Source organism: Haliotis cracherodii, unplaced genomic scaffold (assembly GCF_022045235.1).
Source record: "Haliotis cracherodii isolate W230 unplaced genomic scaffold, xgHalCrac1.p SCAF_23, whole genome shotgun sequence".
Lineage (NCBI taxonomy): Eukaryota > Metazoa > Mollusca > Gastropoda > Lepetellida > Haliotidae > Haliotis > Haliotis cracherodii.
The window spans coordinates 6,002,552-6,131,078 of NW_027266279.1; the positions used below are offsets into that span (position 1 = coordinate 6,002,552).

Genomic DNA, 128,527 nt, shown 5'->3' on the forward strand with positions numbered 1-128,527 from the left:
CATCTGGGCCCCGTTCCACAAAGTGATCTTAGCGCTAAGTCGATCGTAACTCCCATTCTTTAACACTGACTTACGACAATCGTAGCGCTCAGATCGTTCTAAAAGTGTTACATCCATGTATCCTGTCTCGTGTTCAGAAGTGGAACACTTAGGTTTAAAGTTTAGGCTTTCATACTTTTGTCTCCTATTATCAGTGTGACCCCTCACTAAATACGCTGAGTATACCATATTCTTTTCTAGATAGCATTACTTCTATATTTGAAGGAGCCATATATGCTGTAGGAGTTAACGTTCACTCGCTGAATTAACAAGGCAACCCCTTCTCTTATCAGAACAGACAGACAGACAGACAGACAGATTGTTTATTTGAGTCTCACCTCGCAGAAATAATTACATAAATACATATAAAAGGACATAAAAGTGAGCCACCCGTTAAGGGTTACGAGAGACTTAAAAAGTATCACAGTATGTACATGTTAAACATATTGGTGTAAAAGGGGTATGAAAATAAACTACCCGTAACTAGCCATATAAAATATCTTTTCTTCGTTGGAGAATTAAAAAGCAGGTTTTGGCTGTAAAATATACATAATATTTAAAAAGTACAATAAGTTTATCCGTATTGCATAACTCTAGAAAGTTGGGATAGCTAAAACTCACCTTTTCGTATAAACTGTCACGCAAATCATCGTACACAGGGCAATCAAGTAATACATGACATTCATCTTCAATACTTTCCTTACACTGAAAACACACTCTTTCATTCACATTCATATTCGTACATCTGCCTGTTTCCAACTTCAGAGGAGCAGTACCTGATCTAAATTTGGAGAAGGCAGAGCGGTAAGAACGAGGCATATACATACTTACATAACTTTCACATCCATACCCATCTTTAAACATTCTTTACGTACGTAATTTGTTACTACCCGTTCTTCCGCCAGGCATGCATAACCGTTCATTCTAATCAGACCCATACTTCCCCATGCAAATATCTTGCACACGTACAACTACACTTTTCACGCTAACATTCTCAGAAATATTCAGACCCCATTCGTTCAGCTTTGCCCTCACACGAAAATTCCAGTTTTTCACACGTCCACTAGCATAACGTTCAGACCACATAAAAAACATACTTATTTAATCTAAGGGACATTTTAGTAAAACGACAATACTGTCTAACAATACACATCCACTGTCTAACTATCGGAGGAATCCATCCCATATCTCCATTAACAGCAACATTTGGAGCGTATTTACCCAACCCTAAGAAAAATCTCAAAGCACGATGGTGAACAGCATTTACAGAAGAAATTTCACGATGACCCCAGATATAGATGCCCCATAACTCAAGACTGGCCAAACCATCGTATCATACAATTTTGAATAAGTAGTGGATTGCATACCTCCAATTGCCTTATATTTACATATAAGAAGACCTAATGCTCTGTTAGCCGATTTAGCTGCTGCTCTTGCCATAGCATTGTAGTCAAGATGTTCCGTGAGCAGTAGGCCTAAATAATTATAACAATCAACTATGTCTAAAACAGAGTTACCAATATTAAAAAAAGCTGTTGTCCTTGGAACACTTACATTTCTAAAGTGTACAATCTTGGACTTGTCATTATTAATAAGGATACTATTATTAACACACCATGTATTCATAACCTGTAATAGACGATTCAAATCATCTGCCGATTCTGCAAGTAAGATAAGATCATCAGCATATGCTAAGGCTGCAATAGTAATATCATCAACACAAATACCAATACCAGTTTCATTTAGCTTGTCAAGCAAATTATTAATAAAAAAGTTAAACAGAACTGGCGAAAGTAAAAGTAAAGCATCATTTAGAGCTCCTGTGCTTTCAGCCCAAGATTACAGACGGTTATTTAAAATATTACAATATAATTTGTACATAGAATTGGTGAGGGTCAAACCTCTATATGATAAAGGATCCGCAGGATCTAAAGTGGAACACTTTGGTATGGGGTTAATAATTCCCTTTAACCATTATGAACAGATGCCGGAGTTCGCTCTAGTGAGACTTGATGTGTTGTTTTTAAAAAATCGAAAGGTTACTTTCATGAGATGCCCCCTTTATCTGCTACCTGTTGCTGTTAATGTTATCTGCTTCTTATCACAACATATGTATATATACCTCTTGTCACTTGGTTTTAGTCACTCGAGCTTGATAACGGTGTAAGAATCTACACCGAAACATTGTTAAATGCAAGTTATTATCCAGTTGTACGTATGTTTCCTCACATGTTCTTTTTGTGATGAAACATAGTAAATAGTAATAATAATAATAGGCCATTTATATGGCGCATATTTCCACACCATTCAGGGGCATACTCAAAGCGCTATGTCCCCGGTCACTGGATCAGCTCCCTGGGGAGTATACAACCCAAGCTGCCTGTTAGGTGCTGGAGAGTTAACAACCGCATTGCCATCTCATACTAACGGGTACCCATTCACTGCTGGGTGAACAGAGGCACATTTCGAACAAAGTCACTTGCCCATGTGCTTCAGTCTGGGGCAGGACTGAAGCCCTGGAAACTCACAGGAACTCGCAGGAACTCACAGAAACTCACAGAAACCCACAGGAACCATTTAGCTGCCGAAACGCTGTCACCAAACTACATGATCCGAGGACTCCACCACCGAAAATGATGAACAAAACGGATTCTTGTGAGGATTTTTTTTTTTTTAAAAACCCCGCAATAATCACCTTGCCCAAATACAATTTTAGAAAAAAATACGCGGGCGATGTCACCTACGTGAAAACATAAATCAAACAAAACGATATGCAGTTCTCTCACTGCTTGCTATCTGTCTGTCATTACTTCCCCAAAATGCAATTCTGAAACCTTTTTGAGCTATATTTCCAAAATGAACCTGAATATATCGCTTAAAAGCAAATCCTATTCATTTTGATGAATGAAAAAAATTGAGTGCTATACCTGAGATACTTAAAAAAATAATTTGTATAACTGAAGCGGTGCGCGTGACCACGTGGCACGTGGTGTTAACGCGATGGCGATAAGTGATAGAGTGAATCGGCGGGGAAGTTCTATTTCCACTGTTTTGATTCCCTATCGTAGCGATATAACAAAATCGGTGACCAGCTACATCTCTATGACAATGATAATGATGTGGGGATAATTACCTAGCATCGACCATTCAAAATGCAATAAATCGTGATTGACAACTACAATAAGTGCGCAAAACATTCTCAGCTATCGTTCTAAATCTTTCTTTTGCACTACTGACGTGTACGTCGAAACATCTGTCGATTCCCGCTGACAAATGCCGTATAGTTAGACCCATAATGATTAATACTAGTGTCGTGTGTTTATTTTTTTGTATTTACATATCACGCGGCCCTGTTTCTCCTGCAGCCAATCAGCTAACGACGGCAACTCACGTGATGGACAGTTAAACCAGCAGAGTGTCTTTTATGCGCGTGCTGCTGTCAAAGAACCCTATAATAATGACAAATAGACGGTTCCCAGTCTATAAAGAGGACATGCACCTGTCTCAAATTCCACTGTAAACTGGTTTCCGCCTTGATCCTGTGTCGGGCGTGCGACACCAAGCGGAGCAGTCGGTAACCAGTTTAATGGGTTGTCACCCTGCACATCAGTCTCTCAAAACGTGTTATATACTGTAAAACCTACAATTGTGAAATAAAAGCGACCCGATGATTCAAATAATATGAATAAGGCTAGAATTACTGATGCAATACAGCATGCACACGACCATGGGTCAATTTTGTGTATGACAACAGAGACCATAAAATGGACTCTGATAACAAAAAAACAACTACACGTCCATACATATATATTTCTTGCTTTATCTTGTCTTTGTACAGAACGGAATAAGATGTCAAATACATGTCTTCAAAGTTTGAGACTGTGCACATACACATAAAAAAATAGGGCGGTCGGGTAGCCTTGTGGTTAAAGCGTTCGCTCGTCACGCCGAAGAGCCGGTTTCGATTCCGATATGGGTACAATGTGTGAAGCCCATTTCTGGTGTCCCCCGCCGTGATATTGCTGGAATAGTGCTATAGCGGCGTAAAACCACACTCACTCACAATAAAAAAATAATATAAAGCCATTAATAGTGGCACCTTGAATTTGAAGATACATAATTTGAACCTTAGGTGTTCACTAACAGGTGAAGGCTGGCTTCTTTCCACCCGCTGGACACCATTGCTTGTAGACATTGATAAATTAACATATGTTACAAAATAGGACTTCAAACAGTAGTTCTAGGGTTCCTCCACATTGCGTTAGGTGAGGTGAAATGGGGTTTAACGTCCACGAATATTGCACTTATACAACGACGTGGATGCACGTGTGTGTGTGTGGCTGCTTGTACTGATCCAGACTCATGCCGATTTATAGTGCTAGCCCACTGAGATACCATGCCGCAGTTTAACATGAATACCCCACTCAGACACAGTATACTGACTCCGAGCCGACCAGTCCTTGTTTAATCCCCTTATGTCGAACATGTCTGGCTACAGGGTACCATCTTTTAACGTCTTTTGGTATGACACGGGCGGGGATCGAACCCCGGGCCTTCCGCTCTCCGGGCGGACGTTCTACCACTAGACCACGGAGGCGGTCCCACATTGCATTCTGTTAGTAGATGTGTCAGGACCGTGCCCGTGCTGGTGGGTTTCACCAAAGAGGTAACTGTTGGAGATCTGCATCCCTTCAGACTTTCCTCCCACAATCAGCTCACATGCTGTGACAGACTTACACAAACCTCACTCACTAACTCACTCACTAACTCACTCACACACTCCATACGTGTAACAGGAGCACTAACTGAAACAACTGTCACTTTGATACAATCGAATAATGAACTAATTTGCCAATATAACCACCCACCTAAACACGGTGCCTAATGTGATAGATGTATACACTAATCTTCCATAGACTTTAGTCTGCATCAAGTCAGAATATAATTTTCCCTAAATAAACATTATGTATATGCCCTTATAATTTCCACGTATTTATGTATTTTTTTCTTAATAAATTATTCCTATGACATACTACTGCATGTATCTTAAAAACTGAAAACATTTCTATGAATGTTGTTATTGACAACGAGAGAGAAGTCACCTGTGATTACGTGACCAAGTTGGTTGCCGCCACAAGTAGTGGAATGTACTGCCAAGTCCACGTTCCGCAACACGTTCCTATAACCGAACACCTTGGGTTAAAGACCCGTGAAGTTTCCGGGGTAGAATAGGTCTTCAGCAACCCATGCTTGCCGTAAAAGGTGACTATGCTTGTTGTAAAAGGCGACTAACGGGATCGGGTGGTCAGGCTCGCTGACTTGGTTGATGAATGTTATCGATCCCAATTGCGTGGATCGATGCTCATGATATCAATCACTGGATTGTCTGGTCCAGACTCGATTATTTACAGACCGCCGTCATATAGCTGGAATATTGCTGAGTGTGGCGTTAAACAACAAACCAACCAACCAACCAGCCTTGGGTTAAACGATGTTATATGGTGGGAGGTGTTACATCATCTATTTCCCAAAATGTAAGGTTTCCGAAAGGGGGTGTTAGGGTATGCGCACACCTGCTACTCGATCTACGTAGAATTCTAAACCTACAAGAGCTACGTTGTATTCTAAACCTACACGATCTACCTTGAATTCTAAACCTACAAGAGCTACGTAGAGTTCTAAACCTACAACAGCCCCGTAGAATTCTTAACCTTCATGATTTTGGTCGAACACCTTGAGCATGCCCCATACAAACTAGGTCCTCGAACTATAGTTCACAAATATAAGTAATTCTAGACTTATATGCCCCATACAAACTAGGTCCTGGAACTATAGTCAACAAATATAAGTAATTCTAGACTTATATGCCCCATACAAACTAGGTCCTGGAACTATAGTCAACAAATATAAGTGGTTCTAGACTTATATGCCCCATACAAACTAGGTCCTGGAACTATAGTCAACAAATATAAGTAATTCTAGACTTATATGCCCCATACAAACTGGGTCCTGGAACTATAGTTCACAAATAAGTGGTTCTAGACTTACAGCCCCATACAAACTGGGTCCTGGAACTATAGTCAACAAATATAAGTGGTTCTAGACTTATATGCCCCATACAAACTAGGTCCTGGAACTATAGTTCACAAATATAAGTGGTTCTAGACTTATATGCCCCATACAAACTAGGTCCTGGAACTATAGTTCACAAATATAAGTGGTTCTAGACTTATATGCCCCATACAAACTAGGTCCTGGAACTATAGTTCACAAATATAAGTAATTCTAGACTTATATGCCCCATACAAACTAGGTCCTGGAACTATAGTCAACAAATATAAGTAATTCTAGACTTATTTGCCCCATACAAACTAGGTCCTGGAACTATAGTTCACAAATATAAGTGGTTCTAGACTTATATGCCCCATACAAACTGGGTCCCGGAACTATAGTCAACAAATATAAATGGTTCTAGACTTGTATGCCCCATACAAACTAGGTCCTGGAACTATAGTTCAGAAATATCAGTGTTTCTAGACTTATATGTCCTATACAAAACTACTTGGACCTGGAACTATAGTTCAGAAATATCAGTGTTTCTAGACTTATATGTCCTATACAAAACTACTTGGACCTGGAATATAGTTCAGAAATATCCGTGTTTCTAGACTTATAAGCCCCATACAAACAGTGGGTTCCATAACGATATAGTCCCAACATACTAGTGGTTCTAGACTAAACGGGATCCATACAAACAGTGGGTTCCATAACGATATAGTCCCAACATACTAGAGGTTCTAGACTAAACGGGATCCATACAAAATAGTGGATTCTATCCACAAATACCAATGCTTATAGCACCAATTTATTCCAAACATAAAAGTGGTTTCTAGATTTATATATCCCCGGTGTATTTGTTTGTGACGGGCAAAAGACATTAGAATTTTAAACTTTCTATAAAATACTGTAAAATATAAAACTGCAGCACCAGGGACAGGCCTAGAAGCGACAGACCAGCCGTGACCAGGCCCAACTAAGGCCGCCTCGGATTTTGCACCCCAGGAACATATTCTTGACGTTGACGTCATCAGCTGCAACCATCCTTGGTCGTCCAATCAGCTGAAGGACAGTGTCTAGGAAATTGAGCCTGCATGGTGTATGGGCGTATAGACATTGATGGTGGGGGTAGCGTCATGGTGTGGGGAGGAATCCTTGATGACGTCGAAACAGATCTGTCCAACGCCATATCGACCAGGCACGTCTTGCCGTTGTCTTGCAGAACCCAAACAACCAGTTCCAAAAACAGGCCACACCCGGCAAGGATTACGACCATCTTTCTGCAAGCCAAACACTTCAAAGCCCATTTCTTGTGTCCCCTGCCGTGATATTGCTGGAATTTCTAAAAGCGGCGTAAAATCAAACTCATTCACACCCAAATACTTCAACGTCCTGCGCTGGCTGCCAAGATCTCCCGACAAATAAAGAACAACAAAAAAGAACCTCTGTGGACTTTTCTGGATCCCCGGATCAGATAATGACCAATTCCTCTACACACAAGACAAGGTCTGGTTAAGAAATGGCGCGGAATTCCAGCAGCCTTCTGGGCCAGTCCAACGTAAGGTTTTCATGTCAACGGAGGACATACGCGTTATGTTATGTGAAAGTTTATTGTGTATTAGCACATTGCCTACCTGTTCGAATACTGAACATTTGACCCCACCTTCATAACTGTGTCGGTCATTATATGTCAACATTCACACATAACCCATGATGATGCGTTTTCAATATGAATTTTTAATTATAATATTCCATACATTTTATGTGGTACTAGAGGAGTTTATTTCCTGGTGTCCCTACGTTCTGAGGAGTTCATCTCATTGAGCTCCACGTTCTAAGGAGTTCATGGCATTGAGCCCCACGTTCTAAGGAGTTCATCTCCTGGTGTCCCACGTTCTAAGGAGTTTATCTCCTTGAGCCCCACGTTCTGAGGAGTTCATCTCCTGGTGCCCCCACGTTCTGGGGAGTTCATCTCCGGGTGCTCCACGTTCTAAGGAGTTCATGGCATTGAGCCCCACGTTCTAAGGAGTTCATCTCCTGGTGTCCCACGTTCTAAGGAGTTTATCTCCTTGAGCCCCACGTTCTGAGGAGTTCATCTCCTGGTGCCCCCACGTTCTGAGGAGTTCATCTCCTGGTGCTCCACGTTCTAAGGAGTTCATCTCCTTGAGCCCCACGTTCTGAGGAGTTCATCTCCTGGTGCCCCCACGTTCTGAGGAGTTCATCTCCTTGGGCCCCACGTTCTGAGGAGTTCATCTCCTGGTGCCCCCACGTTCTGAGGAGTTCATCTCCTTGGGCCCCACGTTCTGAGGAGTTCATCTCTTTGGGCCCCACGTTCTGAGGAGTTCATCTCCTTGGGCCCCACGTTCTGAGGAGTTCATCTCCTTGAGCCCCACGTTCTAAGGAGTTTCTCGAGGTTTCAGCCAGGTTGTTTAACGTGTCTGACCTAAGTTCATGACACCCAGACTGACATAGCATGCATGATCGAACTGAAACAAGTAGTGTGAAACCAAACTTACTCTCTCACTCTGGCTAAAACATACGGAGCAACGACTGACAACAACGTTGAGAGGAATCTGAGAACTTGCTCTCTCACTCTTGCTCAAACGCATCGATTAACGTCTACCAACATCGTTGAGAGAATTCAGAAACCATCTCACTCACTATTGTTTTATCATACTGACTAACGACTAACGGTTGGAAAGGAATCACTGGACTTGCTGGATATTCTGAAACATTATGTGTCTCGGGTCACCAAACATTGTTTGTCTCCCTTCAGAAAATATTCTGTCTCACACAAACAAACCATGAAGGGCGGGGCATGATATGAAGGGCCCTCATTGTCCCACTGGAAGTGAAAAGGTTACGGAAAATGTTGAAATATTGTTATGAAAGCTGTCGAACATTTATGACTACTTTTTCTCTTTCTAAATCTTGCACATTTCAGTTTTATCAAATACAGAAGTAGTGTGGAATCCTGGAAGGGACGTTGTTGTTGTGTCGCGTTGTCGTGCATTCTAACGCCTTTTTTCACACACTTCTGATGGAGCGCCGGACAACGCCTTTTGGTAAAATCAAAAAGATTATACAAAGCGCGACAATGCGACAATGACCCTTATAGGATTCTATACTCAACAACCATCCCCATCGACCAAAAACTGGGGAGACCAAAACAATTATACCCGTGTGGGCACCGAACCGGGTCTTTGGCCCGACGAACAAAAGCCATGACTACTATGGTTCCCAGACGCCACTGGCTGTTGTCTTAATCACATCATCCGTACACAAATAGTAAAAAAGATGTTGGATCTTGGGCTGTCTATCCATGTTTTCTTAAAATCATAGAATCGCAGAAAACAACAGTTGAACCTTGCATACCTAAACTATAGTATTAATGAGAGAAGTTGTTATCCATAAATTCTGTCTTTTTTGTCATCCGTCAACTTGTAAGTAATGTCTATCAAACAATAAATTGGTATTATTTCACTCTTTCGTTTAAACATATTTTATTCTCATGAAAAGGACTGGGCACAAGTTATCACAACTTAGAACGCCCTCTCCCATAGATTTACAGGTATGCTTATTTATAGTTAATAAAATTAATTAAATGACAGTGAGGAAAGAAAAGAAATAGAGAAACGTATGTACATTCCCATTGCCCACTCAAACCTTTTTGTTTTCTTTATATATGTATGTACGTTCCTAAAAATGCTTTCGTTGACATGATAAGATAAAATTGCATTACCAACTAGCATCAGGTTAATATTTACATCACACGCATCACTCTTTTAGCATGGAATACATATGTACTTTGAAAGTAACGTACTTTCAAAGTATATATGAACCCCATGCCAAAAAAGTGAAATAACAAGACACTTTTTTCTATTTGATTTCGAGAATTGATGACAGCATGAGTTTCACGTCATCTATTAGCTAATATAACTCAGTTGTATCACGCTGACCTTTCTGGCTGTCGATTCAGGAACTGTGACTGATCACTGGAATTATTATCGGATGAAGGAGTTTGGTGTATTATCACATGCATGATGATTGACAACAATTGCATCCATCCATCTATTAGAAGAAATGTCATCTTTTCAGAAAACGAAGGCATCGGTGACATAAATGATTCCCGATTTTGACATGTGCCATATGTTCCTGTGTTGTTCAGATGAACAATTGACATGCCTTTGCATGTGTTTGTTACGGTGCCACCCGCAGGATACGCTCGCCTTTTCGCGAACGCAAGGTATCATCACTATTTGATAGTGGTTCCTAAACACTGGCGATGTCAAGGAATACTTTTAGCAGATGATATGACTTTGATCAGCTGCAACCTAATTAGCTGTAACCTCTTCTTAGCGTTGCTAAAGAATTATGCCAACAAATGGCAGCTGAAATACATGAAGTGCGTGAAGACATGAAACTTTTCATGGACAACTCACAATGGAGAGATCAGTTTCCTTGCAAAATACCCAATTGTTTATGACGGAATGTTCATCAGTTCAACTAAAATTGATATATGTAAATCATGATTTTTGTTCGTATATTACGACAAACAACTATGCGAACTATGCTGATTAGTGGTGCATTTGGAACATTGCAGGGTGAGGTAAGCAGACAGAGCGGCACGTGTGAATTGGCGATCGGAAAACAATTACATCAATTCCCCATTTTGTCTCCTGTAGCATGTGTTTAAGCAGGCATGCAGTTGGAACCCTGTAGGAACCCATATTGGTTGCGTTTCTGGCGACAGTTAAAATGACAGAACACATGTGGAAATGTTATAGAATGCAAACGTGTGTATTGTTGATCGTTGACGGGCGATTTCGTGGCTTCAGGGTTGTGTAGCCATGAGAGAGTGCAAGACACCTTCTGAGGTCACTGTCTGTGCTTCGTCGTCCATTGGAACGTGTTCGGGCGACAGGAAGAGTACAGGACCGACCACGGTCAGGCAGACCCACATCAACGTCAAGGACTGATGATCGTAACGGCCAAACGTCGTTGTGACGGCCAAACGTCAGAGATTAACCACCGCCTGTAACTGAGACATGCACTTCGACTGTAACTGACACATGCAGCACATGATAACATCAGTGGACAGACAATTCGAAACCATCTCTGAAACAAGATGGCCGTATCCGTGTGTTCAGTTCAGGCGAGGTGAACGTTTCCATGATACGACGGTCTGTGAACGTGACAAGTTTGGAGGAGGGCCAGTCATGGTGTGTGTGTGTGTGCATCACAGGACCCATCCTCTGTATCATATCCATGGCAATCCGACACAGGGATGAAGTTGTTGGACTCTTGTGAATCCGTCTCACAACGCCATTGGACCTGGTGCCATTTTTCAGGATGATAATGCCAGGCCACATCGTGCGCGTGTTGTCACCGACTTTCTCACTTAGAGGGGCGTTCACAAAATGCAGTAGTCAGCATTTTTCCCTGTTCTCGCCCAAATTGAACATGTTTGGGACATTTCGGGACCACGTGTTCGCGATGTTCATCCTCCGTCTGCAAACCTGCAACAGCTCGTCTGATTCCTTCACGAAGAATGGCAGGCAATGCGCCATTACTGACACTTGTCAGGTCAATGAGAGATCAATGTGTAGAGTAGGTCAGGAACCGGGTGGCCACACTCATTACTGACTGTGTCTAATGGTGTGTGACTTTACAATATGACCCCCTCATACTTTCCATTCAACATACGGGATTTATTAGATTTGTTTACCCGTGTCTGATCAGAAGGATTTGTGCATTAAATGCCAAAGTATCTGAAAATACCCAGTGTGTTCTGCTTGTCTTTGTTGGGTGTTCCTATACTTGTTTGACGTAGTATACTTTGGTCGACTGAATTATCCCACAGCATGTGCGCGTTTGGCAGAGAATGGTATCACCGTGTGGTTTTTACGGACATAGTAGATTGAGACAACAATCCGGAGTAACAATACAATATGGAAATCCGGTTTTAATAAGCGGAAACCTACAGAAATAGAGATACAATTGGTGTATATCCTTGAGACGTTACATTGACCAACAAAATCTTATACTTCTTGGTAAAATATGAAATGTAAATGTATGTTTTAATCGACATAGACAGATAACAAAGCATCACTCATTACGAAGAATTACTGGGCACGAATTCGCCTGTTTTCGGCACATTGCGATTTCTACCTTCAAATATCAGTTACATCATTATACAGAAGTGCATCATTGTTTATTCATATAAAAACAGCTGTGGTTGCAGAGTATAAAGTATAAGTTACATATGCAAGGAAAATGTGAATTGACACTGCTCTGCTGGGCAGATTATCTCTCTCTGCAGAAATCTATAAAAACAATAAGATCTAGACGTGAGAATGGAGGTAATGTAAGGTTGCTGTTAATGGATCAGAATAGCTGGACTTGTTGGGTTTAGTGTTTTGGTTTGTTGTTTGTTGTTTGTTGTTTGTTGTTAACGCCGAGCTCAACAATATTCTAACTATATGACAGCAATCTGTAAATAAAAGAGTCTGGGCCAGACAATCCAGTGATTGACGTGAGTATCGATCTATGCAATTGGAATGCGTTTCTGGCCACCCGACCACGTTAGTCGCCTCTTACGACAAGCATGGTTTTTTGAAGACCAACTCTATCCCGGATCTACACGTGGGGTATTTGGCTTAAGTGTAATGTAAATAGAATCCAAAGAATGCATGTGTTGAACTGCTGCTAACGAAATGTAGTATAACATGTTTTATTGTCGGAATGAAGTATTTTTTTTATAAATCTTTTACTTTTTGATATTATTTTAAAATATCAACAGAAGCCAATGGTGATAGTTTTGGGGGGTATATTTGAACAATTTGAACATGAATTAGAATACAATGTATGGACAGACATCATGATATGTACTGGTGATGTAGTTACAAATTAGGACGAAATCACCCTCAGATGCTTATAATAACACTGAACAAGGTACAGACTTGTTGATACGCGTGTCCGTCTGTAAACAGCGGACCGCCTCCGTGTTCTAGTTGTAGAGCGTCCGCCCTGAGAGAGGAAGGTCCGGGGTTCGATCCTCGGCATATACCAAAAGACGTTAATATATGGTAGTTGTTGTTACCCTGTCTGGCGCTCGGCATTAAGGGGCTAAAACAAGGACTGGTCGGCTCGGAGTCAGTATAATGTGGCTGAGTGGGGTAGTCATGTCAAACTGCAGCATAGTATCTCAGTGGGCTAGCACTATAAACTCGGCATTAGTAAGGACTAGTACAATCATACACTCACACACACACACACACACACACACACACACACACACACACACACACACACACACACACACACACACACACACACGTCTCTATATAAGTGCTATATAAGTGCATTAATCTTGAACGCGACGTTAAACCCCATTTTACCTCACCTGTAAATAGCGAGATGCTAAATGTCTCTCCGTTTACATTGTCCACCATAATTTAAATGAGGGACTTAATAGGCAGGAGACTCTACAGACGTTGGCTGCAATCACGTCAAAGAGGTGTATGGATAACAACTTTATAATCTACATACACAACGTTTCGGGGTTCCTCCTTAGCCTGACATCTTCCCGAGGCAGGAGAGTTAACTGACTATAAAAGTCCAGTTTCCACCCTTGCCGAACTAGGCTGGTATTATGGAGTTGCATTTTGGCTTGACTAACGAGCCTATGCATAGTCCAATCAAAATCGAGCACCGAAATAAAAATCCGGTTCGTAAACTGTCGTGCAGATTTCGGTCGATTGCAGGATTTGCAAAGCATGTTGCACCGCCAACTCGTTGTCAACAGATATTTACCTAATCTTTTGATGTTTCTAATTAAGGTGCTCGCGTGATTTGATGCATTTCGTGATGTAAGACCCGTTTTATCACAATATGGATCTATGTCGTAAACTGTCGTGCAGATTTCGGTCGATTGCAGGATTTGCAAAGCATGTTGCACCGCCAACTCGTTGTCAACAGATATTTACCTAATCTTTTGATGTTTCTAATTAAGGTGCTCGCGTGATTTGATGCATTTCGTGATGTAAGACCCGTTTTATCACAATATGGATCTTTATTATCGATCGGATCGTCCTGACTTGGTTCCACCACTTTGTGTGAAGCAAACGCAAGTGATACGAGAGGTGGAATCTGATTGGTCCACTGGAGAGGCTTAAAAGGGACATAACTGGTAATAGCCACTGGTGGCGCTACGATCGAGCCCAGTTATTCCAGCCTAGTTCGGCAAGGGTGGAAACTGGACTTTTAAAGTCAGTTAACTCTCTTGCCTCGGGAAGATGATCAGAAAGCGTGACGAACTAGACATCCGGTTCGTAAACAACATGAATTTCAACGTGCAGATTTTGCTCGACTGCATTATTTGCAAAGCATGTGTTCCGCCAACTGGGCGTCGACAGATATTTTGCAAATTCTTTCATGCTTTTAACCGAGGTGCTCACGTGATTTGATGCACTTCGTGGGGTAAGACCCGTTTTATTACAATAAAGACCTTGATTATTGTGCAGATCCGTCTTGACTGGGTGCCGTCATTTTGTTTGAAGGTAATGCAAGTGACATGAGAGATGGAATCTGATTGGTCAATAGAAAGTACATAGAAGGGCCATAACTCGTAATGGCCACTGATGGCGCTACGGTCGAGCCTGGAAATTTCAGCCTTATTCGGCAAGGGTGGAAACTGGACTTTTATAGTCAGTTAACTCCCTTGCCTCGGGAAGATGTCGCCTGATGAATAACCAAGAGGTAGTCCTAGAATGTTGTGTATGTATAATTATGTTAAAGTTGTTATCCATAATACTCTTTTTAGTGAATAAGTTACATGTTATATATCTACATATTCTGTCAATGTGTTTTACCATTGCAAACCCCACACTCTCCATGAAATACAAACCATCTCTCTCACTGGTTCGTATTGCAATATGCATGATAATTGACGCGACGCTGGGCATCTCTCTGACAACTGACATCCATTACAAGAAATGACTGTTCAGTACATGAAGCAGTACCCTATTACCGTTTGTCTATTGTTTTACGTGATGCGTTATAAGAAACAGCAAGTTCACTTTCACGCAAGCTACAAATTCGACTCTAAGACAGCTTAAGCGTTTACGCCAAAAGTCGTCCAACATCCAAACAAGTCATACGAACACATTAATTAAATACTATAAGATGTGTAAAATGCGACCCGTGAAGATCCCCGGTAGAATGTATCTTCAGCAACCCATGCTTGTCGTACAAGGCGACAATACTTGTAAAAAACGATTGACAGGATCGGGTGGTCAGGCTCGCTGACTTGGTTGATGCATGTCATCGTATCATAATTGCGTGGATCGATGCTCATGATGTCAATCACTGGATTATCTGTCCAGACTTGATTATTTACAGACCGCCGTCATATAGCTAAAATATTGCTGAGTGCGGCGTTAAACAACAAATAAACAGTGTCAAATGCTTAACTTCAAGGGAAAATATAAGCCAAACAGCCAGGTCCATTGTCCCACAAAACGATGTTTATACAGTGCATGTGTTAATCTGAGCTTTTTTCTATAGGTTACCATGGTAATAATGATTATATTCCAAAGACGTGTTTCCAGCTTACAGGGATTGCCAGTGAATGAACCTTAAGTAGGATTTGTTTTAATGCTTCCTTTTCAAATGTCGGCTTAATCTTCTTGCACTGCCACGTTCGTCTAAAGCGCCGCAATTCACGGTGTATAGTTACGCCCCATGGGCCTGCAAGAAACGATCGTGTGCTCGAATCCCTGTTTCACCAAAGTGGTGAACGTCTTAGATGTACATCACTTCGGGCTCTCCTCTCCCATCAAACTGACACGCCGTGACTGAAGCAATGTTTAAAGCTGCGTCAAACTTAAGTCCATCACTCATTCCTGCACATGGTCACTGGATTGTCTGGTCCGGACTCGATTATTTACGGACCGCCATCATATAGCTGGAATATTGCTAGAATAAGTGCGGCGTTAAACAACAAACCATAACACTAAACCCAACAAGTCCAGCTATCGCAGTAACGCATTCTGATCCATTAACAGCAAACTTAGATTACCTCCATTCTCACATCTACATCTTATTGTTTTTTATAGATTTCTGCAGAGAGAGATAATCTGTAACTGATACAAACAAACAAACATGGTCTTCATAATGCTTTTCTTTCAGGAACAAGATTCTTCCATGCTCATCAAGTTAAATCCTCTCCATCATATATTCACCTACCTACCAAAACGGCAGTTGTTATTTTATTGATAAATACATGATGTTCAAATTACTTTGTGTGTGGCCAAAAAAGGTTGAATATCAGTAATTAATAATGCATAAAATGTGTTTTAGAAAAGCGACAAGAAGAGTAAAACATGACGTTTCGTAGAGCTGGAAGTTGCATATCATACCAAAAGACGTTAAGAGATAGTACTTGTTGTTACTCTGCCTGGAGCTCGACATGAAGGGGGCTAAAAGAGGGAGTGGTCGGCTCGGAGTCAATATAATGTGTTTGAGTAGGGTATCCATGCTAAACTGCGGCATGATATGGGCTTAGTACTCTATATTATTAGGTGTTGTATGGCAGTGCTACTATTTTGGGGCGACTCGTTTAGGCTACTGTGTTGTCATCTATGTATGTTTATGTGTGTAGTGTCCGAATCTTCACATAAAGAGGATGAGACAGGATGGGGGCGGGGGATGGGGGCGAGAGAGGAACACTTCTTTTCTCTCCTCCCCCATCTTTCCTTGTATTCGGTCCATTACTTTTGTCTATTGTACGCGTATAATACACTTTATTCCATATATTTGAAATTAATTGTAATTTAATATCGATCATCTCTGATATTTGATGTCACATCAAAGTGACTATTCCATCGAATATAGATATAAACTAAGATTAAGATGACATAATTGGATTGTAATAATTTGCAAGATATACGTTACGTTTATATGCAGCATTATTCATTATCAATAGATTACATATTCCTAAAACAAATTCACTGATAGAATTTGAGTTAAATGAAAACCTTTTTTATAAATACATATTTAGAGATTATTTCGAAATTATACAAAGAAAACAAATATAACTTTGCATAAAAATTCAAAGTATGATAGACATATGTTAATAAAAATATGCTTAGAACAACAAATATGTCAATTTTGCCCGAAACAAACATGTTACTGTGAACATGGCAACAAATACAGACGAGAGAGTGAAACCCAGTGCAACTTTACAAAGCAAAACATTGGCTTTGATACGAATAATTTCTGTGAAAATCGGGTTTAAAGAGCACAATTTTTGTTGATATGCCTTCCGAATTCATCAGTAGAAAAATTCCCATACATGGTGTCGTTCAGATATTGGTATTTCATTCTAAATTTTCGAATTTGCTGAGTGATGTTGAATATCGTAGTCGGTTTGTGTTTTTACATTCCCGCTTCCGGGTTGCTCTCGATCATGCTGACCAATCAAGAAGCCGGTTGCCTGACACGTGACCACGCCTTCCTGACTTGGTTGCGGCTCTCCTCGTGGAAATCGAGCATATTTCGTCCTGTATTCGGCATCTGTTTTTTGCAAAAAGACATCTCAAAATGACCGACGCAAAGCCCTCGCTTGCTCGTGATGGAACAATGCAAGTGACTGCAAAGGTGGGTTAAAGATTTCGACCGGGATTGTCCCAAAATCGGCGTCCAAAATCAGGTGCTTTTGTTCCTTGAGACGCCATAGATTTCGACATGTTTGAGAAATGCAGGGGTGACCTACATACCCGCATTTGGCCACCAAATACCGAAAACTAAGAGATCAATTGGCAATATTAGGATTCTTGAATAAATAATCTTTATTACTGCGAAGTTTTGTTTCTTAGTTTTCATTCCTAAGGATAATTTTGCATGGACGAATTTGCAAGTTGTCAAAATTCCAATATGGCGTCTTATATGTGCAAGGTCATGTTTGCTGGTCATGTACAATCTTGCCCGGTTGTGTATTATAAAGGAAGAGCGCTGTATTCGAAATGTTGCTTGAAAGTATTGTGCAATCACTGTTTAAACAAATGGACATACTCGTATACACTGTCAACTCCCATGCCAACATTCCTCTATTTGAAACCACAGTGATCACCAATCCAGAAATTTCATACAATTTTCTAAAGTAATTACATATATAGCAAGACGACATTATTATATCGTGTCAAATGGTTTCGTTCGTTTGAATAAGGATCTGTTACCATATCAGGTGTCATTTTGAAAGCATAGATGTTGATTGTGTGTCTAAAGTCTGAAGAATACCACTCAAATCTGGATGTGGTGATTTAGGTGATTTGTAGTTTTGATTAAGATTTGGATATAGTCCCACTTAGGTTTAATAAACTTGATGTTCTCTTTAGCATATGAAAAGGAACTGTTCCTACTGAAGTTCCAGAACAAATATGAGTACAATGGCTTGAAGTGTCTTGAAAACATGAAGCACTGTGAACATTAATCAGTGAGATGTAAAACATGCCAAGTTTTTTTTTCAGTCACTCAGATTGAGAAAAATATTGTTTTCTACTCTAGTTATCTCAGGTCTTATCAAATATGTGTGGAGGATTAAGGTATAAGGCTCATTTGTAAGTCTTTTTTTGCTAAAATTTGGTAACTTGACATTTAGAAGCATTTGACAAGGGAAAGATGCAGTGACACTTTTGTGCTAAACTTGCTTAGCAAATCATGTGTTTGTTGTTGCAGACTTTCAGTGTCAACCATTTGTGGGTTCTTAGAAACTTAAAACAATTATTTACTCGTCTGGAAATCTGAAATTCCTGTTGAGATACTCGCTTGTTTTGTTTCACTAATCTACAAGATTATAAATATTCTGAAGCTATTTTTCTTTCAAGTCTTACATGATGCCTATCGTCAATAAGTCATTAATAACTCCAAGCTTTGGCACAAAATGCATTTTTGGTACGAATATTTTGAACAATACCATATACCGTACTGTGACTTGGCAGAAAGTTACTACATATGAAAGTAGAGTACAACACTCCATTAACCCAATTCCTGTTGTCAGTAATTTATTCACCCAAATCCAATTACCAGTTTGAGGTAGTGTATTCTGTGATGTTTGTACCAAGGGTCCGGTTGGCTTTTTTAAAGGTTTTGTGTACATTAAGATTAGAGCAAATTTTATACCAGATGCGCTAGGGAAGGGCAGAGCTTTCCTGGCCCATGGTTTGTTGTCTTAGGGGTGTGGCTCAGCTTCTACAATAGACCATGGTGCATTATGGGCTATTTTTACATTAGAGAAACTTTTTTGCCCTTGGTGAAGAAGCGTAGCCCATCAGAACTTGAATGAATTGATACATTTCGTCGGCATTTCAACTGGGAAGTACTTTTTGGATAACTGGTTGTTAAAGCAGGTTTGATGCAGTTTTCTGTTTTGTTGTGAAACAAATTAATGTGTTCAAAATGTGTCTGGAATACTGTGTTGCATGTGCAAAGCTGAATCAGCACTTTAGTGCTTTGCTAGCCTTGTGTATGAAAAACACTTGGCATTGTGATTTGAAGTTCGAACAGATTTTTCTTTTGGCTTTGTTGTGCTTTGAGTGAAATATGAATGATACTTATTGTTTATAAAGATGTCACCACAAAATAGTTTCATTTTTTATAAATATGTCATTTCAGAAAAAGAGTCAGGAGACATTTCTTGCATATCAGGGATTTATCTAGGGAATTTTTATTATTATTTTTTTCAATATTGAGATTTCAGTTCAAAGTTCTTATTTTCTTAAATCCAAAATCAAAATCAGTCTAATGAACTAAACATTAAAGCCTCTTTGTATCTCTTTAGCATAGCCCCGATCAAACAGGGCAGGTGAATCAAGTTTAACTGAGGAATTTCGTCCATTATGCCAAGGACATTCTTTTGTGCAATCTACAACTTGAAAACTACTTCATAGGTTATTTTCAAATTCGGTGAGCACTTTTTATACCTATTGGAGAGGTGCAGTGCGAAGTTTGATTTCCATATTAGGATTTTCTGAAACATACAGTTTTTTTTGCTTTTTTTTACTTGGAATATTTTACTGAAACATTTGTGTGACCTATAACTACTTTATGGATCTTTTCAAATTTGGTGTACAGTTTCTACTCCAATAGGAGATGTGAGGTGTAAAGTTTGATTTCAATAAGTGAATTGTCTAGTGAAATACTGCTTTTTTCATGTTTTGAACTTATTTTGGGGTATCAGCAAGCAGTGCTCGTCTTTTTACCCCTGTTACAAAATCATTCATATTCTTTGCTATTTGTGAAATAGGTGTTGAAAGGCGAGGACATGGGATGTCTACCAGTAATTGCAATTTGGTAATTTGTACTGACATCGGCTGCAGGTATCCAATATCAGCCTCTTAGCCATGTTAGCATGTCTAGATGAATCCAAACATATTTGTGCAAGTTTTTTCTATGAATAATATTTGTACTTTTCAGGAGGGTATTGATTACCTTGAGTCAGCTGGACACGACAAACTGCTCAAGCTTCAGGGACTGAAACCAGAAGAAGACGCAGCATCCGGCTCCAACAAATCTGGGCTTCCCCGAGATAGCACTATGGCAGTTACAGCAAAGGTATGTCGGTGGAGGGTGTGGTGGGCTTGGAGCAGGCATTCAGGGTTGAAGTTAAAAATTGGCACAGGTAATGAGTGGCCAAGCCCAGTTGTCTGACGCCAGTTTACAAACTGTAAGTGACAGAAGATGTAGACACAGGAAACAAATTGTCTGTTTCAAGCAGGACAAGTGATATAAGGCTGGGAAGGCACAAGGGATGAGACGAATGTCACATGATATAATGTTTAATGACAATAACAATAAGACTCCATAGTTACATTACTTTCTGACTGTGCATGCGTTATGTTTTACTTTCATATGTTTGAATAAAGATTAATTAAGCTTCAGTGTATGCATCGTCAGATGGTTTCTGCACATATCTCAATTTGTATTCCCATTGAAACCTACAGTGGTTTTCCAGGTAGCATCAGGTAGTAAAATCTATTGCATGTATGACATGTCACCTGGGGCAATATAATTGTATGTTTGGATTCATATTTTTGAAGAAAATAGGGTCATGATCCAACAAAGAGAGAAATAATGGCCTCTAATACTAATAGTTTCATTTATTTGGGTATGACTGGGCAGCTTATGTAATGCAAGTTGTGTATCAGCTGTCATTCTACAATGTTCTCTTACAGGAGGGTGAGCAGTTTCTGGAGGCAGCTGGAGGAACCGTTGATGCAGATGCTCTAACTCGAAGCCAGCAGAAAAAAATTGAAGAGATCCAGAGTGAAACGTCTGAAGAGCCATCACCAAAGAAACCTAAAATGTCAAAGGAAGGAACAATGGCTGTCACAGCTAAGGTGGGCATATTCAGGCTGTAACTGGGTCAATCATCCCAAAAAACCAAGGGAGGTAATTGGCGAATTATCTCCCTTGATGGTAGTTCTTTGAGGTAACGCACAACCAAATGTTTTCCCATAGACTTCTATAGTAACGTTATAATTTTTTTTTAAATAATTAAGCATTAAACAACTATTACCTGTACATGTGTGCACAGTTTGTCCCCAGAGCAGCAAAAAAAAAAAATGACCAGCTTAGTCAGCTTCTTTTCTGAGCACAGGAAGCTAAACACACCACCCCCAGTTCTGCACCAAATGACACCTTCTGGAAAATATTTGTGGTCATTTTAAGCATAAGTCATCATTTTGAAAAAGACAGTACTAAATGAAGAAAATCATGGTCATTTTTAATAACTGGATGGATGTACATTTAAAAGACACAAAAATCTTACACAATATCATCCAATCACTGCCTGCAGATATCATTGATCTCCCTACGAAAACCGCACTGTCCCAACGGGTTCTGATTTAGTGTAGTAGAACTTTGAGTTTCTGCCATTTTGTAATCCTAGACTGGATGTCATTATTGCCTATTTAGTAAGAGAAAAGGAAACATTTCTCCGGCAGTTGTGCCATTAAAAGAAATATTTTAATTAACACATGTGAAGCAGACTGTTGTCTATTGTCAATGAACGTTGTATTAAGAGCAGAGTTCACTGGGTTAGTTCCTCCCTCCTCACTTTTGAGAAATATATCCATCAGAAAAATGTTTTATGCAGCTGAAGATAAGGGAAATGAAATACAAATGAGATAATGCGATGGAAATGTCTTTCCAAAACTGTCTGTGATGCGTGTCATTGATCCCAATTGCGTGGATCGATGCTCATGATATTAATCACTGGATTGTCTGGTCCAGACTCGATTATTTACAGATCACCGTCATATAGTTGGAATATTGCTGAGTGCGTCGTTAAACAACAAACCAACCAATCTTTCCAAAACTAAATCCTTTACATCTTGGATTATAAAAAAATGACTATTAAAACGCTGATGGCATTGTTGATTGTCTGCATAGGAGTCAATAGTTTCAATTGTCGCAATAATCAAACATCAATTATTCATGAGACATCTCATCAAATTTCTAAACTTGCTGTTTGTTAATTACAATGTCAGATTGGAGTTACTTCCCCTCGATTTTAGTAGTGACAGGGACGAAAACGGATGATTTTGACTTTGGCAGCAGTACTTTCATCCTTTCTATTACATTGGTTAATATGATTAACAATCCTTAAAGTTTGTTTAATACAATTACAATTGTGAAAATCGTCTCCCCAACTATATAAGATACCTGACTCAGCGTTAGCATAGTTTTCAAACCTTATCATTCTGCCTTGTGCAATCATTAAGATTCTACGGCTTAGGAACATTATGTTGTAAAATACATTGATCTGGTGAAAATTATTGTGTTTTTGTTAAGTTTATCCCTTATTTAGGTTATTAAATATTTGATTTTTCTTGTCAGGAGGGTAAAGATTTGTTAAACAATGAAAAACTTGGTGATACAAGACAAGAGACCAAAGCACGGAAAGGGCGAGCAACACCCAAGAGAGAAGGGACAATGGCGAAGACGATGCAAGAAGGTTTGTCAAGCAGCCCAGTGTTATAAAAAGATATTTTCACAAAATATTCCCACAACAAACTTTGTCAAACGCTAAATGACAGAAATACAAATGCAATCTCTGACCACATGTAGCAGTTTTTGTTTTGGCTCAGTGATCGACAGAAATTTCTGGCCAAAAAGGATTTTAATTCATTGATTGAAAGGTAAAGCAGAGGTTTAGATATCATGTCTGCTGACATATGAAGATCCAGGGTAGAATAGATCTTCAGAGACCCATGCTTGTCGTAAAAGGCGACGAACGTGGTAAGGTTTGCTGACTTGGTCGATACATGTCATAGTGTCCCAATTACGTGGATCGATGCTCATGATGTCAATCACTGCAGGGTTTGACAAATGTCATATCGACACACAAGCCCACTGGTCCAGCAAGAAATGAAAACTACTGGCCCAGATATTATGTTACAAATCCAACAGAAATTCAGAAATTTAAGAGCGCAAACACTTGTCAATATAGTTAGTCATTTTATTCATGATTTTACTGACTTCTAACCATGGAAATTTGAGCTGTTGGAATGTCCTTCCCCTCTTTCTTGCACTTTGTGTTGGTTCACAGGGCTTTTCAATTTGCCGCAGTGGCTTTAAAAAATTCCACGAAGCAGTGCCGGCCGTGACGTCCATTACAGAATACCGTTATGTGAAGTGTAGAAAGTAGCATTAATTTGATTGGTCACGTTAATCACTTCCAGTTTGCTACGATGGAATTTATTTTTTATTAACAACTGGTCTCTCACTTTCCTATGTAGGGTTGTTATCATAGCATGTGCATGCCACCCGGACATGAATAGCCAGTTTACAGATATTTGATACCTCATGTTACCGTCTCGGTAAGGGAGGTAACTAAGATTGGTAGTTGGCAGAGACAAGTTGACTGAATGAAAGATCGAGTGAGTTTTAAAGTGATTGGTACACCATATTATTTCAATAACCAGCTGATCCAGTATAAATATAAAATTACTGGCCCAGATCAAGTTTCACTAGCATTTGTCTAGTTGGCCGGCGTATTTGTTGAACACTGTCACTGGATTGTCTGGTCCAGACCAGATTATTTAAAGCTTGCCGTCATATAGCTGGAATATTGCTGAGTATGGCGTTAAACAACAAGCAAACAAATATCTGTCTGTCTCTTAATACTTTACCACAAACACATAATCCTCTTTGTCTTGAGGGCTTCCATTTGGTCCCATGGTTCTTGCGATATCAGATTACCTGCCCTTGATTTTCATTCACCATTTTTGATTTGCTATGCTGCTCAGTCTAATGGACCAATCAGAATGCTAATTACAAACCAGCCTCGATGGTGGGTTGGCGATATCAACAAGAAGTTTTGCTAGAGAGTGAGACAGAAAAAGAAAGCGCTCAAAAATCTTTTTCTTGGGAAGGATGTGTCTATGTCCTTTAAGACTGGCGCTGGCAAGTCCTACCCCACGCATTTTCATTTTTCTTTAACTCAGTGTTTGATTGGTCAGCAAAATGTTAATTAGAATCAATGGCAGATAATTTGAGATCACGAGAACCAGGGGAATTGATCCATGGGTTAATGTGTGTTTACTGAAGTATGAGCCGTGGAGATATAGAGGATGAATACACGCACATCCTACGATATTACAACTTGCAGAAGGATTTTCTTATGTTTCCTGTTCTTTGTGGAGAATGATAATAGTGAATTATATGATTGATGTCAAAAATAATTTTCTTCAGTGTCGCAATTTGTTTTGCAGCAAAATCTTTGTTAGGTGATGATGACCTCAGTGGGGGTCGAAGGACAAGGTCACGTGCACGAGGGGCCGCTCCACCAGCAAAACCACCAGTGAAACGAGCAGGTACGATGCAGAAGACCGCAAAGGATGGAAAGGAATTTCTAAACAGGTCAAGAAAGAGCAAGAAGGAGGAGGAAGAAGAAGAAGACAAGGAGAGCAAAGATGAGGAGGAGGAAGAAGAGGAGGAGGAAGAGAAGAATGAGTGAGGAGTAATGTTCATTTCGCAAGACATCAATCCCAGTTTTCATTTTCATCAGACTGAAGAGAGCGAAAGAGAGAGAGAGAGACATGTGAATCATTTTATTAACAGAGCAGCCAATTTAGATGTTAACCTGAATAGATGAAGAATGTTTGTCTTTGTTTAAGCATATTTTAATCATTCAAAAGTGCAAATTCTTATTTATCGCAATGATAAATAATTCGATTTCTTAACAATTGATAGATGTTTTGGACAGGTCTTGGAATGGATCATTTTACATAAACCAACCAACAAATGATTCATTTCTGAAACAAAGTTATTGAACAAATGTACCTATAATCATTTACATTTTAGTTCCATTGGTTCGACAGGTGAAGTGCCATTTTCATACATTATCAGAATGTATATTTAACTCATTGATGTCTGTTCTGTTTGTAAAATGAATAATTCTCGTACATTGGTTTAACGGCAGCAATTGATAATAGATGAATATAATAATGGTATCTGTTAACGGCTTGTAGATAATGTTATTATCACTAATAAATCACTACACAGAATCTGTTTATTTCAATTTTGACATGTCAATCAAATGCTGTGTATATGTCATCAGTCCCTGCTATGTAGATATGCATTATTCATATTGGCAGTGAGTGAACGTGGTGGCTGAAAGGCGATGGCATGTCGATTTCAATAGACACCTGTTTGAAATGAACTCCAGCACCACTGTTACCATGGTTACCATTTGTTATCATTGACTTTTTATTAGAGCATCAATGCATAAGAAATGTTCATGTGTTCCAAAATCTGCATTTGTTTTCGCAAGTAATACTTCTCAACATTATCAACATATCCTTGATGGCATTATAGTACACGCATATATACACAGGTCTTTCCTTTTGAGAAACAAACCATCTTCATGCTTTGGGAACATTTGAATTGACACAAAGGCAGTTCATTCAAATCAATATTTATGGATCGATGAGTTAATCGATACATCATCAAAGTGCATAATCACACTCTGTAACTGGTTTTGCAATCTGTGTTCAATGTTTGGCCTTTCACAGCCTCAGCCATCTTGTATTCATCCAAATTCATGGCCATTTTACAAGCTAACATTACCTGCAATTTTAAAACTCTCAAACCTTGAAACGATTTGTGTTGTCACAATCTTTGTATATGGATTGTTACATAGGAGTGTTAGTCTTTTATGTAGATGAATTTGTTAATGATATAGAATAGGCAAGACTGTATGAGCGCAAATGTGTCATGCGTTGATAGATTTTGTCGAACGTTTGTGATGTTCATTTTTTAGAGACGCTGACTTACCATGGATATCTTTTGCTTACTATTGGCGTTTTTAGTGGTATTTATGTAATTTTACCTATGCTGATCAGACAACCCCTTCAAGTTGAGATATTTTACTCTTAATAAGATACCTCTCTGTGTGAAGATTAACGATCACCTTAGCGCTAAGATCGCTTTGTACAACGGCACCCTGAGGGCAACTCCATGAGGCCTCTTTTGGTAAGAACAACTTCGGGGCTTCTGCGAGTGAAACATTCAGACCACCATATCTGATTTCTGTACTGAGAAAATGAACTAAAAGGACAAGTTCCAGATGTAGATGAGTAAGGCAGCACCTTTTTATTGTTATGGATATCTTATTCTTCCTGTTGCCTTGGCACCATGTCTTCAACACCAACAGGTGTTCTGTGGGTTCTCTTTTGTTCAAATGAAAAAGTTCAAATCAAGGTGGTAGGAAATGAATTATTACGAACAGAAGATGTCGAAATGGTAGTTTGCTCAAGGATTGCCTGACGTGACCTCCAATCATCACACAGAGAGGATGGTATCAGAGTAAAAATCTGATTTTATGTAGTACAAAAGCCCAATAGAATATGGTTCCCTTTTTATGAATACCAGGGGAGACCAAGGGGGGACTCGAGCTTGATATACTACTTTATATACTCTTGCGTGCAGCTGCAGTGAGTTTTACTACCAAAGACTTGTATACGAGTGATAATATTAACTAGAAATCATTGTTACATTGTAATACAAAATTACAATATTGTGACCGCAAGGATACACTTTTCCTTCAGGTGAGATAAATTTTATTTAAATTGTTGATTTTTTTTCTAATTTATTTCAGCTCTATTGAGCACGATATTTCTGTAGCTTGCTGAATTTGGTTTAGTTTGTTGTGAAAATGGACGTGTAACAATCTTTATCACAATTAATTGTTTAGGTATATACAAATGTTCTATCTATTGAGCAAGTTTGTCCTTATCTAAGCTGCAAAATGATATTTGTGTCTTGTCTTACTGTAGTAAATGTTACTTTCATATTTTAGATTTTGCATTTACACATTTTACTAAAGTGTTATCTATATATATGCTAAAACTTTCCTTTACTTCAATGTGATTCTTTTATCATAAGTCCATGACTGCCAATATGATCCAACTAGGACAACACTTCATAAGGGAACTGTGTCATTTGTGTCATAATGTTTCAATGACAACTGTCAGCCATGAGGAGGTGTTCTACTTTTGTATCAAGATGTGTATGTTTTGTGACTGAGAGCTTTGGAAATAAACATTTCTTATGTCAGTACTGTACGTGTTATTTTAAATTTTGTATCTTTTATTGTAGGGGCAATGGGGTGGTGGTTTAAGCGTTCAGTGAACACAAGGAAGGCACAGGTTCGATTCCCCACATGGGTACAACATGTGAAGCCTATTTCTGGTGTCACTGCCGTGATATAGCTGGAATTTTGCTAAAAGCAGTGTTTAAACCAAATCGAACACTTTTTCTTTTGTAACCTTATGAAAGTTGCAATCATGTAATATGTTTTGGGGAATGATCAAATCCCTCAAGGGATAAGTGAATGGTCTTTCGTTATTCAAGGGTGCCAGTGCACAATATACATGTTCCTCCTTGAATGTAGTAAGCCCTCAAAACAGTTGTTGCTATTTTCATGTATATTTCCCCCATCCCTAAAGGGGTTGATAGACTTCTCTGCGCGTTTCCTCATGGACATTGGTGTGTCGGGGAAACGAAAGGCAGACATAAACTGATGCCACTTAAAAAGTACAATATTCAACAGGAGTGGTATGTTGAAAGTACACAACATGAATCAATGATTCTTTGTGCGTTCTCACTCCATGGGACCATGCTTCACATTCACTTTGGACCCCACCACATGCCCATCTGCTGCTGACAGACAAAATAAACTGATGTGCTGAAGAAAGTTAAAACAAACATGAAATGGTTATTCCATGGTGATGTAGTCAGGTATTGGGCGATAATACATGCATATCAATAGGTATCTGGGTACAGGTGATGGTGGTCGCAGTTTCAGGGTACACGGTAATGATCTCGGTGAAGCAGGTACTGTCATACCCAGGTGGTTCACTCATACCAGACATTCTCAATTGCGTATTTGAGCGCCAGTGCACGCGGAGACTTCATGGATAGCCCGCCTGATGTTATTGGGAATCCGGTACCACTCTTCCTTCTTTGCGGCTTTAGCTGTTGACGGTTCTTTGGTAGATGCCGCCTCCTGATCTGTCCATCACCACACCACAAGTTTGTTGTTAAACGCCGCACTCAGCAATATTCCAGCTCTATGAGGGCGGTGAGATTTGACTATGGTGAGCGAGTTGACCGTGGAAGAACATCGTGCACAGCCAAGATATCCTGGACGACCCCTACAGTGAGTGTTTTCTGGTGCTGTTGGTGAAGGAATGGTAACACCACGGTTCGGAGAACGTCATCGCTGTGTACCTTGCCGTCGAGGTTGCCACTGATGACGACTCAATATCGAAATATTGCTATTGGTAAGCACCTGAAGTTAATAAATCGATTGTTAAATCAGTTTCTTATCAATAGTATCGAATTCAGTTAATAATATCGATAGTTTCGATTGTATTAACCATATCAGTAAAATACATGCATTGCTGTTTAAATTTGTTTTTCTTTTTGATCATGAGTGGTAGTAATTTACACATGGCATTGTGGAAGTTTCGTTTTCTTAAATTATTAGGGAAACGAAAAAACAAATCAGTCGTATCTCAAACTTAACTTTATATTTGTTGTTATGGTTTTCACATTCAAAGGAAACTTCAGTTCCAAGATTTAATTGAACTCTAAAATCCATCTAAAATGATACACTGAAAACTATCGATATTTATCGCAATAGATTCTTGCAATATAAATAGTTATCGCAATAGTTGCTTGCAATATCAATAGTTATCGCAATAGTTGCTTGCAATATCAATAGTTATCGCAATAGTGATTTCCAGACCGATAGGGGCGGTCGGTTAGCCTAGTGGTTAAAGCATTCGCTTGTCACGCCGAATACCCGGGTTCGATTCCCGACATGGGTACAATGTGTGAAGCCCATTTCTGATATTGATGGAATATTGCTAAAAGCGGCGTAAAACCAAACTCACTCACTCCAGACCAATAATCACCCATACCTTACCTCACGAATCCTACTCTTAACCACCAGTTTTGTTGACTACCCCTTGGGGTAGAATGGAACCACAGCAAGCCATGCTGTTCGTAAGAGGCGACCAACTGGTCTGTCAGACATGGTGACTTGGTTGATAAGCGTGTCATCGTGGACCGACGCTTTAACTTAACCTGAAATATGAACTTTGACTGACCTTAGATATATTGTGACAATGGCTGTATGATCATAGCTTTGTGACACGAAGGAAAACCTTTCAGTTTTCCTTTGCCCCTGAAACTGAGGGCACCGGTCTACCACTCGAACTTGATTTTTTTCATCAACTTTCCAGGGCCCGTTTGTTCAGAACCCGGCTATTTTAAAGTTAGGATAACTCCAAACCGACCGTTAAATATTTAACCACACGTTAGTTAACCAGCCGTCAAATTACTGATGCGGGATTAAATGGATAACAATTAGGTTAGCTTACCACATGGTGAAGGTTAAACACATTGGTTAAAGCACATATTAGGTTAAATAGTATACTAAATTCTTAGCGGTGGCACTTCCGTCACTGCATGTGTCGTATCGAATGTTGTCCGCAACAGCATCGATGACTTTACCGGGCTTTTAACCAACCGTTGACGATAACCATGCTTTGATAAAACACCATAGCTATTTGGTTAACTGGAACGCACAGTTAACAATGACGTAAATTAACGGCTGGTTAAGAGTTAACCGGGTTCTGAACGACCGGGCCCAGACCTTTTAAGCGCCGATTAAAGACTCGCCTTTTCAAGTTCGCCTGCCCTTTTATTGATTGAAATGAAACCTTACTTGTGCGCTTCGTGTATTCGTGCGCTACAGAAGGGGACTGTAAATGTGCATGCAGGCGGTCGGGATAAAGCTGCACCGGTGCTGTCTAATTCCCATGGAGACCTTCCCTGTGGTCCACTATTGTGAATACAGGAAGGTCGGCGGTTCGATCCCCGGCCGCGTCATACCAATTTGAAGCCTTTAAAAGATGTTACCTGTTGTTTCCCTATTTGGCGCTCGACATTATAAGGGGATAAAACAATGGTTTGGCTCGGAGTCAGTATATTGTGTCAAAGATGAGGTTTAACTGCCGCACAGTTTGTTTTGTTGTTTTCGCCGCACTCAGCACTATTCCAGCTTGTTTGACGGCGGTCAGTAAATAATCGTGTCTGGACCAGATGATCCAGTGATTGCATCATGAGAGTCGGTCGAGTCAGTTGGGATACAATGACATGCATCAACCAAGTCAGCAAGCCTGACCATGCACCCGATCCCGTTGGTCACCTCTTACTGTGAGCATGGGTTGCTGAAGACCTATTCTAACCCGGATCTTCACTGCATGGGATGCGGCGCGGTATCTCGGTGGGTCCAGGCTGGACATGCACTCGGACTCTCATCTAATCTAATGCGCTAGACTCAACAATGTCATTGTACTCATGTTTTGTAATAAACTGGCGGGTTAACAAAACTAAACACCCATGTTTGATGGTGATTAAAAATGAAACTAACAAGAATCAAAGATGGTTATTCGTTGGTGATATATGTCATAGTATTATTATGCTTCACGAATTGAGTATCAGAGTCAAGCAGGTATTGTCATGACCAGCTTAATATTTGAGTGTGTACTTTCTTTTCCCCTGCCTAGCAGGTTAGTTTCTAATTTATAGTTGTCAATTTTAAAGGGTTTTTTTTAGTTTTTTGTTTGTTTGCATGTTTAACGCAGAGCTCAGCAATATTCCAACTATATGACTGTAAATAATCGAGTCTGGACCAGACAATCCAGTGATTGACATCACGAGCATCGATACATCAACCAAGCCAGCGAGCCTGACCACCCGATCCTCTTATACGACATGTCGCCTATTACGACAAGCAAAGTCACCTTTTACGGCAAGCATGGGTTGCTGAAGACCTCTTCTACCCCGGAACTTTTATGGGCCTTAATTTTCTTAGTAACATGACCATACATGCTGTGGTTTATGTTCGTCTTGGCTTTCTTTTCAATATACTTGAAACAAACTTACAAAATACAGTAGCATATTCGATCATGATTCTACATATTTCACAACCTCTGATGAGACGGTGGGGCGGGACACGTGGGTATGTACATCGTTCACTCGTCACGCCGAATTAAGGCCTGTATTCGATTCACAACATTGGCAGGCTTACAATCTGTGAAGCCCATTTAGGATTTCATGTCAAGATATGGATGACAAATTCAATTGCTTAAAAGCAGCGTAAAACAAGAAGACACTTTGTTCGAAATACTATACTATGTTAAAACCTCTATACCACGGTTAAAATTGTTCCCGGTTTCAGCATGAAGAGTACACAAAAACATCTCAGCAACAGTTGATGATTATTTTATCATATCCATACAGTGATATGTAAACTGGACAAAATGTGTCTGAAAAAAGGTGTGCGCGCACCCAATAACCAACGTCGCATGCGCCTGTGTAGTTGATCTATAATCCTGGGATTCTGAAAACGAAGTGATAGTGCCAGTTGATAAGGGTCATGGACTGTACAAAATATGCTGATATACGCATATCGTTATGGAATCTAGCCGCTATATTATAATATTAAATCAGAAAAATGTGTGTGTTAACACTGCATGGTAAATATAGGCCTATATTCACCGACAAAATAGTGAGGACATTTGTTCTTATCCTTGCAACAGTAAACGGAATATCAATTATGTAGTAATATTGCAAATTAAGGTCTGCAATAACCTTTGATGGCTGTTTCTGTGTTGAGACTAAAACCATGCGCTATCTGCAACATATCAGCTGTTCGAGCTAGATTTTGAACTTCTGTGCTTTCCGCGGTCTGCAAATTGTGAAGTGCTCGAAGGCGTAGGATTACAAAGAAAATATTTTTTATCACAAACGACAATTTCAAAGATGCACATGTTTACAAAGAATGTGATACTTCTGCTTCAACCCATCTGCATCAATATTCAGTACATAATATTTGCAGTTAATACACGTTCCAGTACGGGGACTATGTTTTTCGCGCGTAGTGAGATACGACACGACGAGTTATCACGTCCAGGAAGTAAATGGAAATCAGCACAAATCGTCATCAACAAATATGTCAGAAAGTGCGGGTAGAAAGGGGTGGTTCTCACGTTGGTAAGTGTCCACATTTATCCAGCAAATGGCAGATGGTGTGTGGGTGTGCTGCACAACGATCATTACATGTTTATCATTTGTGTCACTTCACATTTTTCGTTATCAACTCAGAATTTCGAAATTAGAAAGTTAAACAGTTATATTGCTCACGAACCATGCTTCGTTTCTACTTCCCCGTTTGAACAAAAGTAATAATTTATTGGAACTGACATCCGGGAATTATATGTTTGTGGCCTATTTAGAATTATGATCAATGAATTATGATTGTCGAGAACCCGAATCATATATATATATGTCCTTGACTGGCTATTGAACTGACCACTTAAGTAGGCCTAATATTTTCTAAAACTTTAATGTATAAAATAGGGTTGATTATAACATGGAAAATTACTGTTGCAAAAGTAGATCAATGATGTTGCTCAATAGTGTATTATACGAAAATTATAAAGTGATTTGAGGTCACAGCAAATATCGTGGGATCATGGGTTTTCAGACATCATACGTTTTTTTAGACGGTCATATTTATCACGACTCATGCTTTAACAGCATACCTGTCAACTCTCACGCATCTTGCGTGAGTCTCACGCATTTATCACCTATGTCACGCTCATACGCGAGGTTGCACCCTGCACCCTGGCTCATTTAGACATCCAGGGGTTGACAGCTATGTAACGGGTGGGTGGGCGGATGAAGGATCACCCACACAACCATTGTAAATACTCTGATGATGGCTTGTTTTTAAGAGAAAGTTGTCATTGATAAGTGGATGGTATGTTTTACATTTGTTCATGTAGAGAAAACTACGATTGGTTGTAAGTGTCTGACTGAAAGTTTCATGTAGATGAAGTCCAAAATGACTAAAAGTCAGGATATATTTACCTCTTTAGCGACCCCTCTGCCATTTTCATAATTTTGGCAAACTAACAAGCTGCATATGCACCCCAGTGTTGAAGACATGGTTACTGACTCACAAAACACCATTCTGCATACCCATCCCAGGCCTGACGTCTCAGGCGCAACATTTTGCTGTGAAGAGTAGCGTACCTTGGGCACACTAGAAACCTATGACCATGGGTTCGAATCTCGGTTTGCCAAGATTATGTTTCTCGGTTTGTCAGAACCTCACTCACTCACTCATTCCTATACACCCACTCACGTGTAAAATGGAAATACCGTATTTAACCTAAAAAGCAACCAGGGCGCTCTCAAAATCAGAAATAGGTTCTTATCAGACTTTTGAAAGATCATAAATTTCGTGGTATATGCTGACAGCCTGAAATGTTTATATACAACAGAAATAATTTTTCCAGAATTTAATTGCCCATAATTAAGCATGTTAAGGGTGCATATAACACACAAGTGCGTATTATACATGAATAAATAAGTCTTGTGTACATTGATCAATCGGAAGGGGTGCTAATTGGGATCGTTCACTATCCAATGTATTAGCAAATATCTCTGTGGGCGCTTTTTAGAGCAGGGCGCTTATTACGTCAAATACGGTAAGGATGTCTGAGTGATTTTTGCAACAGTCAGCAATATTGGCACACTGAGCCTGGTTTCACAATGTGACAATGTGACAAGACAATTCCAGGGATCAATTTAAGGAACCTGATTAAACTTGCTCCAGGTGCATGTTGACGAAAACCTAGTTGCACCAGACAAAACCAGGCTGCACTCTGGTCCCAAAAGTTATCAAAGTTGAAATGTAGGTGCATGAACTAGTCTGAATTAATACAGTTTCAGATATCTTGAGGACTGCGCCACGTTTGTCATGATTTTAACACAGTTAGCGAACCGTAAAGATCCGGGCTAGAATCGGCCTTCAACAACCCGTGCTTGCTAAAGAGGCAACTATGCTTGGTGTAAAAGGCGTCAAACTGGATGAGGGGTCATGCTCACTGATGCATATCATCATATCTCAATTGCGTAGGTCGATGCTCATAATGTTAATCACTGGATTGTCTGGTCCAGGCTTGAATAATTACAGACCGCTGTCATATTGCTGGAATATTGCTGAGTGTGATGTTAAATAACAAACAAATAAACACCTCTCCATGCTCCTAGGGGCGGTCAGGTAGCCTAGTGGTTAAAGCGTTCACTAGTCATGTCGAAGACCCGGGTTCGATTCCCGACATGGGTACAATGTGTGAAGCCCATTTCTGGTGTCCCCCGCCGTTATATTGCTGGAATATTGCTAAAAGCGGCAATAAACCAAACTTACTCACTCACTTCTTGCTCCTGCTATCAACCTCTGGTTTACCTTGGTGAGATGATATATCTTGTAGATTGCTGACCTTCACATAAAATAACATTCCCTAGCCTGCTCTTAAGATTAGTAGCTGGTGTAGGATGAATGTCTTTCAGAAAACAATGCACTGTGAAATGTTTGCTGCTTAACGCTGACTCAGCAATATTTCAGCTAAATGACAGTGGTCTGTAAATAATTGAATGTGGCCTAGGCAATCCAGTGATGCCATCATGAGCATCGATCTACTCATTTGGGATACAGTGACATGGATCAACCAAGTCAGAGAGCCTGACCACCCAAGCCTCCTACGACAAGCATGAAAGTGTATGGGGGTTCCGGAGTAGAACTGGCTCCCAGTAACCTATGCATGTCATCACTCAGTTGTTTGGTGTCATTGTGCCTTGATGGAGTGGGATGTTGCTCATGATATCAACCATTGGTTTGTCGGGTCCAGACGCAACAATTTACAAGCTGCCATGATGAAGATGGGTTGTTGCCAAATGTGGTTTTCGAAAAATATTTACTTGCTCGATATCATATATAGTGAATGTAAAATAATGTTCAGTTTTGATTACCTCCCTTTAGATATCCCATAATGCCACCTATAGTGGTGCTGGCGGACATCAGTTCAAACCTAACGGATGACAGCCTTAGCATCGACTACCTCCTCCCTAATGGTATTCTCATTCCAATCAAAACAAGTTTCTACAAGCCGTTTGAAATCATCAAACAGGTAAGATCAGCCTTAGAATTTTTAATTGTATCTTAAGATTATTCTTGAAAGACCTCCTCCATGGTCTAGTGGATAGAGCATCTGCCAGGAGAGCAGAAGGTCGGTGGTTCAATCGCTGTCTTACTGAAAGATGTTACTTTTTATTACCCTGCCTGGCGCTTGGCATTATGCAGATAAAACAAGGACTGGCAGGCTCGGAGTATGCTATGTCTGGTATGAAGTATGTTATCATGGTATGTTAGTGATTTAGCACCTAAAACATGCAATTGTCTGGACTAGTACAAGCAACCACACACATGTGCATGCATGTCGCTACATAAGTGCAATGATCTTAAATCCCATTTCACCTCGCCACTAATCCAGAAGATAAGTGGAAACCTGATTTAACAGGGTGCCGTTGTTAAAAACAATCTTAGCGCTAAGACTGTCGTAAGGCCAGCGTTAGAAATTGGCACTAGTCCTGTAGTCCTTGCCAATAGTTAAGGTGTCATAAGGACTAGTAGAAATTTGCCCTTTTTAAGCATTTGCTATATGTTATCATGATAAGGACTAGTGGTTCAAACCTGTTAGTTTCTACCGCTGAAGTTTGAGTTACGATCATCTCAGTGCTAAGGTCGCTCTGTACAACGGCATCCTGGTCCTCAGGGTGTGTGGCTCCTCCTCCTCTTTGATCAGTCTCTCCCGCCAAATATCAATGGTTCCTGATTACTGTATGCAGATAATCCATGAAAAATGTCTTGATCATTCCTGCTGATTCGTTTTCTTTCAACATTGTCACAGTGACGATGTGTCATTTTCATTTCATCATCAGACTTTTGGGGGGCTGGGACCCCATCTAAGTCCCTCTACTTGACAGTAGGGCTGGGATGAGTCCAAATTTACTACCCAGGTACCCACATGCCTATTACCCGACCCTACCCGGGTACTCGCTGTTGGTGTCAAGAGACAGGTACAAAATGTCCAATTGGGAAAAGTTTGACAGTAGCCGTGGCAAAATGTATTTAGAGACACGTATAAAACGATGTGGTCAACCATACACTGAAGTTGACTGAAGTTTTAGCTTTGTTCAAACATGTATAAGTCAGAAGGAACATGTTCAAAGTCATTAAGAAATTTGAGACCTAAAATTGTCGTGTAACCATGTAGTTATGTATAGTGAATTTTTGTCATGAAACAATATATTACGTGACTAACCAGGGGTCCAGGTAATCTTGTGGGTACCTGGGTCCCACTCAGTACCCACCTGACCCGGGTACCTGAGTTAACCGGCCAGCCCTGCTTGACGTGGTGAAGATACAGGTGGTGAGATGCTAAATCCGTACTTGTAAACCTCTAGTGACGTCACTCTATTGTCTCGCCAGGGTCTTCTTTTAACGACTAAACCTCTACTGGTAGTTTACCGGGCATTCCCAGGGTAATCCCCGGGCATTCCCAGGGTAAGCCCCATGTTTTCTGCAAGAAATCCCAGGAGATTTTCTAATGAAAGCCTGGTTTTTGTCCCGAAGAATACCCTTTGTATTGAATTACCTTTCTGCATGAAAAAAAACAACAGAACAATTCAACATGGCTCAACTATTTACTGATATTAGTTGAAATTGAAATTGAGCGTCACATTTCGATTTAGTTCGTCTTCAGGTCTTTGGTCATCTGCTCTTTTCGGATCAGCTTCTTCACGTGTTGCCAAGTTCATTTTTTTTCGACATACTAAGTATGTCAGAGACCGTTGCCTTTTGGTTGTCTGAAGTTCTCTTGTAATTTCGAACGGCGTCACTCCAATGTCCTGAAACAAATTGTTTTGATTACTGAAAGTATTACACATACATCATACAAATACACTTAAAAACTATTACAGATTCCAAAAACACCAATATTACCATATATATAAATAAAAAAGACCATCTTACTGGTTTGGAAAAAATATTTCTTTGATATGTTATGACTTTTGCTGAATAACAATTTCTTATTACTGCAGGACTAAAATGTTTATCAACCTACCGGTAATTTCGCAAATCATTTGTTCATCAATGTCACCTTGATACAATCGATTGGCTGCCGTTGCTCTCAAGGAATGGTTTGTCTTTTGACGGTAACTTGTAAGGTGTTGTGGCCGATGGCATTTGCAGTATACCAGTCTTTCGACGTTCTAGTCCTTCTTGGAGTGAAGTAGAAGTATTCAGTATGTTGACCAGGTTTGCTGGGGGAAATAAGATAGAAAGGGACACTTGTAATATTTGTTTTTGTGAAACAATGCATTGAATGGGCTGATACTCCACCTTCTGAAAATTTCATTCACAATTTAGAATGTAGTCAAGATTTATATATGGCGATTATCAAATACATAATTCCCAAACCCCTAAATAAACTTAGGTTATACATGCAATATGCATTGGTGTTTTTAACACTTACCACAAAGACCTGTACTTTTCAAAGAGACGCACAAAACATCTATTAGGGTTGTCCGCGTTCTCATACGCTCGAACTTGTTTCGGAACCAGCTTCCTGTGCTTCAGGCCACCGTGATTAGTCTTTCACGCGTCTTCCGTGTAGAGTAGATACTTTCTGCCATTATCGTCAGTGTGGGGACCTGTTATTTGGGGGTTTGAGAACAGCCTCGGCGCTGTATGCTCTCTTCCTCCTCGCAGTGCGAAATGCAAACCTGTGTAAATGTTTTGAAAATGTGTATTTTAGCAAATATGAACAATAATGAAAATTCAGTTAATTATTTCAACAAACTGTTAAACTTTTGTGTTCAAAAAGGTTCACACATTAATATTTCAATTTTATGTGTGAATGAACAAATTCCAATGATTTAGTTAATACTATTTGTAAAAGTGATTTTCAAAGATATAAAGAAAAACAACTGTGTGATTTACTTTACTTACCGGTAAGATAAAGAACCGTATCCACAAGTTGCTGAGGGTCGTCTTCGCCTAATGAACCATTACTCCACAAGCGCTCTTAGTCGTCCATTGATATAGTTTCAGTTTTCTTCCTGGCTGAGCTGCCCAGTCCTTTTTTAGAAAGTTCCTTCATTAAAGCGTCCAGACATGTTCTGCTCTCTTCAAACTGTTGATCCTCAAACAAATTAATGTCCTTTCACCCTTTAAGCCTCAAGCCACTCTGAAGAGCGGTAAACAGTCCATGTACAGTATCCGCCGTGTACTGGGTGCCGTCCAGTTTCCTCGCCTCAAAATGAAATATTTGAAAGCGGTGTTCATAGTAGCAGCTCATTTCGACTACATCCTCTGTCAAGCACTTTTGCGGTAATTCCAAATTGTCCGCAATTGACCGTGACTTGCGTTCTTCTTGCCACCGTTTAAATGTTGAGAATTCCCAGTCATTTTTATAACATGTTGTTCTAGGGACACAGATCTCAATTTTCTTGGCTATTTCACGCTTTGAGAGTGGATCTCCAAAACGGAATTTAAAGTCATCACTTTCCTTGTCTTCTTCAGCACAGGATGCCGATTCTTTAAAAACTGACTGCGTCAGAAATATATCTTTGTCGTCTGAGTCCATCCTCTTCAGTGGAATTCATTCGACTGGCTTGAACCACGTGCGCTCATTGTTACAACGGGCCTGAAGCGCGTGCGTCACGTGCAGCGCGCGGATGTACTCCCCGCGTATTGCAGTTAAACTCTCAACAGTAAATATCAATGAATTCATGTGAATACCAATTAGTAAAATTATTTCTAAATCATATCTTTGATCAGTTCATAAGTGCGATCAAAACTTGCCCTCGGTTCTGTTTGGGAAGTATGCCCTTGGCCTCGGGAAAGGGGGTCGGGGCTATCGGCCCTCCCCCCTTTCCCTCCTCCACGGGCATACTTCCCAAACAAAACCTTGGACGCGGTTTTGATCCTACACGTCACACGTGTGTCGTACAGGGTTGACCTTGTTTTATTCATTTTGATTGGATAACCGTGACCTCTGTCACACCAGGACTACTATTTTCATTCATAATAAATCGTGAGACTTCATTCATTTTGGAACTACAAGGCAGAACTGAAGCAATCTCATGTGAGCAATGGATATTAACAAACACTTTATTAAACCAAACAAGATAGTCACACGCATCAAATTCGGTTTGCAGCCTATATAAGTTTCCAAAGACATTATATAATCAAGCTATATCCATTTACAATGTTCGACTACCATTCAATAGATCGATGGTCCCAATGACTACTCGACTACTTTCGCAACTTCCAATTTGATTTAACGTAAAAGGATAAGCGTGGTGAAATGAAGTCAGTTCAAACTATCTGGACAGATATCTAGACTTACTTGGGATGATCCAGTTGTGCCATCAGTGTCCTCTTCGAAGCGTATTTTGTGGCACTGTTTCGGGAGTTGTTTATTCACAACCAGATCACCTAAAGTGAACATTGCCGATACAAATAATTTAAACAAATCCGTAGAAGTGTGCCTGACTTCTGATTATGTGGCCCAAAATATCCTAAAGGTGAACAATAACATTCCCTATCCTAGCGTAAAACGCTGAGTAGATCACGGTTGTCTTTTCTTATTCCGGTGGTGACCTTGCCCTTTGTTCAAAGCTCTCACTGACATGCAAGCAGACTTGAGAGAGTTGATTTTCACGACTTAAGTAAAGGGTGGTACAGTAAACATGAATGTCTTTGGCGAACACTCTGAATTCTGTGTTATCAAGCTGTTATTGAACCAATGGCTGCCAGGCACCATTGATGTATGATATTCAGAGGTCGCAGTTGTTTCTTACAGCTTATTTCCATGGCTGTTTATTGCAGGCTTCACCACCTTCTCAACAACTTTCCTTGAATCCCTTCCCCTCCTTTCATCCCTCCTCCCCAACTGTCTTCACAGTTTCATGGATATTGAAGCCCCTGTCCCCTCCGTCAGCCAACCAGGATGTCCTTCCCATCCCATGTGTGTAGACCAGGGCTGCAAGGAACACACTATGAGGCCAATATGATTCATATCACGAATGTAGGGTAACGAATACCAATATTAATTCATAAATACAACAAGTCAGCAGTTGATGTATTTTTTGTTATATTCAGTGAAGCAATAATGACATAAATTATTTGACATGGTTTGTTAATTATTAATATATTGTACATTTTTGCTGCACTTATCCAGGTACCAGTATCTGCTCAAATGCAACAAATACCAGTGACCACATTACTGTCAAATTAAATATTATAAGAGTGTTGTTTTTGATGAAATCTATGCATATAATGTGTTCTTATGGATATTTTTAGGTACAGGGTATGTAAATGCACATGATTGCATATTCATATATATTCGATTCTATTTGCAGTGAATAACGAATTCAGTTCATGAATTGATACAGTTCGATTCACTGAATACACAAGTGAATCATATCAGCCCTAATGTAGACTAACATTGGTCCCTGAATTGAAAATATTTATGGACAAAAACAGTTGTTAATTAAAGATTGAAATATAATTTAAAGGAGTCCAGAGACTCTCTTCATTTTCAGATACTGCAGTAATCTAGACTTGCTAAATATCATAGACTTGCATGGGCTGTATTGGATATATTTGTTTCAGGGTCTGCATGACAGACTACCTTGTACGTTAGGTCTGCTGATGCCATGTCAATGAGGCCAGACCTTTTTTTTAATCTTTTTTCTCTGATGTTGATTGTGAAAACTCTCGTTGGTTGGTTGGTTGGTTAAAAAAAAATTATTTAAATATTTTTAAAAATTAGTTGTACAAACATGTTGTCAGTGATACAAAGCCAGAACATTCGTTATTAATATTAACATGATCTGGGAAATGCTTTATTCTCAATTGGGAACGTCTTCTGACATTTGCTGCAGACATGGGTTATTTGTCATGTTGATATCCTGGTAACTAGTGACAGAAACAGGAAGGATTTTTTTAGTTGACCTTGACCTGTTACACGATCAGGATCTGTAAATATACTCCCCTCACGCGACCACATGTATTGACCGAGAATGAGGAAATGAAACTACTAGTTACTGTTTTTTTAGGGACATATCAGAAACTTAATCGCATCCTGAAAACATGTCCTGAAGAGAACAAATAACAAATATGCCGTGGTATACATTGATGTTGTCAAATGGACTTGATATCCAAAGACATGATAGTATGGAGATGAATGTATGTCTGATAATCCATACCAACTTGCGACTGCAATTTTATTGAAGATGCTGACACTTATATGATATATCACACATGTTAATTAGTTGTCAAGAAACGTTATCATTATTATTTGGTGCTGAGCAGCCTGTCAACCAGACAGATCTTGTCAACTCCTGTCAGCCCTCTTCAACCCCTGTCAACCTTTGTAAACCCCCGTCAACTTTTGTGAACTCCCCCATCAACCCCTGTCGACCTTTGTGAACCCCCGTCAACTTTTGTGAACTCCCCCATCAACCCATGTCAACCTTTGTGAACCCCCGTCAACTTTTGTGAACTCCCCCCTCAACCCCTGCAAACTTTTGTGAACTCCCCCCATCAACCCCTGTCAACCTTTGTGAACCCCCGTCAACTTTTGTGAACTCCCCCCTCAACCCCTGCAAACTTTTGTGAACTCCCCCCATCAACCCCTGTCAACCTTTGTGAACCCCCGTCAACTTTTGTGAACTCCCCCATCAACCCCTGTCGACCTTTGTGAACCCCCGTCAACTTTTGTGAACTCCCCCATCAACCCATGTCAACCTTTGTGAACCCCCGTCAACTTTTGTGAACTCCCCCCTCAACCCCTGCAAACTTTTGTGAACTCCCCCCATCAACCCCTGTCAACCTTTGTGAACCCCTGTCAACTTTTGTGAACAACCCCCGTCAATTTTTTTTAACTCCCCCCTCAACCCCTGTCAACTTTTGTGAAACCCTGTCAACCTTTCTGAACTCCCCCCTCAACCCCCGTCAATTTTTGTGAAACCCTGTCAACCTTTGTGAACTCCCCCCTCAACCCCTGTCAACATTTGTGAACTCCCCCCTCAACCCCTGACAACTTTTGTGAAACCCTGTCAACCTTTGTGAACTCCCCCCTCAACCCCAGTCAGCCTTTGTGAACTCCCCCCTCAACCCTTTACAACTTTTGTGAACTCCCCCTCAACCCCCGTCAACTTTTGTGAAACCCTGTCAACATTTGTGAACTCCCCCCTCAACCCCTGTCAACATTTGTGAACCCCTGTCAACATGGTCAAGCAACCATACCAAACAAATGAACCTTAGCTTGTCCACCAACTAATGAAGGTGGACTCAATTAGTTTACAGGCATAATACAACATTCACTCACTAACAGGTTGTTGTTGTTACGAGACAAGTCAACAAGCAGGAAGGAAGTTATATCCTTGTTGGCAACATCCTTGATAATGTTTCAATGACCTATCAAATGTCACTGTGATTTTACATACAAATACGTGGTTGACATGAAACACAGTGTGAATTTACACAGACACATTGTAGGGGCGATCGGGTAGCATAGTGGTTAAAGCGTTCGCTCATCAGGCTGAAGACCCGGGTTCAATTCCCAACATGTGTACAATGTACACTTACTCACTCACATGAACACATTGTAACTTTTCAGATTATTGATCAAATGCATTGTGACACTCCAGTCACAGAAACTCTTTGAAAGAGAACAATGCATTCTCTCATACAATTATATATTTTTCACAGCTTGTCTTGTAAAAACACAAACATGACCTGCCTGACCTGACATCATGACATATTAAAGGGCCACTGATCTAACGCAATTCCCCGGACTGGTTGTTGCCTTTGTTATTGTTTTTTCCCCCGTGAGTACCCGGATAATACGCCACGCAACTGAGCGTGACCAGAGACTGGGCTACCGTCTGCAAGGACCGCTAAATAAACTTGGAGGCTGGAGGCAATATTTGTTTTACGCATTTTTGCATAAACACTGATTGGTTAACTGTGATCTATAAAGATTTCGACAAAGGGCGCATGTTAATTAATTTCTTCAGCCTAAACAAACAGACAAAAAGAACAGCAGAGCATCGGATGTCGTCATTTGGAAATACCCAAGATGGTTATAGTTTAATTGTAAAAAAAGTATCCATGCAGTGAAAGCTTTTTCGGATTTCGGCTTGCGTCGATAATACGATTACTACTCCCTTGTTGTCATTCACGTTTTCTCGTATAACCCTACACTTGTGTATTTGTCGTCATTCACTTGATGCTCAGTTAATGAATTTATTACAGGTACAATTAGTGGTAGCACCACTTAGATTACCTGACAAAGGTGCCCATTTGGCATTTATTGTGTCTGGGGTAATTATTCAATCTAAATCCAGGTTTGAAGTGAGGTGAAAAGTGTGTTATGTAATATGCACGTGGCAGCCCAGCAAGAGATGAATGATCAGTTGATTTACTTTTTTTTGTTAATCAACGGATCGTTCCTAGTCATCAAAGGATTAACAGAAAATACGTTGATTGATTAATCACTGTTATCTTGCACAGTGGATATGTCAAGAGTGAGTGTTTACATGTCTAGGTTTACTAAAACAAAGGGAATACACTCATATCATGGCGTGAAGTGCCGATGTAAAAACAACATACTTTGTTCAAAGGGTTAACTGATAGTACGTTGATTGATTGATCATTGTTACCTATCACTAGGAACCGTGGACGTTATGAAAATAGTTGTCACGTGGGCTTTCTCAGCCGACCATTGAGACTTGACACCTATGTAAAACACCTGAAACAATCCAAGTATATATCTTTTAAAATATTTGATTGTTACTGAGACACGTGACATCGAATAAGTTTCTTTGTACAGCTGCAGACGAGTGGGATATTGTTCCTTTGTGTGGATATTCACGGATACATTCCTCGAACAAGGAAGCTGCCTAAAATTTATACACATAAATTTGGTAGGTTGTAATTATGATATTTGCATTTTGTTTTCCTTCATTTGAACCGATTCGTCTTGGTTGGGAAATTCTTCAATGCGCGATAGACGTTGTTTTCACAGGTCTTTTCCTTTGTAAGCGTGTATATATTACCGTCAATGTGTAAAATGTGATTCCCTCAGGCAATTTATAAAATGTGTAAATATTTCAATCATTTTGACTAAAAAATCTGTCCAGATTGATTAAGACGATCAAAAGGGCCTACAAACATCACAACAGATTATGCTGTAGGATTTGAAGCCAAACAAGATAGAAATGTACTTTTCAACGTAACATTTTCAGTCTCTTGGTGATGACATTAAACATCAAAATGTTTGGAATTCGTTATCATAATAATACAGATGGAAATGTTTTTCAGTCACTTTGTAAAATAACTGAATATTTAGACGTTTAATAAATTTGTTACACATTTGACAGTAAAAAAATATACACACTATAAAAAAAAGCAATGCTCAGGTGAAATATTTACTTTGTGTTGCAAGTCAAAATAGTGTAAACGAAAATCGCAAAATTACCAAGCAAGTGAATTATCAAAACTTCATCACGATTACCGATGCAACCCACAAAGATACCTACATTTCCTTATTATCTCGAAAACTGTATTTCATTTTGTTGATCAATGTGACCATACGCCCTTATTACTACCCATAAAAGTGACTAATGCGCTTACGAATGGCGCAGCAGAGGTGGCGAACTATTCTAGATTTCGGCTATACATCCGGGTACTCACTGGGAAAAAACAATAACAAAGGCAACAACCAGTCCCGGGGAATTGCGTTAGATCAATGCCCCTTTAACAGGGCTCCAGGTACTTTCAGGAGCCACCGAGTACCGTTATTTACTCTCAACTGATTGTTCACAGTTGGGTATTTGGACATGAAGGAGAAGACATTTTTATGTAATAATTCTGCAACAAATGATGTTTCAGGTTACTTCTAATTTGTATTGGGGGCGGTCGGGTAGCCTAGTGGTTAAAACGTTCGCTTGTCACGCCGAGGACCTGGGTTCGATTCCCGATGTGTGAAGCCCATTCTCTTGTCCCCCTGCCACGATATTGCTGGAATATTTCTAAAAGCAGCTTAATATCGTACTCAATCTAATTGGTATCTGTTTGTGTGCTGACTTGAGTGTGCAATGTGTAGCATGAACTTTCAACAGCGATATTTACAATAGGCAAGATGGAATGCCATTTTTATGTATTATCCCCTGCCATAGAGTCCATGTACGCGTCATGCTTGCATTCAGTCAGTAAATAATTCTCTGTGAAGAATTACAGCTACATTTGGTAATTATACAGTGTTGTTGTATACTATTGTCTTTCCTCATGCGTGTATATTCTAAAAAATCTCCATTTTTTTCCGCAACTCCAGCTTATCTGTCGCTCTGTTTGAATATTTTATGTAGCGTCTCGCCTGACTCTGTTTGCACTTCAAGTTATCTCATTGAAAGTGTGATGGCAGTCACAAGATAGACATATTGTCAAGCACTTTTATTTCCTCACAGATAAGTCTTGAAACTTGATAGCTGATAAATATATTGCATGTGTGACTTGTCAGGTGTACTGGTTTTCTCAGCTGAACGTTTGTGAAGGAGCCTCAGCCTTGTGTGATGTACCGGTACAGCTTGTAAACGCCTGTGCTAGTGTCCCACATGACTTGCTGTACCTGTTTCTGTGAAACAACACATGCTTGCCGTTAAAGGCGACAATGCTTGTCGTAAAAGGCGACTAACGGGATCGGGTGGTCAGGCTGGCTGACTTGGTTGCATGTCATCGTATCCCAATTGCGTGGATCGATGCTCATGATGTCAATCACTGGATTGTCTGGTCCAGACTCGATTATTTACAGACCGCCGTCATATAGCTGGAATATTGCTGAGTGCGGTGTTAACCAACCAACCAACCAACCAACCAACCACTCAATGTTGAATGGACATTGATTTCCCATGCAAAACCTATTTTCCACATGAAATAACAGGTGAGGTGAAATTGGGTCTAGCATTGCATTCAAGATTATTGCACTAGTGTGCAAACGTGTGAACGTGCATGCGTGACGGTGTGTGCTTGTACTAGTCCGGACTAATTTCGATTTTATAGTGCAAGCTTACTGAGATACCATGCTGCAGTTTAACATGAATACCCCACTCAGACACAGTAAAAACTGACTCCGCACTGACCAGTCCTTGTTTTAGCCCCTTAATGCCGAGTGCCAGACAGGGTAACAACAAGTACCATCTTTTAACATCTACCACCAGACCACGGAGGTGGTCCATAAAATAAGAACATATTGGACTACACAAATTTGGTTTATGTTATTCACAGGCTACTAATGTCGCTGGTATGTTGATGGAGGCATAAAACAACATTCACTCACTGATAGGCTGCTGCTTGTGTCGACCATGAGATGAAAATATTGAGCTACTCAAATTTGTTTTTATTTCAATCATAAGCAGAAAAAAACATAGATCAAAACAGCATGTCCTTATCGTGAAGATAAGATTATGGTTGAGGACTTGAAAGTCATGGATTTTGATTGTAGGTTTGAATCCCAGATTTTCCCTAATTAGGATCCAGAATTTATAATCATTATCTGCAGAATGCTTTACTAGGAGCTAACTCTATCACTGTCTCTCTCTCTCAAACAGATCACTCACTCACTCACTCACCCACCCACTCACTCACTCACTCACTCACTCACTCACTCACTCACTCACTCACTCACTCACCCACCCACCCACCCACCCACCCACCCACTCACGAACTCACGACTGTCTTATTTTCAGGAGTTGTGGACTGAGGCAGAGAAGTTCCCCCTGTTCAAGTTGTTGAAGAGATCGGACAACTACTGCTTTGTGTGTGTCAACATCAGTGGAGAGCGGGTGGGTACAGTACATTGTTCATTGGTCACATTCTGTGCTTATTCAGCACTATCATGCCATCAGATCAATCATCAATTTGTAATCGGTCTTATCTGACCTCATTTAGTGTTCCCGATACAAAAACAAATGTTAATGGCTTTATTACCGAAATAACATGGTAGCAGAACATGTAACAAGAATTTTGCTGTTAAGCCCTGAAAAGACCTTTGAATCCTTTGAAAAAAACTTTCTGACTTGAAAAGGATATGAACCATTATTAACTCTGCTGTTAAATAACTATATCTGTTTCTTATTGTGCAAAGATACACACCTGTAACTTGATCAGTAACTAATAATGATAGAATGGTGGGTTGACTTTAATTTATATATTGTTGTCCTTATATGTCCTGCCTAACTATGTTGTCATGTTCGGCAGTGACGAGGGACGGGATGAAAATGTTATAATTTATATATTGTGGCCTTGCATTTCCTGCCTAACTATGTTGTCATGTTCGGCAATGAAGAGGGACAGGATGAAAATGTTATAATTTCTATATTGTGGCCTTATATGTCCTGCCTAACTATGTTGTCATGTTCGGCAATGAAGAGGGACAGGATGAAAATGTTATAATTTCTATATTGTGGCCTTATATGTCCTGCCTAACTATGTTGTCATGTTCGGCAATGAAGAGGGACAGGATGAAAATGTCATAATTTCTATATTGTGGCCTTATATGTCCTGCCTAACTATGTTGTCATGTTCGGCAATGAAGAGGGACAGGATGAAAATGTTATAATTTCTATATTGTGGCCTTATATGTCCTGCCTAACTATGTTGTCATGTTCGGCAATGAAGAGGGACAGGATGAAAATGTTATAATTTCTATATTGTGGCCTTATATGTCCTGCCTAACTATGTTGTCATGTTCGGCAATGAAGAGGGACAGGATGAAAATGTCATAATTTCTATATTGTGGCCTTATATGTCCGGCCTAACTATGTTGTCATGTTCGGCAATGAAGAGGGACGGGATGACTATGTTATAATTTCTATATTGTGGCCTTATATGTCCTGCCTAACTATGTTGTCATGTTCGGCAATGAAGAGGGACAGGATGAAAATGTTATAATTTATATATTGTGGCCTTACATTTCTTGCCTAACTATGTTGTCATGTTCGACAATGAAGAGGGACAGGATGAAAATGTTATAATTTATATATTGTGGCCTTATATGTCCTGCCTAACTATGTTGTCATGTTCGGCAATGAAGAGGGACAGGATGAAAATGTTATAATTTCTATATTGTGGCCTTATATGTCCTGCCTAACTATGTTGTCATGTTCGGTGGTGTTCAGGAGGAAATTCTAGATGAGAGTCAGTGCCTACATGATGTACGACCATACAGCGCCTTCCTCAAGCTGGTGGAGAGAGAGGGCGACGAGCGACACAAGACCCTTGTCAGGAATATCAACAGTCTCATTGGGAAAGGTAAATTGAGATTATTAGCCAGTTATTGAGCGAGTTGTCTGTTGCAGATACAAGAGTCCTGCACTTTGTCCGTGTGATTTGAGTGAGCTGCCTATTGCTGATACTTGTGTCATGCACTTTGTCCGTGTGATTTGAGCGAGCTGTCTATTGCTGATACTTGTGTCATGCACTTTGTCCGTGTGATTTGAGCGAGTCGTCTATTGCTGATACTTGTGTCATGCACTTTGTCCGTGTGATTTGAGCGAGCTGTCTATTGCTGATACTTGTGTCATGCACTTTGTCCGTGTGATTTGAGCGAGTCATCTATTTCTGATACTTGTGTCATGCACTTTGTCCGTGTGATTTGAGCGAGTCGTCTATTGCTGATACTTGTGTCATGCACTTTGTCCTTGTGATTTGAGCGAGCTGTCTATTGCTGATACTTGTGTTATGCACTTTGTCCGTGTGATTTGAGCGAGTCATCTATTTCTGATACTTGTGTCATGCACTTTGTCCGTGTGATTTGAGCGAGTCGTCTATTGCTGATACTTGTGTCATGCACTTTGTCCTTGTGATTTGAGCGAGCTGTCTATTGCAGATACTTGTGTTATGCACTTTGTCCGTGTGATTTGAGCGAGTCATCTATTTCTGATACTTGTGTCATGCACTTTGTCCGTGTGATTTGAGCGAGTCGTCTATTGCTGATACTTGTGTCATGCACTTTGTCCGTGTGATTTGAGCGAGTTGTCTATTGCAGATACTTGTGTCATGCACTTTGTCCGTGTGATTTGAGCGAATTGTCTATTGCTGATATTTGAGTGAGTTGTCTATTGCAGATCCTAGTGTCATGCACTTTGTCCGTATGATTTGAGCGAGCTGTCTATTGCAGATCCTAGTGTCATGCACTTTGTCCATCTGATTTGAGCGAGCTGTCTATTGCAGATCCTAGTGTCATGCACTTTGTCCGTATGATTTGAGCGAGTTGTCTATTGCAGATCCGCAGAATGTGGAGGCGTGGCAGTCGGCAGAAGTGGCCGACTTCCGGTCCACCATGAGGCAGATGTGTGAGAAGATTGTTCAGGACAGGAATGATAAGGTTTGGAATGTTCCTGTGCACACTTTACTTAAATTTTTTGATACAGACCTTTGCTAACTCACTTGTGTAGCTCAGTAATTTGGGGGTTGGGGTGGGGGCCATTAATTTGTTTTGTTTGGTCAGTTGTCTGTGTGTACTGAGGTTTTTGTGGGAATATATGATTAGGTTAATGAAATACAAGAACTGGTTCTCATGCAGTGGCTTTACATCTCTTATATCAATAGGAGAGGTGCAGCGCAAAGTATGATTTTGATAAGTGGATTTTTTAGAGAAATACCGTATTCGACGTAACTAGTGCCCAGGGCGCTCTCAAAATTAGGAATAGGGGGCGCTTATTAGAATATTATTTTGAGTTGAAAGATCGTAAATTTCGTGGTTTATGCTAACAGCCTGAAATGTTTACATACGACAGATATATTTTTCAAGAATTTAATTGCCCATAATTAAGGGTGATATAACACAAGAGTGAGTATTATTGACGAATAAATAAGTAATGTGTACATTGATCAATCGGAAGGGGTGCTGATTGGGATTGTTCATTCGCCAATATATTAGCAAATATCGCTGTGGGTGCTTATTAGAGCAGGGCGCTTATTACGTCGAATACGGTATTGCTTTTTTCATGTTTTGACTCGGGGGTACTAGTGAGCCCTGTTCATTTTTTGCCTTGTTTGTTTCAGTCTTAAATGTTTTCATTAGCTTATATTTACATGTTTTAGGGATGGTTTGAAGCATTGATGTACAAATTCCCTCCACGTCTGCGGCCCAAGGTGGATCTCCCCAGCAAGATCGCAGACAAACTCAATAACAACATCATGGTGGAAGTCGTCATTGAAGAGTCCAAGGTGATCAGCTTAGTGGGTGTCGCTTGTCATGTTCCAGGGGGGGTGAGGTAGCCCCATGGTGAAGCCCATTTGTGGTATCCCTTCAGTTATATTGATGGAATATTGCTAAAAGCGGCGAAAAAACCATAATCACTCACTCACTCACTCACTCACTCACTCACTCACTCTGGGGCTGGTCCACTGGGGCTGGTCCACTGGATCTGGTCACTGGGGCTTGTCCACTGTATCTGGTCACTGGGGCTGGTCCACTGGATCTGGTCCACTGGGGCTGGTCACTGGATCTGGTCACTGGGGCTGGTCCACTGGATCTGGTCACTGGGGCTGGTCCACTGGGGCTGGTCACTGGAGCTTGTCCACTGTATCTGGTCACTGGGGCTGGTCCACAGGATCTGGTCACTGGGGTTTTGGTGAATGTGATCTGAGATTGTGGAGATAGAATCTTGTTTGTCGGTTGATCTGTGTCGTTCTGTGATGCAAATGTTGAGGGGTCAAGATGTTTCTCTTACATATGATTCTTGACAGCAGCATTTGATCTTGTAGACTGTGCCTCTAGGTTGGGGTTGGCTATTGTGGCTTTTCCATTTGAGCCAATTGACTCTCTCTGACCTCTCACGACATTGTTCCAGAGCACATTCACGATCCGTCTGCCCGGCTTGTGTAGACCTTCCGAACTGATCCAGTTGGTGCTGGTGAAGTTGTCTCGCTCCGGGAACCTCGTAGATGAGCCGGAACAGTATCTCCTCAAGTCCTTCGGTATAGAGGAGTACATATATGGCGTGAAATATCCCCTCCAACAATATAAGGTAAGGAGCAGGGAGGGGAGGACATTGATGGCTTTTAGTTTTTAAACTGATAAAAATCACTGTCTGATGATATGTTTTGCGAAAGTCATCCTATATTTTCCGGAATATTTTATTATCATGATTATGATAAATGCCTTGGACCCATTCGCCATCAGAGTTTTGTTTGGAAGTGGTGTTACTGTAGTGTATTTGTAGAACTGTAGGGGGCACGGGTGGCCCAGTCGTCTAAGGCGCCGTGATTCGCTGTGCAGAGTTGCGTCCTTGGGCATGCCAGAAACCTATGATTGTGGGTTCGAATCCCGGTTTGCCCCGATTATGTTTCTAGGTTTGTCAGCACCATACCCATGCTCGTGGGTTTCACCGAAGTGGTAAACGTCTGAGACCTGCATCACTTCGGGCTTGCCCCCCACATTAAGCTGCCACGCTGTGATATAAATGGAATACTGTTTAAAGCGGCGTTAAACCCAACTCACTCACTCACTGTAGGACTGCATATCATGCTCGTGTACTTGTACGACCCGCACCTGAACTGGGAGGAACAGCAAGCAAAAGACGTCTGGTTTGAACAATGATTTATTTGTAACTGACACGAGGTACACGGTGATGACGTCACTTCTAATTCTGGAGAACGTGACGTCATTGCGTAATAGTGGCACATTGGCGCTCACATAATGTAAACAAACCTAACACAACACTTACCGTCTCTGTTTCCCAGATCATTAACCTAGCTTCGAATATCTCTCTCTCATGACTAATTTGAGTGGACAGATATTTTTAGCATCACGTCAATCAAGTCGAAGTCAAAATGAATCTGTGGTTGCTAATGGGTCGTGGTATTTATCATTATTGAATGGGGTATAGCATCCTGGATTATAGACGGTAAAGCTGTTAAACTCCTGGTTTAGCAATGGTGGTCCAGACTTCATTGTTCAGAGGGGCGGTCAGTAGCCTAGTCGTTAAAGCGTTCGCTCATCTCGCCGAAGACCCAGGTTAGATTCCCGACATGGGTACAATGTGTGAAGCCCATTTCTGGTGTCCCCCACTGTGTTATTGCTGGAATATTGCTAAAAGCTGCGTAAAACCATACTCACTCACTCATTGTTCAGAGGACACCTTGATATAGTTGGATTAGTGTTGACTATGATACAAACAACATTATGTGAGATTATACAGTTGAACCTCGGGGTATCCGGACATGGTTGCAAATGTAAACTTTGAAGGTTTGTTTTAACGAACTTCGGAACTGTCTAAATGCAATAAATACTAGAAAAACATTGGGATTGCTTTAACCTCGGTGTCGTGATTTACCTATGACATAAGTCCCTGCGGTATGTTCTGATTACTTGAAATGGCAGTAAACATGGTAAAGGAAAGTAGGTGATTTTTGCTTGACCTTGCATCAGCAATGTGGCATGTATTTGTGGCAAGGCCAGTGAAGGGACTGGTTCTGTTTTTGTATGTACTTGTGAATTCTTTTCAAGTTTTTCTTGCATGTTTGCATTTGTGAAAAATTGTTTTCGGCAGACTAGAAAATATGTCTTTGTTTTGTATATTTTTCAGTATGTGTACCAGTGCCTTGTGAAGAACACTGCCCCCCAGTTTCTGTTGGTTGCCAGGGAAACCGTTATAGGTGATGTACTGTATTATGGATGTTGATTATTCCTTAATTGTATTTGTGGATATGCATCTGCATGGAGAGTGGCAGGTCGATGGTTTGATGAACATAACCCCGTATTTGGGCTGGGATGAGTCCAAATTTACAACCCAGGTGCCCACTGTAGGTCTCAAGAGAAAGGTACAAAATGTCCGATTGGGAATTAGTTTTACCATAGCCCTGGCAAAACGTATTTAGATACATGTATTAACCAATCTGGTCATTTATACACTGAAGTTGGCTAAAGTTATATCTTTACTCAACCATAGAAAAATCAGAAGGAATGATAATTTTGGTCATTAAACGTTGTATCACATGACTAACCACGGGTGTGGGTAGTCCTCTGAGTACCCGGGTCCCACTCAGTACCCACCCGACCCGGGTACCCAAGTTACCAGTCTCAGCCCTACCGCGTATCAAACCAAAAGTCGTTAAAAGATGGTACTTGTTGTTACCCTGCTTGGCCCTTGGCATTAAGGGGCTAAAACAAGGAGTGGTCGGCTTGGAGTCAGTATACTGTGTCTGAGAGGGGTATCCAAGTTAAACTGCAGCAAGTTATCTGAGTGGGCTAACACTAAAACCGGCATTTGTCCAGACTAGTACAAACATGCACACGCACACACACACGCACACGCACACGCACACGCACATGCACACGCACACACACACCAGGGCTCGATTTAAGGAACTTGATGTGACATGTACACATGAAAAGCCAGTTGCACCAGACATAACCAGTCTGCACCCTGGTCCCATACATTTATCCAAGATGAAACATGGATACATAAACTAGTCTAAGTAGGATACTCCCAGATGTCTGATGACTGTGTCATGTGTAATTAATTACACATATCTCAGGGATTGGTCACTTAGTAGGCAGGTGGCAGTAGGGTAAATAAAGCTAACGAAGTGTTAGGTACTAAATGTGTTCACAGTTCTTTTTGTGTGGACAAGTAAGGGTTGGTCACAAATTTGAAAAAAAAAATAACATGCTTTTGATGCACGTAGACATAGATATTCGGTTTCATTATTTAATAATGGGTTGCACTGGTGCATTTTTTGTTTTTCTAATGCCAGACATGCGTCACTGTTTAAGTGGGATAATCTTGATTGTGACGTAAAACCCCATTTGATCTCACCTTGTCAACTCCATCTTTCTCCTGCTGGTGAAACTTTAAACAACTTCATGAAGAAGAAATGTGGAATATTTTTAGTCATTGCTGTTTATTAGAACATGATTTAGAACCCAGTGGTCAAGGAGCTGCAACTGGCCGTCCTGAGTGGTCCCAGATATAGACCACAATATAACGATCTTGACAGAGGTCACCATATTGTAGCTTTCCTTACCACATTACTTTAACATGTTGTTATATCTCACGTAAGAATCTTGCTATTCCCTTGGTTAATCTGAACCTCGTGATAAGACAATACATTTCCATGTAGTCCCCCAAATCATTTGACTGACACTGACCTCAACTATTGGCTCATCATATCATCAGTATTGAACTGTCATGTGATGAATACTGACTTGTCTGCCAGAAAACAAGATGGCGTCGGGTACTAAAATTTCAAGGTTCGCGGCTATGTTGTTGTAATCAAAGATGTACATGGATATATATATATATATACATCCTTGAATGAAATGGGATGTTAAAAGGCTTCATAAACTTTAAATGGAATTTCGGCATTACTAAACAAAACGATACTCTTTACGAGGTCGATATGTAAAAAACAAGAACCCAAGGACACGGACCCGAGTGGTCTCACACCTTTTTTTCACATATTGTCCTCTTCAAAAGTAATTACTTGTGTGATATGGCAGGAAATAAAATAGAGTCCCAAGCACAGTAACCCCAAACCACACACCAGCTCAGCTTCCCACGGGGACCTGGGTGATAATAGGCCCCCAGCACTTTAGTGTTTAGACGTAAGAGGTGACTATTTTGGATCAAGATGTCCTTTGAATTGATTGTTTGTTTTCTTGTTTGTATTTTTGCTTGATATTTAATACCACACTCAGAAAAATTCTAGCTTTAGGACAGTGGTCTGTAAATAATCAAGTCTGGACCAGACAATCCAGAGAATGACATCATGAACATTGATCTACACAATTTTGATACGATGAGATGCATCAACCAAGTCAGCGAGTCTGACCACTCGTTTCTTACTACCAGCATGGTTTGCTGAAGACTGATTCTTCCACGGATCTTCATGGGGTGACTTGATGGTGTACATCGTACCCCAGGGACTTGTTCTTCTAATCAACTACTGGTTTGTCTGGACCACAGAGATATAGCTGGAATATTGTAGTGTAAAATGACAAACAAATATTGACCACTATTTCTGCAACAGATCCGAAGCCCGCTGTCCCTCCTCGTAAAGGTAGCATAGCAAACTACTCACAAATACCAACGGACCGTCGCGGAGATGACCTCTGTGTGTGGGACTTGAAGGAGCGGTACTACTTCACTGTCCGAGGGATAAACAAAGTCCAGCTCCCTGATGGTGCCAAGGTAACGTAAATCCACCACTCGGATACCATGATATGATATCTCAGCATGAAGATCTGACAGCACAAACTTTGGTCACGTAACTCTGAGCCAATCTCAGATCTTAGTTCTCTGAGGACATCCCATTACGGGTCATGTCAGAACGACCTTTCGTGAACTTTGACCGACCACTGTAACAAGCAACAAGACGTTGACATCAGCCAATTAGAAAGCAGCTTTCTTGGGCTTTATGGCACTCGTTTCAACCTGGCGACTTTCTTTTCAGACTAGGCTTGAAAAATATGTTGACACAGTTTTCGATTAACATTTTGAAAACTGAACAAACAAACATTCCTGAATGTCTAATGTATGGTTGCGATTGTATGGCAGTGCTTCCAACGTACTGTGCAATGCCTCCTACGTTCAAATGTTTATCCCACGGAAGCAAGAGATAGACGATAATTTTGACGGAATCAGTCGTGCGGGCTGTAACTGTCATTCGGAATACCCCGTGTTTTTGTTTTTCGTTTTCGAGGTTGCATAATTAGAAAACACATTCCAACTGTCACTTTCATGACCTGGTAAGCCACGCTGTGATTGGTCTGATGAAAGGACATTCTGACGTGACTCGTAATGGGATGTCCTCAGATCTTTGTTTAGCGATAGCGAAAATTAAGATCTGATTTGAATGAGATTGACTGTGAGCAAACTCTGACGCCCAATCATTCTACATAAAGGATGCATGGGTTCTTGAGCCAACAAGATGTCAGCTTTCAAAAATGATTTGGCTTCATTTCTTTACCACCTTGATTTGAATTCTTTTGAAAAAATGGAAACCACAGAACAAATATTGCATTGATAGTTTTGGATGTAGATACCATGGCAGTCATGAGATGTATGCAAGGTCCATAATAACATTATCGCACAGCAGTCTTGTTTTGCAGTCAAATCTCCCTGATTATTTTCATTGTCAAGATACAGAATGAAATATGCTTGTCTAAATGCTTAGCTCACTCGTACCAAGAATTTAGAAGCATAGCTCTGATTGGCTGATTATAAAGTTCACCTCCCATGGAGGCTTCCTCAGATCTTCGCGCAGAGAGGTATCATGTCAGAGACCTGATTCTTTTGAGATTGCCGTCCATGACATTTTACATATTGTTTGCTAAATTAATAAAGTCCGGTCTACCCCCATGTATAGTGTAATAAAGTATGGTGATATAGTATATAAACTATACTTTATTAGTCTCTTAGTCTACATGGAGTTAGACCAAACTTATTGCTTTTCTAAGATGCTGAATTTAAGACTAACCTTGGGGTTTTATTAGAGATGGGTTAAATAAAACCCTGTAATGAGCGTTGCCCTAAATTGAAAATCCGTGAACTGGGCTAACTGCAGGCTGTTCCACCTTATTGTCTGTACCCTAAAGTTAGGAGACATTTTTATATTTTAACACAATACAACACCACTAAAATGGGTTGTTTTTCATTTAAATAGGTCACATTTCATGATCCGTTCAGTGGGTTGTTATCCATAAACCCATGCAGCAATAAGAAGACTTTATAAATTTATGTTTTTATATTTTTTTAAATTATGGTTGTCAAACATATGTTGGTCACTTACAACCAATCAAATACTGGGTATGTGTCACATGACTTTTAATTACATCTGCTACAAAGTGGCTTTGGCAATTTGAGTGAAGTGATTTAAGCTGACCCACCGTGATGCACTGAAACACGTTTCCAATTCTTTCACTCACTGTGTCTGTTGCAGGTGAAGCTGTTCATGGGTCTGTACCACGGAAGCGAGGCTCTCTGTGGCATCAAGACCACAGACGAGATGATCGTACAAGAGGGAGTGTGTAACATGAAGCTCGATGTGACCTTTGACATCGCTGCCCGAGACCTCCCCCAGATGGCTCGCGTCTGCTACACTCTGTGTGCGACAGGGAAGAAGAAGGTGACATGTTAGGGACTATCGCAGTTACAAATCGGGAACAGTGTAGAATGGGGATTATTTCTCATGATTTAAAACGGATTGCAATTGAAAGGTGTACAAAATTGAAGACAAGATCAGTTTTTTATGTCTTATGCAGAATTCTTTATGTTATGTTGGGATTTGATGGCAAGCAGCACTGATAGGTGTGAAATGTGATGCTGACATGCTTCAAATCTTGTTAAATGTGAAGATCTTTTTAAAAGAAAATAATGATAAATATGTCGCAATATAGAGGCTTGTACAGACACAGACCAGGCTCTGGTCATGCATCTGTAATGCTGGAACCCCATAAAGGCAGAAGCTCAGGCATCTGATAAGGTCATATGTTGAAAAGTGCAGCCAGGACATTCATTCATCTGTTTGTAGATTCACAGACACGTCAGACATTTATCTGTTTGTAGATTCACAGTCAGGGCACACATTCTGTTCTATTGATGTGCAGCCAGGACAGTCATTTATCTGTTATGTAGATTCACAGACAGGGCAGACATTCACCTGTTTGTAGATTTGCTGACAGGGCAGACTTGATTCTGTTATGTAGATTTGCAGACAGGGCAGACGTTCTGTTCTACTGACTCGCTGCTAGGGCAGACATGCATCTGTTATGTAGACTTGGACAAGAATACACATAGTTTGCAAACTGTTAAGGATCAGTGTTAAAATAAACTTAAATGATACTTAGTGATGCAGTTTTTATTTCACTAGTATAATAATAATATTAACATATTTGTTCAGGATCAAACAGCGGTTGCATGGGTGAACGTAGCTGTGTTTGATTTCCGCTCACGGCTGACCCGAGGTGACCGGAATCTCCCAATGTGGCCATGGACTGATGAGATGCAGACTGAGGAGTTCCTGTACCCCATCGGTAGGTTCATGATGCTTCCAACATGTCAACCATTCTCAAGAAGGGCCGTCTTTCCCATCTTTCCCAGATTTTCAGACTGTTGAGGAATTACATTGGATCATTCCCTCCAATCACACCTTTATTATTTACAGGCTGTCCTGATTTGCCTGGAATATTGCTGACAGTGGATTCAAAATTCGCCCATTAATGCACATAAATAAATGGAATTGGTCTCAAGAGTTGGAAACCAAATGTCACATTGGGAATTGCTCATCTTCCCGAGGCTAATGAGTTAACTGACTATAAAAGTCCTGTTTCCACTGTTTGCCGAACTAGGCTGGTATTATGGAGTTAGATTTTGGCTGGACTAACGAGTCTATGCATAGTTCAATCAAAATCTAGCAACAAAATCGAAATCCTGTTTGTAAACTGTCATGCAGATTTCGGTCAATTGAAAAATTTGTAAAACATGTGCACTGCCAACTCGTCAACAGATATCATCTAAATCTTTTCATATTTTTAATCAAGGTGCTCACATGAATTGATGCACTTCGTGATGTAAGACTCATTTTATCACAATATTAATCTTGATTATCGATCAGATCGTCTTGACCTGGCGCCGCCATTTTGTTTGAAGAAATGCAAGTGATATGAGAGATGGAATCTAATTGGTCCATAGGAGAGGCAATGCTCTCAGCGACTCACAATGCTCTGAGCTGCAGGAGGTAGAAATATTGCAACTTTAATGTTGCTGCTTCTAGCTGTGTCGGCTCACAATGCACAATGCAGGAGTCAGAAGTAGTCGAAGATTGTGTAGTCAGAGTGATGTCCCTTAGCTGCCCAAAACATCTGATCGTGGGTTCAAGTCTTAATTCTTTATGCTGTGTTCAAAATATGGCATGAAGGTTCAGGATCCCATTCTGCGAAATGATCATTGCGCTGAGATGATTGTGACTACCATACATTAACATTGACCTACGACGGTCGTTGTGTCGATATCGCCTTGTGGAACAAGGCCCCGGGGTCCCGAGGTTCAAATAGTAAAGTAGAACACCTAGTGAACCCCAGGGCAATCATTGCGCTTAGATGATCATAAGTCTGTTAAAGTCTGATATTTACAACATTTGTTGGTCTATGATTGCTTTGTGGAACAGGACCCAGGACCTCCCTTAATTTTAATCCCTGCTTCGGATGTCAGATTCATACGATTGAAATACATGACGCTATAATGGAAGTACATGTTTACATTCACAAAAGAGAGGTACGGTACGAAAGACATAGGTCATCTATTTGCTTTGTGGAAGAGGGCCTAGGACTCACCTATGTAAACTACTGCCTGAAACACTGATTCTCTCACTTCAGGGTCTGTCACTCCCAACGCGCAGGGCAACGAGGCCACAACACTTCTCATCAAGTTCCCTGACTTCAACATGAAGAACAACATCCGCTACCCAGCATTTGACAAGGTGAGGACCTGGAACAAACATATTCAGTAACTTTGGAAAAGAAGCGTTTTTCTCACATCTTTAAGTCTTTAATTGCAAAATTGTTGTTTCATTTTTTATTCAGCTAGGTCATCTTTCATACCTTTTCGAATATCAATTGTGCCTGTCAATTTGATTTTTCTGTTACACATAATTACTTTAAGGAAAAGGTAAAATACATGGTTTAAGTTTGTTTCAATGGTTTATGATCATGTTGCAAATGTTTTGATGTTGTTAATAATGTTAATTTTTAGATCAATTACTATGTTTATAATATTATTCTTGGCTTATGTTAACATTTGCTATATTTTGTGAGAATGAGTAAAGACCGTTTATTGTGCAGCTGACTGCTCTAAGAATGCTGCTGTATGTGTTGATGTCCTGGGCACTAATCAATGTTCTGAAATTCTGGCTATTAATAATTTCATGTGTCTCTTTGCTGTGTCTGTGTTAGTCTGATTCTTGCTTCAGTAAATATCTATTGTCCCTTAGAGAAGGAATAAAATTATTTTGAAAATGGGATGATGCAGTGGAGAAAATATGAGAGTCTTGGAGCCACAGATTCGAGTGACTTCTCTGACTTAAGCCTTGTCATGGTTGATATAAAATTTCTCTATGATTTTGCATAAAGACCTATAGTTGCAAGTTTTACTTGTTAAAATGCATGTTCAGAATGGCGAGTGAATTCCTGGCTCAGAATCTACTGCAACAACAATAGCATAAGAATAATAATAATGGCTTAAGAATTGAAAAACACATTCTTTCATCCTTGAATAAGCTAAATAATTGGTTTTAGTCTGAAGCAATGAGAAACTAGGGTGGCCCAATTGTCAACAGAGTCGTGTCCCCTTGGCATGCCAGACACGTTTGGCCTCTGTTTGAATCCCAGATTTGCCCAATACATATTTCTAGGTTTGTGGTTTTACCAAGTGGTAAACGTCTAAGACCTGCATCTCTTTCGGCTTTCCTCCAACATAAAGCAGACACGCTGTTGTATTATATTCCTGTATAATTGTTGAAGGACAAGGCAAATCTATAAACCATATTAAAGCATTGTTCATGACGAGTAAGACCCAGAAGGTTGTGCCAAATGTCTAGCACAGTGATTTGCTCGGGAATCGAGAGGACGATAGATAATTTACAGCATGTGTAAAAAAAACTTGCAGGCCCTGAGAGCTATTAGAGTAATAATTTTATGAGTCCAAAGTAATTTCTGCTAGCCCCAGGTTTGTGGGTAAGCGTTAATTTCAAACCAAGGTGTGCTTGCACAATGCAATCTTAGCACTACGACTATTGTAAGTAAGAGTTATGATGGTCTTAGTGCTGAGGTCGCTTTGTGCAAGCGGACCCTGGTTTGCCTAGTCCTCATCAATGATGTAATGATGTGATGTGGTCATAGACTTTAGCATGAAACCCCCTTCACTCACCAACACATTGGTAGAAACACCCTATAGGAATACATGGTTGCAACAATGTACCAATTCAATGAGTCAACTCCGTCTTCACGGATACCACAGCAATTAAAAGAATTGTTAATGTCAATTTGAAAAACAACATATATGATTTTAAGGCTTGCTAAAATTGTCATCTTTTGGAATGGATATAACTTTTCAGCAGCAGGATATATGTGACTGATTTTGCGTGTTTGTTTTTCTGCACACAGACTGATCCCAGAGTAAGTAGATCACAGTAACCAAGCTGTTCAAGTATTGTTATTTTTGTAGTGTTGTGAACAAGTATTATTTCTCTTCTTTTTTATTAACATCTTTCAAGTTATTGTCTCTAAGTATTTCAAACTTTAAGATAACACAGCTGCTATTTGAAACTTAGTTTAATGCTTTGTCATAAAAAATGTGTAAAAATTGATCCAACACCAGCAGAGGATATATGTCAAGACTCATTTACTGAGAACCAAGACTATTTTATTTTTAGCCTTAGAGTTGATATAGAAAACAGTAACGTAGAAGGGGTATGTATCATTGTCAGATAACTGTCATGGAAATATTTCTGGTTTCTTCAATATTTGAACTAAGTTTGTCTGTGACTCTCTATCTCAGACAACAAATTTGACTTTTTGTGAATGGTTTTATTAGCAATTAAATAATGAATTTTGAGCAATTATTTCTTGATTTATGTTTACTTTAGCACATTAAACGGGTAAGGGCATTCTTTTCAAATATCTTGCAACATGTTGTGTTTTCCCTGCATTGGCCTGACAACCAGCTGTTGTGGTTCTTGTACCACTGTTGTGGCTCATGTAGCTGCTACACGATTCACCACTCTATAGTACTAGATTTTCATGATACTATCCCCACAACTCATTATGTAGACACATTTGTCATTGCAGAAATATTTATTATTTATGAATATCATTTTTTCTGAATATTGGCTATAAATAAGTTTTTTTTCCCCACATTTTTACAATGTTTTAAGAAATATTCCTGAACAAACTAAAACTGTTACCATGGTTACAGCAGCTTTCATATTTTTGCAAGCAATGTGTCATTCGTTGATATGATGACTAACCAAAAACAATCTGGCAATGTTGCCCTATATTATTAAAGTTTGGCTATCAAAGTTCAAATATTTTTGCTTTCAAAATTCTAATATTTTCATTATTTGCTGTCACTGATCAAGAAATTAAATTTTACAATAAACCCCAATTTATTCTTCCTCATAACTTTTATTTATTACAATAGCATATTGTGTTCATGTTTTAGTCTGGTCTTCCACAAATTCCTACTCACTTGTATTTGTGATTGAAATAAATAATACTTAGGCCCTATATATCATTACCGTATTCGATGTAATAAGCGCCATGGGCGCTCTCAAAATTAGAAATAGGGGACTCTTATTAGAATAATATTTTCATTAAAAAAAAACAGAAAACGACATATATTTTATGGTTTATGCTGACAGCCTCAACTGTTTATATACGACAGATATATGTTTCCAGAATTTAATTGCCCATAATTAAGGGTGCATATAACACACGAGTGCGTATTATACACGCATAAATAAATCTTGTGTACATTGATCAGTCGGAAGGGGTGCTAATTGGGATTGTTTACTGGCCAATATATTAACAAATATCGCCTCGGGGGCTTATTAGAGCGGGGCGCTTATTACGTCAAATACGGTAGTTGGTTTACAACTCTGATCAACATCAAAAAACAAGTGAAGTTTGAAGCAACAGTGACTTTTGACAATATTTTAGTTTTGCTGACTTTGTTTTACAATTAGATGAAATGAAAAATACACGAGAAATGGTGAATAACGCTTATATAAGACTTTATTTTACCACCAAAAACAATCAGTTATCTTTTGGAGCACATTTGCAGTTATGCAATCTTAAATAATGTTATTGTTATAGGCAAAACATGGTTCATCCATACGGTGTTATAAGATTGCAAAGGTTGGGCTCGTCATGTTAATTTTATGATGCACTGAGGCGGCCACTTGTGACATGAATTTGATGATTGACCTCGATAACATTTAGATGCTAAGAATTCAGTGTTGTCGAACTGTGTTTTGTTTGTTTTGTGTTGATGGTTTGTTTCGTATTTCAAGTATTACCTCCTGACTGAAATGGTTTCTCAAATTAATTGTTTGTGTTAGGTTTTCTTATAAACACCAATGTAACCATGGTAACCTATCATTTTGTCAATTAATGTTAATGTCATCAATGCTGTTTTGCACTGACAATTTAATGGAATCAATAAAATCATTTGTATATGTACAATAGAATACACGAACAAGAGAACCAGGCTGTGTAGAAATCATCGAAATAATTTGTAAATTTGAAGATGGGCGCTTTGTGCTTGAGGCTTAAACAAGTGCTGGTACCACAAGCAATTATCAGTGCTTTTGGGCGTTTTTCAAGTTAGTGTTAGTCGCTTGTTATACTCCATGCAATATGTTCATTTTAGATAATCCAGAGTTACCTCCCCTTTGCTTACCACCCATCTTCCCGAGGCAAGTGAGTTAACTGACTATGAAAGTCCAGTTTCCACCCTTGCCGAACTAGGCTGGTATTATGGAGTTAGATTTAGGCTGGACTAACGAGTCTATGCATAGTCCAATCAAAATCACGTACCGAAATCGAAATCCGCTTCGTAGAGTGTCATGCAGATTTTGGTCGACTGCAGGATTTGCAAAGCATGTGCACCGCTAACTCGTTGTCAACAGATATTTTCTAAATCTTATGTTTTTAATCAAGGTGCTCACGTGATTTGATGCACTTCACGATGTAAGACTCGTTTTATCACAATATAGATCTTGATTATCGATCAGATCATCTTGATTGGGCGCCACTGTTTTGTTTGAAACAAATGCAAGTGATACAAGAGGTTGAATCTGATTGGTCAATAGGAGAGGCATAGAAAGGACATAACTCGTAATAGCCACTGGTGGCGCTACGATCGAGCCCAGGAATTCCAACCTAGTTCGGCAAGGGTGGAAACTGGACTTTCAAAGTCAGTTAACTCTCTTGCCTCGGGAAGATGCTTACCACCTGGCCTGGGACAAGTGGTCATGATTGTTTGCTGTGTGATGTATCGATTGATTAACAGATTGATGATCAATAAGACTGTGGCGTATTTATACACTGTAATATTAAGGCATTGATTTATATTGTCGCTGAGATCTTATGCAGTAGGCTTTGGGGGTTGAAAAGAAGAACAGATCCCCATGTCATCGTATCACATAAGCATGAGACGTTGCTTATGATATCAACAACTGGTTTGTTTACAGCCTTGATTACTTAAAGGCCGCAGTGATTGGATGGAATATTGCTGAGTGCGTTACAGAGTAGAACCATGCTTGTCTTTGAGGGAGGGAATCATTGTTAACACAAACTAGTGATGAAATATTTATCCTTGGCTTCCTCACTTCAAATTCCTGTCTCACTGGAATTTCCTAATCTTTTGTCTCCACTTGCAGTATCTTTCAAGATGTTTTACATATAACCAAGCATCACTGCAGACCCCCCTCCTTTCGTGGATTTTCCTGACCATTTGACACCATTTGCCTTTATTAGTTATTTTTAGGTGTTTTATGTCAATTTCAAGAAAATAAACATACAACAATTGATCCTCCTGACTCGTTCTATCATGTAATTGTAGTTGGACAAAAGTTTACTTTTGATTTATTGTAGTTTTTTTAAAATAATGTTACAGAGATGTGATTATTTTCATTAAGCCATTTTTATGAAAACCTTGTGCATAAATTTCCCTTCAATAACTCTTGTGTGGCTTGCTTTTGATGGAAATGAATGATAAATTTTGTAGTCTTTATAATGTAAAATCAGCTGTGAAAGTTAAAATTTCATTTTAAAAACAGACAGGTTTATATACTCGGCTTGTAATAAGTAAAAGCAAGGAGGGTCCCTTCCCCCTCGTAACTGGAGGGGCATATATGCAGCATATATGAAAACAAATGTATATCAATAATGCTGGGGATTTATTTGGCTTATCTGACTCACTCGGCATTAAGACTATTAAAAAGGTTTTGAAAATAAATGCGTCAAATTTCAATTTAAATCTTAACACTATGTACATGGTACAGTGTAGATACACGGTGCGCAACATGAATTTATAATGATAAAATTGTTTATTTAACATGTAGGTAGGACTCATTTTGCCAACAAAGTCATTTCATTCCTGTTTGAAATGTTCCATGTGTGAAACGATACTGGATTGAAATATGAATCAGTACAGGTTTAAAATATGAATCGACACAGGTAATGAATCGATCTTATCATCTGAGAATTGTATCGATGTATTGGTGAATCGTGCCCTCCCTGTAAAATGCCATCGGAATTTAATGAAATAACTAATGTAAAACAATCCATAATAACTTTGATTTTTCCAGTTTGCCTAAATTCCCAAATAATTCACTGATAGTTGATAACACAATAAATCGAATGATTAATAGAAACATGAATAATGATGAAGTCATTCGTTTCAATTAATCAAAATGGAGTTTGCCACTTTTGAAAATATGTGAAAAATATAAATAACTTATAAATGGTTATTTTCTAGCTCCAGTAGAGTTTCATTGCATCAATGAGGCTGAGGTTGATAGTGCTTCTTTAAGATGAAGATGTATTGTATCCCGGTATATGGCTAGTCTGTGTTGCAGGTGCTTGAATGTGCTGCCAAGAACATGGAGCCGAGTGGAGCCCCTGGATCCGCTGTAAGTTGATACTGATGTGTCTACAACAAATTTATCTGGGTCAAAGTAGTTGGATGTAGGAAAAAATAATTGACAGGTTTAAGGTGGTCCTGTCTGTACCAGTCCATCCTCCTCAGCTGCTGGACCTGCTCCTCGGACATCTGATCACTGTGACCGCTGTGTGGTTGGTCTTATGTGATGAACTCTTGGTCCCACTTGCCCAGATGACATGGAGCATTATTCAATTACTTTGTCATAGATTTGAATTAATTGTGACACAAGGCTAGGAAGTAGACCCAAGCGTGAGTATGGTTTTATACCGCTTTTAGCAATATTCCATGAATATCACGGCGGGGGAGACCCAAAATGGGCTTCACCCATTGTACCCATGTGGGGAACTGAACTTTGGTCTTCGGTGTGACGCGCGAACGCTTCAACCACAAGGCTACCCCACTGCCCCATAGAACATCACATAGGGATCCCTGTGACATGAACAAAACAATAACTTTTTTATTATTGAAATACGCATTTACATTAAAATAACTTACAAAGTCATCACTATTTTTGTAGTTTTGGTTGTACTGTTCCAGTGGTGCATGGGTGGCCCAGTTGTCTAAGGTGCTGCAATTCATAGTGAAGAGTTAGGTCCCTTAGGTGCAGAGATCATAAGTTTAGTTCCCTGATAATGATCCTTGATTGGTCACCACCATGCCAAAGCTTGGGATCAGTACTGAAATACTGTTCAAAGCGGCATTTAACCTGACGCACACACTCCCTCCCCATCTTTATAAACCTGTCAGCGTGTTACCCTATACTGCATTAGGTTCCCGTCAACCTCGGGTAAACCAAGTAACCAGCTCATCTTCCTAACCTAGGTTTTGAAGCGGTTCTCTTCCAAACCCCGGTTTTGAAATAAGTCACTTCTAAACCTGCTTTGAGGTTTTACATTTTTATTGAAGGTTTTACAATTCACGTTACATGAACTTGCCTCTTGGTATGAGCACAGTTGTTTGACGATTGGCTAAAAGTTACAATTTTCTTTTCACATGAAAATTCTATGATGTGAATCAAACCTGCAACCTCACATATCGTGCTAAGTTTTGTAACCCACTGTTTTCCCACTGAGTTACCGGGGCAGGTGATGAGAAGCTGTTCAGTTTTACATGTCATAACTCCAGCTGGTCCATGCTGCACATGTTTTTCCATCACACGCTTAGATCGAATTCTTTTTATACCGCTACTCACTGTATTGTTTCACTATAAGGTATATCAATATTTTCTTATTTTTCTGGTATTTCTTGCATTTAGACGGTTCATAAGTAAGATAAAACACGCCACGCTTGCAGTTTTACATTTTCAACCCAAACTCGGAGACGTGTTGATCTCACTCTGAAATAACTAATTGACTCACTCCAGATGATGAAAGTGAGCAAGTCCCACCTGGAGCAGCTGATGATGATTGTCCAGAGGGACTCCCTCATCCCTCTGTTTGAACAAGACAAGGAGCTTCTGTGGATGATGAGGTACGAGTGTTGCCACAAGTTTCCCCACGCTCTACCCAAGGTGCTCAGCTCCGTCAAGTGGAACAGTCACATCGATGTGGCCAAGGTAAGGAGACCAGTGTCGTGGTAGGAGGAGTACCCTGTGGGGGCTCCGGTTTAGCATTGGTCCCCAGCAACGTGTGCTGGTTGTAAGAGGCGACCAAATGTCTTCAGGATCAGTGTCTTGGTTGATTGCATGTCATCGTATCATGACTGGGTTGTCTGGTCCAGACTTGATTATTTACAGGCCGACATATAGCTGGAATATTGCTGAGTGTGCTGATGGACAACAAACAAACTACATAACATCAATCACTGGTCCAGTGGGACACGTAAGGGCCGTATCGGTGTATATGTACGGCAAGAAAATTTACAGATTAAATTAAATTTGAAAGCGAAGTAATATGGTCATTAATGAGTAATACGTCCTACTTTTTACATTAGACTGTATCATTCACATTAAAAAATGATATCAGTCTTCACAATATATATTTGTGATCGTATTACACAGGTGAGGTAAATCAATACCCTATTCGACGTAATAAGCGCCCCACTCTAATAAGTGCCCACGGCGATGTTTGCTAATATATTGGCTAGTGAACAATCCCAATTAGCACCCCTTCCGCTTGATTAATGTACTTATTTATTCGTGTTTTATATGCACTCGTGTGTTATATGCACCATTAATTATAGGCAATTAAATTCAGGAAAATATATCTGTCGTGTATGATACGCACAGACTGTATCATTTCAGGCTGTCAGCATTAACCATGATATTTACGATCTTTCAATTCTGTTTTTTTTTTCTCACCAAAATTATAATTCTAATAAGAGCCCCCTATTTCTAATTTTGAGAGTGCCCTGGGCACTTATTATGTCGAATATGGTACATATGGAGATTCTGTATGTCAAATGGGAATTCTAAAAGCAAGGCCAATCATTAAGCAGCTATGGTATTTTCTTTTATTTGATTGGCTAATACATGTATTCATTGGCAATAACTTGAGCTCGCCTTGTGTTGTGACCCAGTTATTTAATCTGATCATTTTGTGGCGAAAATGTCTAAACAACAGTAAATAAGACTTTCTTTTGCGAACTTGAAGTTACTTTGGTTTTGTCTTCCTTCCATACGAGATATGGTTGTGTGTTTTTTTAATAAGCTGATAGATAATGTCTCTCACAGTAGACAAAGTCACACTGGTGGAATTAAATTTCAAGACTACATAATAATCGTGGCAGCACTTGAAATTGTTTGTGTTTGATATAAAACATGTTGTTTCTATATTCGGTCAAACACAAGATGCAGTTAATGAAATCTTGCTTTTTATTTACTACATTCAAGTTAACCAGCAATGTTTTAGTGTTTTTTTAGCTTTACAAAGTGTTTTGTACTCCTCAAAGTATGTCAGAACTCCTCCATCACAGATTAATGTGGTACATACTCCTCTAGTTGAAAACTTAGCTGGAGCACTGCTGGTTTGTCTTGCCCAGACTTGTTTATTTACATGCCGCAATCATATAGTGGGAGTGCGAGGGGAGAAGTAGGTGCCAGGATTGTAAGTTGGAGTCGATTATTTACAGGCCACAATCTTGTGGTGGGAGTGCAAGGGGAGAAGTAGGTGCCAGGGCCTAGATTTTCGAAACGATCTTAGCCCTAAGATTATCGTAAAGTTATCGTAAGGAAATCGTAGGCTATCGTAGCATATTTTCGAAACTATCGTAGCCCTAAGATATCTTAAGATTGTCGTAAATCTAAGATAGACCCATACCTGTCGTAAGTTTATTTTATCTTCATCCAAGATGGCGGCATACTTTCCATAGATATTATGCCAAACAATTAGTCTGCTTTACGTTCAAACATAGACATTTCATTTTGTAAAACTGAGTGATTCAAATTGACACTTCGAAAGCACGAAGAAAGCATCAAGGATTTCACGTCAAAAATGTTCTAAATCGCGACAGCGATCCACATAACTGTGGAGTCGATAGCCTACAATATATTTCTATCCGAGTCCATGCTGAAGAAGTGTGAAACAACATACCTTTACGATAATTTGAGAAGGATAAAAACGGAAGGTGTCGGCAGGCTACAGTAATGACCGTGACCTCATTGATAACTCAGGGGGAGCTAATCTTAGTTCAAACTCTAGTTGGGAGTGGTTTCCCTTTGTATTCGCCCGGGACACCTTGCTCAATGTTACAGTTTTCATGAAGCGCAGAGTTCCGCTGTTATATTTTCTGGATCGTCTTTGTGACAATGCTTTAGTCTTTATTTTCACATTTAAAAAAATTTATTTCAATCTACATATGTAAAAAAAACCATAAAGGTTTCGCATAAGTTTTTACATCTAAAATCGAGTGGGGCGGGTGGTTTTAATAATTGAATTGTAACTATACAGTGTAGTATTTATTGACTTAACAAGGAAATACATGTGATCAAATATTTGTTTTCAATATCCTTTTTTTCTTTCTTGCAAAAGTAATTTAATTTTTTTCGTTTTAAATTCAATACCTATGTTATCTATATCATCTTGAAAGACAAATATTTGAAAACAAAATGATTAAAAACTGTCTGTTGAACAATTGCATTTTTTAAAAAACATTGATTAACGGCATATAGATGTATTCAATTAAATATAACAATTTACTGAAATTTTGACAGTAAAAGTTAAGCACAGATTTTCGTATCGACAAATCAAATAAAAAATGTGTTCCCATGCTCGTTCTGGTTCTCGTCAAAATGAAGCATGGTTTGCATGTTCGAAGAAAAAAAAGTTTATTGAATGAAATTTACTGATCAATATAAAATACACATTTTCAACACAATAATCTTTGCATTCAATAAACCGGTTTTAAAATATTTTGGCGTTTTTAATATTTAAGTCTACATCTTCCCGTTGTATGTATAAAAAAATATATAGATATACTTGAGACCATTTAAACAATAAAATGGACAACTGACAAATACTAGTAAATGATCCTCAGCAATGCTGTCAGACAAGCCAAACATCATTGAACTACGTTCTGGAATAGATTTGACACATTACAAAGTATTTCGCTCCTTAGTCAGATTTCATGAAATCAGACAAATCAGTTTATTAGCTCTACTTAATTTAAAAGGATAGAAAATGACTATATTATATGTATGTTCACGTTAACTTGTGGCGTGTTCCATGAGACAACATAACTTGATAATTCCGAAATTATCTCTCTTGGCGAACGAAAATTAGTGTCACTTTTAAATTTTGAAAAGAATTATGGATCTAGATAGATAAAAAATAATTTCATCATCTAAATACTTATAGCTTGATATTGTATTTAAGTCCTTGGTTAATTCGTGAAATATATTGGATACATAAATAACAAGCTTAGATTGTCATAAAATCTTGCTTGTGGGTGCGCTGCTTCCTGAACAATTTTTGTTTTGAGTGTTTCCACGTATAATGTTGGTGTTTACACTAATATAAACTTGACTTTTAACATAAACACAAACATATACCGTATACATCACTTAACATCAGACTTGAACACGCATGTTAAATGCTGAACGCATATGCTGTTCGATCAAAGGTCTCGTCATTGTCATTTAGAATAACGTCCCTTACTTTCGTCCTTGACTTTGTACGCGATGTGTTTATATCATAAAGTTCTGCGCGGTCACGAGAGGACCATTTGAAGGGAAAATAGTTAAGTATCTTTTGGCAAATTATTTCCATTCTAATAGCTAAAGTGTGGTAACACTATACTTATTGATTATAACATGTTTTGGCTTTGAAAAATGCTATTGCATGGCACAGAATCCTTTTTGTGTTCGGTTAGTCATGGCATCTTTTATCACAGGAACAACACGTCTACATGTTGGACATATGTAGGATTGTACAGAATTTCACTCAGATATGTGCATGTTAAACAATGTGACTTGACAATGTGATCATGAATTGCGTGTCACTTATCTATGTTGTTGTTATTGTCAGCAGCTGGGAAATCCCTGTGACGTCATTGGGAAACACCCGCTTTTCTAACTCCAACACAAATGAGTTCTATGTCAGAGTTACGATTGGTATCGTAGCTCTGAGCGATCTGCGACAGGTTTACGATAGTTTCGAAAATCTAACTTATCTTAGCCTTAAGATATCTTATCTTTAAACGTAAGTTGTTAAGATTTATCTTAGCTAAGATCGTTTCGAAAATCTAGGCCCAGGATTGTAAGTTGCAGTCGATTATTTACAGGCCACAACCATATGGTGGGAGTGCAAGGGGAGAAGTAGGTGCTAGGATTGTAAGTAGGAGTCGATTATTTACAGGCCACAACCATATGGTGGGAGTGCAAGGGGAGAAGTAGGTGCCAGGATTCTTAAGTAGGAGTACCAGATTCAGCTTTAGGATCCTAGGTTCTGTTCTGAGATGGGGGTATAGTTTGAAGGATACTTCTGAGGGTTTGAATCAGCTGTGCAGAATTACATCCCTTAGCCATGCCAGGATATGCTTGTTGTGAGTTTGAATTTTGTATGTTGTATGCTTTATTTTTCTATTTTAAGATTTAGCAGTTGGGCATATGAAAACATTTGGTTTCTGTTTCTGACTCTAGTCGGTCAAATCTGTGAACTGAAAAATAAAAAAAGATAAAAATTAGCTGTTGATATACTGTTGACAGATGATCGCAGTGCTGCAGACCTGGCCACAACTGGATGTGGACTATGCACTTCAACTACTGGACTTCAATTACCCAGACAAGAACATACGCAAGTTTGCTGTTAGTTGTCTGGATAACACAGACACGTGAGTTTCCATAGTTACACATTCCTTGGAATGGCAAATGCTTGACTAAGTGTTGGATTCAAACACCATTGTGTTTGTTGGCTATCCTGTTATATACTACTCAAGAAAAGTTAAGGATCCCCATGTTTTTTTTTTATACCCCCGACAAAATGTTGGGGGTATATAGTTATACCAAGGTTCCATCCGTCCGTCCAAAAACTTTGTCCGCGCGATTTCTCTTAAACTATTCAGTGGATTCATCTCAAACTTAGTACAGTCAAAGGAAAAAAATTGTTTTTATTAATTTTCCATTTTTCTATGAATTTTTCAAACTCTAACGTCCGTCCAGATGAAGTGTTGTCAGGTGACATTTGAGGCCAAGGACGAAGTGGAATGCAGGGTTGAGAACCTTCCTCGGATCCACAAATTTAAGCGACCACAAATATGTCAAAATTTGATGGCTTCCCCCATAAACACCCCAATTTATGGACCATGCTCCATTGCAAATAAGTTTCAGCTAAGAAGGAAAATATCCATTCTCTTCCCTGGGAATGACAGTCATGACATTGATATCCCTTGAATGTTTATATGTTTTGTTTTTAGACAAGTCGAGAGTACTTTCACCTTCTCCACAATGTCTGTAGCTAGTCCAGCTTGAACAAAACAAAAATGTTTACTATTTTGTCATTTTCTGTCTATTATTCGGTACCAATTTGTAGCAAAATTGATGCATTAAGGACTGGTTCACAATCATAGCCTCGCATGTTACCACCATCACTGGATTTTTACTTGACCTCAGCACGATTAAGTAGTCTGGGGCTAGCAGGCTTGCATGAATTTCAAAGGTTGCATTAATACATAGTTTGAAAAACCCTCAGATTTGCTCTATGGTGCTCTAGGAATTCACAAGGCTAAAAAAATAATAGTCTTGGTTCTCAGGCGCCGCCCGCATCATCATGAAGTCTGCTGCACGTTTCGTTTTTATTTCTATTTTCAAAAAGAATTTTAAAAATCCTAATGCTGAAAAACAATGCGATCCAATATAGCATGCAATTACTTCCCTTTACATGCGCACTGCTTTACTGCGCATGTTGTATTATGGTAATTGCAACAATAGGAGTTTGTATGCTTGTTTATGTAAAGAGGCCCTTTCCCAGGTTAATGGTACACAACTGTTTATTTGGTTACACACTTGTTTGAACAAGCAAAAAAAAACATGCCACCCGCACCATATTTTCAAAGGTCATTGCCTGAGAACCAATTCTTTTATATTTTTAAGCCCTAAGTTTGTCCCCACCTTCGTCCACAGGTTCAGTGATGAAGAGTTATCCCGCTACCTGCTGCAGCTAGTGCAGGCGTTGAAGTACGAGACTCACCTGTGCTGCCCCCTGGTGGAGTTCCTGCTCACTAGAGCCCTCGGCAACCAGCACATCGGACATCAACTCTTCTGGCTGCTCAAGTATGCTGTTCTTATTGTCTTCTAACTCTGCCTTGGTGTTGTGGTAGCTTGCACGGCTATATTTTGTTTTCTCTCTCTTGGCAGTGGGGGCGTCGGGTAGCCTGGTGGTTATAGTGTTCGCTTGTCAAGTCGATGACCCAGGTTCGATTCCCGACATGGGTACAATGTGTGAAGCCCATTTCTGGTGTCCCCCGTCATGATATTGCTGGAATATGGCTAAGGCTTTTAAATCGTGACTATCACATTAATTTTAAAATGAAAACATTTGCCGCTGCCTTGGACCAGAATATTGGCCTCTGATCAGGTCTAGATTAATCCATTATGGCCTCATTGTTTTATCAAGTAGTAATTTAAGCGGCTTCTTGTCATTTGTCACTTTGTCATACATGGTTTGCTTCAACCTATCGTTGTATTCACAACACGTTTCAAAAGTTACTTCCCAGTGTGAAATTATGTTGTAAACGTGAATTATTGTAAGAAGGACATCATGTGATTAAGAGATTATTCCGCTCTTTGCATATCATAAGTATCATATTAAGCATAAAAATATGAATTATGCTCATCAAAGGCATGGATTATATTATTCGTGTTCCCATACCGATCTAAGCCATGAATAACTGCCATTACTGCTAATGCAACTGAAATCAATATATACACACTCACCTAATGTGATGAAGTTTACGTGACTGATCATCTCCCTTGACTGACTCCCATTGACTGTGTTGTCAGGTCAGAGATGTACAACCCGTACGTGAGTGTACAGTACCGGCTCATCCTGGAGGTGTACCTGGTGGCGAGCGGCGAGCACATGATGGCGCTACACAAGCAGCAGGAAGCTCTCGGCAAACTCTGCGTCGTGAACGGGTTGATCAAGAGTGAGCGATACAACATGGGTGATCAGGTCAGTCGTGCTCGTTCGTTCCTGATCACTGAATGCATCTCTGTTCAAGTTACGCTGCAGTTTGTGTAACAATGTCCAACGTGAAACCATGTAACATATGTTCTACACGATTTCATTTTGTTCTGGACCGCGTCCGCCTGGCGAGCGGAAGGTACGGAGTTCGATCCCCGTCCGCGTCATACCAAAAGACGTTAAAAGATGGTACTTGTTGTTAGCCTGTCTGGCGCTTGGCATTAAGGGGCTAAAGCAAGGACTGGTCGGCTCGGAGTTAGTATACTGTGTCTGAGTGGGGTATTCATGTTAAACTGCTGCATGGTATCTCAGTGAGCTAGCACTATAAATCGGCATCAGACCGGTCTATTACAAGCAGCCACACACACACACACACGTGCATGCACGTCGCTATATAAGTGCAATAATCTTGGACGCGACGTTACACACCATTTCCCCTCACCTCATTTTGTTCTACTTGTTCTGTTGTGGTGTTTTTGTCCTCTCACTCGTGTCTACGACAGCAGGCATCGTTATGAATTTGTTTATTTGTTTCACTGTTTGACACCAGCTTCCTCATGCCTGTCTCGCGGTGCAGTCTCTACAAGTATCTGCACCCCACCGTCCAACCGTGGGATAAATGCAAACTGTGAGATAGGATTAGTTTTAAGTTTTAAATTTTACATTAATTTGTATATTTATACATCTCACACGCCATGTGCCCTCCCGACCATCCCCGCATCACAGCTCCACCAACCAGTCAGCTGGGGTTGTCACGTCGTATCGTGTGAAGTCGCGCGGGATTACAGTGTGTGACTGATTTTAGGGGTGGTAACCATGGTGATGCTGGGATGTTTTCGGGCGAAAGAAAAAGGAAGAATTGCGTAGTGTGAGATAGAATAAGTATGTAAATATACACTTTAATGTAAAATTTACAATTTTATCTGAGAAAAAATTCAAAACAGATAAATTTTGCTCCTTTTAGGGATACAATATATAAGTTACCAAACTGGGATTCTGAGTGTAGTAAGAATTCCAAATGAAATGTCTATCATGTACAAATGTTTCCACTCACTCACTCACTCACTCACTCACTCACTCACTCACTTGTGTTTCAGAAGTCCCACGAACAAGCCAAGAAGGATATGCAGGCTGTACTCCAACAAAAGACCTACCAGGACATCCTCTCCAACCTCTGCAGCCCTCTGTCCCCTCTCTTCAGGCTCAGAAGTCTGGAGTAAGTCCCCACTTTAATCTGGTGCTGTCCCAGTGTGTTAGTAGTGGTCCCCAGCAACCTATGCTTGTCTCCCTGTGAGGATTCAAGGTCAGAATAGGTCCCCAGCAACCTATGCTTGTCTCCCTGTGAGGATTCCAGGTCAGAATAGGTCCCCAGCAACCTATGCTTGTTTCCCTGTGAGGATTCAAGGTCAGAATAGGTCCCCAGCAACCTATGCTTGTTTCCCTGTGAGGATTCCAGGTCAGAATAGGTCCCCAGCAACCTATGCTTGTCTCCCTGTGAGGATTCAAGGTCAGAATAGGTCCCCAGCAACCTATGCTTGTCTCCCTGTGAGGATTCCAGGTCAGAATAGGTCCCCAGCAACCTATGCTTGTTTCCCTGTGAGGATTCCAGGTCAGAATAGGTCCCCAGCAACCTATGCTTGTCTCCCTGTGAGGATTCCAGGTCAGAATAGGTCCCCAGCAACCTATGCTTGTCTCCCTGTGAGGATTCCAGGTCAGAATAGGTCCCCAGCAACCTATGCTTGTCTCCCTGTGAGGATTCCAGGTCAGAATAGGTCCCCAGCAACCTATGCTTGTCTCCCTGTGAGGATTCCAGGTCAGAATAGGTCCCCAGCAACCTATGCTTGTCTCCCTGTGAGGATTCCAGGTCAGAATAGGTCCCCAGCAACCTATGCTTGTCTCCCTGTGAGGATTCCAGGTCAGAATAGGTCCCCAGCAACCTATGCTTGTCTCCCCATAAGGATTACATTTAGAATTGACCCCCCCCCCACCCCAGCAACCTATGCTTGTCTCCCAATAAGGATTTCAGTTTAGAATTGACCCCCAGCAACCTATGCTAACAGAAAATACCCCTGTGATATTGCTGGAATATTTATGGCTGTAACTTAGAACACAATCTGTTCTCTCACTCGGGATGTGATGTGGCCTTGTGTGCTGTACACCTCTGCGTTATGAGATGCTCACTTTTGAAAGATAATGTTACGTTTTCCCTATATATGAAGACTACCTCCATGGTCTAGTGGACAGTATGTCTGCCCGTGGGGCAGAAGGTCAGTTCAATCTCCGGCTGTGTCATTCCAAAAGACGTTAATTATTATATAACGTTATCGCCCTAATGATGATCCTTGGTGTTGGAACTGAATAATATTCCAATTTAGTCTGGAAATATGAGTGTGTGTGAGTGGGCTGGTAAAGTAAAGAATCTCAGGCCGTCTGCTCAGCTTGAGAAGTAAAATTCAATCTAGGTCGGTGGTTCGATCCCTGGTCGCATCATACCAAATGATGCTTGGCATTCAGTGGATAAGACCCAGATTGGTCGGCTCGGAGTCAGTATTCTGTGTTTGAGTGGGGTATCCATGTTGAAACGGGTATCTCAGTGGCCTAGCACTATAAAACTGGTAAAAGTCTGAACCAGCATAAGCAGACATACACACATACATGCACATTCCTAAAAAAAATGCAATAATCTTGAACAAGACGTTGAAGCCCATTTCATCTCACCTCACTCTATGTCTGGTGGGTTGATTTCAATAAATCAGTTGTCGAGTGCCAGCAGACTTGGGTAGAAGATTTTCCACTCCTCTTTAGTTCTACTGCAGTGAAATTTCTACCATGCGACGATACACCAGCTGTGCGATCCAATATGTATCACGATACTTGCATGTGCTCTTATCCTTGGGGCATAAGCCATCTTTTTCATAGACAGGATGGTCAATTACGATTTACAGTTGTCAGGAATGGCACAATGGATGAAAATATTTCGGTTTCACTACTCATTTTCACCAGTCATTAGTGTTTGGTGTAACATTTATTATAAAATACATCTAAGGTAGGAATCGATGCTTTTAGTTTAGTGTGCGATTGTGATCATTAGTTGTATTGAGAAGTAAAGAAATTGTGATCCACCGATGCAATGGTGTATCATCCCACTACTCTTAGATAGCATGGTATATATTAAAGCTTTTACTTGTCACACCACAGGTTCTGTTGCCCGCATTCTCCATGAATATTGCTGAGAGTGGCTTAAAACGTAATTTCAATGAAATATAACTTTGGTTTGTTTCATTTACAGCATTGACAAGTGCAAGTTCATGAAGTCGAAGAAGAGGCCTCTGTGGTTGGTGTGGAAGGATGAAGTTGGACAAGACATGTCCCTTATATATAAGAATGGAGATGGTTAGTGAGCAGAAGATTCCGGTTTCTTTTGAAAATCTGTTTTGTGACTAATAATGCTTTCTATTGGAAGTCTGTTTTACCGTACTTGACGTTTCACAGTGCTTTAGCTTCCCTACATGAACAGAGACAGGTATCCACCTTGGCCTGTACTCCCTCATATTCTGCCTACACGACAGTGAGCCGAGACTTACCTCTGATACTTCTAAGTTATCCTGACGGTTTTCCGGTGGTTTTGCTCATGTATATCCTTCTTCTGACGTATATTCCACTTCTCTGCGGTATAATTCTGCTTTTTGCTGTTTGTTTTTCACAGAACAATTGCGACCAAGTAACTTAGCACATTTTCATGACAAGGTTGCCATCTTGAATTTATCCAATCTTGTGGGTTCTGATTTGAACTATCTACTTCGTTGTTTGCTTCATGTTTTTAGAAGTTTATGGTAAATCTCTCATTTATTTTCTTGTACATATGTCTTATGATATATATGTGGAATATGTTTTTGTTGCCTGTTTTGCACTCTACTCACAGTGTTTGTGTTTGGGTGCATGGATCAACTTGTTTTCCATGAACATGTTTATATCCTATGAGATGTGAATTGTTTCAAAAACCTAACATGGGGAATGTGTGCTCTGGTCCCCAAGAAAGGTTCCATGAAGCTGAGTATGATTGACAGCCTCGCTCATTTCAACAAGAACTAACACGTTCAACCAACACACTTTTAGATGCTTTCATTCAATGCACTCCGCCACCAGGACCAGCCCACAATCCTCACGAGATTCAAGCCCTTTCATTGACAATGGACCTCCATGTCAACTGGAGGGAACCTTACCTGGCAGTGATTCCTCAGTGTGACTGGGGTTTATTACAGCAAGGCTGCCTTCGCTGTCGGCCATGGACTACGTCGCGCAAGGTCTGCCTCCACTGCCTTCCCTGTCAGCCATGGACTACGTCGCGCAAGGTCTGCCTCCACTGCCTTCCCTGTCAGCCATGGACTACGTCGCGCAAGGTCTGCCTCCACTGCCTTCCCTGTCAGCCATGGACTACGTCGCGCAAGGTCTGCCTCCACTGCCTTCCCTGTCAGCCATCCTGTCGGCCATGGACTACGTCGCGCAAGGTCTGCCCCCACTGCCTTCCCTGTCGGCCATGGACTACGTCGCGCAAGGTCTGCCTCCACTGCCTTCCCTGTCAGCCATGGACTACGTCGCGCAAGGTCTGCCTCCACTGCCTTCCCTGTCAGCCATCCTGTCGGCCATGGACTACGTCGCGCAAGGTCTGCCCCCACTGCCTTCCCTGTCGGCCATGGACTACGTTGTGCAAGGTCTGCCTCCACTGCCTTCCCTGTCAGCCATGGACTATGTCGCGCAAGGTCTGCCTCCACTGCCTTCCCTGTCGGCCATGGACTGCGTCGCGCAAGGTCTGCCTCCACTGCCTTCCCTGTCGGCCATGGACTACGTCGCGCAAGGTCTGCCTCCACTGCCTTCCCTGTCAGCCATGGACTACGTTGTGCAAGGTCTGCCTCCACTGCCTTCCCTGTCAGCCATGGACTACGTCGCGCAAGGTCTGCCTCCACTGCCTTCCCTGTCAGCCATGGACTACGTCGCGCAAGGCCTGCCTCCACTGCCTTCCCTGTCAGCCATGGACTACGTTGTGCAAGGTCTGCCTCCACTGCCTTCCCTGTCAGCCATGGACTACGTCGCGCAAGGTCTGCCTCCACTGCCTTCCCTGTCGGCCATGGACTACGTCGCGCAAGGTCTGCCTCCACTGCCTTCCCTGTCAGCCATGGACTACGTCGCGCAAGGTCGGCCTCCACTGCCTTCCCGTTGTGGCGCCACTGTTGGATCTGCTGTCATACAGTGAAGCATATGAGGGAGTACCAAGCTCCTCACAGTGAGCTGAGACTTACCTCTGAATCTTGAATATCATCTTGAGAATCCCATTCCGAAGCTCCCTATACCATCGCTGCCATTAGTGAAAGCTCCCCACTGTGATAGATGGCTTCAACCATGTTTGGAGTTGAACTTGCCAAATGACCATTATGTTTTCAAACAAGTGATGACTGCCAGGACGCCGAATACTCTTAACCCTGCTAAATTATTTTTGCTTTGTTTGTCAATTTGAATTTCTGGCAATAGACTTCTTCAACTGTCTCACCGCGATCGATTAGACTAGTGGTTAAAGCATTCGCTCGTCATGCCGAAAACCCAGGTTCGATTCCTGACATGGGTACATTGTGTGAAGCCCATTTCTGGTGTCCACCGCCGTGATATTGCAGGAATATTGCTTAAAGCGTCGTTAAACCATACTCACTCACTCTCACTGTTCTAGTACTGTCTGTAAGGTAGGGAGGCTAAAGCACTTTTTAGTGTGAGGTAAGTATAAAAACATTGCATTTATCTGTGACACTACAAAAATGCTTTCTTTTGGAAATCTATGTTCTGTGACTATTCGTGAAGACCTGTGGGTTGGTACACCTGTAACCTTGTAATAAGAACAGAATTCCTTTGTCATAGAGTTGCAAATGTTTGAATTTTCAAGGTAGCTTTGAACAATGATTCTGTAGGTTGATGCACCGGTAATACATGATGATGTTTTATACAGATCTGCGGCAGGACATGTTGACGCTGCAGATGCTGGAGATCATGGACAACATCTGGCAGTCAGAGGGCCTTGACCTTCGGTAAGAAGCCATCATTGTATTCTTCAAGTGCATATAGATAAACTGAAAGTGATCCGGGGACATTTGATTAGCAATCTTATTTTCATTCATTTCTGTAGACCCAAAACCATGTAGACTACATTCGCTAATGGACTGTTGTTTTCTGATTGGCTGCTTGCTGGTTTTAACATTAACTATAGTAATATGAAAGAATCGGATGTCATGGCAGTCCCGATTAACTTGAGTAATATGAAAGAATCGGGTGTTCTTTTACTTCTTTTGAGTAGTATCATAAGAGGGGATATTGTAGTCTGCTGAACATGAAGTGCATTACACTTTTGATTATTAGAAATATTTTCCAAATAATTTGGAATATATTCAATTATTCAGCTTTAAAATAAGGCAACCTAAATGTTCCTAAATAATGTTCACTCTATGACACTCATACACATGGACTCACAGGAAGAAAACTTTGTTTCAATAGTTCTGTCAATCGATTTTTGGCCCTCACTTGTGATTATTCAAAGAAAGACAATGATAAGTATTACTTACCCAAACAATGACTTTTCTTGCTAGTTTAGCCAGTGGCCTTAGCAATCCAAGCATCTATGAAAAAGAAAATCTAAATGTGGACAGATTTTGAACATATGACCCAGACATGAAACAGATCGTTGTGTTGTGACAGGTCAGCATCGTCCAATGATTGGCATCATGTAATTCTTTGTAGTAATGACTTTGGTATGATTGGTAAAAAAAACTTTTAGCATTGATAATTATTGGTGAGAATATCATCAGGCTATTGAAAATTTAGATTTGTTTTTTAAGATGTTTACTGGGCCCAGACTTAGTTTATTAATTCTCTCATTTATACATATGTTATGTATTTTCTGTGTGAAGGATGAACGTGTACCGTTGCCTAGCAACAGGACAAGAACAGGGTGTGATCGAGGCAGTGGGTCAATCTCAGACGATTGCTAACATACAAAAGTGGTTCAACAGAGGAGCCTTTGACAAGAAGGCAGTATTTGAATGGCTCAAGCACCATCATAAGACTCAGGAGTCGTAAGTCTCATCTTGTACTGATTGTGTAGGAGTGGTCACTTGTTCAGACATGACTACCATAAATTAGGCTTTTAAAAAAAAGAATTGGTTCTCAGGCAATGACTTTTTAAAATATAGTGCGGGTGGGCAGTATTTTTTTTATTTTGGGGGGATATTCAAACTAGCATGTAAGCAAATAAACAGTTGTCTAACCAAATAAACAGTATTGCCCAATCGACCTTGGAAAGGGCCTCCCTACACAAATGCATTCCTTGATGAGTAAAATACTGGAATACAGTATTTGACTACCATTGGACTTGGAATATTTAAGGTTTTGGGGGGGCTTTTTTAAAATGGAAATTAAGACAAAAAGTGTGGCAAACTTTATAACAATGCGGGCGGTGCCTGATAACCAAGACTATTATTTTTTTTAGTCTCACTGTTGCCGTAATCATTACGATTTTTAGCTAATAGGTATTACAATGACAAAGTCAATCGTAAAGGAAAGAATTATATAAATCAATTTGTTCAATAGCAGTGTACCTTCAGTTGTTTACTCATTGCATGTTATTGTCTTTAAGACTGGCATGACAGAAGTACTGTGTAGGGAGCTCCTTATTTATGTTACATTTACAGAGCTCCAGAAAATCTTTTAGTGTTGTGGGTATTTTACCCATGCATTTTAAAACCATTGGGTATCAGTAATTCTATCTGCGTATTCAAATTTCTGTTACCCACTAGTTATTGCACATGTGGGTATTTAAATGAAATATTTAAAAAAACTATTCATCTAGCTCCTGCAAACTGGTGTCGTGTGGGTTTGAGAGCTTTATAGGACTCAAAAATACCACGATACTTGTAAGAGAAAGTGTGATGGCAAATGATCATGATGTAACTGTCATCGTGGAGTTTGGCAAGGTTGGCGGAATGCGCCTTTATAATTTCAAAATAAGTTGCTGATTTGCTAGTCGAATACGCAGGGTTACTTCACAATATTTTGATGATTTTTATATTTGTAGCGTATCTGTCATGTTTGTTGCTTATTTGATAAGCTTGGATTTTATTTTACTGCATATTTCTGAATTTCTGATGCGTATTTTACGCAGATACGCAGCTTATCTGGAGCTCTGCATTTAGATATATTTTGGTTAGTTTCTGGTTCTTTCAAGTTACTGGGGAGTGAGTATGTGAAAATATGTATCTGAATGTAAACGCCCTAATAGTAGCAATGATGAAGCTCGCAATGGTGGACAGCAATAGAAAATTGAAGTATTAACAAAAGAGCGAGTTGGTTGGTTTGTTGTTTTGCGCCACACTTGGCAATATTCCAGCTATATGATGGCGGTCTGTAAATAATCGATTCTGGACCAGACATTCCAGTGATTGACATCATGAGCATCCATCCACCCAAATGGGATCAATGACATGCATCAACCAAGTCAGCGAGCCTGACCACTAGATCCCATTAGTCACCTCTTACGACAAGCATGGATTGCTGAAGAGCTATTCTACCCCGGATCTTCACGGGTCACAAAAGCGAATAACTCATTCATACAAGGATGTACTGTTCCTTTCAGACAAATGAGTCAAATTACTGAATTTGTTTTTGCGAGATAGGGCATGAGGATTAAGTTAGTTTGTTTGATTTATGAAGGAGCCTTCAATTCACTTTGCAGAGTTATGATTCTTGCTATACCAGGATACGGTGTAGGGTCAAATGCATGATTCTCCACAATTACGATCCTTAGTTTCGCAGCCCAGTACTTGTACTCATGTATTTAACAATACAGTGAATGACTTTCAACTCTTTGGGTTTTCCTTCCACAACGATCAGACTTGTGTACCGTGCAGTGATTTAAAGGCAGATCAGACTTGTGTACCGTGCAGGGATTTAAAGGCAGATCAGACTTGTGTACCCTGCAGGGATTTAAAGGCAGATCACACTTGTGTACCCGGCAGTGATTTAAAGGCAGATCAGACTTGTGTACCCTGCAGTGATTTAAAGGCAGATCAGACTTGTGTACCCGGCAGTGATTTAAAGGCAGATCACACTTGTGTACCCAGCAGTGATTTAAAGGCAGATCAGACTTGTGTACCCTGCAGTGATTTAAAGGCAGATCAGACTTGTGTACGCTGCAGTGATTTAAAGGCAGATCAGACTTGTGTACCCGGCAGTGATTTAAAGGCAGATCAGACTTGTGTACCCTGCAGTGATTTAAAGGCAGATCAGACTTGTGTACCCTGCAGTGATTTAAAGGCAGATCAGACTTGTGTACCCGGCAGTGATTTAAAGGCAGATCAGACTTGTGTACCCGGCAGTGATTTAAAGGCAGATCAGACTTGTGTACGCTGCAGTGATTTAAAGGCAGATCAGACTTGTGTACGCTGCAGTGATTTAAAGGCAGGGTAGACTCCCGAAACCTCATGCATGTTGCAAGAGCCAAGTTGGTTGGTTTGTTGTTTAACAATAATTGACGATCCAGTGGTTGATATCATGAGCAGTAGGTTTGGAATGGAGTTTTCCATTATTGATGGTGTCTCTTTTTGAGCACTGGGGAGTGGAGGGAGTGATGCTCATTCATCAATCACTGACATTGGTATGGTATGGTTGAAATAAGTATAATTACAAATAACTGCACATTCTCATGCCACTATGCCATGATGGGTAATAATATTAGCATAAATTCCCTGTTTGTTATATTTCCTAACAAAATATGAGATACTTTTCCTGTATCTATTTTTTACTTCCCCCGTTGGGATTCCGGGTTAGAATTTGTCCCCAGCAACCTAGCAACCAGCTTGCAGTAAAAGGTGACCAAATGGTGGTCAGCTTGGTGACTTAGTTGATTACCTTAGTGCCTGGCCCCACTTGCACAAGGTGATCTTAGCGCTAAGTTGAACGTAACTCCCATACCTTAACATAGGCTTATGAGAGTCTTAGCACTAAGGTTGCTTTGTGCAACTGGGCCCTGATGGCGTGGATCATTGTTCCCAGACTTGTCCAGAATCGATTATTTACATTTTGATGTCAATTAGCTGGAATATTGTAGAGTGTGGCGTTAAACAATTAACAGACTATTTATTACTTCAAAATGCTTGTTGACACATGTGATGCAGTCTTGTTAGTAAGGGCAACTTGTTGATAGTTCAAGAAGAACCAAGGTAATGATGCTGTTGTCTTTCTTCAGTTGCAAGCACAGAAAGCCCTATGTTTGAATGAAAGAACCGTGTGAAGGTGTCTGTTTGGTGTATTTTCTCCTGGAAAAAGTGTTTTAGAAACTGGGACAAGTTGCCAGTTACACCATGCAACAAACGTACCAAACATTGCTTTGAATGACCTGCAGTTTACAAGAGTAACTGAAAGCTCTGTGTTTGTTTCAGGCTGGACGAGGCAGTAGAGGAGTTCATCCTGTCGTGTGCTGGGTACTGTGTCGCCACCTATGTCCTGGGTATCGGGGACAGACACAACGACAACATCATGCTCAAACAGTCTGGACAGGTAGGAACACTGACACGTCTCCTTGACTCTGGGATTCTGGGTTGGAACAGGTCCCCAATGTCTGGTGCTTGTCGTAAAAGCTGACCCATGCACAGCCTGTAGAGATTCCGGGTTAGAACAGGTCTCTAGCAACCTATGCTGATGGTAAGAGGCAACCAATGGTATGGGTCGTCAGACTTGCTGACTTGATTGATAGCGTGTCATCATAACCAACATCTTGGATCGTTGTTCACAGTATAAATCACTGGTTTGTCTGGCCCAGACTAAACTATTTACAGGTAGCTGTTATAGAGCTGGAATATTATTGAGAGAAACATCTTTGATTCATGAGTGTCAGGTGATCAGGCTCAGAGACTTGGCTGGTTGAATGAAGAGGTGACTCGTGGTCCTGGGTACAGGTCACAACTCACAAGTTAAGCAACATTGGTCACAGAGGGTAGATGGATGGGTGTCGTGTTCTTGAAGTTTCCAGGGCTTCAGTCCAGACGCACACTGAAACACATGAAGCACATGTTTCTCCCTAGGCAAGTGACTGTTCGAAATACGCCTCTCTTCACCCAGAAGTTGGCTATCGGGTTGGTAGTGTAACATGAAGCAGATGTGTCTCCCTAGGCAAGTGACTGTTTGAAATACGCCTCTCTTCACCCAGAAGTTGGCTATCGGGTTGGTAGTGTAACATGAAGCAGATGTGTCTCCCTAGGCAAGTGACTGTTTGAAATACGCCTCTCTTCACCCAGAAGTTGGCTATCGGGTTGGTAGTGTAACATGAAGCACGTGTCTCCCTAGGCAAGTGACTGTTTGAAATACGCCTCTCTTCACCCAGAAGTTGTAATTATTGTACCCTCTTGGCTTGGATTTCTGTACTTACCTTCAGACACTGGTTTTCCAAGTTGAGACAACCCGTGGAGATCAGGGTTAGAATTGATCTTCAGCAACCCACGCTTGTCGTAAGAGGCTACTAACGGTGACTAAGTTGATGAATGTCATCGTATCCCAATTGCAAAGATCGATGCTCATGACGTCAATCATACAGACCGCCGTCATACCTATCATTTCTATCCCTGGCAATAATGCTTACCGCCGCTCTGGCTGATGAAATAAATAATTCATGAACCATTTTTCTTCTTCAGTTATTCCACATTGATTTTGGCCATTTCTTGGGCAACTTCAAGAGCAAGTTTGGTGTGAAGCGAGAACGTGTTCCCTTCGTGCTCACGACACATTTCGTCTATGTCATTCAGAAGGGCAAGAGCAACAACTCCGAGAACTTCAAAAGGTAAAAACAGCTGTGTTTGACAGAAGTCCCAAGTAATGCACCATGACCACCCACAAGGTGACCTTATGGATATGTGTCCTCAGAAGACTGACAATGATTGGCTGGTTATAATTTGTGACCTGACTCATTGTTAGTTATACCAAGGTTCCGTCAGTCCATCCATCCGAAAACTTTGTCCTCGCGATTTCTCTTAAACTATTCAGTGGATTCATTTCAAACTTAGTACATATAATCTGTGTCATATGGAGGGGTGCAGTCAAAAGAAAAAAATTGTTTTTATTAATTTTCCATTTTTTTATGAATTTTTCAAACCCTAACCCTATCCATTATTTAATTTGAAACTACTGACACACTAGGCTGGTCGTGGGTATTAGTGAGCCACTCTCACTTTTTACCTTGTTTGTCATCTGTTCCTAACAGTATTGCTTGCTACTCATACTGTCGACCACTGGCTAATGGTCATCGTGATATAGCGTAAAATAACATTCTATCCCACTTGTCCTACACACATTTGCTACTTCTGTTACTGTATATAGTATTCCCACCTCAGTGGTCTAGTTGTGTTTGCCCGGAGAATGGAAAGTCTCACTGACAATGTGGGTAGGTGTTGTGTGTCAGATGCTCCCCTTTGTAGAGGGATCGTGCAAGAAAAATTCTTACACATTTTCCCTATGTATGGAGACTGCCTCCATGGTCTTGCAGACAGAGTGTCTCCTTTTGAACGGAAGGTCAATTCTTTGTTTCCCGAGTGCATCATACCAAAAATGTTAAAAGATGATACTTGGTGTTCGCCTGCCTGGTGCTCGTCAGTAAGGTTGTAAAACCAGACTGGATAGCTCGGAGTCTGTATACTCTGTCAGGGTGGGGTATAATTGTTAAACCGTGGTATGGTTACTGGGCTAGCTGTATAAAACCAGCAGACACGCATACTCACATCGCTATGTAACTGGAATAATCTTGAACGCAATGTTAAACCCCATATGGTACACATGTAACAGCATCGTGAGAAGGCTGTTCCCAGATGCACCCCTGTTAAAAGCTAAGGTTTTGCTGTGAAGGAAATGTCGAAGATCATGGCTGGTAATAGATTTCAGATAACTCTATCACTGTCTTTCTATCTATAACTGTATCAGATATATTATATTCCTCACTGACACTCCCTTAAGTATGTCACATATAATAAATTACCTCACTGGTAATAGCCTAAGTATATTATACGTAAGACCATACAGTTATAGCGAACTCAAAAGGACCAATAATTGTAGTTTGTTATAACCGTAGTTCGTTATGAACATATGTACAGCATATATAACAAATGGTCATTCCTTATACCCATCAGTTCTTTATAAGCATGTTCGTTATAACCGTAGTTCGTTATGAGCACATGTACAGCATATGTAACAAATGGTCGTTCCTTATACCCGTCAGTTCTTTATTAGCATGTTCGTTATAACCGTAGTTCGTTATGAGCATATGTACAGCATATATATAACAAATGGTCATTCCTTATACCTGTCAGTTCTTTATAAGCATGTTCGTTATAACCGTAGTTCATTATGAGCATATGTACAGCATATTTAATAAATGGCCGTTCCTTTTACCTGTCAGTTCTTTATAAGCGTGTTCGTTATAACCGTAGTTCGTTATGAGCATATGTACAGCATATATATAACAAATGGTCATTCCTTATACCCGTCAGTTCTTTATAAGCGGGTTCATTATAACCGTAGTTCGTTATGAGCATATGTACAGCATATGTAACAAATGGTCGTTCCTTATACCCGTCAGTTCTTTATAAGCGTGTTCGTTATAACCGTAGTTCGTTATGAGCATATGTATAGCATATATATAACAAATGGTCATTCCTTATACCCGTCAGTTCTTTATAAGCGGGTTCATTATAACCGTAGTTCGTTATGAGCATATGTACAGCATATGTAACAAATGGTCGTTCCTTATACCCGTCAGTTCTTTATAAGCGTGTTCGTTATAACCGTAGTTCGTTATGAGCATATGTACAGCATATATATAACAAATGGTCATTCCTTATACCCGTCAGTTCTTTATGAGCGGGTTCATTATGACCGTAGTTCGTTATGAGCATATGTACAGCATATGTAACAAATGGTCGTTCCTAATACCCGTCAGTTCTTTATAAGCGTGTTCGTTATAACCGTAGTTCGTTATGAGCTTATGTACAGCATATATAACAAATGATGTTCCTTATACCCATCAGTTCTTTATAAGCATGTTCGTTATAACCGTAGTTCGTTATGAGCACATGTCCAGCATATGTAACAAATGTTCGTTCCTTATACCCGTCAGTTCTTTATAAGCGTGTTCGTTATAACCGTAGTTCGTTATGAGCATATGTACAGCATATGTAACAAATGGTCGTTCCTTATACCCGTCAGTTCTATATAAGCGTGTTCGTTATAACCGTAGTTCGTTATGAGCTTATGTACAGCATATATAACAAATGGTCGTTCCTTATACTCGTCAGTTCTTTATAAGCGTGTTCATTATAACCATAGCTTGGTATAAGAATATGTACAGCATTTATAAGAAATGGTCGTTCCTTATACCCGTCAGTTCTTTATAAGTGTGGTCGTTATAACTGTAGTTCGTTATGAGCATATGTACAGCATATGTAACAAATGGTCGTTCCTTATACCTGTCAGTTCTTTATAAGCATGTTCGTTATAACCATAGTTCGTTATGAGCATATGTCCAGCATATATAAGAAATGGTCGTGTTTGTTATAACCATATCCATGTTGCCAGGTTCCAGAGTACCTGTGAGAAGGCGTATCTGATCCTCAGGAAGAAAGCTCCTCTCCTCTTCTCCCTCTTCCTCATGATGTTGTCGTCAGGGATACCGCAGCTCACCTGCACCAAAGATGTAGACTATCTGCGGGAAACTCTCAAACCAGATCTCACCGACGAAGAAGCAAAGGCCCACTTCCAGACCAAGTTCCGAGAAGCTCTGGAGAAGAGTTGGACAACAAGCATCAACTTTTATATTCATCTCATGGCCAACAACTAGATGCAGATTACTGACAGACATGGTTCTGCAGTTGTGTTGTTCATTCTTTGTAAGGATACCAGTATTACAGAGTTGCGAGTTCTTGGTGATAATGTTTACAGGAGGAAACATGATATCGTGATATCAACAGAGACTTACCACCGGTTGCAGTTCTTCCAAAAATATTTTTGTCTTCCTCACAATAAGATGCTGTATCTTTTGATAACGTCTCATTTCGACAACGATATCATTGATTTCATCAATCACAAGGTGTCAGTAGATACGTATTTCCCTGATCACTGTAAATCTTGAAATTAACGCGAGCTTGAATTAAATGCGAAAAATGAGAGTGGTCTTTGCTCGCATTATTAAACATCGCATTTATATCAACAATATGACATTTTGGGTAGCAGAAATACCAACTTAGACATACGCTGAAAACAAACAACTATGCATGCCACATCACTGTTTGCAGCTTACTTACTTACTTATATTGGAGATTTCACGTGCGCTTTCCGCCTGCAAGTGTATGTCGCACACGGGCCCGCCAGACCATTTAATGTGTTTCCGAAAAGGGGAAAAGGAGGTGTGGTGCAACCCAGGAGGGGGGGTTCAAGGGTTGCTTATATAGTAATTATTAGATTTTGAGATTTGGAATGAATGCCAAGAGTGGGTAGGGGACGAACTAAGGGAGCTGTGTGTGGTGGGTGGTTTGTTAGTTAAGTTGATTTTGATTTTATTAGTTTATTTGGGGTTTAAATGCGACTTAATTAGTCCTGTTTTAATTAAGTATATGCCTAAGGCTTTGAATTTTTCGAATTTATTTTGTGGATTTTGGATTGATTCAAAAGTAAGTGCAGTATTAAGATTTAGGGTGGTTTGTAGTGTTGTTCGGTGTGTTAGGTAGTGGATGCAGTGTATGAGTACGTGTTCTGGTGTTTCTTGTTGTTTGCAGTGTGGGCAGGTTCCTGTTGTGTGTAGCTAATCACTTATGTCATCACTGATGACACCTGCAAGTCCAGACAGACGCCAACCACGCAACACGGAGTCTTTGTTCTTTGCGACTGCGTCAAAGGCTGACACGAGCCAGCGCGCATGTATTGTTTTAGGGAATGTACTCTACTCAGCACTAATAAGCGGTGCTATTTGGTGTGTGATTGGATTAATCTAAGGTTGGATTGAGGTGAGGATTCTCCTGTATTATCATTAGATATAAATCCACTGATGCTTGAGAGGAGGGGGTTGTCGCATTCATATTTAGTCACATTTTTGGCTAGGGTCCAGCGGTCGCATTCTTTTGGAGACGCATTAATTTCATGATTTACAGTATCTGTGTTATTTCATCCATATAAGGATGTTGAGACCATGACGGAGTAGAGGCTCTCCTGCCGAAATAATGGATCCTCAAAGATAAGCTGAGTTGATACCGAGTCTTGTTCCTCATCAGTGATCAATCTGAAACATCCGACCAACTCCAAATGTTTCCATAAGGGTGAGATTCTGTTTGTCATCCAAATCATTCTTCTAACTTTCTCAGTTCAAAAATCGTAATAAGCAGTTCCTTGAGTGTAAAAAGTACAATCTCATTGAATCAGATCTTAGTTCTCACTATCGCTAAACAAAGATCTGAGGACATCCCATTACGGGTCACGTCAGAACGACCTTTCATCCGACCAATCAGAGCGCCGCTTACCAGATCATGAAAGTGACAGTCGGAATGGGTTTTGTAATCATACAACCTCGAAAATGTTAACACGGGGTATTCTGAACGACAGTTTCGACTCGTGCGACTGATTCCATCAAAATTATTGTCTTATCTCTCACTTCCATGGGATAGACATTTGAACGGAGGAGGCATTGCACAGTACGTGGGAAGCCCTGCCATGCAATCTCAACCATATATTAGACATTCCGGAGTGTTCGTTTGTTCAGTTTTCAAAATTTTAATCGAGAATTGTGTCAACATATTTTTCAAGCGTTGTCCGAAATGGAAGTCGCCAGGTTGAAATGAGAGCTGAAAAGCTCGAGAAAGCTGCTTTCCAATTGGCTGATGTCGACTTCTTGATAGTCATTTCAGTGGTCGGTCGAAGTCCGCGAAAGGTCGTTCTGACGTGACCCGTACTGGGATGTCCTCAGATCTTTGTTTATATAGCGGCAGAGAGAACTTAGATCTGATTTTAATGAGATTGGTAAAAAGTACAGCTCACCAGCTTCAGTTGCAGAGGGATTAGTGATGTCATTTTACACTGATGTCATGGTAACCCATGATGTCACAATGGTCTGCAAAGCATTGTGATGCAATTTCATTGTAGTGATATCTCCTTGAATAGATCACTTGATCTCACCAAAGCAATATCTCCAGTTGAAGCCTGATTTGGATGTTAAATCTTATTCTTAATCCCGAAAATCTGCTCATATTTTTGCTATATATATGTCTTTGTATTGAGATTTTGTTAGTTCCTAATTCAAGAGATTTGGGGTATTTAATTACTGTGCCCTTCAGACATGTCCGTAGATAGAAGTACACATATATTATTTATTTAGAATGTCTATTTTAGTTTTTTATTGGTTTCCTCAGAGACTTGTTTGATTTTTGTTATTAATATTGATAATATGAGCAAGGTATATTTTAAAAACAATTTCAAAACAGGTGTGTCTACGTTTTAGAGGGAATATGGAATAGATACCAAATGTGTCCCTTCCATTATTTCTTGTGTAGGTATCCTCAACTTAATGGGCCCTGCTGACTCTATGAATCATCAGAACTGAATTCTGTTGAATCAGTTTCTGTCAAAACATAAATACTTACATTCTGTCAATATGAAAGGTACATTTTAGCCAATGTTTATGTATATGTCTGTTTTTCCTATTGGACACAAAATCATGATTTTATTACAAGTATTCCATGGCATTCTTGTCATATATAATAGATTATCTACAAAGTCAGTCAATCGCTAGTTAAAATCATTAATCTATATTTACCACCCATCTGTAATCTATATTTGCCACCCCTCCGTAATCTGTATTTACCACCCATCTTTAGTCTGTATTTGCCACCCATTTTTAATCTATATTTACCACCCATCTGTAATATGTACCACCCATCTTTAATCAAGATTTACCACCCATCTGTAATCTGTATTTACCACCCATCTTTAATCTAGATTTACCACCCATCTTTAATCAAGATTTACCACCCATCTGTAATCTGTATTTACCACCCATCTTTAATCTAGATTTACCACCCATATGTAATCTGTATTTACCACCCATCTTTAATCTAGATTTACCACCCATCTGTAATCTAGATTTACCACCCATCTGTAATCTAGATTTACCATCCATCTTCAATCTAGATTTACCACCCATCTTTAATCTAGATTTAAGCTGACATTTACAATTCCTCATCCTGACATAACAAAGCATAACCACCTGGTCGTGTGTACAGCAAACAGGTCACAGCTCAAGGAAAGTCTATCGGCGTCGGTCTCTGAGAGTCTCTGAGAGTAATAGAAGTAATCATGGCAGATGCATGGGTGATCATGGGCGACAGCTTGCTTCCTAAAGGTTTCAGAGCTTTGGCCTCAAGCACATGTACCAACTGTGGTGTTTCTTTTGGCAAGTGCATCATTCTAGATATGTGTCTGTTCACCCAGCAGTAGATGGGTACCGGGTAGGATGAGATGGTCATGTGTCTGGTAACCTTCTAGCTCTTCACAGGCAGCTTGGTTTGTCTGAAGCATGGTGCACGCTGGGCAGAGACCTTGAAATAGATCTATTTTTATGGTGTATGGAGAGATCTTAGCAGACTTTAGCAGATATGTAAGAAAGTGAGATATGCAGTTTCATAATATATAATAGGTATATTATTCGGTTCTTTAGCAATTGAGAATCCAAGAAAGAGAAAAGATATTACTCATATACATCACAAAATAAAATTCACCAAATGTTCTTGATTATGGGGCTGTCAACCACACACACTTTTTTACAGGAATAACACCTAGCGGTTGACAGTAACTTTTGTGACATCCCTGGGCATAATGACACAAACTGTCTCACCTCACTGGCATGAGGAGGTTATTTCTTACAAGGATTTTATTACACAACGAAACTATCTTTTCAGATGTGAAATCAATTGTGACTGCTACTCAATACGCTATGCAACAATTATCATCCAACTATATTTTGTATCTTATATATATAATGTTGAAACTATTTAAAATATTTTGTATTATGCTTTTCTGTTGATACGGTGCACATGTTTTTGAAAAGTATTTGTAATGTTTGTAATAATATCGTACATTTTTTAATATTTTTCTAATTTTCATCGTTCATGTTCAAATTAGAAATCACATGTGTGATCTTGCTATGTACAGTGAAACTGTGTTCATCCTTGCATTCAGGACTGCCATAGAGAACATCAGCTCAGGTACACAATGTATATCCTGCTGTATGGCAACCATTTGTTTATTTAGATAATTTCCGTGACGATTTCAGTTTTTGCATTCCATTACAAAACATGTCTGAGTGCGCTAGGAAATTGCATAGAGAAGGTGTGTCTGACATAGTAAAGGTGTGTCTGACATGGAGATGACCTGTCCCACATTGAGATGGTGATTCCACATACAGAGGGTGTCTCCCACATAGACATGTAGAGAGGGTGTGTCTGACATAGAAAAGGTGTGTCTGACATGGAGAAGGTGTGTCTGACATGGAGAAGGTGTGTCTTACATAGAAAAGGTGTGTCTGACAAAGAGAAGGAGTGTCTGACATAGAGAAGGTGTGTCTGACATAGAGAAGGTGTGTCTGACATGGAGAAGGTGTGTCTGACATGGAGAAGGTGTGTCTGACAGAAAAAAGGTGTGTCTGACATAGAGAAGGTGTGTCTGACATAGAGAAGGAGTGTCTGACATAGAGAAGGAGTGTCTGACATAGAGAAGGTGTGTCTGACATGGAGGTGTGTCTGACATAGAGAAGGAGTGTCTGACAGAGAGAAGGAGTGTCTGACATAGAGAAGGAGTGTCTGACATAGAGAAGGAGTGTCTGACATAGAGAAGGTGTGTCTGACATGGAGGTGTGTCTGACATAGAGAAGGAGTGTCTGACATAGAGAATGTGTGTCTGACAGAGAGAAGGTGTGTGACATAGAGAAGGTGTGTCTGACATAGAGAAGGTGTGTCTGACATAGAGAAGGAGTGTCTGACAGAGAGAAGGTGTGTCTGACATGGAGATGGTGTGTCCCACACAGAGACAGTGTATCAGACCAAGTGACGGTGTGTCTAACATAGAAACAGTATGACATTGAGCAGATGTGTCCCACATAGAGACGGTGTTTCCACACACAGAGGGCGTCTCCCACATACACGCTGCATCACCCACTAAGAGAATGCGTCTCTCACACAGAGAAGGTGTGTCCGACAGTTACGTTTCTAATCCTGGACATGGTGCGAGATCCTTTTCACGTGTTTCCCAGTTTTGTTTGTAAATTTGAAGGTTGTCTAACGATGACAAAGGTGTACCATATATATAATGCATGTTACGTCATGTTTTGTTGATGATAAACTTGTTTTGTCTTCAATTTGCTCTCTATGGTGTCTGTCACTGTACATACATGTCATTGTTTGTTCCATGTCATGTTTATGCTATTGTTATCGTTATTCTTCCATTGCTTGGGGCAAACCGTCATATTTTGATCTGTTATTCATTAAAGAACGAGAATAAAGATTCAGAAATATCAAGTAAATGTTCCTGTTTGTTAGATTTTACATATAGATAAATATGACAGCTGATTTTCAGAATTTATGGGTATAGCATATTTAGGCCGTAAAACTTTATCAGTATTATATTTATAGATGTCTAATGCTTATGCCCAGATTATTTATGATAAATGTTCAGCTAATTCAATAATTATGTTAGAATAGCTCTTCTGCAACACATGCTTGGCGTAAGAGGCCACTATGCTTGTCATACGAGGGGCTAGCGAGATCAGGTGGTCAGGCTTGCTGACTTGGTTGATTCATGTCATCATATCCCAATTACTGGATTGTCTGGTCCAGACTTGATTATTTACAGTCCGCTGTTGTATAGCTGTAATATTGCTGAGTGCGACATTAAACAACAAACAAACATAAACGTATACTGCAAGAAATTAGTAATTCTCCCAAACATGTTACTTGACTTAACTTGATCTGCATTGGCAGAACTGTTGATGACACCCCTAGATAAGACTCTTCCAATGTTGTAAGTATTGGCCCAGTACTATAGAGCTGTTGAAGTGTATTTGTTGGAGAAGTCACAAGACGTTGAGTTTAATGTATGGCTCACAAATGTTATTTTGTACATTCCTGGTTGATAATATTGATTGTTTGACAAGTTATTACATTGCTGAAAGTTTATTATTCATATATTTAGAGGCATTTGTTTGTTTTGGGGGCTTATTTCTTCACAACATGTTTTAGAAGACAGGGCCTTTCACGGAGGTTGATGTTCAAACAACTAAATGAAATAAATAAATAACACTCCTATTACCTACATTCCACTGTAAGACCAGAAAATTTACTTGCTTATTTTACAGATTCTCTCTCTCTCTCTCTCTCTCTCTCTCTCTCTCTCTCTCTCTCTCTCTCTCTCTCTCTCTCTCTCTCTCTCTCTCTCTCTCTCTCTCTCTCTCGCAAAGTGAATCAAATCGCTTGACCACCTAAATTAAAACATGAAAAGATTTGGAAAATATGTGTCAACGCCCAGTTTACGGTACACGTTCTGCAAATCCTGCAATCGAATTTCGGCACTGCTTTTGCGATGTTGTTTATGAACCAGGGTGTTGATATCGTTGAGGGCTTTTGATTGGACTTTTTAAGTCAGTTAACCACTTTGCCCCTGGAAGATGTGTTTCCATCACATTGCACTGCATGTGTTCATGAAGTCATATTGTGTTTTGTTATGTCAGCATATTGTCTTCTGTTGCCCATATTGTTATGTAGACATCTTAGTATTTTGTAGCATGGTATTATCATTTCAATTTTTGTAGGTCATTTTTGTAGGCAGCACTGTCTAATATATAACAAAACATTCCAGATATTTGTCATGAGATTTATAAATATTTTTCACCAACTAAAAATATATTTAGATGACACAATGAAACAGGGGAATTCATCTTTCATCAGTTTGATTAATCAAAAAGTTTTAGAAAATTGAATCACACTGTTTTACATCTCTAAGTTTTGTTATTTCTTGTGTTTACTGTTCATTTTGAAATATTTTTTGTTATCATTTTGGCATTGGCCGTGTATGCTTTTTTCAAAACATGCTTTTGTTTGATTTCTGTTTCTATTCAGTGAATGGGATAAGGGCAATGTTTTCGATTAGTTCCCACGGAACACAAGGTCGAAGTGAGCTTATCACATGTCATGTCCATCCGGCTGTCTGTTTATCTGTTTATCTGTTTACTTCTTTCACTGAAGGAATCCAGCGCCAGAGTAGCACTTAGATGAGGGTCCTGATTGTTAATAACTTAAACTTATAATAACAGTCACAAACGTAAGATGAGTCAAAGCCTATCATCAAAGATTAATTGAAAATGGTGGTTCAGTCCAATGAGGACACATGAGACCAATCTGATTCTCATGTAATCAATTTATTAAAATACTCTCCTGATTCTCTGGACAAGAGACATAATATTTATCATTCCATATTAAGCGAGTTATGATTTAGTGGTTATAAGAACAATATGTGCCATATATTTTGTCTAAGTTTTGTTCACACTTAGTGCCATATTTGGGCAATAGTCCATTTTCCAGTTTGAAAGAGATCTATAATTCTAACTGTGCTATCATGCGAGACAGAACATGTTGTCCTTTCAAAATGGCCTTCTTTCTGTACCCGTCTGCACTTTGCTTGACTCGCTTTCTGTCAGTAACCAGCTTGTTTTGGTTGTCCAATGGTTGTCAAACACACACACACACACACACACACAAACACAGAGTTATTAACACTTGTCCGCATTATATTTTCAAGAACTATTGCTTGAGAACCAATTCTTTTATTTTTTTAAGCCTGAAGAGATTATAAAACTTTTGATTAGGTTATAGATGTAGATCATCATTAAATTATCACCTTAATTTGAAAGGATACATATTAGCTTGATGAAGATTGACAAATGTCTCTCTCCCTGGTCCCGCTGAAATATTTCATGTGAGTATATTACTTGTTATGTATCATTTAATATGTTGTACGGGGCGGTCGGGTAGCCTAGTGGTTAAAGCCTTCGCTTTTCACGCCGAAGACCCGGGTTCAATTCTCGACATGGGTTCAATGTGTGAAGCCCATTTCTGGTGTCCTCCGCCATGATATTGCTGGCATATTGCTACAAGCGGCATAAAACCATACTCACTCACTAATTTGTTGTACACAAACTATTTATACTTAATGATATGATCAAGATCAAGATTTTCATTGTTTCAGTTAAAATTAATCATTGTTAATTAGACATCGTCATTAAACATAGAATTTGTTTGGCGAGAATGAATGAAAACTTGTTGGTATTTTTCTTTGTCCCCGGTTTGCTATTTTGATAAGAAATTTATCACATATTTTCCACACAGCACAATTAATGTCAATATGTTAGGATATTTTTACTGTGTCCAATAGACCAACCACAGTTTTGCTACCTGTTGTTAATATTTGTTAATCATTCTAATAAATGAAACAGCATATTTCATATTGTGTTGTGTTGTTGATAAGACCATGACAGATTAGTTACTGTTTGATCTTATATATTACTCAAAACAAAATAAAAAGACAATTCTTTCAAATTACTATAGCTAATTACTCTGCAATTTTTGTGGCAACCAACTGGTGTTTCTATCAGATCTGGTTTAATGGTTTGATGACTCATTGTACGAAGTGAGGTGAAATGGTTTGTTTGTTTGTTTGTTTGTTGTTTAACGCCGCCCTCAGCTATATGACAGCAGTCTGTAAATAATCAAGTCTGACCAGACAATCCAGTGATTGACATCATAAGGATCGATCCACGCAATTGGGATCAATGACATGCATCAACCAAGTCAGCAAGCCTGACCACCCGATCCCGTTATTCACCTCTAACGACAAGCATAGTCGCCTTTTACGGCAAGCATTGGTTGCTGAAGACCTATTCTACCCCGGATCTTCACGGGCCCAGGTGTGTGTTGTCAGTTCAAGATTATTGCACTTACTTAACAAAGTGCGCTTATAGTAGTCTGTAGATCCTTGAAGATCCCGGTTAGTATAGGTCTTCAGTAACCCATGCTTGACATAAAAGGCCAGTACGCTTTTCTTCAGGGGCAAGCAATGGGATCGGGTGGTCATGATGTCAATCACTGGATTGTCTGGTCCAGACACAATTATTTAAAGACCACTCTCATAGAACTGAAATATTGCTGAGCACAGCGTTAAACAACAAATGAATTTGTCTGTACTAGTGTTGGTTTTATGGTACCAGCCCACTGACATACCAGTTTCAACATGGATACCTCACTCACAGTTTCCTGGCAAGTCCTTGCTATAATCCCCAAATGCCAAGCACCAGGCAGGGTAACAACAAGTACCATCTTTCATGTCTTTTGGAATGATGCAGCCAAACCACAACTTTTCATTCCCCAGACAGATGCTTTATCCACTAAACCACAGAGGTGGTCACTTAATTCAGGGACAAAGACTAAAGTGATGCAGGTCTTGACCCAAGTGTAGATTGAATTTTCGTGAAGCAGGGTTACCACTGGACCTGCGGGTTCGGTTCCAAATTCAATTTATAGCGGTTACCTTGCTCAACATTGAAAACACAGTATGTTTATCTCTTAATTATACATAGAGCAAGGAATAGCACATTGTCGATGGTCACGTGTACCGTGTTCATAGTTGTTCTTAATTGACAATTCGGCACATACAGTTCTTGATCTTCACTCTAAAAGGATGGACTATTGTGTAATAGTGGTTTTGTTTTGCTAAGATCAAAGTTTCCAAACCGAGGTGTATATACAAAGCAACAAAACCATTGGAAAACCAGTCTCGATTCCCATCGAAACAGATTCGTTTAACTTTCAGGCAAAGGTTTTGGCGAATAGTTTTAGAAAGCTGATATCTGATTGGTTGAACAACCCACGCATCCTTCATTTACATTTGGGTGGTCATAGTTCACTCAGGGTTCACTCAGGGTTTACCTGACGCGACCTTCGGTGACATTCGTCACCACTTGCGTGTTTCCGAAACCTACATTCGGCGTGTCCCGGAATGGGACGAGTTGGTCACGAATGCTTCTGTGGAGTTGTCTTCCGATTTTCACGCAGGTGTCGTGTCGGAGAAAAGTATTTAAATTTAATGAGATTGAAGAACTAAGCCATTGCTATAAGAGTCAACCAAAGCTTTTTCTACAGTTTGCTACAGACGGACAGGCGACAGAGGAAGATGTCAGCCGGAGCTAAAAACGTAAAACAAGAATGTAATGTAAGTGGTTCAAGCAGTCTCTGGTTCAAGTGAATGAACTGTCAACAAAAGGAACATTCGTGGAAAATAATTAACAAACCCCGAGCCACGAATTTCCTCGATTTTATTCAGGAGATAAAACATGGAATGGTCGGCTCGGAGTCTGTGTACTATGTCTGAACTGAGTATTCAATAATTCAATGTTAAACTGCGGCATGGTATCTCAGTGAGCTAGCACAATAAAATCAGCATTCATCCGGACACTACAAGCAGCCAAATAAGTGCATTCTCTTCGCTGCAAGTGCAATAATCTGAACGTGACGTTAAACACCATTTCACCTCGCCTATATAGAACAAGTTTACTCTTCAGAGTCGATCCACCCCTACTGAAAAAGTAACATCATAGTATTTTCAGGTAAACATATTTAAAATGTATTTCTGCAATCAATTCAGTCAAGTTCTTCAAGCAGCGATGACTTCATGTAACATGCCATTTCATACACGATTCGTGAAAGTCGTAAAGAGCGGCTAAACGCGATAAGCTTGATTTGCACGTGCGCACCTCACGTTCAGGACGCACACGTGGTTTGGTAATCAGTGGGTCAAGGGTATGTCCACCACAGCGCCGCTTTCACAGCCAAATGATTAGGACGAAGTCGATGGTATGTTGCATGTTTAATTTAAAATATATAGATCTAGTGTAAGCAAATGGACTGCTTTTTCAAATGTTGATTTAAGAATAAATTTCTTTGTATTTTCGTATGTTTCCTTCCTAACAATGTTATTTGTAAATGTAAGTTTTTGTGATTTCATTTTGTTCCTCAAATTTCAACAAAAGTATAGAACGATGTACAAGGCGACTAAGTTTGATCGGTGGCAGATGAAGGCTGTGGTAATGGCTTTCTGATCAAATCTTCACTTCATTTTTCAAACACTGATTTACAAAATTAATTTCACCTTTGAACGAATCCTGGAAAGATCCTCCCTCAAAAATATGTATAATTACAAGGATTGAACGGCAATGCATACATATAAAGGTTTTGGAGGAGGGGAAACGGGCGGAACTCTTTCAACGAATTCTGTTTTCCAAATGTTTGTTTTATGACATTTCTTATCCGTAACTTGTGGATGTATTATTTCCCTGCTGAGCAACATGAGAAGATGAATCAGATTTTGTTGATTTCACTGATGGTAATCATGGTTCTTGTCATGGTGGCTACTTTGTTTTAGGGAATATATTCCAGATTTTAAGCATTAATTCTGAGGCAAATTTAGATAACTGAAAAGTACCGTTCATGATATTAAGAAAATCTGTCTTATTATCATGAGGTGCATACTTTAGTTTTCTTAATTTATCAAATTCAATGTAAATAGTTTCCATCCTAATGGTGAAATTTACACTGATAAACATGTTATTAATATTCAAAAGAATGAAGTCAAGAATTATGTGAAATATATAGTAGCACAGTCAGGGAAATGCATTTTCCAAAACAAGCCACTGTTGCCATGTGATGTGAACGCATCCCACGCAAGACACCGGAGACGGAGACTATATACAGCGATGACATTCCGCTCCCCCAGTCAGAAGATGTCAGAAGAACATCCGGCCTACAGCACATGAACTTCCCAACGCCTATCGATGTACCTATACCATAGTCGCTCTTTTCAGTATAGCATTGGTTCTTGGTTCTACGTGGGGATTCCTGGTAGTAAGTGACTTGGTTGTACCCTCATGGTCTTTCAATTTGCAGTACCTTAATTTTACAGAATGTTTAAAATATGTGCTAATCTACATACGTTAAGCGTTAAGATGATCGTTACTCCCATACTTTAACATAGGCGTACAATAATCGTTGCACTAAAATGGCTTTGTGCACGTAGGCCCTGGTTTTACCAGTAATTGCATCATGGTTGCTTCTGCGTTTGCATGACAGAATGAAGGAACTACACTCGGGTTTAAGTGAGGGGATTGAAAAATGGCACTAGTTGCTGTGCAGGGTTGCGTCCCTTGGGTACCCCCGAAACCAATGAGTGTGGGTTCGAATCCCGGTTCGCACCGATTGTTTCCACAAAGTGGTAAACGTCTGAGAACTGCATCGCTTCAGGCTTTCCTCCCACATTAAATTGACACGCCATGGTATAACTGGAATACTGTTGAGAGCCGTGGTAGAACCAGCGTACTCAAAGATTGAAAGTTTGTAGCTGTAAAGAAAATGTTGTGACATGTGGACCTGTATTTGCAGTGATGCATGACCTCCAGAGACCTCCAGACACCTCCCTGACTGCCCCATATCATCAAGATACGCCCTAAAGGATGATGTCAATGTAGGTTCTGATTCATTTGGACCTTCTCAGAAGCAGGTATTTGCCCCCATATCTGCAGCAAATGTTTGTTAAAAATAAAATAATTAAAACATTCTCAATTATGCCAGTGTGCGTTTGTGCGTCTTTAATGCTTATTTGTACGTTATTGAATGAAGTGTTAATATATCCTAAGCACCATAGGAAACTGTACATCTTGTAAAATCATGAGGGGAAGTGTTTTATCTTGCTTCTCAACTGAAAGAAAAATCTTTAACATTATCAACAATTTCATGTTTGGACACACTTTTCATGAGCCTTTGGTAACTGTTTTGTTCTTGAAAAAGATTCTTAAGAGAATGTGATTTATCAGTGCCTTTGTGGCCCAGGTCTTGCACAAGTTTGTGATTTTATGAGATATAAATACAGTGACAGCTCAAAAGGAAGAGGTCACTGAAGGTTTATAATTTTAGTAAGAAAAGATGAGCCAGTGTGCCTGTTGACTGATGCTGTGTTTCCGCAGGGGAGACTGCTGTACTGTCACCCCCATCTGGTCTGGATGCTGCATACTTCCAAGCCACACCCACCCTGGGCGGCAGGGGAGTGAGGGGGATCTCAAGCTGAAGGTGACAGTCCACATGTGGCTCTTATCATTTGGTCAACCTTCGAAATTCGTGTCAGTGCGCCACCTGAGACAATGATGCAATGATAGTAGTCCTCATAGACTAGCAGCATTTGAGGGCTAAAATTCTGAACCAGTTCTCGACGCTTCAAATATTGTAACATATGTTACTAAAAGGAACTGAATAAAACTGAGAGAAAATGAAAACATAGTTAACAGTTTAGTCTCGTTCAAGGACTATTACAAACTAGTAATAATAGTAATAATAATAGAATTGAAGTAGAATACTCTGGATAACCAAGTCTACAGTGCATGCAGTTGCCAATTCTTTACCGAATCGGCAGTATGCAGACTGAAGCGAACCAGGTTGTCGGATAGCCTGGTGGTTAAAGCGTTCGCTCGTCATGCCGAAAACCCGGGTTAGAATCCCGACATGGGTACAATGTGTGAATCCCATTTCGGGTGTGCCCTGCCGTGATAGTGCTGATATATTGCTAAAGTCTGCGTAAAACCATACTCACTAACTCACTGTGGCAAACCTTTGATATTTATCATTGCTTTGATAGTTGGTTATGATGACAGCGACTCCCCTCCCCCATGTTTGACACTTTTTGAGACATGGATTATGTTTTATAACCAATGCACACAGCACACAGCATTGGTTATAAAACATAATCCATGTCTCAAAAGTGTCAAACATGGGGGAGGGGAGTCACCAGTTTCCATGCAAACAGAACCAAGAACACAAAAAGTGGGATTTTTGGTACTCATGAAAAATAACTTTCAGTCGAACCTTGTTGTGTCAAACTTGCATGTGTGGTTTTCCCAGTTGTCCCGAACTCACCTTCTGGTCCCTGCGAATTCCTGTCCAACAGGATGTGTCAAATTCCAGGGCCAAGTATCACAATTAAACATCAAATGTGTAAGCTGATTACTGTTTGGTTTGTCTGATATGAATGGAGACACAAACTTTTATTCGATTCATAATGCGACGCCCATATTTGTTTTTTCAGGACAAAATGTCTGCGGAGCCATGACTAAACTCAGCAGCCAGACATCAATCAATATGGAACCATGGAAACGACACAATAATGAAGTGGTTTTAAACAAATATTTAGCAGGGCATACAGGTTCTGTTGATCTGAACAGTACGATTTCTCTAAGGGGCAAAGGTGGCCCTCGTTGACAGCTTCAAGAACATCATGCTTTCAAGCTGACACCTCTTGATATAACTGAAATACTGTTTACAGCAGCTTAAACCGAACTCACGCATTGTATTGATGGGTTTTATTATGGTGGCAAACACCTGACAGGCATCTTTTGTCCTTACAGGCGGTAGAGTTGCCCCCACGCCTACCAGAAACCTTGGAAAGTTCTGTCAAGACCACTGACCACTGGTTTGCCTGTTAGGGGGTTGACAATGTTTACTGTACTGCGTTATAGCTGGAATATTACCGACGTCTGCATTAAACATTCACTCAATCACTGTTTTACTTACTCATTTGTAAGTTGGCAGTGAAGATCCAGGGTAGAATAAGTCATCAGCCAACCCATGCTTGCCTTAAAAGGCGACTTTGCTTGTCGTAAGGGGCGACTAACGGGATCTGGTGGTAAAGCTCCCGACTTGGTTGATGCATGTCATCGTATCCCAATTGTGTGGATCGATGCTCGTGATGTCAATCACTGGATTGTCTGGTCCAGACTCGATTATTTACAGACCACGGTCATGTAGCGTTAATCAAATTGGGCAATAACTTATTAATGTTTGTTGTTTAAGGGGTATCTACCAGTAATAATAGGGCACTGGTGGGGGACTGGAAAAATTAAACTTGTATAAAACAGTGAATTGGAATAGGCTGGGAAGAGACATGACCTTTTGTCAGATTAGATTGCTGGTAGTGCTGACCCATGAAGATTCCGTTTAGAATAGGTCTTCAGCCATACTTGGTTGATGCATGTGTTGCTTGTAAATATGTGAAATAAAACTTAATAGAGAGAAGCTTGCTGGTTTGACACGTCCTGTTTTGCAGGTGAATGGAGGCAAGATGTACTGCTGAAACAGGTTCCATGCTGTGATAAAGCTGGTGAAAAACCGCAAAAGCAATTTACAAGCTAGCAATCAATTCACTCACTGAAAAAATAAGAAAGTGATAAAATGCAAGAAAATTTATTTGCAATAACCATACACTGCCAGAACCTAAAAAAACATTCTCATATTGCTGGGTGCACACTGGATGGTTCAAATTTCAGCATCCACGAGAGTTAAAAAGGGAACAACAAAAAAATATCTATAAAACAAAAACATTTCTCAAAAATTTCAATCCAAGGTGGTACTTTACTGCAGCTTCAACTTACAATAATTACAGCTTTTACTAGGAGGAAGAAGCCTACAAAACACATACAATTTTTGGTTTCTTCTTGTGAATCGAAATGACCACACGATTGTAAGTACTTCAGATACAGTTACTGGCCCATTTGATGTCTGCTGAAAAAGTCAATATGTTTTTAAGTATGACACAAATTGCTATTTAAGCCATTTACAATCTCAGTTTCTCCAGATGCTAAGTGACATGTATGTCCAGCTCACATCTTCAAGGCACAACAAACATCCCACATTGATCTTCTACATGCGTGTCAGTGTCACTTTCACTGTCCGAACTGTCAGTGATGCTCACATCAGCAATATCTACATCTGAATCATCAGGGTTGGTCGTCAGTTGCTCAGTGATGCTGCTTGGCATTTGATCCCCCTCAAACTAAACAACTGACAGGTTCCATCTACTAACTTCCGGCCATGTACTTCTGGTGCATATTGAACAGGAGTTGGTGTGTGTCCTTTTGACCATCAAAGCCAACTTAGAGAGGCATGACGTCTGACCATGGACAATGGTTACCGTCCAGGTACCGGCTGGATCATGCACATACCGTGGATGCTGTTGGCCCCCACACCACCAGAGAACCATCCCATGAAGATTCCGGGTTATAATTGGTCTTCAGAAACCCATGCTTGTTGCAAGAGGCTACAAATGGGATCGGGTGGTCAGGTTCACTGACTTAGTTGACACATGTCATTGATGATCATGATATCAATCACTGTATTGTCTGATCCAGACAATATTATTTACAGACTTCTGCCATATAGCTGGAAAATGGCTGAGTGCAGTGCTGAACAAAAAAACAAACCCGGAGAACCGTCAGTAATATAAGACCATGGGCTTACACTTGATCAACAAGGTAACAGAATGGTACAAGACGGTACAGGAAGAGCGGTATCTACCCAAGCCATGGCTCACCCTAGTCCAACAGACTGAATGTCAGGGGCAAGTCACCATGGGCAACAGTGGCTACCAAGGGACTATGACAGATCAGACATCAAGATGGATCATGGGCAAGTCACCATGGACAACTGTGGCTACCGGGGGACAAGGACAGACCGGACAACAAGTCAGACATCAAGTTTCAACCATTAGACAACTTCATCCAGCTACAGGATGTTGTTGCATTCCGCAAGAATCAAAGATTGCTTGCCTGTTAACCGACAGATTTAGTGAGCGAGTTGGGATTAACGCAGCTTGTCAGCTTGATGTGGGAGGAAAACCCAAGGTGATGCAGGTCTCAGACATTTACCACTTTGGTGAAACCCACAATCATAGTTTGGTGCTAAACCAGGATTCGAACCCTGAACCCACCATTTAACAGACAGATGATGGAGATTAGTTTGTCATGCAATACCTCCTATTCAAGAATCATACAGTGGCATGCTGGGAGATAAACCCTCGTGATGAGTGAGGTGAGGTGAGGTGAAAATTGGTTTAATGTCGCGTCCAAGATTATTGCACTTATATAGTGACTCGTGATGAGTGTGTGAGTATGGTTTTAAGCCGCTTTTGGCAATATTCCAGCAATATCAGGGCAAGGGACACCAGAAATTCGGCTTCACACATTGTACCCATGTAGGAAATCAAACCCAGCTCTTCGCGTGATGAGCGAGCGCTTTAACCACGAGGCTACCCGACCGACACCCCTTCGTGATGAAGTTGGACAAAGTAGTTTTGTTGCTTCAACATTTGAAACACATGAAAGGTGGACATGTCTGGATGGATACAGGAAACAGCTGCATCAACACAAGGCGCTACATCAACATCAGTGCAGCTGCTTTGATAATTGGCAAAGATGTGTCAAGTACTTCCGTCTGTACACACTTCCACAGGGTGCGACTACACAGCTGCATTCATCAGAACGGGAAAGTGTAGACCTTGCAAATGGTCCGGTCATCTCATCAACGTTTAAGTGTCTGTGGTTGTCCCAGATACCATCAGAAAACATTTCTTGAATTGAGAAGTTTGTGTGCAGCTTATATTCCAGACCGAAGATGTCAGACATAAATGACATTTGATTTAGTATTTTCATACAGAAGTACAACACATTGTGCTCCACCGGACAAGATTCGAGGGTATAACCCATGTGTTTCCACCATCCAAGAGAACATTGGTGGACATGATCAAACAAACTCTGTGTCAACACCAACTCCTGTTCAATATGCACCAGAAGGACGTGGCCGGAAGTTAGTAGATGGAACCTACCCATTGTTTAGTTTGATGGTGATCAAATGCCAAGCCGCATCAGTGAGCAACTGACGACTATCCCTGATGACACAGATGTAGATAATGACAATGTAAGGATTAGAGACAGGTCTTACCAGTTTCTGTGTCACGTTCACTGTCTGAAGATCAATGTGATACATCCATCCTGCCATGAAGATGTGAGCTGGACATACATGTCACTTAGCATCTGGAGAAACTAAAGATAGTGAATAACTTAAATAACAATTAGTGTCATACTAAACATCTTGACTTTTACAGCAGACATCAATCAAATGGGCCAGTAACTGTTTGATTTATGGCTTCTGGATATGCAGATTTCGACAGTGGAAATATATGGGAAGTACTTACAATCATGTAGTCATTTCGATTCACAAGAAGAAACTCAAAATATTATGAAGAAGAAATTAATTATCATAGTTACATATATAACCAATACCTATTTTGTAGGCCAAATAAGATATGAAACTTCTTCCTCCTAGTAAGTGCTATAATTATTGTAAAATGAAGCTGCAGTAAAGTACCACCTTGGATTGAAATTAGTTGAGAAATGTTTTTGTGCTCTATTTTATAGATTCTAACAGAACACATTTTAACTGACAACCCATTTACACAAGATTCTTATCCTAGATGCTTTTATATTTATTTAAAAATCTGTCAAATGATAACTTTTCCAAAAACCACTACTAAGAGTTATGTACTTTGTGTCAACATCACTCATTTTACCATTATCTTCTAATTACTTTTAATGGAATGTTAAAAATCATTATCTTAATTTTCAACACATTTCTGTTATGGACAATATAATCTATGCTTTTTTCCTTTAAGAAGTAAGGTGAAATGAAGGACAAGTGTCAATACAGATTATTTTAGCCATTTTTTATGCCAAAAAAGTTTTGTTGCAACAGAAATATAAAACACTTACTGTTAGAGTGTAACTGTGTAGCTTATTGAATTGTCTTTATTTTGACACCATATATTAAAAGAAAAAATCATTAGTTTTTATGAAAACATCCTCTTACATGAAGTATATTGCACAATAAGTGCTGAGCCAGCACCCCTAGTGTGAAAATGGACTTTTAGATTTTTGTAAGACAATTTATTTTTGAAAATTCAGCCTTTTTTGTCTTAGAAACAAGCATTAACTTGTATGGACCTCAATATGAAATAAATCGCTCCCCTCTCTTAGACTTATACACTCTTCCATAGGCACTTAGACTCCCAAGATGCATTTGTTGTTTGTTTAACGCCGCTCTTGGCAATATTCCAGCTATACGACGGCTGTTTGTAAATAATCGAGTCTGGACCATACAATCCAGTGATTGACATCATGAGCATCAATCCACGCAATTGGGATCGATTACATGCATCAACCAAGTCAGCGAGTCTGACCACCTGATCCCATTAGTTGCCTCTTACAACAAGCATGGGTCGCTATTCTACCCTGGATCTTCAAGGGTCGCTGAAGACCTATTCTACCCTGGATCTTCACAGGTCAGAAGTATTTGTAGTTTTTTAACCAAAATAATTAAAAAACATAACCCCCACAAATTCGAAAGAACAAATCATCTGACTGTTAGTTTAAGTCCCAACTTGATGAGAGAAATTCTATCTAATCTGTCTGTCTATATACAAAAGAAGTTATTGCGCTGTCAAACAATACTATGGATTTGGGATTCCGAACTTTGTATTTCTGTCCACTATGAACAGAGTAAAAAATCGAACTTGTTGCCATAAAATATAAATAGCCCTTAATAGAAAAAGGCACAAGTTGACAAAATTGTGTTTGTGTGTGCACAGTTTCACGAAAGAAAACCTTTTACTTTTAGAGATATGGTCCGGACAAACACATCACTTTGAGTCAAAATCAAACTTGTTGCCATGGAAACGGAAAAAAGATAAATTTGAAAAATTCCAAAACAGCAAAAGGCCCTACTTCAGCCTTTGATTAATACACGTACTAAGTTTGGATGAAAAATGTGGAATAGTTTATTAGTTCTGCTACGGAAACGACACCTACCCCCGTCACTTCTAACTTGTTTCCATGGAAACAGGGAAATATCAAATTTTGAAAATTCCGAAATAGCAAAAGACACCACTTCAGCCTACATGTACCAGATTTGGATGAAAAGTCTTTCATGTTTTCAAGTTGTACTCCAGAAACGAAATCCACAACCACCAAATAGTTTCCATGGAAATCGAGAAACATAAAATGAAAAAAATCAGCAAATTGCAAAAGGCACCACTTCAGGGTGTGTTTGATATATCTGCCAAGATATGTTGATAGATATTGAATGTTTTTTCAGTGGTGCACCAGAAACAAAATCAACCCCCAAATGAGACTAAGTCTAAATTTGTTTCCATGGAAATCTGTTGTAAAAATGACAAAAAAATGTAAATTGCAAAATGCACCACTCCAGGATCAGTTCGATATATCTGCCTGTTTGTGTTGAAAAATATTGAACAGTTTTTGAGTTGATTTCGGACAGACAGACAAACCGAAAATTACAAATATCAAAGGCGATAGTTGATCACATGGTCATTGCACATATGTAGATTCATGCAAAAATATTCACTAGTTTGAGAGTTATAGCTCGGAAACGAAGACAAGAGTTGTTTGAGATTAAGTCCAAATTGTTTTCATGGAAATGTAGCAAAATGAAATTTAGAAAAATTGCAAAAAGCACCAGTTTCGTTGAAAAATGTTGAAAGTTTTTCAAATTATGGCTGGAAACAAACTCTACCCTCGTTTGAGACTACGTCGAAATTGCTTCCATAGAAACATAAGAAAAGAAAATTTAGAACAATTTCAAAATAGCAAAAGGCACCAGTGAAGCTGACAAGCAATGCAATATCCCAAGTTTCTTTGAAATTAGTTGCATGGTTTTCCTATAAATGACTCGGAAATGAACACTACCCTTCTTTGAAACTAAGTCAAAATTGCTTGTAGGGAAACATACAAAAATAATATTTTGAAAAATTTCAAAATACCAAAAGGTTCCAGTGAAGCTGATGACTGATGCATATATGTGCATTTTTGTAGAAAAACGGTTTTGAAGTTATGGCCCGGAAATGAACCCTACCCTTGTTTCAGACTTGAGTCAAAATTATATCTTTGGAAACATAAAAATGGCAAAAGGCACTAGATAAGCTGATGACCAATGCAATGAATATTTACAGTTGAACCTCGATCCTGTCTCGAACACCTGGGGACCATAGAGATAAGTTGACTTACCCGGGGCTTGACACATTCAACTCAACCTTATTACCACCTCACTAAACCATTGGACAACATAAGGCAATCGTATCACTTTGTGCATATTTTTTAAGGAACATAAGAACAATAATGACAATCACATGATCGCTAATCGTTGGGCCTGTGTATTCACAATAATAACTAACATAAGTTCTTGTGCTTTCAAATATAATCAAGTTTGACCGATATGGTCAGTCATAAATGAATTTTAAGTCTTGGGACTATATATATTGAGTCTTTGTGATACATATAGTACGCCTTTGCCGTGATGGGACAGGGAGTTCCACACCACCAGGTGAGGGGAGGTGAAATTGGGTTTAACGTCGCGTCCAAGATTATTGCACTTATATAGCGACGTGTGTGTGTGTGTGTGTGTGTGTGTGTGTGTGTGTGTGTGTGTGTGCTAGTCCAGACAGTTTAACATGAATACCCCATTCAGACACAGTGTACTGACTCTGAGCCGAACAGTCCTCAATGCCGAGCGCCAGACAGGGTAACAACAAGTACCATCTTTTAACATCTTTTGGTATGACACGGCTAGGGATCGAACGGACAATGGAACTTCTGGTAATATCTTATTGGAATGTAGGTCTACATGGTCGGAAATATGTTCATATTTAGGAGAGTAAAAATGTACATACAATTATACCACTACACAAAGAAGACAGCCCAAACCAGCTTGTCAGAACCAGCTGACATCAATACCGAAGACACACAAGTCTTTCACCCGGGACACACTATGTACCAGTACATTGGGGCAGATTGTCACTATCTCAGCCGCCCACATCAGGATACATACCACCAGCTCCAGGGCTTAACTAACACTTGGTCTCTGTGTATGTTAAAAACATCTTCTTGCTTCTCCGGACCTCTTCCAAAACTGACAGGGTAGAGAGGGAGGATTTTTTCTTCTTCATAGTTTGGTTACAAATCTATAGAACTTGATTCTTATGTATCATGTGACCTCTGCAATGCAATAAACACACGCTGTGACCATGGTCCATGGCTAGATTCCCCTGCAAATCTGACACCCGAAGAATGGGATGGTGTTTGCAAAATGATGGAATCCAGAACCAAACAATATTTGAGTTTAACAAAACGTTTCTTTTGTTAACAGTGGTTAAAAAAAAATAGAAATTGGATCAGAGATACTTAGGACCAGGGTTTGTATTAGGGGTGGGTAGGTAAAGAGAAACAAGAAACTTACTTAACAAGCCTGCGATCGCGATACGAAACATGATGCGGCTTAAGCATCTCAATGCAGCCCTCACAAGTTCACTTCATTAATCCCGACCTCCTGAAGGACACCCATTTCAATTATGTGATGGCCTTGCTTGTTGGTATCATCATTGAGTGAGTGAATTAAATTTCAGCATTAATTAGGCCACATAGCAACCAATCACAGCCATGTCCTACATGTCCTGTAGACTCAAGTGTCATACCAGGACAAGAATAGCCATGTCCTACATGTCCTGTAGACACAAGGGTCATACAAGGACAAGAATAGCCGTGTCCTACATGTCCTGTAGACACAAGGGTCATACTAGGACAAGAATAGCCATGTTCTACATGACCTACAGACACAAGGGCACAAGGGTCATACAAGGACAAGAACAGCCATATCTTACATTTCCTGCAGATACAAGGGCACAAAGGCCATACCAGGACAAGAATAGCCATGTCCTACACATCTTGCAAACACAAGGGCTCAAGGGTCATACTAAGACAGGAATATTCATGTTTATTTGTCCTGCAGACACAAGGGCACAAGGATCATGCTGAGCAAGAATAGCCATGTGCTATAGACACAAGAGTCATACTCGGACAAGAATAGCCATATCCTACATACCTCAGGGTCATACTGGGACAATATCCATGTAGTGCAGACACAAGGGCACAAGGATCATACTAGAATAAGAATAGTTACAAATTCAATGGAACTCATGGTCCATCCTCCACATAATGGCCACATGCACAGCAGATAGTAACATTATACCACATGATGGCCACCTGCACAGCAGAAAGTAACATTATACCACATGATGGCCACCTGCACAGTAGATAGCAACATTATACCACATAATGGCCACCTGCACAGTTGATAGTAACATTACACCACATAATGGCCACCTGCACAGTAGATAGTAACTTTATACCACATGATGGCCACCTGCACAGTAGATAGTAACATTATACCACATGATGGCCACCTGCACAGTTGATAGTAACATTATACCACATAATGGCCACCTGCACAGAAGATTGTAACATTATACCACATGATGGCCATCTGCACAGTTGATAGTAACATTATACCACATAATGGCCACCTGCACAGTAGACGGTATCATTATACCACATAATGGCCACCTGCATAGTAGATGGTAGCATTATAGCACATAATGGCCACCTGCATAGTAGATAGTAACATTATACCACATGATGGCCACCTGCACAGTAGATAGTAACATTATACCACATAATGGCCACCTGCACAGTTGATGGTAACATTATACCACATAATGGCCACCTGCACAGTTGATAGTAACATTATACCACATAATGGCCACCTGCACAGTAGATAGTAACATTATACCACATAATGGCCACCTGCACAGTAGACGGTAAGATTATACCACATGATGGCCACCTGCAGAGCAGATAGTAACATTATACCACATGATGGCCACCTGCACAGTTGATAGTAACATTATACCACATGATGGCCACCTGCACAGTAGATGGTATCATTATACCACATAATGGCCACCTGCACAGTAGATAGTAACATTATACCACATAATGGCCACCTGCACAGTAGACGGTAAGATTATACCACATGATGGCCACCTGCACAGCAGATAGTAACATTATACCACATGATGGCCACCTGCACAGTAGATAGTAACATTATACCACATGATGGCCACCTGCACAGTAGACGGTAGCATTATACCACATAATGGCCACCTGCATAGTAGATGGTAGCATTATACCACATAATGGCCACCTGCACAGTAGATGGTAGCATTATACCACATTATGGCCACCTGCACAGTTGATAGTAACATTATACCACATTATGGCCACCTGCACAGTAGATGGTAGCATTATACCACATAATGGCCACCTGCACAGTTGATAGTAACATTATACCACATTATGGCCACCTGCACAGTAGATGGTAGCATTATACCACATAATGGCCACCTGCACAGTTGATAGTAACATTATACCACATAATGGCCACCTGCACAGAAGATAGTAACATTATACCACATGATGGCCACTTGCACAGTTGATAGTAACATTATACCACATAATGGCCACCTGAACAGAAGATAGTAACATTATACCACATAATGGCCACTTGCACAGTTGATAGTAACATTATACCACATAATGGCCACCTGCACAGAAGATTGTAACATTATACCACATGATGGCCATCTGCACAGTAGATAGTAACATTATACCACATAATGGCCACCTGCACAGTTGATAGTAACATTATACCACATGATGGCCACCTGCACAGTAGATAATAACATTATACCACATAATGGCCACCTGTACAGTTGATAGTAACATTATACCACATGATGGCCACCTGCACAGTTGATAGTAACATTATACCACATGATGGCCACCTGCACAGGAGATAGTAACATTATACCACATGATGGCCACCTGCACAGAAGATTGTAACATTATACCACATGATGGCCATCTGCACAGTAGATAGTAACATTATACCACATAATGGCCACCTGCACAGTTGATAGTAACATTATACCACATGATGGCCACCTGCACAGTAGATAATAACATTATACCACATAATGGCCACCTGTACAGTTGATAGTAACATTATACCACATGATGGCCACCTGCACAGGAGATAGTAACACTATACCACATGATAATAAGTTCTAACTTAGTATCTTGAAATTTCAACTTCTGTATCTTGATATTTCAAGATACTATCGAAAAAAATAAAAAACAAATGGCCCTAAAAGGCTTCCGTACATTTGCCCATCAACAAGATAATATTTTAATTTCGGTTATTAATTGATCATGCTAATACTTAAATATTGCTCAGCGCCCAAAGAAATGTTTATTAAAGGGGCACTGATCTAACGCAATTCCCCGGGACTGGTTGTTGCCTTTGTTATTGTTTTTTCCCAGTGAGTACCCGGATGTAGAGCAGAAATCTAGACTAGCTCGCGACCTCTGTTGCGCCATTCGTAAGCGCATTAGTCACTTTTATGGGTACCGGTAGTAATAAGAGCGTATGGTCACATTGATCAACAAAATGCAATACAGTTTTCGAGATAATAAGGAAATGTAGGCATCTTAGTGGGTAGCATCGGTAATCGTGACGAAGTTTTGATAAGTCACTTGCTTGGTAATTTTGCGATTTTCGTTTACACTATTTTGACTTGCAACACAAAGTAAATATTTCACCTGAGCATTGCTTTTTTTATAGTGTGTATATTTTTTTACTGTCAAAATGTGTAACATATTTATTAAACGTCTAAATATTCAGTTATTTTACAAAGTGACTGAAAAACATTTCCATCTGTATTATTATGATAACGAATTCCAAACATTTTGATGTTTAATGTCATCACCAAGAGACTGAAAATGTTACGTTGAAAGTACATTTCTATGTTGTTTGGCTTCTAATCCTACATAATAATCTGTTGTGATGTTTGTAGGCCCTTTTGATCGTCTTAATCAATCTGGACAGATTTTTTAGTCAAAATGACTGAAATATTTACACATTTTAAAAATTGCCTGAGAGAATCACATTTTACAAATTGACGGTAATCTATACACGCTTACAAAGGAAATGACCTGTGAAAACAACGTCTATCGCGCATTGAAAAATTTCCCAACCAAGACGTAGAAAAACAAAGAACGAATCGGTTCAAATGAAGGAAAACAAAATGCAAATACCATAATTACAACTTACCAAATTTATGTGTATAAATAGGCAGCTTCCTTATTCGAGGAATGTATCCGTGAATATCCACACAAAGGAATAATATCCCACTCGTCTGCAGCTATACAAAATAACTTATTCGATGTCACGTGTCTCTGTAACTATCAAATATTCTAAAAGATATATATCGTTTCGGGTGTCAAGTCTCAAGGGTCGGCTGAGAAAGGCCACGTGACAACTATTTTCATTACGTCGACGGTTCCTAAAAAATCCATTGAGTTTGATAACAATGAGCAACCAATCAACGCATTATCAGTTAACCCTTTGAACAAATTGTATGTTGTTTTTATATCGGCACTTCACGCCATGATATGAGTGTATTCCCTTTGTTTTAGTAAACCTAGACATGTAAACACTCACTTTTGACATATCCACTGTGCAAGATAACAGTGATTAATCAATCAACGTATTTTCTGTTAATCCTTTGATGACTAGGAACGATCCGTTGATTTACAAAAAAAAGTAAATCAACTGATCATTCATCTCTTGCTGGGCTGCCACGTGCATATTACATAACCTCACTTCAAACCTGGATTTAGATTGAATAATTACCCCAGACACAATAAATGCCAAATGAGAACCTTTGTCAGGTAATCTAAGTGGTGCTACCACTAATTGTACCTGTAATAAATTCATTAACTGAGCATCAAGTGAATGACGACAAATACACAAGTGTAGGGTTATACGAGAAAACGTGTATGACAACAAGGGAGTAGTAATCGTATTACACAATCCGAAATCCGAAAATGCTTTCACTGCATGGATACTTTTTTTAGTATTAAACTATAACCATCTGGGTTTTTTCCAAATGACGACTTCCGATGAGCTCCGCCGTTCTTTTTGTCTGTTTGTTTAGGCTGAAGAAATTTTTTAACATGCGCCCTTTGTCGAATCTTTATAGATCACAGTTAACCAATCAGTGTTTATGCAAAAATGCGTAAAACAAATATTGCCTCCAAGTTTATTTAGCTGTACTTGCAGACGGTAGCCCAGTCTCTGGTCACGCTCAGTTGCGTTGCGTATCATCCGGGTACTCACGGGGGAAAAAACAATAACAAAGGCAACAACCAGTCCGGGGAATGGCGTTAGATCAGTGCCCCTTTAACCATTAGCCATGGTTGGTAGCCTAAAAAGAAATGACAAATGCATTTGCCTGATTGTGATAACATATCTCTCACAATTCTTGATGACATTCTTTACCACAATATTTATAACAATTAAGCCGTAAACATTTCACCATCACTATGGAAATTAATTACAATGAATTTTATCAAATAAAAAACTAAATGCTGCACTAAACTTCAGTGGTTTATGATTGTGTACCTCTCATTATCATGATTATAAGAAGGATTTTCTTAATATTATTTCAAATGACATATTTTGTAATTGTAAGCTGGTATTGGTGTCTGTGAATGGCTCCATCTTTCTTTGTATTGCAATAGTTTCTTGCAGTTTCTTTATTTCCAGTGATTGATGTAGGTATGGAGGTATTTTGGTTTGTTGCCAGCTAAATATCGAAGCGAGGATGGACGCCGGTCATAAAATTGTTGGTTTTTTTTACATATATCCACGTAAACACATATGAGCCTGTATCAATATTAACTCAAAACGGTCATCTGATGGAGGGACCCTGAAACACAAGTGGTTCAAACAAGCGTCAGAAATTGTCACAAGTCCTCGCTAAACTCTCCAATAATTATGGTATCATAAGGACTAGTAGACATTTGACATTATTAAGGGATTCATTAAATGTTATCATTATAAGGACTAGTGGACTAAAACAGTTAGTTTCTGTCGTTGTTGGTTTTCATAAGCAACATGCTTTCATCCTCTCCATGTTTCGTTTGGACTCTGCGCACCGGAAGTGGACAGTTGTCCGGGGGAACAACTCTGTCGATTTTACCTTTGGGGTTTCCTTGCACGGCGCCAAGCTTTATATGCTTTGCTTTGAGAAAGTTACTTGCGGATGAGCAATAGTTGGAAATATGTTAACAAACTCTTAACAGAAACCTTATTTTTATCTCCCACATGTATAATAATGTGTGTACATACGAAATAAATAAATAAATGATAATGAATTTTTTTTTTAAACATTCCTGATATATAGTTTTTGTCTTTTCTATAATTATTTCACCAAACATGTTTGTGTTGGTCCGACACGATGATCAAACGGAGAAACTCTTTGATATGAGTAACAGTTAGATAGTTGTGGGTTTAACATTAATCAATATCTGCATGTCTTCACTGATCTAGTTCTTTATAAAATAGGGGCGGTCGTGTAGCTTTGTGCTTAAAGTGTTCGTTCGTCACGCCGAAGACCCGGGTTCGATTCCCGACATGTGTACAATGTGTGAAGCCCATTTCTGGTGTCCCACGCCGTGATATTGCTGAAAGCGGCGTAAAACCATACTCACTCACTCACTCTTTATGAAATAATATTACTTCAATGTAACTATTACTTTGAAATGATTAATTAAGAAAAAAATAATAACTTTACCACTGCAGATATACAAGAACATTTGTTATGCCATTCCGCCCAGTGTCACTGCCATAATTGTCCATTCAGTTCTTGACAGTGCAACATATGTTGCTGACATATGATGTGCCAACAAAAGAAGTTTTTTATGTCATTCCATTCATTTAAAAATTTAAACATTTATCATGTATACCACTATGGCTGCGTCAACTTTACACTTCTTGTTCCTTGAAAACAATAACAAGTGTTTCAGGGAGTCATTGTTGTGATACTCGTTAAGATCCGGGTTAAATAGGTCTCGAGCAACACATGCTTTCCGGACTAACGGGATCGGGTGGCCAGGTTCTCTGACTTGGTTGATGCATGTCATCGTATCCCAATTGCGTGGATCATGATGCCAATCACTGGATTGTCTGGTTTAGACTCGATTATTTACGGACATCCGTCATATAGCTGGAATATTGTCGAGAGCGGCGTTATCAAACAAACAAAAAACATTGTTATGAAAACATGTTACTAGTTTTGTTTTCATATGTCTGTTTTCTATTTTTATATTACACATGCATTTAAACTGAAACGTATCATGTTCTCATTCCCGATTCTGAATTTACCACATGCAAATTACAATTTATTTCACCTTCTGGGTTACACCCGCGCTTTATGATTGCATATAGGTACTTGCATCAATAGGTAGGTGTGCTACATTTCAAGATCCGGGATGGAATAGGTCTTAGCAACCCACGCTTGCGACTATGCTTGTCAATGCTTTTCGCGACTATGCTTGTCGTAAGAAGCGACTAACGGGATTGGGTGGTCAGGTTCGCTGACTTGGTTGATGCATGTCATCGTATCCCAATTGCGTAGATCGATGCTCATGATGTCAATCACTGGATTGTCTTGTCCAGACTCATTTATTTACAGACCGCCGTCATATAGCTGGAATATTGCTGAGTGCGGCGTTTAACAACAAACAAACACTTAATTGAAATCAGAAAGGGCATAAAGTTTTTAAAACCAGGTCTGAAATGCTCCAATTTAATTCCATCAATTATAGAAATTGACCTCTCGAAAAGCCGCATTAACCCAACGTCACCTTACCAAATGGGTGCGGTGCCAAACAACTAACACAATGCATTGTTCAAATGTCACCATCTCACCACCTGAGATGTCGGAACACAAACAGGCATATCAGATACTTCTGAAGTTTATGCCTTTGTGAGTTTAATTCTTCTGAGCCATAGGCTTGTGGCCAAACACTGTAATGCTACATAAATTGTTTCTGAAGGCTAGTATTTATAAAGTTAAACGCAGTAATGTATTGGCATAGGTCTCCATAAATATATCATAATAAAGAAATCCCTTTAATAAAGAGGCTTACTTACCATTTTTGCAGAGTCAGAATTTATTTGTTTTAACCCGAAGACTGCTGAATTAATATGAAGGGTGTCATGAAGTCAGTTCCCGCTAGATGTGCCTGAAATTGTCCGCAATAAGTTCTGGTCTTTATTATATCTGTTTTCAACATATTCGATATGTTTGCTCCAAGTCAGGTGTTGATCTAGGATCAGACCCAGAAATTTGACGGATTTTTTAATTTGATTGGTTTGCCTTTTATGGAGAGAAAGGGTATTACAGTATCTTTCTCCCTGCGTTTGAATGGAAGTCTAACAGTTTTTTTTCACTTGAAAGAGTGAACACCTATTTATTGCATCATTGATCTACTCCATCCATTGCTGACTGGAGTGACAGAACTTTCAATGCTGCCTGTGGCGTGCTGTTGTCTGGTGACATTGGATTGATTGTTCCCTATTTTGACTGATAGCGACCTGTCTTGCAAGAAACTGTCTTTGAAGTTTGCCATGTTCTTCTCCAGTTTGTGCTTGTTTGGTTAAAGGGTCCACCGTGCTATACCACGTCGAAGGCTTTGCTGAAGTCCAGGAATACTGCGGCTATAGTTATGATCTGTTTAATTGAGTTTTATTTACTTCATTTTCCAGTCTTAGTGTATGATCTAAATATGAGTGTCCCTCCCCGAAGCCACTTTGATCAGGGTTGATGTGGTTACAAGTTTCAAGGTGATGCGTGATTTATCTTTTGTAGCCATGGCTTTCATAGCTCTGCACATGTTTGAAGTTAATCTTTTCTTTGATTCTTTGGGGCGGCTGGGTAGCCCAGTGGTTCAAGCGTTCGCTCGTCACGCCGTAGGTTCGGGTTCGAATCCCGACATCGGTACATTGTGTGAAGCCAATTTCTGGTGTTCCCCGCCATGGTATTGCTGGCATATCGCTAAAAGCGACGTAAAACCACACTCACTCAATTACTCACTTCTTTGGGGGTAACTTCGGAATGTTTGTAGGTTTACGCTTACCCCTGATTGCGCGTATTTTGCTCCCGAGTGTTTTTAATTAGCATTTGTCTTTTCATTTAGAGATTTGCAGGTTTGCTATGACTCCATTAAAGAATCGTCTATGAAGTGTCATACTTGTATCCATGATGCTCAGACTCGGGCGAAGACTGATTCATCCTGGGAATGGGCTTTCTTTCTCACTCTTTTGCTATTTCCCTGTTTCACCATGGTACCGAAGTTTTGCCGGTTTTGCCGGCTTTTGGGGGAATTGATTCGGCTGCAACAATAACTATTGAGGTGAGAATGTGGCAAAAAAGATCAGGATTATCCGAGGCAATTCCTGAGGATTTGAATTATGTACATTCCTCCCTTTGCCTTTGCATAGTCTCATGTAGGCAAAGGATTGGTCTGTTCCTCAAATGTTGGTGGGCTACCCCTACACTACGAGTCAGGGTTAGTCCAGAGTAGAAAAAGCGAACACACACATGTACATGCACGTTGCTATATAAATGGTATAATCGTGAACCTGACTAAACCCAATGTCTGACAGAAACACAAGGGTGCTACACAAATTACAGAGAAGAATTGCTTTTTCCATATTTTATTAACACATAGAATAATGTTGATATCACCAAGATATCGGATATGATTTATCATATATCACAAGTAGAATATATAAAAAGTTCCGATGTAAACATGATCAACAGTTAACAAGTCAATGTGGAATTTATGAAGTAAACGAGTGTGAGTGGAGGACCTTCACAGTTGCAGATTCTGACGGAATCGCTGTCGTACACAATACCATCTTTGGTGATCCAGGGTATTATATCTCCCTTCTATCATGATAAATACCCTGAACCCATTCGATAGGTCATATTACCATCTCTATGAGAATTTCTATCATGATTGTAATCTATATTTAAGCATTACCTATTTCGACTTAACTCGAGGCAATGGTAGTGAATGGGTCCAAGAAGATATTATACACTGGATGACAATACTGGTTCTTGTAGAATCTATGTCAAACACTATACTGGTTCTTGTAGAATCTATGTCAAACACAATACTGGTTCTTGTAGAATCTATATCGAACACAATACTGGTTCCGACAGAATCTATGTCAAACACAATACTGGTTCCGACAGAATCTATGTCAAACACAATACTGGTTCTGACAGAATCTATGTCAAACACAAAACTGGGTCCAACAGAACAAAACAAATCTTTTCTCAGCAACATAGTAAAGCTTGGCTCTGACAAAACAGTACAGAATTTCCATGCTTACAGTCATATTATCCCTAGTTCATTGTTGCAATTAAGATGAGTTCTGAGATCCTTGAGGTCGACTCCTCCATTATTTGAATTGATGGACCTCTACATCTTTACATCAGGGATATGACAAGGACTACTCGACAACCATGTTCAATTCTGAACACTGTCTTCACTGACTACAGCCTCCATGACACTTGGTAATCTGGAGGGTAGTGTTCCCTCTGAATGTTTCTGACTATTGAATGTCTGAATGTAATGAGTGACTGGTACAGAGTAATTTTCCATTGCATATATTAGACATTCCCCAAAACATTGTCCAGATGGCAGGGTTTCCGGACTAACAAGGCTTAATTGTTTATGAACTATAAAAATATTAACAATGATTCTTCATTCAAGCTTATTACTATTTAGTCAGAGTAGCCTGTTACTTCTCTTAAGCATGATGGCATAAACAGATAGAGGCTTTCATTGCTGTAAGACACTACAATGGACAAATGATCTCCTATGAACAAGTTAACACTATGCCATAGGGCAGCACTGTACAACAATATGAAGAAGTGAGTGTTATTTGAATGAAACATTACTAAGTTGAACCAAGCTCAATACATGCCATCAAATTTGTTTTGGAAATATTAGGCAGCTACACGTAATGCATCCTCTGTCCTCCAGGGTATTATATCTCCATTCTAATGATATGTACCCTGGACACATTCACAACTGTAGCTTTGTCACCAGCTCCATCTCTTATCATCACCATAGCACAGTGAGTGAGTGAGTGAGTGAGTGAGTGAGTGATATTCCAGCAATATCACGGCGGGGGACACATGAAATTGGCTTCACACATTGTACCCATGTCGTGACTCGAACCCGAGTCTTCGGCATGACGAGCGAATGCTTTAACCACCAGGCTACCCAACCAGACCGAATGTTAAGTGAGTGAGTGAGTGAGTATGGTTTGACGCCGCTTTTAGCAATATTCCAGCAATATCACGGCGGGGACACTAGAAATGGGCTTCACACATTGTACCAATGTCGGGTATCGAACCTGGGTCTTCGGCATGACGAGCGAATGCTTTAACCACCAGGCTACCCAACCACCCCGAGTGTTAAGTGAGGGGAGGAAAGTTGTTCAGCTACAAGACATTTCGGTTGTAAATGAGATGGTATTCAAAAGTCAAGTATTGATGTCATTGCTAAATCATGAAAGAACTGTAATTTGACTGGACATCAATTTTAATGAGCCAGACTTCAAACGGAGCTATGATGGTGAATGTTTGCTGGGTATTAATCATAATACAGTGCAGATAAAATACCCTGGATAATCGAAGATGCAACTTGTCAAGCGTGGTCCTTGAGGTCACTGTTACAACATCTTCATCTATGGACCCCAAACTATGTTTTAATGTCATGCGTGATTATTTTACACAGAGGTCAGTCAAAGCTTGCCATTTTTCTCTTACTATGGATAAACTTTGTGAAAACACACATTCAAATCCTTGACACTTTAACATAACTATACAGACATGATATGTGATGCCAGCAGCCATGTAAAAACTGGTCAAGTCAATACAACAAAACAGCTTGTATCCCCATTGGAAAGTCAGAATCAGGCATGTAATGATTATTTTTATTATGATCCTTAGTTTTCAGAACAATATTCCATGCTTGTTTGTTTCACCAATATGGTATATCATCGGATGTCAGCTTGATGGGAGGAGTGAGTTGGGTTAAACGCCGCTTTAAACAGTATTCCAGTTATATCACGGCATGTCAGCTTAATGATGGAGGAAAGCCCGAAGTGATGCAGGTCTCAGACGTTTACCACTTAGGTGAAACCCATGAGCACAGGGTATGGTGCTGACAAACCTAGAAACATAATCGGGGTGAACCGTGATTCGAACCCACAATCATAGGTTTCTGGCGTGCCCAAGGGACGCAACTCTGCACAGCGAATCGCAGCACCTTACACGACTGGGCCACCCGTGCCCCCTGATGGGAGGAAGAGGAAAGCTTAAAGTGATGCAGGTCATAGAAGTCACTTTGGTGACACTCCAGAGGACAAGTATAGTGCTGACAAACAACAAAGGGAATATGTGAGGTGAATACTGGATACAAGCCTATGATCATAGGTGGATACAGAGGGGGGGGGGGGGGATCTTTATTTCTGTATAAATTACCACCAAAGACAATAAATAGATCTTAATTGTGCACCCCCCCTTTTCAAAAAAGCTTTATCCGCCCATGATGATTATAGGACTTTGCACAACTAAGGGAGGCAGTGAGAACCTGACGTGCCCTGTTGTGACTTGATATGGGCAAAGGTTATGCATACAAAACTAGTAAAATCCAAGATATTTTTTATATTCGTATACTTATACTACATTTTGTGATCATTTGTAACAAGCATAGTCAGATTAACAAGAAAACTTTCATAGAGGATAGATCATGTTCATATCATATGGGGTGTACAATTCATCAATGTACTGATGCATCATTTCCGATGCATCCAGATGTGCCTCCCATGTGTCGATTCATCTGTTAAACCTGTACACATTTAAAAAAATGTAATATTTACAAAAGTTGACAACATAATCAGGCTGACAGCAATAACCAATAGTTAGCCAGGCATGGAACATGGAGGAACTAATGGGCCAAATAGGTATCACCCCAGATATTGTATCGTTACTCAAGTATTGTATCACTACATGAGGAAGGCGTATCAGGACACTCCTGATATTAAATTCCTCCAATTACTGGACACCCCGACAATGATCAGCCTGTACTGTCACACAGTGCGTAGGCAGTCTCTGGTTCTGTTTCTTCGAAGAAATCTCCATGTACATCAAACACACACAGGTTAAACATGTACACAATACACACCCATCCTAGATGCTTAATGAACTGTATCAAGTGGATGGGTTCTCATATCAATGATCAAGACTGCATAGACAGGAGCCTATTATATTGTTGTGGACAAATCATGTAAGTCAAATCACTGCATAGATTGGGTGAAAACCGAAGTGTTAACAAGATATAAAATATTTCAAAAGTTAACAATCACAGAGAAACTATGATCAGAAGGCGTTACATATATACAAGAGAATAAAATTCAAATCTGTCTGTTGTGTTACTGTAAAACCTTGTCCACAGGATTAAATTGATACATCAATATGTTTAACAGAATAACCTACAAGCTACATGGAATTAAGGTTTACCTTTCCTGAGTGAAGTTACTAAGAGAGTCCCGCACCCTGACACAAAGAAACACTGGAACAAATGCCATTAACCTGTCAATCAGTCATGAAGCAAACTTTTGTGCTCAGTGAGAATTATTGAGAATGAATTATATCAGCTTCATGCCCCTGTGGGTCGTACATAGAGGATAATTGTCTTTTCTATTACATGCTTATCTCAACAAAATATATATTCTAAAAAGTAAAAACGCCACCACTTTCAGGTTACAAGAAGTCTGAAACGATAGTGTCATTCAGGCAGACTGAAAGTAGTTCCATCAAGAAATAAACCTAGGGACCAAGTTGTATGTTGTGTAAGCACTCGGCTATATTCCAGCCATATGACGACAGCCTGTAAATAATTGAGTCAAGCCCAGACAATCCTGTGACTGATATCATGAGCAACAATCCACACCGTTGGGGTACGAAGACATGCTATCAACCACGTCACCAACCATCTGATTAGTTTGGTCAGCTCTTATGACCAGCACAGGCTGCTGGGGCCGGAATGTCGGAGAGACTACATTTTCAGTGGGGCATGGGACCAATCTGTTAGTTTCCAGGGAGGTTCTGTCTTTTTGGGACCATTTTTTCTTGAAAACATGTTATTCCAACCATAAAGTAAGTAAGTTTTATGCAATGAATTGCTTCAGGTGCGGGAGCCAGCAGGGGAAAAGAGATCTGGCCTTGGACCAGACAAGACATGGGTCGGTCCCTATAACCAGGTAGGCTGATAGTAGTTCCGTCATGATGGTGGGTAATTTCATCTGTGTGAATATAGATTTTATATTTAGAGACAGACATAGAATTTCAAGTCTAGATAATAATAAACTGATTCATTCCATTTCCAAACCAAGAAAAACGCCTAATATCAGCCATTGTGCTGAAAATGAATCTGACTTGTCTTTTAACGAGTCTTCAACAGTACATCGAGATACTTGAGTTGACAAGGTTTTACAGTGTATTGCTGTAACCTTCACAAACATTCTGGAGGGCATTACATGACAAGGCACAGTTTCTACATTTACATCTTGTTACATAAACTTGCAATCAGTCAAGCAACCATAGACAGTTATCCTATCAAGCATTTGGGATAATGTAGGTACACGTCTCAACATGGAACCAAACAGCTCCAGGCCAAAAGGTTTATAAAATGTACAATATTTAGAATAAAGAAGTAAGAATAGCTGCTGTAAGTTCAATATGGACAGGGTAACAAATAAATAGGTTTACTGATGGAGGGATTTGTTTGTATTGTCCAACTAGGACTGTTCATTGATACCTATTACCGGTAAATCTCTGAAACAGCAGGTGGAACGTATACTTGTAAGTTTCAATTTTATTACCAACATTTGATTGGGTGAGTTGTCATGCAGAAATATCCTTGACATAAGGTACTTGCAGGCCTCAAAGTTGCGACTAAAACGATCACCAATGGAACCTAAATTTCAATTTGTCTACTGTCTAAAAATCAGAGGTAGCCAAAAGACTACCTTGAAAAATATCTGGTGGTGACTAAATTCTATTGCTACACATATGTAGACACAAAATATGTCTGCTACTTATTTTACTTGCAAATATTTCCTCCTAAAGTCAACAATGAACCGAAATGCATAAATATTAATGTAATTAGTATTTTGTTTTAGTTGATAGTTTATTAGATAAGGAAGGATGTACCTATATAATCTAGTAACATAAATTGCATCATTGTTCGAGTCACAAGTAACAAAACTCAAGTACAGTTTCCACTTATATACAATTTCCAGACTAGTGCTATGACTTGTACATATAATAGTTATCTGATAAAAGATAATTTTAAATGCCTTTGGATACCTACAATATTGGCTTGACTTCTTGATCTTACCACTGGCTACCTGAAAAAAGAAAACTTGTAGCCATATGGCTACTTTGACTTTAAATTAAACTTTGAGGCCTGACTAAAAAGTATCTTTCACCTGGTGCCATTGAACAAAACCTTAGTGCTACAACTGTTGTAAGCCTATGATAAGGCATGGGAGTTACAATCACCTTAGCGCTAAGATTGCTTTGTACAACGACACCCTGTATGTTATTAGGTTTAAAATATGTTGCATTGTCTATGACACGTGATTCAAAGAAAATAGAACTGGTAAAATAGATCAAAAGGAATTCCCAAACATTAACCCAATGAAGTCATTGAGGATGTAACAGGATAGAAAGTTGAGATTACCACAGACAGCTCTTTCAACAGTCTCTTCATTCAATCACACCTATGTATCCATGGCAACGATATATGAAATGTATACAAATATATGAAATATAGTGATAATGTTGCCGTGGTGATATGTTACATGACCTGACAAAGACTTGAGCGCAAGTTAAGAAAAAATAAATCAACATGTTATCACACAATCTGCATAAATACAAAGCTGATGTAAACACAGTAAATGGAATCATGTATGTAAAACAAAGTTCAGGATATCATCCCAGAATCCCCAAACCAGAACCTAAAAGGATATGGACTTTGTAATCTAAAAATTAACAAAGGGACCAATAATTTAACCTGTATTTTGTTTAACCCAGCACTCGTCAATTCCAGCCTTATGACGACAGCCTGTAAATAAACGAGTCGAGACCAGACAATCTGGTGACTGATATCATGAGCAACAATCTACACTGTTGGGGTACGAAGACATGCTATCAACCACGTCACCAACCATCTGATTAGTTTGGTCAGCTCTTATGACCAGCACAGGCTGCTGGGGCCGGAATGTCCGAGAGACTACATTTTCAGTGGGGCATGGGACCAATCTGTTAGTTTCCAGGGAGGTTCTTTTCGGGGGCATTTCATTTTGATAAATAATAAAGTAGGTAAGTTTTATGCTATGAGTTGCTTCAGGTGTGGGAGCCAGCAGGGGAAAAGAGACCTGGCCGTGGACCAGACGATACACTGGAATGAAAACTTACAATTTACCTGCACAAAAGCCTTCTGGTTCTATAATCCTGTTGAATGTTCAGTCATATATCCAAATTGAGTTCTATGTAATATCAGCCCTAACTGAGGATAGATAACA

At 39.8% G+C, this 128,527-nt stretch overlaps 2 protein-coding genes and 1 pseudogene across 3 annotated transcripts; 2 read left to right on the forward strand and 1 right to left on the reverse strand.

Annotated features, from left to right (window-relative positions):
• The first annotated feature begins 17,612 nt into the window (after nucleotides 1–17,612).
• Nucleotides 17,613–27,720, forward strand: LOC139471607 (uncharacterized). The gene is made up of 5 exons (XM_071253987.1): nucleotides 17,613–17,757; nucleotides 20,572–20,709; nucleotides 21,330–21,494; nucleotides 22,996–23,113; nucleotides 24,873–27,720. The coding sequence occupies exons 1-5, from the start codon at nucleotides 17,701–17,703 to the stop codon at nucleotides 25,115–25,117; spliced, it is 723 nt and encodes a 240-aa protein (XP_071110088.1). The 5' UTR covers nucleotides 17,613–17,700; the 3' UTR covers nucleotides 25,118–27,720.
• A 4,921-nt stretch (nucleotides 27,721–32,641) lies between these two features.
• Nucleotides 32,642–90,402, forward strand: LOC139471868 (phosphatidylinositol 4,5-bisphosphate 3-kinase catalytic subunit beta isoform-like). 2 transcript variants are annotated; one of them, XM_071254370.1, is made up of 25 exons: nucleotides 32,642–32,730; nucleotides 35,567–35,714; nucleotides 47,407–47,502; nucleotides 48,838–48,970; nucleotides 49,945–50,045; nucleotides 50,765–50,890; nucleotides 51,517–51,693; nucleotides 53,254–53,323; nucleotides 55,700–55,860; nucleotides 57,611–57,796; nucleotides 58,571–58,703; nucleotides 60,045–60,148; nucleotides 61,830–61,841; nucleotides 66,308–66,361; nucleotides 67,757–67,948; nucleotides 72,536–72,660; nucleotides 73,949–74,098; nucleotides 74,828–74,999; nucleotides 76,109–76,227; nucleotides 78,301–78,404; nucleotides 81,004–81,082; nucleotides 81,959–82,123; nucleotides 85,484–85,601; nucleotides 86,732–86,877; nucleotides 89,661–90,402. In XM_071254370.1, the coding sequence occupies exons 2-25, from the start codon at nucleotides 35,577–35,579 to the stop codon at nucleotides 89,920–89,922; spliced, it is 3,123 nt and encodes a 1,040-aa protein (XP_071110471.1). In that variant the 5' UTR covers nucleotides 32,642–32,730; nucleotides 35,567–35,576; the 3' UTR covers nucleotides 89,923–90,402. The 2 variants fall into 2 exon arrangements, with proteins under 2 accessions (XP_071110471.1, XP_071110472.1); XM_071254371.1 differs by lacking the exon at nucleotides 61,830–61,841.
• LOC139471887 (uncharacterized protein KIAA1958-like) lies at nucleotides 37,742–39,540 on the reverse strand (annotated as a pseudogene).
• Nucleotides 90,403–128,527: the final 38,125 nt, after the last annotated feature.

Coding starts and splice junctions, on each gene's coding strand:
- LOC139471868 (XM_071254370.1), top strand. CDS start 35,577: ATGCCACCTATAGTGGTGCTGGCGGACATCAGTTCAAACCTAACGGAT. Junction 67,949..72,535: donor GTCACATCGATGTGGCCAAG/GTAAGGAGACCA, acceptor TACTGTTGACAG/ATGATCGCAGTGCTGCAGAC. Junction 72,661..73,948: donor TGTCTGGATAACACAGACAC/GTGAGTTTCCAT, acceptor CTTCGTCCACAG/GTTCAGTGATGAAGAGTTAT.
- LOC139471607 (XM_071253987.1), top strand. CDS start 17,701: ATGACCGACGCAAAGCCCTCGCTTGCTCGTGATGGAACAATGCAAGTG. Junction 21,495..22,995: donor CAATGGCTGTCACAGCTAAG/GTGGGCATATTC, acceptor TTTTCTTGTCAG/GAGGGTAAAGATTTGTTAAA. Junction 23,114..24,872: donor GGCGAAGACGATGCAAGAAG/GTTTGTCAAGCA, acceptor TTTGTTTTGCAG/CAAAATCTTTGTTAGGTGAT.